Genomic DNA, 144,179 nt, shown 5'->3' on the forward strand with positions numbered 1-144,179 from the left:
TAAAGTTACCACAGAGTCTATAAGCAAAAGACAACAACAACAAGAACAACAAAACAATTATAATCTGAAGTGACTCATCTTCACTTTACTGCCAGCTGTTTTTCTATCAACCACTGATTATTTTCAACAGACCATTAGCTTTTTTAATTTTTCAACAGTGCCATGATTTCACAGTAGGTTTCCAGCAGTATTGTCAGTGTACGAGTGGACCAATTTTATTTTGCCCTCCCTTTCATTCATTCATCTTTTCTCTCTGCCTCCTCTTTCTCCTCATGGCAGATGTCAGCAGCCTACTCTCCCCTCAGTGGGAACAGGAGGCAGCCCAGCCCACTCCCTCTTGCGTCACGGAAAGGAGAGAGGCTTCCGAAAGTGGAAGACAGATGGGAGAGGCATCCATTGATGAGAACTAAATCCACACAGACTGCGACTGAGGCATTTGACACTTCTGTACGAATGCATTAATGAGTGGTAATGTGAGAGTTGTGCTCATAAGGTGCAGATGAGTAATGCGAGAGGAAGATTTTATTTATTTTTTACTTATTATTAGCATTTCTTTATTTATTTTTGCAGATTAGAGACGAGTACCTTGTTACATCCTGTGCCTTTTGAGTATTTTTTATTAAATCAAATTTTATTTTTACTTAATAAAATCTATCGTAGTGGCCAAGGTCTGTTTTGGATCTAAAATAATACATGTCCGTGTATTTTCTTACCATGGACATCTGACAGCTGAAGGCAGTGTTTTTTTGTTTTTTCCCTTGCAGTAGTATTCTAAAAATTCATGAAATGCTTTTGTTCTAATTCAGAAACCTGTTACATATGGAGGACTCAATGAGAGGGTACAACATCATCTGGTTCTCTGAATTGCCATCGCCATGGCAACCTGATGCACATCCGTATGACATCACAGCCCACTCAGTCAAACTAGCAGGGACAGAATGTGATTTGAGAGCACACTCTGTGTGAGCACCTGCAGTCTCCAAGACTCTCTGACCAATTACTTTCTCAATAATTTTGGGGGGGAGGGGAGTTGGGGACCGTTTACTGAACCTTTAAAACAGAATATTTGGAGTACAAATAAACATTTCCCAAAAGCATATATCATACTTGATAATCACAAAAAATGATGCATTCATAAGTTGTTTCTGCCCAATAATTGTTCATCTTGAAATATAACTAACAATAATAAAAGTCATTCCTATGTTTATAACTAACAATATAAACTATATAACTATAACTAACAATATTATAACTAATAATATAGAAGTTATTCTTTATGAAAACCATTAAGGCTCTCACAGACACATCTATCAGACAACAGTTAGTTAATGGTAATTTCAGTATTAACTAATGCATTATGAAAATCACAAGTTGTTAACATTAGTTAATGCATATGTGAACTAACAAGAACAAACTATGAACGACTGTACTTTTATTAACTAACATTAACAAAGCTGAATAAATAGTGTAATAAAAGTATTGTTCATGTTAGGTTATACAGTAACTAATGCTAGCAAATGACACCTTATTGTATTATATGGGGGGGGTTAATATAAAATACAATCACTAAATCATATGTGAATTTGGCATGAAACTAAATTTGAACCTTCTTAGGTTCATTGAGAGAGATCTATGTTTAAGAAAATAAACATGTCTTTGTCTATTTCGCAATTGTGGAAAGTTCAGCATTTCAAAATAATCTGTAGGCAGATCAAATTTGGCACCTTCTCTCTTGCACATGTGTCTGTTGCAGCATGTTGTGATGACATGTTTCTTGTGTCAGTGTCAGTAAGCTGGGTGATTCCGTCAATAAAATCTGGGAAGACGTGAGCTAATTTAGCAGCCTGAATGAAATGCTTCTTCTGCCACTGCAAGGTCTCTCCACAGAACCATCGACTAGTGACGCAGGCTGTTTCACACACATCCTGCCAGCTGGTAGCAGCGTAGCCCATCCAACAATTAATTTCCTGAACCCTGTGACAGTCTTCCTTTTGGCAGTATCATTTCCCTTCTCTTTCTTTCTAGAGAAGCTTCCTCCCACATTGGTAAATCTTGAATATGAGCAGCAAGTAGAACACGCAGTTAAGGTCACGTACACATTGTGATGTTGTGGGACAAACAGCTGCATTTAAATACAAGAGCAAATGCTCCAAATAATTAGTCCAAGTGTGTACAAAACAGGGGTATCACTAAAATGTAACAAAGGTTTTTATGACAACGGAACAACTCAGACTCCTGTACAGTTACTCCAAAGAATATGTACGTATGTATGTATCAGAGGTCACATTAAACCGAAATTGTCCGTTATTGACAGAATTTTTTTTTTTTGTCAGTGACGGAAAAATCTGAAGGTTGTCCATCACTTTGACAAATTACACTGATCACCCCCCCCAAAACAGTAACAAAAACCTTATATGAATCTAAAAATGGTTGAAAATGGTTGAAAATGGAATCTATAAATATGATTCATATAATAAGTTTAGAGTGATTTTTAACTTTTGTGGGCATTTTTTTTACCTTCATAAAGCCATTCTTTTTCTAAACGTGTGCATTGTCTTTTGCGTCAAATTCTTAAATTTAATCAATAAAGTCAATTAGAATAAGAAGACATTTTAAGCTGTTACCAAACAAATAAAATTATCAACAAAATTAATCTTTTCACTGCAGAGGAAACATTGGCATTTTGATGTATTTACCCACTGTTTATTGCAGGACATATGCATTTAACCTGCAGTTACAAATCCATAAATAATGTTTTGGTATTTTAATCCTAAAACGTTGAATGCTGATATTTGAAATTATATAAAAAAAAATAATAAAAAGGTACTTTACTTTAAATGTGAGATTAAATCTGCCAGTAGGTGGTAGCAAGTCACTGTTAATAAGCAAGTCATTGCGATTGAACCGAATCATTCAAACAGTTGATTAAGGAACAAAACAGCATCATGTTTGTTCAGGGATGGTGCTGTTGTTGGCGAAATAGAGCAAAAATAGGCAATATGGTGTCTAAAATGTATGTCACTAAAATGTAAGACTTGACAGGGCCGGGACCAGACAAGAAAACTTGACCAGGGCAGGATGGGACAAGATGGCTTAGAAGGGCAGGATCAGACAAGATGACTTGGTGAGTACTGGACCAACAAGACGATTTGCTAGAACAGGACAAACAGACAGGAAGTCTTCAACAGGTGGATGGAATGCTGGAAAACACAACAGAACAAAGACACACACGCAGACACGACTGGGGGACAAGGCACAATAAACAAAAATAAAAATAAAGAAACTAAGAAAACAGAGATTAATAAATAAAAGCAATAAAACCCCAGAAAAGCAAACACCTTCAATATTGGAAATGGAAAAGCAGAAGGCATACATTTTGCATTATGCTCCCTAGAAGTGGAACATATGACTATGATGTCATGCTCTACTAGATGAGTTACATGTATATTACATTTATATTATTTGTTAGTTATCATTTAAAATAGTGGTTTTCCAATACCTAGCTGCATGACCTAGCACAACAGGAAAATATTTGTCATACAAAAGTAAACCAAAATGTACAAAATTTTAACTACAGTCTACCTAAAAATATTCTGCACTGAGGTTTTTTTGTTTGTTTGTTTGTCTTTTTTTTTTTTTTTTTTTGGCTTTTTGGCAATCCAAACTGTACCATAGATAGTTACATTTTAATATTTGGATTTTCCTTTTTTTTTTTTTCTCTCTTTTCTAGTTTTCCATATAAGAACCAGAGACCCTGCAGTCATAACCCACAACTTGAGAACCACTTCTTAAAAAACTAACAAAGAAACAAAAAGCATATAAAGCTTACCTAAAGTACATTACAGATTTCACAGGTCTTTAACCACTACATTTTCACCCTTTCTATATCAGTAAAACACTGACTTTAATATTTTGAAAGTTTTTTTTTTAATTATTATTATTTTATTTATTTATTTGCAAAATATCCTAGCCACCCCTATCTGAGTGACAACTTTACAGTAGAACAAATCAAAATGTATTTATTAATATTTATTTCTATGCATTTAAGTGACTTTGTTTGTTTGTTTCATAAGCGTTTCATGTTCACATATCCACTTTCCGTATCTTCATGCTAAAGACCAATACATAAAGCATGTTGAACCAAGCTAACAAGCTAATAAGTGAAATTGCTTCAGTTTCATCAAAGTCCCGATAACGCGCATGACACCGGAAGCATTGGACCTTTAGCCGGAAACTTTAAGTCAGAGAGGCTCAATGTGACATTTCGGAGCGGTTACTTCTGAACCGTTATAGAAAAATAAGAATGTTTCTCACTACTGTAAACCGTGAGTACACCTCTAATAATAATATCTACAATACGAAACTAAAAATATCTATAAAACTTCATTGTCCAGCATAACTGTGGGCAAATCGTGTAGACTACAGAACAGATGCATTGAGTAGCGGCTAATAGCTAGCCTGTAGTTTCTTCTATAAGTATGTACTATTTGCACATTCATAAAATGTCTACGTTAAAATATTCATGATTATATACCATAAAGATTTGTTTTAGATGTCACTTGGTGATCATCTATTTATAAACACGTATATACGTGCATCATATGATTCATAACATTGTTAGATGTCAGTGCTAATTTATTTTGTCCTCTTTAATTCTTTCTCCATCTAGTTGCCAAAAACAAATCTAAGTAAGTATTCCCACATCTTCACTGCACTTGTGTATATGTTTGTTTACTTGTTTTGTAAACTGTGCTGTATTAATATGCAGTATACGCTATTGCCATGTTGTTCTTTTATATGGTTAATTTATTATTTAATAAGGTGAGCATACAGACTAATATGTTTCATTTTCAAATATTGCTGTTTGTTCTGTTGCTGAACATTAGTTGTTAACTTTTTATAATTTAACAGTTTGCTCTGGTAGGTCTGGTTAAACACTTGAATTAAAAATAATATCTGTTGCTTGGTTTAATGTCCTGTTGTTTTATGACTGTCACATTAAACTCAGTGCTTTGTACTTACCTGTGGCTTCTTGTGTTTCAGGACATTGCTGGTTCAGATGGTGAGTGCAGCTGGCACAGGTTACTGTTTTAACACGAAGAGGGGAAGACTGAGGGACAAACTGGTTTTGCGAAAGCATGACCCCATAGGTGAGATGAACAATCCATTTAGTACATTAATTAGTTTAGCTTAATTTTACTTTATAGATTCTGCTTTAATCAAAAGAAGTCTTAAGTGGATCAAAATTAGATATTGTGTTTTATGTCATTGTAGGTGTAGAGGTGTAGAGATCACAGTTATGTGAAAAAGTTAGCACACCCTATTGAATTTCATAGTTTGTTCCTGGAGATCTACCTTCCTGCAGAGTTTAGTTCCAACCCTGATCAAATACACCTGGCCAGGGAACTGAGACAGCCATGGCAGAAGCTTCATCTTGTGCTCAGTGACACATTTTTGTGTTGATTTTGATGTTTGTTTTGGATCATTGTCTTAATGGAAGGTCCAACCACGACCCATTATAAGATTTCTAACAGAGGCAGTCAGGTTTAGATTTTTTATCTGTTGGTATTTGATAGAAACCATGATGCCATGCATCTGATCAAGACGTCCAGGAACTGGCAGAAAAGGCAGGCAGAAAAATAGGCCCACAACATTAAAGGTTCAGCAGTATATTTAACCGTGGGCATGGGGTGCTTTTATCAATGTTTGCACCAAACCTGTCTGGTGGGTTAGCTGCTAAAAAGCTCTTTTTTAAGTTTCATCTGACCATAGAAGCCAGTCTAATTTGAAGTTCCGGTCGTGTCTGACAACTGAATATGCTGGAGTTTGATTTTGGATGAGCGAGCACGAATTTTCTTGAAACCCTCCTAAACAATATGTGGTGATGTAGGGGCTATTTGACACATTTTTTTTAGGCTTTCTGGCCCCTAGATTCAACTAATTTCTATAGCTGTGATCTTTGAAGAGTCTTTGGCCACTTAAACTCTCCTCCTAAGGGTGCATTAGGACGATATAGACACATGTCCTTTTCCAGGCAGATTTGTAACATCTTTAGTTGATCTGAACTTCTAAATTATTGCCCTTATGGTGGAAATTGGGATTTCCAATGCTTTAACTGTTTTCTTACAGCCACTTTCTGTTTTGTGAAGCTCAGCAATCTTGTCCCGCAGATCAGAACTATATTCTTTGCTTTTACTCCTTGTGATGGACAGTTAAGGAAATTTGGCCTTTGTGTTCCTCATATTTATAATCATGTGTAACAGGAAGTCATTGCTGGACAACTTCATACTCCTAGTCCCTGGTATGCTAAAACATATAAATATGGATGGAAATATACTTCAGAGATATTTTACTCGTAATAATTTCTAGGGGTGCCAATAATTGTGGCCAACATGGACTAGAGAAAAACATTTGTTTTTCATAATGAGATTTCCCCCCACTTCCCACTGTTTTACTTAAGTGAAAGGTTAGAATTTTGTGTTTTATATATATATATATATATATATATATATTTTTTTTTTTTTTTTAATGAAAGATCAAAAGGATAAACAATGCAGATTTATTTCCACAGCTGTCTTTGCTCATATTTACCAAAGGTGCCAATATTTGTGGAGGGCACTGTATATATGTATATGTGTGTGTGTGTGTGTGTGTGTGTGTGTGTGTGTGTATATATATATATATATATATATATATATATATATATATATATATATATATATATATATATTTTACACACACATATATATGATATAATACATGTAATACACGTGTGTGTGTGTGTGTAAAACACCTCTTTAGACTGTGTGTGATATAACATTTTTTTTCCATATATATTTTAAAAAATGTTCAATAAAAATTCACATAATTAAAAATATTCACTTTTTATTACTTTACGACATACAAACCAGAAACCTTTTATTAAAAGAAACCTGAATTAAAATAAATATACCAATATTTGCAATGAATATTATTCTGCAGTCGTTTTAGAGCAGCAGTTCTCAATTCCAGTCCTCTCGCTTCCCTTGCTCTGCATATGAAGAGTTCAGATGCAAAAGCCTCTAAATCCATCTGACGTCTTTTTTAAAAAAATGCTTTTTTATAAGGCTCCGATGTATAGGTTTCTACCTAAGTACCGGTAATTCTGATTGGGCTGAGGCTGGGATTTTAGCGAGTTTGAAGTAAAAGTATTTGATGGATGTATAATCTGTGTTGAGAGCATTCACTCAGTATCATTATCTCATTTTTGACCGAGATGGCTTTTAGGGGGTTTTGCATCTGAACTCTTCATAGGTCTCTCTTATTTGTCACACTTGATACAAGTCATCAGCTCACTAGAAGAGAGCTTCATGCATGAACTGTGTTCCGATTGACATGGTCCCTTGACCTGTTCATTGCTCCCTATTCACTGAGCATGGGAAATCCATTGAAGCTTATTTCACTTCGGGACATTCATTCACAGATTTGTGCTATGCCACCGCCTGCAGCTTCTTCACACACAGGCTAAACTTATTAGTGAACTTGTACAGTAATATAACTCTGTAAATAAATACAATTAATTTCATGTCTTGTAAACTTTAATGTAACATATACACTTAGTTCGAACTAGAATCATGGCGAATGGTCCATGTCCGTGGTCAAACAGAACAAACATCTGAAGTGATGAGATATATACAAAATGTGCAGAGGGGCACGAGGACTGGAATTGAGAATTTTAGAGAAGTTTTAGAGAAGATATCACCTTAAAACCCCAGTGAGCATGTATGTCACAAGAAACTTAAAATAAATACTTTACATTTAAGGTTTCAGTTGTTATATTAGTTAGCTACATTAGTTAACATTAAATGAACAATACGTTTACATTATTTATTAATCTCATTTAGTTAATTTCAGCATTTACTAATACATTTTGGAGATCAAAAGTTGTATCTGTTAACATTAGTTAATATATGATCTAACATGATGAATAATATATTTATATATATTTAAAGCATTAATTAATCTTTGGTAACGTTAGTAAAATACAATTGTTCATGTTCACAGTGCTATTAATGTTAACAAATACTTTTGTTTTAAAATGTATTAGTAAATATTGAAATTAGCATTGAATAATGTTAATAAAAAATGCTTTAGAAGTACTGATCATTGTTAGTTTATGTAAATGTGGTAACTAATGTTAAGAAATGTTAAAACCTAATGTTAAGACCTATTGAATCTGTCGACTAAAAAATTTTCATATGCTCATATGAAGGTTTAGATTTTTTTTTGTTAGACTGTCAATAGACTAAATAATTGTGAACTTGTAATTTGCCTTTGGAAAGCAGAAAGACAGGGTAATAAAAGTTAATGTTACACGTATTTAATAAATATATTAATTTAACATGATATAAAATCTTTATACAATCTTTTATAAAGGCTTTTTCTTGCAAGTGTTCTGTGGACGCAAATTTGAAAACCACTCAGGTTGTGTACTCCTAAACAATGATGACAGAATATACCTTCGATATTGTTGTGCTCCAACTTCAAAAATATAAGTCAACACAAAGTATTAAGTAATGTTCATCTAACCATTTTGTGGGGTCCTTAAAATAGAATTGTTTTTGTATTAATGGTTTTAATATGTTTATTATTTCTATTCTGTTCATATTTCAGTTCATTTTTAATGTTTTCCTCTTCATTGTTCCCCACAGTGAACAAACATGTTCTGTTCATTGAGAAGAGGAAGATACGATCTCTTTAAAAATGGGTGAACAACTTTTATACAGACACTGAGAAAATGGACATTTTAAAGTGTTATTGGCGTACAACAACGGCCACAGTGTGATGATTATCATCCAACGTATGAAAGTGTCACTAAACAACTATGAAGGAAGAAGATTTACATCAAAGTTAAAGCCCTCCATCACTGCAGCTGTTGGTGACTGGTCTAACGAGACCAGAAATGAGTTGTACATCCTGTTAGGATAATGTGCCGTTAAACCCATTACAGTAAGTGTATTATGTTGGATTTGTTTGGTTCTTTTGTTTTCTTTTTTGTACCAAGTCAAAATTTTGACCTACTGCAAACAATGAACCACCTACTCAATGACAGATTGCTTTAGGCTGAAGTGGATTTGTTGGAATAATTGGCCTGCAAAATGTCTTTAGCAGGAAAAATGTTTATAATTGTTCATCAAAAAAAAAACAACAAAAAAAAACAACATTTCAAACATCAGCTCTGCTGTTGGTTCTTTTTTTATTACATAAATTGACATGATTTTATTTTATTTTCAGAGATATTTAAACATTATATACCATGTCACTTACAAATAATGCCAGGAAATTACATTATCTAGAACTCCCCAGTACATGGTATTGTTTATTATACAAACAATAATTCTGTGGACACTGTGCACAGATTAATGTTGTTGTTCTTAAGCCAAGAGTCACCTTCAGAACAGTTCAGTTGGCAGATCCTTCCGAAACGGAAAAGATGTTTGAGTGCCGACAGTTTGCACAGACACGGCTGCAACGAGGTTGGCTCTCCTGGCCATCTCTTCAAGCGGCACTGTGGGATAATGGGCCATATAGAAAGCCAGAGCACCAATGAAGCTGTCGCCTGCTCCCTGTTAAGAAATATTTTCAGCTCAGTTTGTGGCATTTAGATTAATGCTCATTTTGCGGAAGAGAAGAATACTGAACTTTGCATCACCACTTAGAGAAACAAATGTGACAGCAGGGGGTGCCGTCATACTTTTCAATGCCAGTAGGACCAAAGGTTGTAACTTTTAAAAGAAATCTGAGAAATAAATAGCACCACAATGTACAAATTTTATTGAGTCAATCTTAAAATAAATATAAAAACGACCATTTACTCCTGATATTTAATAATGATGACATGACTTTAATTCTCTATTGCGTGCTAAATCATTTGTGTTTGCTGTTATGCAAGACGTGGTGAATAAGTCTGTAGATGCTGACTTGGGCACAGGTCACAGGGGTCTGAGTGAAACAACACTCATGCTTTAAGCTTTTCTCGACCTCTGTTAGTGGTGTAGGGTCACCTCCTGCCTCAAAGTCTTTGTGAGAGTCTTCTGTTGTGAGTTGAGCGCTTGCTGAGACATGCAGTGTGACATTATTTTTGTGTGTGCATTTTTGTTTGTGCTCCTACTTAGTGTGTGTGTATATATATTAAGAACTAATTGTACGTGTTTGTTAGTATATATATGAAAAACTGATTTTTTTTCTAAGGCTGCATTTATTGAAATAATTACCATTAAAACTGTAATATTGTGAAATATTATAACTATATATATATTTTAATCTGTTCAAGGGGAATTTTTATTTATTTTTAAAAGGACATTCAGTTATCAGTAATACACATTAAGCTGCCTTTTTATTTTATCTCCACTTTTATGAAACTGATAAGGACACTGGCATGTTTCACCATGCCTGCAGGGGGTAGACTGGGATCTGGGGGGAGGGGTAATGTCGGGTGTTGAATTTATGATGGGAAAGCACAGAAGAATGCAGTGATGTGCTCAGATTTAACCGCAGATCGCCCTGTCACTGGTTCTCACAAGTCTACGAGATTACTCATCTCAATGGGCTGCCTCTTAACCATCGATCTTTATTACACACCACTGACTGTCCCTTCGGTCTACTCCATATAGCCACAAGGCCAAGGGCCACAGTTGTCTAAACTCCCCTACTGATTGAAGACTGAATGAAGTGACCTATGCAGAGAAGAATCCATTACAAAATGATCACAGACCACCTTTGCCCAGTTTGGTGCAAGTCATGCATTTTGTCTGTTTGGATAAATGGAAGAACATCTGCAGTTGGACATATGGTGTGGTCAAGAGGAAAGTTCTGAATAAATTCTCATGAAATTTAGGTAATGTCTCCACCTTGTACAGATGAAGGCTAAACCTTCCACCCACCTCAATTACTCCAATAAGATTCAACAATGGTGATACTATTCCTAGAGCAGGGTTCCCACTCTTTTTCGGTGATCATTTTCCAGGACATTTTTATTTTATTTTAATTATGGCGGGAATAAAAGACAAAGGAGAACACCCTAAAGTAATATATTATTCCTCTCTTGAGATGTCTTTAAAAACATACAGTTTATGGCCATGAATTAACTATAAAATAAGCTCTTTAATATATGCTCTTAATTAAATATTACAAAAAAATGATTTTCAGAACCAATTTCAGTATAGCAAAGTAAACAAAATACACTGGAAGTATTAAATTATTTTATTTACCTATTTGAAAATAAAAATACATTAAATTAGTTCATTATTTATGCTAACAATAATATTAAAGAAAGATTTTTTTAAAAAATTGGCATGTATCCTTCAAATATTTTAATTAAGTGTTGCTTTAAAAGGGTCAAATGAAAAATGAGGGGATTCTGACTAATTGAACACCTCTGGTCATTGCATATCACTGCTCATAGAAAGTGATATAAATATTCATGGAAGTGTGTAAAAGCAGCCGCCTATCAGCAAGTATGAATCGAGTCTGTACTAGTACAGTACTGCAGAAAGGCTGTTGTTGTTACATTTTTAAAATTTCAGAATTAACATGGTACAGAAGTACTAATAGCCTACTTTTGACAATCAAAATCATTAGTTAACATGTTACTGAATTACTGAAATACTTCTCTTTAAGTTGAACATTAGATAGAAGGTTTGGAAACACATCAATGTTCAAACTGCCAAAAGTCAATAGTGATGCACCAATCTTGATTTTTCATCGCCAATTCAGATTTTTTACAAGCAAATTCTGATTTGTTGATTTTTTTTTTAGAAGAATGAAAATATGACTACATGAACAAGATGTTTTTTGCTCTATTATAGGGCAAACTTTCTGTAGCCATTTAAAATTAGAGGTAACCACTGCATTTTAATCACAGTCCAATAGGGCTGGACAATAATTCAATATCAATATATTTCACAATATAATTTTTTTCAATAATGGTGATATGATTTTTGATAATTCAATATACATTACCTGCGTTTTTCATATATTGATTGATTTCTTTGATTAAACATTGAGCGCTGCATGTTTCAAAATCAAAACGTGGTTTAAATTACAAGATCTTTGAAAGAATCATCTGTCTGCAGAAAAGTTTTAATGGCATTTTAATTTTATCTGATAAAATAACGTTCATGAGTGCAGCGCTGCTTTGTGTACAGCCGTTACCAGGAAAAGTGATGTTTCTGCCGCTCCAAAAGCGCCTCTTTCTGGCAGATAATAAATTTGTATTTGAAGGCTAAATACAAATAAAAGGTGAACATTAATTTATTTGTACCATTTTTTTTTAAAATATTATATAGTTTTACAGAAGGAGGTTGCATAGACTTGGCAAATTCATTTTTCAGAAGTTTGCATAGACATTCTGAGGCTTTTTAAAATGTTGTTCATATCAATATTGGAATTATATTAATCGGATATTAATATATCGAAATTAAGAAATAATTTGTGATAGAAATTTTGGCCATATCATCCTGCCCTACGATTCAAAGAAAGATTCTACATACATGAGCAGTTTCTGATCTAATTTCAAAATCTGAAGCAAAAACAGAATGGTCTAACTTTATCTTTGTGAAATTATGCCGCATTAAAAAAATATCTGCAGGAAACAAAAACAGATTGAAAGCACAAATTCACTCTCTGACAGCAGGTGGTGCTAATGGAACAGAATTTCCCTGGTTACCACTGTAAACAAAGCAGCACCAGAACAGAGATTGGCTGAAATAAAGCAAAAGAGCTGATTGCTAATTACACATTTGGAGCAGAAACTGGCCAGTTACGATTTATGTCAGTTCAAACTTTTTTTGCTACTAGCATTATTTGTTTTGGGCTTGGCTAAAGGAGAACACAAAATCCATTTTTTTAAACAATAATTTTCCAGGACAATTACAAGAATTTTCAGGACATTTTTCATTTTCTGTCATTTTCCATGTGTTTTCCAGGACTGGAAAATTAATCATCAGTTTTCCAGGATGCGTGGGAACCCTGTAAAGATCATTAAGTTGTTCACAAAGGCTGTTCCTACTTTTAAAATTATTATACATAGAGCAGTTCAGTCTGTAGTCCTAAAACTTGCAAGAGAATGTGTATTTTCAAGCCATGAGTTTCCTCTGTAATGTATGTATGTACAGCATCTCACAAACGTGAGTACACCCCTCACATTTCAGGAACGTTTTTAGTATATCTTCTTAAGGAACAATACTATAGAAATAAAACTTGGATATATTTTAGAGTAGTCAATGTGTAGCTTGTATAGCAGTGCATATTTACTGTCCCCTAAAAAATAACTCAACATACAGCCATTATTGTCAAAATAGCTGGCAACAAAAGTGAGTACACCCTAAGTGATAACAGCACTATGTCATGCAAAGCCACATGTCCTATTCATCATGTTCATTTTTTTGTCTGCTTGACAGGACCATACAAAGTTGTGTACCTCATATTAGAGCACTTAAAATTTGGTGCTTTGAGTACAATTCTCTCATACTGACCACTGGATGTTCAACAAGGCATCTCATGGCAAAGAACTCTGAAGATTTGAGAATTAGAATTGTTGCTCTCCACAAAGATGGTCTAGGCTATAAGAGGTTTAGTAACAACCTGAAACTGAGTTACAGTACTGTGGCCAGGGTCATACAGAGGTTTTCCAAGACAGGTTCCATTCGGAATAGGCCTCACAAGGGTTGATCAACGAAGTTGAGTGCTCATTCTGTGCATCAGGTACAGAACCTGGCTTCAAAAAACAGATGCATGAGTGCTGCCAGCATTGCTTTAGAGGTTGCAGAAGTAGAAGGTCAGCTTGTCAGTGCTCAGACCATACGCTGCACACTGCAACAAGTCGTTTTGCATTGGCGTCATCAGAGAAGGAAGCCTCTTCTGAAGCTGGCTTACAAGAAAGCCCACAAACAGTTTGCTAAAGACAATCTGTCCAAGAGCATGAATTACTGGAACCATGTCCTATGGTCTGATGAGACTAAACTAAATTTGTTTGGCTCAGATGGTGTCCAGCATGTGTGGTGATGCCCTGGTGAGGAGTACCAAGAAAACTCTGTCTCTGACCTGAACCCTATTGAGCACCTATGGGACATCCTCAAGCAGAAGGTGGAGAAGCACCATGTGTCTAACATCCAACAGCTCCATGATGTCATTATAGAGGATTTGAAGAGGATCCCAGCAACAACCTGTGCAGCTCTGGTGAATTCCATACGCAGAATGAATAAGGCAGTGCTAGATAACATTTTGACAAAGTTCACTTAGGGTGTACTCATATTTATTGCCAGCTGTTTTTACAATAATGGCTGTATGTTGAGTTATTTTAGGGGACAGTAAATATACACTGCTATACAAGCTGTACATTGACTACTCTAAAATATATAAGTTTCATTTCTATATTATTGTCCCTTGAGAAGATATACTAAATGATTGCTGAAATGTGAGGGGTGTACTCACTTATTTTTTTAAAGAACGATGGTTAACATTACTTTAACATACCTTAATAATAAACATCTATTTTAATGCTGCTGTGTTAGGATACTGACAAATAGCTGAAAAACGAAAATAACTAGCCCAAGGCTGTGAGTTTACTTGCTTTGAGTTAGACAACTGTTGCAGTTCTTTTAGCAACTTACATAAAAGCAACAACGACAACAATTGAGGTATGACTAAAAAATTAATGTTGTCGAACAAAAGGTGAAAGTACTGTTGACCCTAAGACTCGTAAATCTAAAACTGCCATTCTAATAAACTTACAAGAACGGCCTACAAATTAACATCATGAGTTATCAGCTTCATTGCCAACAAATATGCTGTTTTGTTTCCACAAAGAATTACAATTTTCTGAACTTTGACAAACCACATTGTATCACCAACTGCCTGTATCACTTCCAGATGCTGCAATACAGTCAGTGTGAATGCCCTGTATTTAAAATAATAATAATAATAATAATAATAATAATAATAATAATAATAATAATAATAATAATGTAGAGAGTGTTAAAAAAAAAAAAAAAAAAAACCACCATGATGCAAAAATGACATAGCATTCCAGTTCTCTATTTAAAAAATGATCATCATTCACTTTTAAAACAGCAGCTTTTGTCTTTATAGGCTGCATTATTAGACTTCACAAGTAAGACTGACATCTGACAACATTTGTCTGAAGCAAGATGTATCAGTGGTGACAACTACTGCTCCTCCCAGCAGGTTCCAAACAGCCCCAGACACATTCTGGTAAATGTTATATAGAGCTGTCTGTCCATCATATGACATAACTATTAGATATGGTCAGTCAAACACTATAACTTGTTTTAGTTTACTGCTCTACAAACTGTGAAATAAGCCATATCAACCAATTTTATTTATGTAATTTGAAGGACTAAGTAAAAATATATTTTTTAAAAAATGTTGGCTGGGGCTTGGTTTTATCCATTGGGAGTTGATGAAGAAAGGTAGGTCCTGCCAGAGCAGTGCTATGTGGGTAGAATGGTTAAAGGGGTGGGGCTAAAAAAAAAAAGGAAAGTTGGTTCAGTGAGGATAACAAAATATATTTTTTTTTTTTTTTTTTTTTTTTTTTTTGTAGAACATAGGTGAATTGTGCAAAACAAAACCAGTGTTCCTGGGGAAAATAATGTGAACAAGGAAATGAATAGGATTGAATGATGCAAGATGTTAGTTGTCAATGTGATATATTAAAAATCTAATCTGGTACTAGTTCATGATTATGGCTATTGAAATAAAACCTTGGGTAAACTGGATGCTCACCACAGTTAGAACAGCACTTTACCACAACAGCAATGTACATCTTCAAGTCCATTGGTTAAATACAATAAAAGTCTTCAAAAACAATGGAAGAAGTGGATGACTCACAGAGATGATGTGATCAAGATGGCATTCAAAACTTCAATGCCAAAAATGTCCATCTGAGGTTACTGAGTGAATGACCAGTGAGTGGGCTGCACAAAGTCGAAACATAAAGACAGTCCAACAAACACTATTATTCTGTTGCTGATCACAAGCCATCAGAATTTCCAAAAGCTTGGTGTACCATAAAGAGTGTTTTTGAAGGCAAACCTAATGATGTTCCGAGAGACATACAGTACAACCTTCAGTGTTTCTTGATGGTCAAATCTCTAATCTTTTAGAAACACACTTGGGGGTCTAAGTGGTCATCTTGTGTCACCACAGCACATGTTGCTAAGAGATAGTTTCCCTCAAAAGAATGGCTGCTGTCCAATGCGGCTCAGTGTGGGTTCTTCATTGTGGGTTTCATTTACAGTCTCTTGGAGTGATGACATCAATGTCGGTTGGAGGCACGCAGTGCTTTCCAGTAAATACCCACCACCGTCTCCTGTAAAGATCCCTGTGGTGGGTCCTCTATGGCTCTTTTCATAGAGGTGAAGTTTGGCTGATTGTGATTGTCTGAAACAACTACAAACCGTGTTGTCTGGCTTAAAGGCAAGGTTCTGGAATTGGGTTGACCTCCAAATGCAAGAGCACAGGCCACCCACAGTCCATCTGAACTGAGTGTGCTGTAGGTTAGAGAACTTGGTCTCTTTGAGCACACACACATAGGCTACTGATAGAATCATTTTCTCATGAAAGGGTTGGTCAGTGTTAGATGTATGAAGATCTTTGTAAAATTTATGGAAGAAAGGGAATGATCTTAGAATGGGTGAGTAGCCACACAGAGGAAACTACTTACTTATTTGCCCTTCCAGATTTGCAATAGTGTCTGCCGTGCTTTTCATGTAATGCCATACCACATGGCTTTTGATCACAGAAGGGGTGTCTGGCTGACGTTAAGCTGTAAAGACTGCCAAAAAATCCTTTTAACTTGAGACTGCTTCGTGTCCAAGAGAAAGGATTCCTTTATCGTGAGTACACAACTGTACAGTCCCTTTGAGATGTGTGCAATATCCCACTAAAGGATGTCAAAAACTAAGTAAAAGTTGGTAAAGTTAGCTACCCCCGCACGATTTTTCATTACCTTTCACGCATTTTAACAACAACAAAAACAAATCTGGCAGACCCACCAACTCTGCAACCTCTGGGAACAATGAAATATTGAGAATTTCTAGTGGCTCTCTTTAGGGGGCGGTCTCTCGTGGCCTTGGCATGACCAATGAGCTAGCAGTTGAGAACACGTAACCTCTTGCCTCTTCAAATGCAACTGACAAGCCATAATGTCCACAACCCAACGAACGATTAAGTCAAAACTTTTTGTGGCATCCTCTGCCTCAGTAAACAAAAAGGAGTACATCGGTATATATGTGGTACTTCTGTTCTTATTTCTGTGAACGTATTGACTTTGGATACTAAAGGACTCTGCAGCAAGTGATTAAATCTGAGATGTTTAAATGAATACCCCTGGTTCATGTCTGAATGAGTGTGACAGACCCAAAAGTGAGTACTTTCAGCAACAAGATGAATGTGATATCCTGTTATCGAGTTGTTTTTCAGTGGGCATTTGGCTTAAAATGTTACAAATAGACTATATTCTTGGAATATTCTCATTTCTGTCCATTCAATTCATGCAAAACCAGAGCTGAGGCAATTCCATGCCTATTCTCTAAACCACAAGGGGTTGTTTAGTATAAAATACTGAGATTTGGTGACACTGCAGAAAACGTTGGATTCAGGCCAAGAAGCACAGAGCATCGCTGGGCTTCGTGAGTCACACCACTATGCTTGGAGAGAAGCATGGCAAACACTTTAAACCTCCTATTGAATGTTTTTTAATGACTAAAGATAGTCCTTACAAATAAACACAATTGCCACATACTGTTAAAAAGATGACAACAACTCTCTTTTAGGACTGCTGGCAGACCAAATAACCGGAAAAAAAGTTTATTTTTAAAAAGTGATGCCATAATTTTTTGAGAATAAACTGATGGAAACATGCCTTGCTCCTGTCTAGCCGTTGAGATAAAATCTGGCACCTGGCCCCATTCCCTCCTCCTCCTGGTTTTTAACAAGTGGGGGAAAAACAGAGTTACTGGAAGAGGGATCAGGGCATCCAAAAGAGTTAAACAACTCAGGATTTATGGGTCATCAAAGTGCGCGGGAACAGGCCGACCGCCACGTGGAGACCACAGCCAGGCGGACTCCCGCTGAGTGGATCACTGCTAAGCACTGAGTCACCCAGAGAGGGCAGGGGAGCCAGGGGCAGTCTACCCTGATGAAACTGGACGTCACATGCTGTGTTCTATATGTGTGTGTGAGTTTATGAGAGAGACGTTACAAGTGTGTTGTGGTTAAAGATCAGACAAAATAAAAGCCATATTTAAATGTTTTCATCACTCTGAACCAAGTAAAACACACACACACACACATATATATATGCACATAAAAATGGTGCAAATGGTTAGATAAACACTAGCTACACAGTATGGTTTTGAAAAACGTCTATAAAATAAAAAAAAGGGTCAATTTAATATTTGTAAAAATTGTCACATGGTATAACCATCAAGAAAGAAATAATATATTTTCCTTATGCTGACATACAACCTGAACTAAACTTGCCTTTGCCTAAAAATTTTAAGATTCTTATTGACCTTATTGACTTAATCTCACCACATACTCATACAGGTTTGTAGGTGTCCTCTGTTTGATAAAATTTCCTGTTGTAATTTTTTTTTTAACATGGCTTTAATTTTTACATTCCCCACTTTTTTTTAAGTAAAAACACATTTTAGTAGTAATAGTAAAAAAGCAATAATGTAAGATTAAACTATTTTATAATTTTTTTTTTTTTTTTTTAATGTCCTAGACTTGTTGAAGCAATGCCTTCCCGCTATGGACCACTGACAAAATATTTTATGTACTGTAAATAATCCATATAAATAAGTAACTGGTGCTTTTGGTACTACATCCTTGCAAATGTGCAAGTGAATATTGCACATTGTTGGAAATGAAAGGGCTTGCAGACAAATAAAAAACAACAATAACAACAACAACAACCTATTACAGCAGTGAATTTATAATTATTTGCAAATTATTGTCAAAAGTGATGTTCTGATACTATACTGTTACTATAATCGCTAGTTTTATATGTGGTTTCTTAAAAATGAATTCAAGCTTGCAGGGATTAAAGCAGACTAAATCATTGGTGAGGTACATCACTAGAGAGAAGTCTATTGATTTTACTGTTATCTTCCTGTACAGTGATTTGCAGAAGAATCCTTAATTAAAAGAGATAACAATGACTAAAAATATGGATGTGGTCTCACAAGAACCTTGCTGTGAATTCACTGCTCATTCTGCTGAAAACTACAGGGTTTGTGGAATAATGAAATCCTCCATTTATGTTTCAGAACTTATCCAAACTAATCGATTTTTCTTTCTAGAATTTTAGATATATAGAGTGATGGTGGTGCATGTCACACTAACAAGTAGGAGTGGGACGAAGTGGCAAATTTGCTTGTTAACCATGCAAGATGTGGTTAAAAAAGCAGAACTGAAATGCAGCCTATATGGATTACAAAACATTTTCTAATCCAACGAATAATAAAAATAAAGAACAGAGAAGCAGTGCAACCTTTTTTTGGGGCATTTTTGGTTACTGACGGTACATATGTATTGCTCAACTTGCGTCACACTATGATGTGTCCACTTTTCTTTCTGGCTTGACACATTCTAATATGTGACTAATGATTGATCTTGTTCTTCACAAGACTCCATAGGTGTTTCAAACATTTAGAGAGCAATAAAATAAACAGGAAATATGAGTTATGATGACGCCAGAATTAGCGTATCCAGGTGTGAAATGAGTAAGCCTCTTCAGAGATTACAATCAGTAGAGAAACCAGAAAAACCACATCCACAATTAACACAAGGTTGATCTCAGACTCGTTAAAATGTGAGGCAAGTAAGTAGCCGTATCCAATTAACATATACGTAGACTGCCAGACTGAACGTGTGACAACAATCAGATGTTTTAGTAAGAAATGACGTGAAACTCCAAGAAATGCCTTCTCACCAGGATTACTTTGATCTCACTTTCTTCCACTTCTCATGTCAAAATAAAGCCCACACCAGAATCATACTAGGTGAATGAAAATGTCAATCAAAATGTTCCAAATGATGCATAAGTTGTGTTTACTAACCCACTCAAAACATACTACTTCAACTATAAATCATGCTTGTGGATCATATGGTATGGGCACATTATGACTGATGACTAAATACCATTTACTCAGATGACTGTAGTGGCATGACAGATTTGTAGGGGTATAGAAACATCTGGTTTTCTCAGATACTGTGTCAGAGTTTTAGCTTCAGGTGGTCAACAAACAGATCTGATATAAATTATATATATATATTATAAGACAGCTGTTAGCAATATCAATAGTTTTTCGGGTGTTAATATGTTTTTGGCATTTAAGATACTCAAAGGCAGTTAAGTGTAGCAATATCCTTAAGCAGAATTTTAAATAATAAAACTTAGTACTTATGAAAAGATTCCATTCTGTATCATCTAAACAACCATTCACTTCAGAATATCTATTGAGATGCCACTGTTTTGCTCACCAGTCTATTACCAGTCTAAAGGTAAAGTAAGGTTTGTTGGTGAGTCTCTTCCTATCTGTGGGTGATTCTTGGTCAGAATAAAGTGGACCTGATATCTATAGTTAAACGTTTCTCCTTTGTGAGACTAACCTAATAAATGGGGAATACTGCTATAACAAAGAGTAACGTGTTAGAAAACCTACCCAGGAAGTACCCCTAGTGTGTGGTGAGTCACAGGCTTTGAGCGCCAGATATGTCTGCTGGAGATAACTAACTCAATATGCCGCATGATAAATTTCTTCTCCTTCATACTTCAAGTGTCTAAAAAGTTGTTAATCACAGTTTGAAAAAAAAAGGATGATTAGGTGTTAGCTGATTTTCTTGAACTGTTATCTAAACTTTAGAAAAATACCCTAGGTCAGTGGTTTTCAAACTTTTTTTGAGACTCTTCATATATATATATATGAAGAGTTCAGATACAAAACCAGCTAAATCCATCTGACGTTTTTCTTTAAAATGAGCATTTCTTTCTAACTACTTTGTATAGGTTTCTATGTAAGTACTGGCACTTCTGATTGGGCTGAGGCTGGATTTTAGCTAGTTTGAAGTAAAAGTATTTGATGGATGTACAATATGTGTCAGGAGCATTCACTCAGTATCATTATCTCATTTTTGACCGAGATGGCTTTTAGCTGGTTTTGCATCTGAACTCTTTATATATAAATATCAGTCATGTCATGTCAGTCACTGCAATTTCAAAAGAACCCCCATTTATATGTGGATGTCACTCCTGAAACTTGCAGCATGTACGCCACATTGGTCCTCTTAGCGGCATCAAAAACAATTTTTATTCAAATTCAGAACGGAGTATATATAGTATATAATATATATATAAGAAAGCGTGCAAAGAGCGCCTCCTTAATCACTAAAAAGCTGTCAATCAAAATCGCGATCTCAGAAAATTCTGCTATAATCAGTGACTCTCTCTACATGGCACAATTAATCTCTTATTTACATTGTGTCTAAACTTTGTTATAATGAGAGGATTCGTGAGCTTCCAGAAAGCAGGACTGAACTTGGCGAGTGGATTCTAACACACGAAACACCTCTGATTGGCCATTGCGTTCCAGAAATCAGCAGATATGTCTGTGATTGGCTACAATGTTCAACACTTAAAAAACACAGTGCAAACACATTTTTTTATATTTTTTGGGGGCTTGTTTATGGATTTTTTATTGGATAGGACAGTAGAGAGCAGACAGGAAAGTATTGGGTGGAGAGACTGGGATGGGATCGGCAAAGGACCTCGAAACGGGAGTCGAACTCGGGTCGCCACGAGCACAGTTGTGCTATATGTCGGCGCACTAACCACAAGGCTATCGACGCCGACTACTTTCATATTGTTGTTTGTTTGTTTAGTTATTAAAGTTTGCCGGTTCATGCTTCCTTCCTCCCCGAATCTTGAACTTTTGTTACTTTTATACAATTTCCTCAAATCATCCTGGCGACAAATCATCCTGGTCTTGGACTAAACAAACCTAATATACTGCCTTTGTACTACAAATAGCTGCAACTACAATAAACGTAGTCTTACCGTGGTATCCGCAACGGTTACCGCAGTGGTGGGAATGTGTTTAGGGACCATGTTTGTGGACTGACATACCACACATCCCTGTGGTCCCAAGGTGACAATGACTGAACCACAACCTTTGTTTAGCAGCTCCAGGCCTACTTGACTGGCATCCTCCACTGAGGTAACGGACAGACCCGTCAACAGCTCTGCCTGAGGGGAACACCACAAGATAATGAGACAGTCGCATTTATGCTAATAACAGTTATGCTAAAAGCTAATATGCAACAATGCTAATATGTTTGCATTCTAAAACACATTTACAGTTGCCAGAAACACATCATGCAAATGCTTCTAGCTTAACAAACATGATTTCATGTGTAGTTGCTTTCTGAAAAGTGTCAGGGTGAATTTTAGAAAGCAATGCAAGCATTTGCATAAATTAACAGTTTTCACTTGCAGATCCAGTACTGTCATAGTTAAGTGATGGTTTGAAGTGAATCTGGCTGATTATGTTGGTACTAACACAACATTACAACATCAGTTCATGCAAGTTATCATTGAACTAACAATGATTGAATGATACTTCAGCATTTATACATCTTTGTTAAAGGTAATTAATTTATTTTAAGTTGTATACAATAATATTAGTCAACACAGTATATTATCAACAAACATGAATTAACAAAGACAATAGCATAATGTATGTATATTGATATACTGATATACTGTATACTGTAATAAATTGTTGTTTACTGTTAGTTCATGACACCCAGTGCCTTATTTAATATTAACAAACTGAATCTGACTGTAAAATGTTAACATGTTGGTTAACCTGTTGACATAGCTGCAGTGGATTACTAAATAACAACATGGTTTAAAGTTAATATGAAGTTGTAGTAATTCCGTAACCTGATGCATTTTATTTTGTAACAAAATTCTACAAGAAAAAAAAAAGTGAGGACAGACTCAGTTTTATCCAGCAGGAGTGGTTTGTATCATGAAACATTACAGAAACATGCATAATGTAGGTGTTACATAATAAAAATAGAGAATGGAAAGAATGATTACAGGGAATGCAAAATTTCTTCTTTTCAGAGGTGACGCAAGTCAGTTTCATAAACTGAATCAAGCTGTGCACAATAAGACCAGGAATTAACTGGTCAACATTTTGATTAATGAGGTTTGTTGCCATCAAAGTTACAGCCAATCATTGTTCATTTTTTTTTAGCACTGGCTGAAGATCAGTGGTTAAGAATAGGTGAAAAGAATGTAGAGAAACCATATATGATGTCATTCGTGAATAACAGAGGGTATGAAGAACTGTATGGTCCAGGGGTGAAGGACAGCCCCCACACAAGCCCACCAAAAGAGAGGAGAGGAAAAGTACTAAAGGATCAGGGCAATATGTACCCTTTGTATTTGTGTACTTTAAGCTTCGCCATCAATCTTTCCTAGCTGGCTGCCAAAACAGAAAAGTGCACACATTACTCATCAATGTGTGGTTATCTGCTTCTGTAAACTGCTGATGATTCATCATTCACTCTTGCAACTGAAGTCGTCGGGTGAGAGCCAAGCGGGTACGCGAATGTGTGCGCTGGGACGAGGGCTGAATCTAAGGGCTTGATTTGTACTGAGGGCTCTCACTTTTAAGTCCCACCTGTACATTTTTCCCCCTCCAACCTCCCAGCCACATCAAAGCTGCCCTGACGGAGCACTCTGGTTCAAACTCTCAGCTTTCGCCCTAGGCCACACTGACACACCATCTGTGCATCTGCCTGCCTGGTCGTGGCTGTGTTAACTTTATGGTTTCCCATCAATCCAATCCCTTGTCTGTCATCTCACCCTGCCACGATGTGAAAGAGGGCGGCCCCAAACATAAGAGTTACTGTAAGACACAACAGCCAACCCTGCAATTTGTAGCACTTGGCAGGTAGGTGACTTTTCAGGCTGTTGTATTTTGTTTCTAGTATGCAGGTCATGACCAGGCAAGATAACCGAGCTGTTTTACTCTAGTAGCCTTCTTCAATGAACCTAAAGACCAACTGAGGAAATAGGATACAAAGGTGAATGCAGTCAAACTACAATTTGGATTCAAAGTTACTGTCAGACTGCTTTTTGGAATTAGTATCCATCATTTTACCATTCATTCATTACTTCATGACTGATTTTATGGCACACTATAAATCACTCTGAACATCTTAGCATAGCAACACCCTGGAAACCAACCACAGCATAGTAGCAATGTGGAGCATTTTGTTCATATTTCTTATGTAATGTGACTGATAATGTTTTTCACCTCAGACTCATTGCAGCAGAAAACATCAGATGCTTTGTAGAAATCAGAACACAGGTCTGCAATAGCTGGAGCTGGATTAAAAATGGTCTTCACTGTAAGAAACAGAAAATATTATTCAGATACTATATATAGATATCATATATACAGAAGTCATATAACCCACATATTGGATTATATGCTGACTTATTATGTCAAACTATTGTTATGAGCTATAAGCAGTGTGCACGCAAACAAAGCTCAGTCAGAGATACTGACATACCGCAGGTTACGTCAGACAGTCAGTATGAAACTTGCACTTTGAGCTACTTGCATTCATTAGATTTGATATAAGCAGAATTTGCTCCTATCTCAACTTTACCATAGTTTCATAACAACGTCAATCTTTGGCTATCAGTTCCTTTTCTCTTTCTTTCTCTCAGTCCTAAAATTGAAAAAATGTTTTGTAAAACTCAACCACAGGAAGTAACTGAAACTGAAGCACTATCTCTTAACTTCCTGTCTGTGAGGGGATTTCTAGTGAGTTAGTAAACGATGTAATTTAAAAGGTGGGAATATTTAGTATGTCATAAGGAGCACATCTGCTGAATAATTTCTCCCAGGTTTGAAGATGGTCTTTACTATATAGAAAAAGCCATTCATACTGGTTGTAAGAATTTTCATCAAGGTCAAGGTCAAGGTTTATTAGGATCCCTTGCAGGCAATTTGGATGCAGCGAGAATTAGAAACACAACAGACCCATACAATACATACCAAAACATATGTATCATATAATGTCTATTGCTGCTCATGAATTGATGATTAAAAGGGCCCAAAATCAAAAATGCACAAAGAAATTGTGTAAACATTCAAGGACTTCTACTTCTATGCCTTAATATATATAGTACATACCATATATAATATTTTTAGTGCAGTAATTCTCAATAAAACAGTTCTTATTTACTTTTCCCCTCAATAACTATACAATAATATTTTTATTTAAAAAAACGTACAGAATCAAAATCTTACATAATGAATCATTTATCAACACTGCCATGTTTCTGTCAATAAAAAAGTTTAAAAAAAAAAACGAATGCTGACATAACAGCAGAAATACAAGAGGAAATACTTCTGCCAATATGAGAGGCCTTCAAATGTTCTGTTAGACAATGGGGGGGTTGATAACCACTGCTGAAAAAGTATTTGGACACTGAAGCCACATGTAAATGGTTACAATATATATATATTCTACTCCTTGTGAAGCTCTCCCGAGTGTTTGAATCGGCTTTACTTGACAGTTTTCTCAAGCCTGCGGTATCTCAAAATATTAGAGAAAAGAAAAGTTCAAGTTTTTTAAAGTATGTTCATTTATGCACTCAATACTTGGTCGGCAACACATATTACAGCAAATGACTTGCTCCTAGCACAAATTACAGCATCAGTGAAGTGTGGCATGGAAGCGATCAGCCTGTGGCACTGCTGAGGCACTACTGAACCTGCAGCTCATCTGTATATTGTTGGATCGACTGTTTCTCATCTTTCTCTTGAAAATATCCCATAGATTCTCAATGGGTTTCAGATCAGGCATGTTGGCTGGCCAGTCAAGCACAGTAATATCATGATCAGCAAACCACTTGGAAGTGGTTTTTGCGATGTGGGCAGGTGCTAAAGTCCTGCTGGAACAGGAATCAGCATCTCCATAAAGCTTGTTAGCAGATGGAAGCATAAAGTCCTAAATATTCTACTATTCTGAGATATTGGATTTTTGACTTTTATGAGCTGTACGCTCTAATCATCAAAATTAAAACAAAAATCTTTTGAAATGTTTTACTTTACATGTAATGAATCTTGAATATATGAAATTTTTAAAAATAAGTTACAGTCAAAAAATGAACATTTTCATGATATTCAATTTTTTTTTTTTTTTTAAATGTATCTGTATATATATATTTTTTGTAATTACTTTTAACAGATTGGTCAGCATGTATGTGGTCAGTTACAGGTGTCCAAGTTTAGTCCATCGCATTAACTATGGACATGTTCCACAGTGTATCTATTGTTTTATTATTGTTGATTTAGCATAAGTATTAAAACAGAAACAATTTTTTAAATCATTTAAAGTTTTTGTGTGTGTGTGTGTGTACTTGTTTTTGCTACATAGTGGGGACCAAATGTCCCCACAATGATAGTAAAACCTGAAATTTTTGACATTGTGGGGACCGGCCTGCGGTCCCCACAATGTTAAAAAATGATTAAAAATAGTAAATGATGTTTATCTGAAAGTGTAACGATGCAAACATGTTTTCTGTGAGGGCTAGGTTTAGGGTTAGGGTTGGGTTAGGGGATAGACAATATCGTTTGGTCAGTACAAAATCTATAGAAGTCTATGGAAAGTCCCCACAATTCACAAAAACAAACATGTGTGTGTGTGTGTGTGTGTGTGTGTGTGTGTGTGAAATACTTTTAAATGTGGATAAAGTTTCTTTGAAGGATACTGTTTATCTTTATGGTAACACTTTAGTATAGGGAACAATTCTCACTGTTAACTTGTTGCTTATTAGCATGCCTATTCATAACATATTGGCTATTTATTAGTACTTATAAAGCACATATTCTGCCTGACCATATTCTACATCCCTAATCCTACCCAATATCTAAACTTAATAACTACCCTACTAACTACCAGTAGTTTATTGAGACAAATGTCACAGTTAATTGGTTTATTAATAGTGCGAATTGGACCTTAAAGTGTAAACATCTAGATTTAGTGGCACTGTAGTGGGTATTACATGCAATACATCTGGTTAATTTAACTTAAAAGCAAGAATAACTTAAAGGTTTAATCATAGCAGAGCTGTGATACAGTACATCAACAGTTTACCATGTTCCAATGTGAGATGTTATCCTCTTAACATCCGACACTCAGTGCAAACTTTCTGAACTCTTTGGCCTTATGCATTGAAGAACTGTGCTTTGCACATAAAGTTCACATTTGAAAGTTCATGTGTGAACTTAAAGTTCATTCTTTATTCATATTCATATAATGAAGAATGGCCTAGCTGGCATTTTGCCTAGTTTCCTTGAGTAAGCTAAAGAAAAATGGATATGCACTTGTAAAGTGGACAACGTAATATGGAAGTGGAGGGAAATAACGAAGGGAAAAAAAGGGCAAAACTAACGAGTGCATGAGATGAATGAATGAGTCGTGAGATGCATTGTAAAGCTGTAAATGAAAAACAACGAAGACACAAGTTAAATGTGTGCACAATTCACGGTAGAGTTATCAAACATTCCTTCAGTAGCTGATCTAAAGTATGAAATTACATGTTAGCTACATAGAAGCTTTGAAGTTAACTGGAATTAACCACACTTGAGGAGAGAATCAAGGCTAAATGGTCCTTATATTCATTTATTTGAAAATGTGGTTAAGAAAACAGTACTCGGATTCTTCTCCAGTGAGCCTGTGGGGGTGGCATGTGCGTAATCCAAGCCTTGAGCTCCGGCTAAGTGCTATTTGCGCACGTCATTGTCTGATGAATTCATCCCAAGTGATAGGCGCATAATCTGGGCTAATGGGCTGTCTCTTAACACTTAATATGGCCCGCTAACGGGCTAAACAGCATGTATCTGGGAAGTTCTGAGGTGGTGAATGTGAATATCGGGGTGCGTTGGTGTGGGGAGGGGGGGTATCCATCTGTGTCATCCATCTGTGGAATAGGCTTGTTGCATCATTGTGCATCTTCATGACAAGGATACAGGGTGTCTATGATCAGCGGGGACCTAAACATACAAGGTGCTAATGATATCTGAGACACAGCCAGTTGCGTTATTTTCAATGGGAGGAAAGAGTCATGCTTTGCTCTCACCAATCATTTGATACAAGGAGCTAAAAATAGTTTTTAGAAAGTGGGAGTGAGAGTTTTTGGAGGACGATGAACATGAACTAAAGTATTGTTAAATGATTATGCTACTGCACTGGCAAATATACAGAGAGACAGCCACAACAGTTGGAACTAGTTACTTTATAAAAGACAGTAAGATGTGGACTGTATTAAAGAGAAAGGCTGTATGACTGAAAACCGAATGTACATACAGTAAAACTGTAATTAAACTTTTTTTTGCAGTGCTACTAGTGTACGATGCACATTTCTTAATATTAAGCCTAAAATGTGTTTTAATGTCACTATTGATGAGGATTGTATGATCTTTAAATATTTTGCATTTAAAGATCTATGTTATTTAAAGTGTACCTAAAGTATACTTGCAATAGCTCAGTTTTAGCACAATCAAATATACTTAAGTTGGACTTTAGCACTACTTCTGCACAATTAAAGTGCATTTAGTACAAAATTAGTTGTTCCAATTTAGCAGACTTTAAATATACCAGTTTAGTATATGTAGATAGAATACGTAAAGTGATAAAAAAGTAAATCTCAACAGCCTGATCTTTCATTTTGTCACAAAATGAAACGATATTACTGCCCAACTCTTCATGTAAAGTTAAATATCTACATACCTCCAACTTTATTTACACAGGTGCATGCATACATACAGTATACTCGCATTAGGCCATATATACTACATAGCATTTCTTCAAACTGCTTGATTGCCTGTCTCTTTGCAAAATGTAAACTATATTTTCGTCCAGCTCTAATCTGCTACATGTGACTATAAGGCATGAAGATATTATAAACATTAATATCATGATTTTATGTAAAGATGTTTTGAAATAAAGTGTATTTGTGAAAAGTGCTACATAAATACATTTGACTAAACTTGAAAAAAGACATGTTGGAGAAACAGGAAGTGGGGTGAGACAGTGAACTATATTGAGATAAGAAGCTAAGATCCATGACTGACCGTGGTTCTCTTGGGCCATTCTTAAGGCCTGAAGCGATGTATCTGGGTTGATTTCAAGCTGGCAAACAAGAACCTTTGCATTTACTATGACGGTTAGTGCCCGCTGCAGTTCCTCTTGCCCCAAGAGCATATTAGCACCAGCGACAATCACTATGGCATTCTCACCTGTCAATACAATACATTAACCATGACCACAAAATGCATACAAACATTTAAGGAGACATTACTGGTAATTACAATGAGATTTAACTATGAATATAAGAAATGTGTTCATGAAAAAAATGAAGTCACATCATAGGAATATACAGTGACTCTAAAAACCATTCAGACACACTCAAGTCACACATGTATAAATGCCATCGTGTTTGATAAGGAATATCAAACAGAATAGAATACTATTATTTAAAAAAAAAGAGAAAATCATTTCACAAAAAGAAGTTTGTTAGCCTTTAAATGACAAAACAATATAATTGTTATCAAAATTAAGACAAAGTATTATTTGGACATTTTTTGGCTGTCATAAGTTAGAAGAACATATGCATAATTTATGTGATAAACTAAAATGACCCTGGTATTTTTATTATGTTTTTTGCCACTTTGATATTTTGTTATCAAATGCAATGACATTCATACATTTTTATGTGGCTTAAATGACAATTTAGGAGACAGTTTACACACCCAGACATGTACAAAATGTTCTTGCTATTGCATCACAAACAGACAGGCACAAATAAAGAGCTAACATAAGTGTTCTGAAAACCACAGTGCAGAGTCAGGAGATATTATCAAAGTTTTTTCCTCATTAAAGCTTCCTTGTAAGCTTGCAACATAATTGTTCTAATTCATACTGCTGTTATATTCACACAGGAAGCTGGGGCACAAGGATTTCAGTAGGTTGTTATGGTGATCATGACGCCAATCAGAGCTCTTTTTGGAGTGCTCGCTGTGGTGCTAGTGGACTTCCACAAGGCTCAGCACTTAAGCTGGATCACTAAACCATGACATTTACAATGCAGCAGGCCTTACATTCAGAGGCAGGCTGGTTATGTCACCTTTCTTTAAGTCCAAGTAGTGCTACATTAAACTGGGTCTAAAATTACCCTGCGTAGGCGAGCTGGACACAGGTAGAGAGCTTCTCACTCATCCATGTCTCATTCAGAAGAGTACTTAGTGGTGTTTATGTTATTTTAGGGGCTTTTAAAGCTCAGGAGATGCAGCAGGGCTCAGTACCCGGACCAATTTTATTTTACCTGTGTCATTTACGATGATAGAGGCAGCTCCAGTTGCAGAATTTTCAGTCTGTTCTACATAGGCTAAAGAGAGAGAGAGACAGAGAGAGAGTGAGAAGTGGATAATATATATATGTATATATATATATATATATATATATACATATATACAGTGGTATGCGAAATTTTGGGAACCCTTGCAGAATCTGTGAAAATGTGAATAATTTTAACAAAATAAAAGAACTAAATGCATAGTATTTATTTAGTACTGTCCTGAGTGAGATATCTGACATAAAATATATTTACATATGGTCCACAAGACAAAAAAAAAAAAAAGCTGAAATTATTATATAAATTTTTTATATATATGAAATTATTATATAAACCCCTGCAAAAGTTTGGGAACTCTTTATTCCTAATAATGTGTGTGGTTGCCTGGATGACCTATGACTGTTTTTTTTTTTTTTTTTTTGTGATGGTTGAGTCCCTTTTTTGTTTTGAACAGTTAAACTGTGCACTGTTGTTCAGAAAAATCCTCCAGGTTCAGCAGATTCTTCAGTTCTCCAGCATCTTTTGCATATTTGAACCCTTTCCAGCAGTGACTGTATGATTTTGAGATCAATCTTTGCGCACCGAGGACAATTGAGGGACTCAAACATAACTATTAAAAAAGGTTTAAACATTCACTAATGTTCCAGAAGAAAACACGATGCATTAAGAGCTGGGGGGTGAAAACTTTTTAAATTTGAAGATCAAGGTAAGTTGTACTTGATTTGTTTTCCGGGAAACATGCGAGTATCTTCTGTTGCTTCCAAAGGGCAGTACTAAACGGAAAAAAAAAAAAAAAAGTTTCAACAAAAAAAGAAAAATTTGGACATCTTCCTCCTGTTTAGAAGTATTCTTAATGCATCGTGTTTCCTTCCGGAGCATCAGTAAATGTTTGAACCTTTTTTAATAGTTGTGTTTGAGTCCCTCAATTGTCCTCTCAAAATCATTCAAGGGTATAATACTGAATAATCTGCAGGACATGAAGGATTTTTCTGATGAACAGTGCTCAGTTTAACTCTTCAGATCAAACATGGGACTTATGAACAACCATCACAAAACAAAAAAACAGTCTTAGATCATCCAGGGAACACACACAGTATGAAGAACCAAGGGTTCCCAAACTTTTGTTTGGGGTTATTTTAATAATTTCAGCTATTTTTTTGTCTTGTGGACTATATGTAAACATCTTTTATGTAAAATATCTTACTCAAGACAGTACTAAATAAAAAAAAATAACATGCATTTTGTATGATCTCTTAATTTGTTAAAATTCTTCACATTTTTACAGATTCTGCAAGGGGTTCCCAAATTTTCGCATGCCACTGCATATATAATACAGTTAATAAATTTAGCACAAAATGAATATGTTAAACAACAATGAACTAACAAAACACAGATAACTACAACATAAGTACAATATTTAAATGATGTCATTATCAGATTGCTAAATGCACTGCAAGGTTTTCCAGGAACAGAACTGAATTGCAGAACTGCGAGTTCTTACTCAGTACTTGTCTTGTTTTTAAGCAAAAATATCTAAACATTCTCAAAGCAAGATTTTATTTTATTTTTTTATTTATTTTTTTTGTTGTTGTTGTTGTTTTACAGTTACTGTTCATTTTGCAACTACATCAGTTGTTGACTAATAATGACAGACATCAGCATGATGAAAGTAGCTGTCATCATGGAAAAAAAGAGGACATAAAACTGGAAATTTAGCTTTTGCTTCTGACCATCATTGCATCTCACTATGGTGCTAATCTTTCATCAAGGTGCATGCAACAAACGCATCAAAGGCATTGCTGTATTTGATATAATCATATGTGCATGTGTCAGACTCGTTCACTTACTCTGTTCACATATTTCATATTTCAATAAATTATTGTGAATTTGAACACAGCTAGACGCTATTGCACACTTTGTACTTACAACGTTGCACACACATTGCAACCCAAATAATAACAACAACAAACTATTACTTACAACCTTAATCAGGTTCATAAAAAATGCACACATTTTTTTCTGTTCCAATTACGAACAACTAAATAGATTTGAGTTGCATACACTGAAGACATCTGATTTTAAAAGATATTTTGCAGCTTGTCTGAACAAAGCTTTAGATATGGAACAATGTAAAAGCACTGTTTGGCCATTACCAGTCGATATGCCATTATTTTTGAAGTTCTGAATGTAGTCGTTCCCAAAAACATCCCTGCCGACCTAAAGAGAAAAAGCAACCAAAGATGAAAAGCTGAACTTGAGATGATATTTTCTAGCAACCTGCTGACCGGTCAAAGTTCTGCATTGCTATATCAGGCCAAGCCTTCCAGATATAGCATCCCCAAACAAACGCCTCCACTCTACAAATACAACTTTAATCTCCACCTCTCTCCCTCTTTCTCTTCCTCTCTATGAGACGTTCAGTGTTGAGGTAGAGGGCAAAAGGGTTCCTTTTTTCCCAACTGGGTCTGCTTTTATCCCACACTGGTAAAGACATGCCAAGGATGGGGGTCCTAAGCCCCAGCAGTGGAGACCCTTCAATACCTAGCCTTCTGTCTTTGAAGTGTGATCTCTCTTTGAATGCTTCTGAAAGCACAGGAGTCTATTTTTACACACTGCATACGCTTTGGTATTGATTGGGGTCTTTGCACTGACAAAATGAAGAGCTTTATTACTTGGTTAGGTTCTTTTGTGCGGTTAAATCCTGAAATATATGAATTGCTGGGTATCAACCTAAACTTTTTTTGTCTATGTATACTTCAAGCTATATTTTGTTATTTAGGATGTTCAGGAAAGCAGACCATATTGGGTACCTTGCAAACCATGGCAGTCTTGGCCCCCATTCGTGCAGCCTGGATGCACTGATTGGCCCCTTTGCCACCGAAACCAATAAAGAACCTGTGTCCATGTATCGTCTCTCCAGCCTTGGGAAGCCGAGGTGCCTGACTAACAGAAATACATATGGCACTAGGCTGTAAAAAGGAATTCACATTTAATTGTCATCTTTATTCACACATGTTCTTCTAAACCATTTATGTGCAAAACAAAAGAACATCATTTGGAAGAAATGTCTCATTATTACTTTTTTCTGTCCATGTATTGAAAGATGACGTTTATTATACAGATCAAACCAGTTAAAACATTACTCACCATAGCTTCTTTTGGGTTACCCGGATAAAAAAGAAAGTCATACACGTTTGAAACAGCATGAAGATGAGTAACTGACAACAAAACTTTCATTTTTGGGTGAACTATACTTAAAAGTATATAAAAGTAAAAAGGGAACTGATAAAATTCAAAGAACTTCAGAGTAAATTTTCTTTTAAAAACTATTTTAATACACAAAATTTGTATTTAAAGCAGCCTATTTAGTTTCCCTAACTTTACATTTTTTAATTTTAAAACTGTTGAGTTAATGCATCTTTGTACTGCTATGCAATTTGTTTTCAAAGGAATGACAGATGGGCAATTCAGCCAGCTCTCAAAGTCCATATTGTTTAAATGAATGGGCCTTTTACTGGAAACATGCTATGTTTGTGAGCTGTAAGTGAAAATAATATGACATGACATCCTGAGCCCTTCTAAATCAAAGGCAGGTGCTCTGAACTCCCTAAAAAGCTAATTGCTGTGCTGCCTTAGTGCATGACATTTCAGAGCGGGGTCCATCAGCCTTTCACCCGAGCAGAACTACCAGCTATTACTCATTCTATTGAACAACAGAAAAAAACCCTCAATCCCAGACATCTAGTTACGGTCTGGCCCCAATCCAAGTCTCCAGAAGCCCATGTTTATGTGATGCCAGATTAGGCAGATAAAGTTGTTTTTCACATGTGTGTTGTTTGCGTGGTGTGGTTAAGAGCGGGAATTTTACAGGAAGTCCAAAAAAAAAAACACACCTGAACTGAATTATGCCATTCTCCAGAGTTTCCATTATTTTACTGAGATTTTATTTACTTTTTTATTAGATTACTTTAAATAATACTAGAAATTTTAATCATAAAAAATGGATAATAATAACAAATGTTTTATTAACAGATAAATGTTAATAATAAATAGTTAATTGCTTAACTTAGTCTGCAATAAGAGTGTGAATGCTCTGCTTCACAAATTGTACCCAATATTTACTCAAGTGTGACTGAGTCATCGTCTGTGTCGCAGGTCAGAGACAGATTGGCCTCACCTTAACTCTTCGCTTCCAGTCCGACTGTTGTTTAATTAGTAACACTCATTCTCCAACAAACCAAATTCTGATACAAATGCTATAACTTTCTTGTGCTAAAAAGAAAAAAGAAGAAAAAAAAAAAAACAGCAACAGGTGTTCTGTGACACAAGCTGTGGTGCAAGCAGCTGTTTACTACTTTATAAAAGTAGGACATAAAACAGCTTCAGCAACACTGGAATAACACAGTAATGTACACTGTGGTTGACGGGGCAATACAGGTACTTTCTTACAAAGTACCATGTTTTTGAACATGCTAATTTGACAGTGTTCTTTTAAATACAAAGGAATAGGCTAAAATTTAAATATCATATGAATATGATAAATAGTTACACTGTAAAAAAGTTGTTTGTTGTTGTTGTTGTTGTAGTTAATAAAACAGAGATTATTAGATTTTTTACAAAAAAATACTATTTCAGTCTTACTACTTCAGGATTTCTTCTTTAATAATTCAAGTAATTGCATGTTACTTGCCTTTTGTAATTATTTGTGAAATTTCCTAAAAGTTCTGAGTGAAATTTTAAGTATATCCTACGCAATTTTTTTGTATACCATAATAAACATATAAAGATACTTTAAGGATAAACAGAAATATTAAACTATGAATATAACACTCTCCAAACAATACTAAACAGTTCCACAGTACTATCTTTTTATGTTTATGGTACAATGGTATTCTTAAAGTATCTTTGAGTACCATATAATTACCATGGTTTATCAAAATAATCATTATTTATTGCTAAATGATGCTATCATCACCAGTAATAATATATCCATTACAAAAATGTCAGAGTTTGAACCAAAAATACGGTGCCTGAGGTTTATTTTTATTGTTTATTATTATAGGAACATTGAAGACCTGAGCCAAAAGTGTGAGTGCAGAGTGTATATGTGCCACATACAAGCTCTTGACTAACAAGATGCTTAGCAAGTGAAACTAGTGGAGGCTCCAGTGAAGGCAAACTAATCGGTTCAAATTATAATCAGCAGGTGGCACTGTCTGGCTTCACCACAAACACACAGATGTTCCACACGAGACTTGTTTCAAAGTGTCTGATTCCGTTTGACTGTCACAAACACAAGCCACATAGAAAACTGGATTTTACACTTCAAAGCCATGCATAGCACTTTGATGGGTGAAATGTGTCAGCCACCCTCCAAAAACAGCCTGCTGAAAAACAATCACATACTTCCCATCAAAACTATTGCCTAATTGATGCAATCTCTTCTGTTCAAAGGCCAACACTGATGACTGGATTTTTAAATGGTAAAATATATGAGCAATTGGAATTTTTTTTTTTTTATAATGGTTCATTTGTTTTGAGCTCTTGGTATATGACAAAGAAAGAAATGAGTATGATTTAGTTTAGGTATGTGTGGAAATAAAAATACCGACTCTGGATAGCTTAGCATGGTTAAACACAGTTTACCTGTGCTATTTTAAAATAGTACACTAATAATTTTCCAGGGATGATATACTATGCAAGGTAAAAGTTTACTACCATTTCGCACAGTTGCAAGTTTAGGCCACATTCCAGTCAAAAGGTTCACCTGAGCTGTAAATACTGCAGCCAAGATGACTGGGACACACTTAATGCTGAAAAAAAAACTTGCCGGCGGCAAATGTGACCAGTGAGCAGTGAATCAGTTCCCTGGGGAAATATTAATAATAGACAGAGCTGGCAGAACAGAAGGCAGTTCCCCAAATCTGCCTTTGTTGGACCTCATTTGGTTCCTGCTGGAAGGACTAATTCCTTTCAGAGTTATTTTAAAATCTTAAAGTCTGCCTTCTGTATGTGGAATATGTTCCACTTCCAGTATGAGAGCTTGTCACATGAGCATGAAATCATCATAGGATATCTGAGGATTGAGCTTTAAGTTGATAATAGATGGTGGATACTTGTTCATTATACAATGCCATTAATGTAATGCTTAAAAGATCCAAATGCTTAATCCAAAATGCTTAAAAGAACCCTGTTATGCACTGAATTTCACATTATATGATGACTCAGAGTGTGTGTATCAATGGTCTGACTGCTTACATTTCCTAAATTAAAATGATTATACATTTTTAACAAAAATATTTCAGTGTCAGAAATGTACTTTTTATTAAGAGATGATGTATGCTCCATATAACAGCTTTTTTTTTTAGAGGCCTATAAAAATACTATCTTTATGAAGCCAACGTGTGTCATCTATTATGCTAAATAATGAAATCAATTGATTATAATTAAATTCTCCAATAAATTATATTAAAATGCTGTTAAATATGCCAAATAAAATGTACACAAACACAAATGTATTTGTAAATAATTCACAAGATATCATAATGTGAAAATGTGGTTCATAACCCAGCTGGTACATGCAGTATGATTACATGGCTCTCTACTGTTTGTTGTCACAATTTTGCTGCAATCACTGGATGTTCTTCAGGACAGAGTTATGCATTACAAAATCACTTTTGGCCCCACATTTTAAGCATGTGGGACATATTTGCCTTGAGTCAAGTTTACCTTATGACACTGAAATCTTTTGATAACTTACCTTACTAAGTCAGTCATACAAGAGCCCACCACTACAACACTCACGTCTTCAGACATGGCCTAAATAAAAAAAGAAGAAGAAGAAGAGGAAGAAGAAAGATTTGTATTGAATACAAATATAATAAATAGAACAGATTGAATAGACACAAAACTACAACAAAAGATAACTGAAACTCATTCATTTTCGTTATTTACAAAACCATTTAATCAAATGTTGAGAGAAAAAAATTAAGAGCAACATTTAAATAGTTAAACATTGGTAGTTCTGCTCTACATTGAGCATGCCTGCACTAATGTGGATGATTATTTCAGGACTGGATCATGTGATTGACAACAACCATGGAAATCCTTCATTAATTCAATCCCTTGCGTGTAGGCAACGTATGTGAATAGTAGAGTGTTAATCTGCTCAAATCTCCCAGCAGGCCTCAGGGGACTGTAAAAGCCTGCCGCTGGCTAAGGAACAGCCTACATTTTCTCAAAATAACCGAAGTCCAGGCTGCATTTTCTGCATACTTAGATTCAAATCTAAGTCTAAATGGTTTGAATAGCTTGAAGTGTTTTGCTGTGCGGGCATGACCCTTTGATAGATATGACCATCTCTACACAAACATAACGAAAAGTTACATGTCAGTTACATCTGAGAGAAACTATTTAATAATTCATTAAGTATAGATTTGTTATTACAGCCCGCAGTCTCAAAATAGTTTTCTAGGGAGAGCATATATTGTTGTGTAAATAAGCTGCAATATGCCACATTCAGTCAGAATAATTATGAAAGTGGGCAGCCTGGAAGACAATCTGACAAATTAAGTCACTACTTAAAATGTGCAGTGCTGGGAACAATAATATCCAGTTAGGCTAAGGCTAGTAAAATCTTGTTAGAGGAGTCATGTGTATTTTATTTACAATCAGAGACAGTATGTTAAAATGTTTCTAGATTTTTACAAAACTGTTTATCTAGCCTGGTTTAGTGGCTGGATAGTTGCTGAGATCAAAGTCTAACTACTAAGTATTTGCACCGTCTAATATGGGACAGACTTGATTAATCATCTCATTCACAAGAATTCATGCAATATCACATTCAAATGTTTAATTACTTTTAGAACTTAGGCGCTGAGGATTATTTGTACATTATAATGGTTTACACTTTACCTATTTTCCACTGAGTAAAGCGATATCTAAACAGTCAAAACAGCACTGCTCTCACGTCTGACAGCACAGAAACGCTTGTGACCAGACGAGCATTTGAGCTGTCCCGATTTTCTCCCGTCTTTAAAAACGTGATGTATGCTTTCAAAACGTGCCGACACACAAACATCATGTATAAAATTCTATTTTATCTAATATGGTATAATACTGACCTACTACAATGTATTATTCACGTAGTCATTTCATAACACAGTGGTGAAATTATCAGGCATATTTCTAAACATCCATAAACAAGTCTCAGTAACAACAGCGGAAGTGGGGAATGAGTTCATGCTCAAGATTTGTGCTATATTTCACATAAAAGGTACCGAAAAGGCGTGTATTACTTACGAAAATTGATTTAATCGAAAACACTGCTTTGGTAATAAAAGAAACATAATTAGGCTAAGATTTCTTTCACAATGCCGGATTAGCATGTTAGCCGGTCTGTTAGCACAGATCTGCAGCTCCAAAACAAACTTAACAACAAACGAAATCATTTTTGTCGTATTGTTTGTTAGTGCAGTTGCTTGACAGTATTGGTATCAGTGTTTAAAATGTAGCTGAGCTGGATTATTATTTACTTTTTTTAAGTATTTATTTTATACTGTGCAAATCTACTCATTAATTAGTTTAATCAAGGACATAGTTTATTCTGTTTTCATTTCTGTGTTCTATTTCATAAGCGTAAGTACACTTTAAACGTTTTCCAAAAGAAGTTATTTATGTTTTAAATTGTAAAAGTATGAAAAAGGTAGAGGTCGAAATAAATAAATAACTAATAAAGACAGTGGTCAGAGTGAAGCAAAAGGTAGTTATAGACACTTATTGCAACTTGTCCAATGTTAATGTTACTCTGTTAGGACATCAACTTAATATATCCGCTACTAGTGACAGTAAGGCTAACTGATACGTGCAAACATAGCTCAGAAACATTTATTCTGATAAAATGCTTGTTATCATTTGTTTGTATATACTGCTTTGTTAACAAATCCAGTGACAAACAATTTTAAGTGTGACTTAAGTGTCTGTTTACTTTTTGAGCCATCTTAATTTGCTTTTGGTTGTTTTGTTTTATTGTTAAGTTTTCTGTTCCATTTAAAATTGATTTCATAAGTCCAGCAATCATTGCAGTTATTTTGATGACAATAGATGACAAAGTGAGACTATGAATGGTGGACCTTGGAGTTTTTAGAGTGTGAAATCACCTGTCAATTTTCAGTGGTCTTAGTTCTGGAAGTATTAAGTATGCATTCATTAAGTCACGTCTTCATTTGAAAAGATAAAAGCCGTGAACCAAACCAACCAGTGGTGGTGAATCACATCAACATAAACATGAATAAAATAACAATGGATAAATATAATTTGATTTAAATTGTTTTAAAGATGTTGCTTATGTTTATATTTCATGTTTATTACAAAATATGCATATGTATATAAATATTTAAGTAGTTTGAGAGCATGGGGTGATTGACTCAATGTCAGTTCACAGTGTTTCATGGGAGTGTGCGGATGATGTGGAAATCTTATTTTCAGTATTTATTTGTTTCAGTTAATGGAAGGTTATTTTTTTGCAGACTCATGGTAGTTTTTCAACAGGAATATTTGCATCACAGTAGTTTAAAAATAAGTTATGCAAAGTGATGGCTTCAGCAAAAGCATATATCATGGAATTACAACCATATAGCTCACAGTAAGTCTGTCTTTAAAGGTTTAGAAATTATCATTAAAAATCAAATCCGATATGAAGTAAATTAATGTTTACTTCCAGAACCCATCTGTTGGACTCTATATGGGTCTGTGGGAATGCCACCCTGGAAGAAAGTTTGTTGTCTGGTGCACTTTGAGAATTCAAAATTAAGTGTCTCTGTTTAGATTACATTCACACTGGTGTTTTTAGGAAGCCAAACAATTTAAATATACTGTAGTAATAAAAATAGTATTTTTAATTGTATTATCATTATTAAATAAATGATATGATGTTAGTATTATCCCTGTAACAGTAATATATAGTAATATATTTTTGATTTAAGTTGACAGATATTTTTTTCAAAGCAATGGTGCAAAACACATAGAGATCTATTTTATAATGAGAAGTGTAAAATTATATTAGGTTTATTATGAAATGGTGGCAGGGAAGATTAGACTGTGGTGGTACCTGTGGTACTACTAATGAGGAATAAACATCTCAATTTCTTGTCACATTGACAGAGCCAGAGTTTGGAAGATGAACAGTCTCTCTCCAGAGGTGGCATTAAGCCGTATTTCTCCTGAGCTGCGGCCTTTACTCTGCTCTGTGGTGCGCAATGGACGGGTTGGTTTAGACTCATCCAGCTGTCTCCGGATCACTGACCTCAAGAGTGGGTGAGTGTTCTGTAAACTAAACAAAAACCTAACTTCTGGAGAACAGTGCATTTGTAAATGCTCCAAGTTACAAATATGACTAATATCTTGAATTGAAATAGCCTACTTTTGAATGAAAATTGCAAATGCTTATTTAGAATTCCAGAAAGCAGAGGGGACTTTTCAGAATTGATCAATGAGGTTATTGTAGGTCACTACTTCCTTAAATTGCTAGATTAAAATAATAGAAAATCTTTTTGTTGAAAACAACTGCAGTTGAGGTGTTTGTTTTTGAAAGAAGTTTCTTATACTCACCTTATGAATCACTTATTACAATTAAAAAAAAAAGTTTTTTTTTTAAAATACATTTTAAAATGTAAGATGAATTTTCAGCAGCCATTACTTCAGTCTTCAGTGTGACATCCTTAATAAATCATTCTAATATTTGGTGTTATTATTAATTATTATTGGTGCTTAGTTATTTATAATGGTTCCATAATATTAATGTTGAAAACTGTTTTTTCTGCTTAATAGTTCTGTGGAAACCATGATATAATTTTTCAGGATTCTTTGATGAATAGATAGTTTGTGGAAAAAATAATAAGGAAACCTTTTGTAACATTATACATGTCTTAGCTGTTACTTTTAATCCTTTGAATGCATCCTTGTAAATATAATTATTTTATTCGCTTATTGATATTTCTTAGCTATTGAAGTGTCATTGAAAGTTTTTTCCCGCCTTTTTGTTTTAGCTGCACATCACTAATGCCTGGTCCATGCTGTGACAGATTTAAACTTCATATTCCATATGCTGGAGAAACTCTCAAATGTAAGTATTTGTTATATGAGTATAAACAAATCAGAGGTCACTGAAAAGTATATGAAAGCTGCTGTTGATGTTTGATGATAGTGGTTTTCTAGTGATATGTTCCTGCAGCCTACAAAGTTCTAGTCATATGTGCTGAAATAGTGCTGATTTAATGTGTAGTGATGCATTATTGATGTATTACATTTTCAAACTGCAGTCTACAATGTAAGTCATCTTGTTGTTTACTACAGTACTTCCATGTACATAAAACTGTAGAAAGGATTGGACTGATTTGTCTGATTTGTAACACTGTACATTTACATTTACATTTACATTTACATTTATTCATTTAGCAGACGCTTTTATCCAAAGCGACTTACAGGTGGGGAATACATCAAGCGATTTGTCCTAAAGAAGCAAAACGACCTACGAAGTGCTCAAAATACCATATAACAGGCATTGTTCAAATAAGTACAAGCTAGAAAGGCAAAAGAGTAGAAAAGGAATTTATTTTTTAATTTTTAATTTTTTTTTTTTAAGTCAAGTAGTGTCGAAAGAGATGGGTTTTCAGCAGTTGCTTGAAAGTTGTTAGGGAGTTGGCATTCCGGATAGCGGTGGGAAGATCATTCCACCAGCCAGGAACGGTGTAAGAGAATGTTCTGGAAAGTGATTTTGTGCCTCTTTGTGATGGTACAATGAGGCGTCGCTCACTGGCGGATCTCAGAGTTCTGGAGGGAGTGTAGATTGGTAGCAGAGAGTGGAGGTAGGCGGGCGCCGAGCCTGTGGTTGTTCTATAAGCAAGCATCAGTGTCTTGAATTTGATGCGAGCTGTAATTGGGAGCCAGTGCAGGGTGATAAAGAGAGGTGTGACATGGGCCCTTTTGGGCTCGTTGAAGACCAGTCGTGCTGCTGCATTCTGAATCATTTGTAAAGATTTGATTGTGCATGAGGGAAGACCGGCTAGAAGAGCATTGCAGTAATCCAGCCTGGAGATGACCAGGGCCTGGACAAGAAGTTGTGTGGCCTGCTCAGTTAGAAAGGGCCTGATCTTTCTAATGTTGTGTAGGGCAAACCTGCAAGATCGAGCAGTTTTAGCAATGTGGTCTTTGAAAGAAGGCAAAATATAATGGTAGCTTTTGTTTGGCTTCTGTTCAGAGAGGCTCTGTGTGTTTATATTTTCTGACATGTTATCATCAGCTTCAGCTCTGGGATTTTTCATCAAAGTGCTATAAAGTAATTGATTAAAACCTTATTAAAGCTGAGGTGGCAAACTCATCAAACACCAGTGATATTTTGTGTTTAGTAAGCAAAGTTTATTTATAATCCAGTGAGTTCATGAGAATCCTTTTTGTAATTTAAAGGATTAGTTCACTTCCAGAACAAAAATTTACAGATAATGTACTCATCCAAGATGTTTATGTCTTTCTTTCTTCAGTCGTAAAGTAATTATGTTTTTTGAGGAAAACATTTCAGGATTTCTCTCCATGTAATTGACTTCTATGGTGCCCCCAAATTTGAACTTTCAAAATGCAGTTTAAATGCACCTTCAAAGGGCTCTAAACGATCCCAGTCGGAGGAGGAGGAGGAGGAGTCTTATCTAGCAAAATGATCAATTATTTTTATTATTTTTTTTAAATTGCAGTTTATATATTTTTTAACCTCAAATGCTCATCTTGTCTTCGTGAATTTTTTTCCCGGTCATGACAGTTAGTGTACGTCTAAAAACTCCCATCTCATTTTCTCCTCTAACTTTAAAATCGTCCTACATCGCTGCAGAAGTAAAAACCCAGTGTTTACAAAGTGAACATGCAAAGAAGATCAACAGTGATGTAGGATAATTTAATCTGTCATGACTGAAAAAAAAAAAAAAAAAAAAAAAAAACTGTGTTCACACAGAGCTAGACAAGACGAGCATTTGAGGTTAAAAAGTATATAAACTGTACATTTTCTCGTTTCGTTAGATAAGACACTTCTTCCTTGGCTGGGTTCGTTTAGAGCCCTTTGAAGCTGCATTTAAACTACATTTTGGAAGTTCAGATTTGGGGGCACCTAAGAAGTCCATTGCATGGAGAGAAATCCTGAAATGTTTTCCTCAAAAAAACATAATTTCTTTATGACTGAAGAAAGAAAGACATGAACATCTTGGATGACAAGGGGGTGAGTACATCATCTGTAAATGTTTGTTCTGGAAGTGAATGAAGCCATTAACATCACTTCACTTTTCATTCACTTCTTAAGAAATAGTTCACCTAAAAAACAGAAAATTCCAAACTCATAACACTTTAGTGGAGCACAAAAGAAGATATTTTGAAGAATGTTTTAACCGGTTTTCGTCCATATAAATACAGTCAGCGGAGACCAGAAGCCCCTTAAAAGGACAAAGGTAGTGTGAAATTAATTGCACCTAGGGTTATTATCATTAACTAAAACTAAAACCTTAAGAGGGCATGACTTGAAATAAAATAAACATTAACTGAAATAAAATACAATTTAAAAAAAAGTGTAGTTATTTTATTTCAGCTAATTGCCAAGGTAATATTTGCCAAGGTAATATATCTCATATTCGTTTAGTTTGTGGAAGTGCTAAAAACTAAAACTACATAAATTAAACACATTTTGGTGAGTATATAATAGAGACTTGCTGACATGAGCATCACAGCTCAACATGTGGGAGCTTGGGCCTAGAAGTTCTTTTCTTGTTTATTTGCTTTATTTTAAAATTAGAGTGTAATTGCTTTGTGCATAGCCAGCCTTTATTCGAAGGAAATGTTTCACACAAAAACCTGAAGGCAAGTTCTGTTCCTCCTTTTCCCATAAACCAACAGAACTACATTCTTCAAAGGGTTGTGCAATGCAACACATTACGCTATGAATTTTTTTCACAATGTTAGACCATTAAAACTGTATTACATAGATTCTTCAAGACTTCGTAATGGTGGTGCACTGAGCACAATTCTTTCGATTTGGAAACAAGCTTCTGAGAAGGGCTTTTAGAGGTTTTGTCTGAAATGCTTTCAAGTACCACAGCTCAGTGATGTTTAATGAGGTTGGATAGTAATTATAACTCGGCAGTGATCTTAATTGGGAGTTCCTGTTATAGCTCTGAGTCATAAGACACTCAAACACTCAAGCAGTTTTTCACGGAGGCCACATATGAACAAATTTCTTGGAGCTGGAATTGATCATGAAGTCTGACAGTGAGAAATAAAGGTTACTCAAGGCTTTCTTCCTTTTGGAGATGCGTAGCTATTGACCTGTTTGTAGTATTTTGTTGTAATGCGTGTCTGTTGTTGGTCATTTTGGAGGCATTGGTAGATGCCTGAGGCAGTGCTTTTAATTGTGCATTATCAGAGTGTATGTGAAACATTTTTGCATTAGTGGCCTTAGTGAAGGTCAGAACTCAAGTGCAAATTGAAATGGAAAATCAAATATAGTATTAAAATGGAGGTGTAGCTGAACGATGCACATATTCTGAACACTGTGTCATAATAAATCATAGTAATCAGTATTCAAATTACATCCATATTCTCACGTTAAGTAAGAACACTTGCTCCACTGCTCAGGAAGTAGTCCATTAAATATTTTATTGACAATTTTTTCCCCATGAATTAAAATACTTGTCTTTTTTGGTACTGTTAAGATAAAAGCAGGTTTGATTGATTTTCCTGGAAAGCTGATGCATTCACATATCCATTATTTATAGTATCTATTATGTTAGAATCACATTCAACTTTTTCTGCTTCTAAATAAACAAGAAAGATAGCAGAGTTGAGAGTTGGAACTGCTTCCTGGGTTTGATTTTACAACTGCCAGTTGCTGACAGCTGAAAAGTGACTCAAGACCTTTTCATAACTCTTTTCTTTTGTTTCGCCAAAAACTTGCCTAAGGATTCCAAACCTATGCAAATTAGTAGAGAATCTTCCAGAAACTCTTTATCATATGATTTTTGAAGCATCTGTTAATAAATGTCGCAATCTGCCTGCTGTTGAGCTGAAATATTTTCTCTATTTATTTTTTTACTTAGAGCTACTCCAGAGTCAGGACAAACAGAGAGGAAAAAAGGGAAATATTTGAACATTTCTCAAATGTTGCCCACTCTCATTGCTAGGTGGTTCATCGTGTCGCCGTTCTTCCAGGAAGAATGCTGATTGTTTACTTGTGATACTAATGCTCTGGCAGGAGTGCTGACTGTTGTTTGCATGCAAAGAGAGCACTCCAGTCACTAAACATCCTCCGGCTTTCTGTTTCTCACAAGAGTTTGCGACAGCTGGTATGGTATTTTTTTGAGTAGTACCCACCTTGACTACCCTGAGGGTGTAAATTTGGGTAGTGCTGCATATTTGCCCAACATTTACACTTCTATGCCAAGTCCACTGATTTTCCAAGATGCCATCAGATGTGACAGATGTACGACAAACATCATCCAGGCGCTTTTCCCTCGTGCTCCATCTGTGGAAAATTACTGCCTTATGTTTGTTTTGCTCAGTTTTTTTTTTTTTTTGTCCATGGAAAAGACAAAGAAGAAGTATGAAAAAAAGAAACAGAATGGCAGTATAAATGAAAATGTTATATTATCTGAACACACCATAGTCTAAAATCATGTCTGATAGGGACATTGATGGGAGCTAAGCAAATTCTAAAATCAATGCATAAAACCATGTTGCTTGATTGTAAGTTAAGTTACTTATATAGTACTTCAAAAGTGAACAGCTACTGAAAAAGTCCTGTACTTCACATCTTCTGCAGCTTAATGTGAAACTTTACATCATTATTTAATAGCTTTAATAATCAGTTTTGTTTTTCCACTTGTTTAAATCTGAGGCATTCATGACACATGCAAGAACTTTGGAATAGTTTTTGTGTGTCTTCAATGAGAGTAACATATGTTCAGTCCTTTCCAGTGTTACAAACTCTTGTCACTGTTGTGGTAATCTTTTGTGATATGGAAATGGTTCTTAATAGCCTATGTACTTTGACACGGTCTGGTGAGGTATGTTTTTGTACCCATCTTTGTTCTCAGAAAGGCACCAAATTCTACTCTGAAAGCTTGTTTGTGTGCTTTCTAAGGGATTAATGGAAAATGACAAATGTTCTTTGAAGTATAGAATTTGTACCTCATGCACCCTTTTACTTGTAGCACATAGATAAATCCCATCATAATGGTAACATCTGTCCAGCAATATTTATATCGGAACATTATACACATGATTGAAGATGTTGCTTTTTCAATAGCTTGCTAATGTCCATTAGTACTATAATGCCCTTTGAGAGTTGGTGTTGCTACAAGAGCCATTAGGCCATGCACACAAAGTATTATTTGATACTGACATTGGTTGTTCGGTCTAATAAGATCGTGCATTAATAAATAACCATGCAACCTTTACTTGTTTACATACAGAGCTTACATGGAAAGTACAGTAAGTACAGTGTGTAAATATCATACTGGCATACAGGCTAAAATGCAGATCTCCTTGACACAGTTACACGGTTGTATTAAACAGTGTAACTTTATAAAGAGTTGGCTTGTGACTTGCCTTGAACTGTATGTAAATCAGTGAATTATGTCATTTCACATGGTTTATGAAGTAATTATCAGTCTGATTAACCCTTTCTTCTTACAGGGGATATTATCTTCAATGCCAAAGACCCAGAGCTGCCCCCCGACTTTATTTTTGGAGAGGATGCTGACTTCCTTCCTGAACCATCAGAACTCCCGGTGCGTATTAAGATTATGATTAAATGCTGTCATTACCCTGCATTCTAAATATAGAGAATTTTATTTAAATATTATGTTACTGCACTCTAAAAACTGCTGGGTTAAATACTACCTAGTGCTGGGTAAAATATGGACATACCCAGCGATTGGGTTGGTACCCAGAAGGTTGGGTTAAACATTTAACCCAACCGCTGGGTCAAAACAACCCAGTCGCTGGGCATGTCCATATTTTACCCAGCGCTAGGTTGTTGACCATATTTTACCCAGCGCTAGGTTGTTTTTAACCTAGCAGTTTTTAGAGTGAGAACAGTAGTTTAGTAGACAAAAATTGTAGTTATAAATAGTAGTAAGAAGAAAGAAATCTACAAAAAGATAAAATACTTTTTACTCAACATTAACACAACGTCCATGCAAGTTGATGCATTCAATTTAGATCTTCTCTGTATAGCGAGACCAAATTTAACAAAATCTGACAAATAAAAATAGTCTTATTTTAGTGAAGTGTTTATGCTTGCTTCAGGGTCACTCTTACCCCCACAAAAAATTTTCTCAAATCTCCAGTGAACCAAAAATGTGCTGGCTGCAGGCTAAACTTGTTCAGAAATACACACAACAAGGCAGAACAATAGCTCTGTTATGATTGAATATCTTTGAAGTAGCAGTGCAACAGAGCTTTCAGCTGTTTTGACTTCCTTTAGTGCGGTTAGTTAAATCAGATGGCTGGTATCGATGTGCGTGGTCGACTCAACAGCCAGATTTGACCTGCGGGGCTTCCAGCATTCTGAAGAGAGAGTGTTGGTGAATTACATAAGCATTGCGTCTGCGTTTAACAGTGTCCTTCTTCTGGTGCTGATTTTAAGAGTGCACAATTATCAACAGAGGCAATACTGCTGCAGAACACCCTCAAAAACAAGCATCCAGACAGAATGCTCACTATGCTTTAATTCATTTTTTTTTTTTTTTTTAAAGGAATATTTTATTTTCTGTTAGGGTTAGGGGGTTAGGAATATCATTTTTACTGTGTTTCTCTACACAAACAGTGTGCTGCATACTTAGCATTTGTGTTTTCTGTAAGGGGTAATAAATAGATTTTGATCCTCAAATAAATTTGGAGAGTTTCAGTAATTAAAAAAAAAAAAAAAAAAAAAAAAATTTATTTAAAAAAGTGAAAAAAGAAAGGAAAAAATGACAGTATTTTTTCGGTTGTTGCCAGAACATGCTGCAATTTTTTTTTTTTTTTTTTCTCTCAACACAGTGTGTTGTTATCTATTTGGCTTGAGTAGACGGTGGGAGGAGTCCTTCTATTTTTGGGTTTGTGTGCACATCTTGACGCTAGGAATGTTTTAAAATCCACAAATGTATATGGTGATTCATAAATGGAGGAAAAAATCCACAAATGCGTCCTGTGATCAGGGTTAGTATAGTTAACTATAATAGTTAATTATGGCTGTATTATAGTTAACTATAATAACCATAAAACATTTTTAAAAAGTCTTATTTGAAAATTAACATAAACTTTAAAGTTATACTAAGCAGCTTTAAGGACTTATTTTGAATGCCAAAGCAACATTTCTCATTTTTATTTAACTTAACTTGATGTTCTAAAAAAAAAAAAATTAATGAATACGGAAATTAAAAACTAATAAAATAAAAAAAAAAATAAAAGAAAAAATAAACCTATAGTAGTATCTCAGTATACGTTTGTGGACCTGGATTTATTTAGGATTTTGTTTATTTTCATTGATATCTCTACATTTATTTGTGGATCGTAACCTATTTATTTGGAAATATGCAACAAATCTGAAGCTATACATGTGAGTTTACGAAAGTTAATGGTCAGAGACATAGAGAAATTTTACAGATCCACAGCTTTCTCAGTATGTTGTTCTGCCTCTCAAATCATGCATTGTTAGATGGGTGACATTTCAAATCGCTATTACAAACAATCCATAGGTCAAACCCAGTAAGAAACCAAATAAGATTCCACTGACCATTGTCATATTGTAGTAAATTCTATTCTATTCTATTCTATTCTATTCTATTCTATTCTATTCTATTCTATTCTATTCTATTCTATTCAATTCTGTTCTGTTCTGTTCTGTTCTATTCATAGGCTAAATTTACTGGCATCTCAAAGTGGCCCCAGATTCATCTTGTGGTGTGTTATATTACTCAGAGTTCTCATTATTAATGAGAATTCATCATATGGGTTTGTTCCTTAGAGATGATGTTTGCAAGGGAGTTTGTGCAAGACATGTTCTAGATTCATCTGGACTCTGTTCTTAAGGCTCCTCATACCCTTATTGCTTAAAGCTGTCCTCCAGGCTATATTTAAGGAGGAACGGAATCAAAAAAATCCCCTGCTTATGTCAGAGTCTGTGAGACGGTGACTATTGCTCACCGTCTCTTGAATGCAGCTGAAAACAGGAGGGGGGAAGCACCTCTGTGCTGCCAAGGCTGCGCTCTGCCCATGTGTTTGCTTTGTGTTTTAGCGTCTTCGTTATGGCGTGTGTGTGCAGCCATTCGGTTTCTTTTCCAGGGATATTTTTTTTACGCTGGTTTGCAGCTACTCTCCCTCTGTCTTGTTCTTCATCCTGTTTATTCTGCACTTGGCTGGAATTTTTTTTTTATGTGTAACCAAACATGAATGATCCAAAATGCCTGGGGATATTAATATGCCACATCACAGGCAAACATAATGTCTAAAAAGAGCTATTATTTGTTATATATGTTCTTATTCTGACTTGTTCGTCTTATTTGCTTTCATCTTTGCCAGACGGTACTGCTGGTTTAATTTGTCTGTCAGTGCGTCCCATGCAAACTGATAATTTTCACATTGGCATGTGAGAGACTCAGGATCAACAATGACCTCTTGTGTCCTGATCTTTCACATCTCGCTATGCAGCTCTGTTCCAAAACCTAGCAAGCTGTCTTGCTGTCTACTGACTATATTGACATATTCCTCAAAGGCAAAATCTTGTGTTATATTACATCACAAGTAAATAATTTTGAAGGCTGCACATAGTCAGCAACTCAGAAGCGCACAGGAAACATACAGTCAGTAACTCATTTGGCAAAAGAGTGACACCATATGAAGAATTTTTCCAAATTAATTTTACAGTTCACAATCACATGGCCCAGGGTGGCGAGTCTTTGCAATATTTTGTAAATTGTAAATGGAGTTAATGTATAAATCTAAGTACAATAATGAAGTTGTTTTGTTTAGTTGTTTAGTGATATATTTGCTCATTATGAAAAAACTGTGGTTTTAATAAGTTTTGTAGGTAAGGACGGCAGAAACTAACAACAAAGATATCTCACTGTTATGTTTAATGATTCTAATTTTCACACAAACAGGCTTGTTTTCCAGCTACATGGAATATTGCAGAAATTTCACACTGCTTTGAGGAATTTCTGGTGTCTTAGCAAAACTTGGAGTTGTTTACAGTCTGTCACAAGTATTATTAGCTGCTAAGCACCATTTTGTTTCCATGGCTTGAATGGTGCATTTATGTGAACAGCTGACACCAGAAGTTTTACTAAGGTGTGAAAATACATTTTTACAAGAGTGTTCCCATCAGGTTCTTTTCACTAATTTTTAGAGTTTCTAAATTTCCCTTCATTTTAATTTAGTAAATATGAGACTTGCAGAGATTACAGAGAGCTGATGTTGATCCCTGCATGATTGTCCTATTTTAACATTTTTATCTTAAAGGAATGGTTCACCCAAAAGTGAAAATTATGCTAGCATTTAGCAACTCATATTCCAACCTAGTATGCCTTTCTTTTTTTCATGGATCACAAAAGGAAAACATTGGAAGAATGAAGCCTTAAAATGTCAAAAACACAGAATAAAATTATTGCTGGAAAAAAGTATTGCTTCACAGACTTTACCTTAACTGTTTCCTGCTGGTGGAATGATCTGCCCAACTTGATCCGAGCAGCTGAATCTTTAGCCATCTTCAAGAAATGGCTAAATTCTATTATTATTCTATTCTTTTCTTTTTATTTATTACAAAAAAGTAACCCTCTAACACTTGTACTCTCTCTATTCTGTTTCAAATCTATTTTGTTTCCTTTTTATTGAGTAAAAAAAAAAAAAAAACAACAAAAAAAAAATAATCCTCTAACACTAGCATTCAAAAAAAAAAAAAAACATTCGCAATGCAATACACCATAAAGAGTAGAGATGTCCTGATGCTTCTTTCTAATTTGCTCGTAGTATTGGCATTGTAATTTAATATACTCAAATATGGGCACACATTACTTAAAACGTTATGACTAGGCAGAGATTGTGTTGATACCACAGAGATCACAAGTTTGATTTGGCTAGCTGTGAACGCACTGCATGAAACAGAATATGACTCAGCTAGCTCCAAACAGCAGCGCTGTAGCAATTTAATTCAGATACTTTTCATTCAGATAGCAGTCAGCACCTGAGATCTTCAAGCTTTGGCACTTTAATGGATGAAGGTCAAAGAGTGTGCACTATAGTGCAGAAAAACAGATATCAATGCTGTATACCATTTTAGAAAGCATGAAGAGTAAGAATTTGTTTTTGTTTTTTTGTGAAAAAAACAAAACAAAAACAGAAACAAACAAAAAAATAAATAAATAACAGGCCACTCATCAAAAAATCAATGGGAAAAATTGTATCAGGATGGCTGTAGAAAAGGACGTCCTGGAAAGAGACCTTCCTTACCTTTTTATATTTACATTGGCATTGTACATGCCGTAATGCCTTTGGCTAATGCTTTAATCCAGACATCTTGCATTGCATTCAATACTGTATTCAATGCTGTTTAGATTTTACTAATGATTTGAAATTTTAGTCCTAATTTCAAATAGACAGGAGGACATACAGTACATGAATAAAGTAGCTCCCCAGCATTGACCACTGAGTGGGCATTAATTGTGTGAAAACTTAAAAATAAGGTTTTTACAGTAATAGTTGTAATGCATTATGCCCATCATTAGCTGGAAAACCATAACGATTCATTGTCAGACTAGCCACAGCTAATCCTGTAGACTAATGGAACATTGGCCCAAAGTGATTCACCATGCTGTGAAGAGGGCCAAAAATGATACTTTATTCCAGTCTTACTTAATTCCTATAACCAGGCCATTCGCTTGCACAACTTGGCGGAAAATGTATGATTAAGTGACGGTGCTTCCCAGAATGTACCTCTGGGGTCAGGAAGCCAGACCTCAATTAGCACTTAAGAAAAGACACTACAGGCAAAATGTTATTATTTATTATTGTTATTATATATGTTATCTATTTGCTTCTGGAGATTTTAATTAAAATTCAGTTACAGTCCTAAGACTGTCTTCTCAAAATTAGTTATTTCTCAAGCACTCTGCTGCAGATCTCCACTTCGGTAGCCCTAACGCACCAAACTTTACGTTTCCCTATCTGTATTCTATAGGTTTGTTCATGTAACATTTTCCTGATTTTATACTTTTTATACCCAAAAACGTGATGATAAATGTTTTTTTTTTCTTCTTGTTCTTCTTGACAGTTCTGATTTATGGAGTGACTAAAAAGAAATGTCCGTATTCTCGTCCACGAACTCTAATATGTCAACAAAATGAAACAAGAATTTTGAAAATGTTTTGTCTGGTATTATATATCCTAAAGAGCAGAATAAGAGTGAAAGTGAAGCAGAGCTGTGTTTTGTTTAAATATGAGTAAGGATGCCTTCGTTTAGTGTCTCTAATTAACCTCAAACAAGTCAAACACTAACACTGCTTCAGCAGCACACTACAGAGCTTTACTACTTTTGATTTTAATTAGTGGCTTTTCTGGCCGTTGAGGAAAGAGCAGCTAATTGTGGTGAGGTGGCTGAGACAGTGGTCTAAGCTCCAGGATGGAACATCTGACGTTAGCCATGGGAAAACTGGAGAGATCAAAGCACGCTCAGTTTAAGTTTCACCGGGCTTCAGAGAATCGAGGCTGCAGTCTAGACAGCAAACATCTCAGCCTGTGGTGATGTCTTGTTTAGGCTTATATTAATGATTCATGCAACGCATAATCCTGCTATATTCCACATTTTTGTGTGACCTTGTTTCGACCGCGGTGCAACCCACGCTTTATTAAAGGGTTTCACGTTTAAAAAGCCATTGTAACTGAATATCACAGTGTGACTATTGAATTGTTTGAATGGTGTATGGTTAAAAGAATAACACCACATTACTGAAATCACAGAGTCAAGATATAGGGTTTTTGTACAAGTACTTTTAAACTATAATCAGAAGATTGGCATGTAATGTGTCTTTCACTTCATGCAAACTTGTATTGAAAGCAGTTATTCAGGGATATATTTTACACTTTAACTTCCATTTAGAATTGGGTCTACGGCTATGTTTACACCACAGACGAATGTGGATTTGTCAGATCAGAATTCATGCAATATTTTATTATTTCATTTCAGTTAATTTCTATATTATTGTATTATTTTATTGTTTACATCTTTATAACTCAACATTTGTCTATAATATTAAATATCTTGTGTTAGACTTATAAAAATTGCCTTTGTTTAAATGGAAGATCACTATGTGGTGTGTCTGTGTACGTTTTGTACTTTTTTTGTAAATAGTCTAAACTTAAATTCTTCTAATGATGCAGTAGCTTAATGAATTTAGGAAATTTTAGTATTGTAGGCTTACAATAATTTATATTTTTGTCATATTGTGTCATGTCTGTATGGTTTATTCTTATGGTATAGATTAAAGTGCCTGTCATTTGCCCCTCTCTCTTCCTCTGGATGCATAATTTCCCATCAATCCCAGTGGAGGGATATTTTTTGATTGGTCTCCCGGAATTGCCTTCAAGTTTCGTAGGCCTTGCTTCTGGCAATCACACCATCAGTTCAGTTTTTTTTTTTTTCTTTAACGAGTCACTTGGCATTATGGGAAGGATGAAGCATTGACAATAGAGAGGTAGGAGGGGTTGTGTTTTGGCATGGCTTGAATACACCGTTCATACTGACCAGGAAACTGCTGGGAATATCAGCCAGGGAGATTTTGGAAACAACCAGAGGGCACGTATTGCTAGGTTTAGAAGTGATAATGTAAACCCTGTTTTCTCTTTCTAATTTAGTGATGGTTGATTCTGGTAAAATGATTGAGATTTTATTTTTCTAAACCTTATCTGTATGATCTTGATTTGATTTGCCCCAGTTGCAAGGAATTAAATAAGTCTATAGCTGGCGCAAGGTTCTGAACCCTGGAGACCTCCTATTTACAACAAAGATTAGGTTGTAAAAAGCAAATTTTCTGAAATATCTACCAGGCAAGAAAACTGGAAGAAAAAAAAAAAAAAAAACCTGAATGAATTCCAAGTGGAAAAAACACACAGTTAACACAAGATGTACTTTGTATTACACTTAGTCATGCAGCCTGTATTATTAAGACACTGTTTTATTAAGACCCTGCAACAACTAGCTTGACAAACATTTTCACAGGCTTTCACTTTCAGAATTATATATCTTTTTTGTTTCACTGAAATTCTTTCAGTGGTAAATAAATTTGCCCATCTGGAGTTTCCAAACATTTTGCAACACTCTGTCCTGAGTGACCTGTGTAATTTCAGCCCTTTCATTTCTCCGGCCCTGTTTGCTTCCAGGTCTCATACACACCAGGAATTCTGCTTTGAACAGTGGTTTTAAAGTGTTTAAAGTAATAATTGTAAATATCTGAGTTTGGCCTGCACCTGAACCATGAGTGCACTTTGGGAAATACCCTCAACTTCCATGAATCCGGATATATGTGGGAGAGGGGAGGCACCTCGGCATCATTTGCTGACTTTAAGTGTAATAATCCTCTGTAGCTCTCAAAGAAAAACCGTTTTGAGAGAAGAAAAAAAAAAAGTGTAAGCTCACTTCATGGTGACCACTGAGGTCAAACTAAACAGTGAGGTGATATACAGCAGTAAAGCCATGCAAATTAACTCCATATTTTCAAAGCAGTTAAACTGGATATGTCAGTCCCTCAATCTTGCTTCAACCCATCCTACATAAAATTATGCAGCTTATTAAGAATTGTGTTGCTACTTTTCTAAGAAAGCATTCTTGCAATTTTCAGTTTGTGGGCAATAATACGGGTTAAAAAAAAAAAATAGCGACTTGATTGCCTGGTAAAGAAAAGTTCCTTACTGTTGCCCGTCATGGGAAAGGAAATGGAGAATAGAAGGCTGTATGGTGGATGCAGTAAAAATCATTTTAATAGAATCTACTGTTCCCTCCTGCTGAAGGAACACCTCATGTCCCGCTACACAACAATGAAATGCACGGTGACCATATACAGAGGCAGGCAAACCTTGGCACACTTAACCACCATTTCCTCTTGCTTCCTGTTCTGCTTAAGCAAATCCTAATGTTAATGCTATTACTGGCAAAGCCATTGACAGAAATGGAACTATGGAAATATCTTTTTTTTGTATGTTTATGGGTGGCTCACAATAGTGATGCTCTGTTTAGGAGTGTATATTTATGAATAAATAGTAATGTCAAGCCAGTTTTTTTTTTTCTTCTCTCTTGGAAAATTGTCTTTCCCGTTGGGTTATCTGTACATAGTTGGTTAGATGTATATTCATTTTGCAACCCTGTTGCTCGTTCTGTCTTAGATTAAATTTGTTTGTTTATACATTGTATTCTGTTAATTGAGTATAATAATGTATTATTATATTATTAGAATATACATATTGATAGAAAAAAAAAACAATCACATAAATCAGGGTTTTAATAAATTGAAAGTAAAACAGCTAATAACCTAATATAGTGGACAAAAAGCAATTTCTGAAGGTTAGACACTTTGTGGGGAAAAATACATACTTTTCAGTAGAGTTTCAAAGCCTATTTTGTACCCTTTTTGTGGAAAGTGCCTTTTCTTTTTTTATTTGAAGCATCATGTTGATGTGAAGAGAACATTCTGGACCTCATCAGCCAAGTCCCTTTGAACACATGACAAAATCAATTTAGTGTGATCTTAAACTTGGCACTCTTTAGACACTCTTCATGAGGAAAACTGAACACTTGCCCACACTCAAATTAGACGCTAGCTCAGATTAACTTAATACTCAAAATATTTTTCCTCTTTTTAATTTTCTGCTCAAGTTGCTATTTATTGGGGCTGATTGCCAGTGGCACTAAAAATTATATTAAGGTGCTTAAATATTAGCTGTGCCCTAAAGAATTATCTCTGAATTTCAGATGACAGTACCTCATATAGACCTTTGGAGAAGCATTTTGGAAACAGAAACAAGTATTATTAAAGAGTTCAACCTCAAGACCTTACATTACATTTGATCCCTTTTTTTTACCTCTTTTTTTTCTTCTTGTTTGTGCCTGTTTCTATTTGTGAAATTTGAAAAGTTATAAGCTTGTTGCAGAAGGCATCATTCTACCCAATCCAGAAAATCCAGATTTTTAAAATTTTTTTATCTGTTTTATCAACAGATTCCCGTCGTTTAATTTGCTTACCAACAGATTTTGTTGTGACTGATGCATTATTACGCAGAAAGCGACTGTCAGAGCAGCCTTTTCTGTTTGTGTGTGTGCGTACACATGTGTGGGAGGTTTGCTCTGAAGGTGAGGAGGACTGGGTGTGCCTCTCAGGCGTTACTGAACCCGGAGGCGTCACGCCCACGGCACATCAACCTCAGCCCAGCTCTGACAGATCAACTTACAGGAACTCGCACTCCCCTCTTAAAACGCTCCCAGTGTGGCCACATAGTAATGGTTAAAAAAATATCTGCTTTATGTACATTTATTATTATTATTAATATTATTATTATGGCTCTTTTTGTCAGTGTGCCTCAGTGCATGCAATGTCAAGCTACATTGAGATGCACTGTGAAAATTAGTAAAGGGCAAATTTTAAGTCAATTAAATATTTTTTTTTTTTAAATACATATATTTGTTAAAAGATATTTATATAGAAATGACCTCAGTGCAATCACCAGAACATTGTAATCTGTAATCTAATGCACTTTGAGAGTTCAAAATGAAGTGCTCCAAACCATGTTCTTAACTAAGAATGTTCTTAACTTAAGTCATAAAAAAGTGAATTGACTTGTAACTGAACAATTCAGCCCTCTTTTTATTTTTGGTATTCTCTCTCAGTTTAAATTACATTCACACTGGTGTTTTAGGAAGCCAAACAATTTAGAATATAATATTAATAATAATAATAATATATTATTGTTATTCCTATAACAGTAATAGCCATATATTGTAAAACAGTTGCACTGTAAAATAAATGAAAATGAATATTTCATAGGTGTATTATTTTTGCTTTACACTACAGTAGGGAAATTACCAATACTTCTTTCGTAATTTCTACACTTGAAAGAGATATTTTGAATTTGGACTTCAGTAAAGTTACCTATTTAAACTGCCAGCTGTTCATACTGCACTTTTAAGCTTTTGTTTTGACGGAAACGGCAGTAGAGCTTTTATTTTGACAGAAAACTCCAGCTTCAGTGAAAACAGGCTTACAAAAACGTGTCTCACTACAAATCTAATGAAATGCTGTAATCATCTGCCGCAAAAAAAACGCATAACTGGTGGTCTTCCCAAAAGCGCAATAACTCATAGCACATGACAATAAATGAATTCACTGCATTCAACTAAGCGTTCTGAGGCACAAAAAACATCGGATCACGAGCTGATCGCCTGAATGAAGTGCACGCTTCGCTTTGAAACACGCAGTGAAAACAGACTTGATGAAGAGATTAAGCCATATTGTGCTTTTTGGTTTTAGTTGACTGTATGACAGATACTGTGCCAAAGCATAATTCCCCAAAACACAACTTTAATGACATTTTATGTTAGAATAATAAATTTAAATAGAAAATAGAATAGAAAAAGTTTAGAATAATAACTTTATATTGATGATACGTTACATCCCTAGTAGGGGTGTAACGGTACACAGATGTCATGGTTCGGTACATACCTCGGTTCGAGGGTCATGGTTTGATATGATTTCAGTACAACAGAAAAAAAAAATCTACTATTCTAGGCTTCTTTTCATTTATTTTAAACAGACAGTAGTACAGATTACAATTTTTTTTTTCCACCTACATGTGAAAATACTAAATATTATATCAAATTAATGCCATATATATGCTATAAAATCTGCAGTACATATATAAATACAAGGAATAAATACTTGAAATATATTTAATTTAGTTAACTGATAGACAAGGGAAAAACTGTGTGACACGTAGCCTATATTTGCTGAGTTTCAGTTCAGTTTTGTTACTAAAATGGCAGAAAGCGACATTCTATTTGTTTTTTGTTTAAGTTGATTTTGCTGGTATGAGGAAAGTTTAAGCAATCGCGCTGGCGCACACAAACACAATCAGATGCAGAATGAGAGAGGTAGAATACAAGAGCACAAAGCTCCATTTCACAGACAGTTGAGTGCGCAAGCCTTTAAAGTAACGTTATACTCCTTTGTCAGTGAGAGACGCGTTGAGAATCAGCACATCGTCACTGTCTAGTGGGCTTTGTTTTCAAGTGCGCAACTTGGCTCAAAAGTTCAAACAGCAGCACAGCATGAGCTTACTAGACTCGGTCACGTAAGCACTAAACAGCGCTGTAAGATTCAGTGTGAAGTGCTTGAATTCAGCGAAGAACACAAATTACTCTGATTTAAATTAGTTTAAAGCCAGATGAAACAGCAGTGGCAAACACACTGTAAAAAACAATTTGTTGAGTCAACTTAAAATAATTTGTAACCTGGCTGCCTTAATAAGTTCAGTCAACTCAAAAAAAGTTTATTCAACTTAATGTTAAACTATACTAAGTGACAACTTAAAAAATTTTAAGGCAGCTGGGTTACTTACCCATCTGTTAAGTTTAGCAAACACAAATATTTAAGTTGCTACTTAGTACCACTTAACATTTCAAGTTGACTAAACTTATTTTAGTTGACTGAACTTAAAATTTTAAGGCAGCAGGGCAACAAATTATTTTAAGCTGACTCAACAAATTGTGTATTTTATTTTTTTACAGTGCAGGACAAACACTGTGCGTAACAATACAGTCAGAAGGCTTTTCATTTACCATCATTTGCCATTGATTTACTGTACTGTAGTAACACTAACTGCACCATGGTATTATGTCAGAAATGTGGGATAATCACATTGAATTTTATTATGTTGTTAATGTAGACGTATATTAAAGAAGTAATGGAATATGATTACAGTATTTTTGAGAATAAGTTAAAGCGTATAGTGCATTTAAACTAAATGTATTAAGACTACTGTTTCTTATACAAATACCTAAAAACCATATAGAGATATTTTTTATCATGGCATTGAGGTGCTAGTGTCAAACATATATTTATAAGAGACAAAAAATCTAATATTATTAATAGTGATGCACCGATAAGAAATTTCTCAGCCGATAGCAGATTATTCAGAATGATATCTGCCGATGCCAAAACCAATAATTTTGTTTTCTTAAAGAAAAAAAAAAATCTCTCCCAACTAATTCTGTAATCTAACATTTGGTATGTTAGAGGTTGAAATGAACAACAACACTATTATATTCAATTCTTTTTATTTTCCGATGTAATAGTCAAACTTAAAACATTTGTGTACAACACAGTTGAATGGAGCGATATATAAAAGATTTTAAAAGATTTTAAAATATGGTGTGTAAAAAGATTCATTTGGAAGTGAGGGTTTATAGATCACTGCAATGCAAGCGGGAGAAACCTCATGTTATGGTCGTCACAATCGCAGATGACATTATTCAGGATCAACACTGTAAAATTACATTTAATTTACATTTAAACAGTTTAATATGAAGAGGCACTGAAATGTTATGTGTTATGACCTGCACTATACATGACATGACAGCAGTTAGCTATTTTGGTTTTTACGTTAACATGGACTCACTAGCTTTAACATTAGCTAGTTTTAGCCAGAGGTACCTTGCTGAAGTACAAGATGACTTTAACATTCTGCTTGAGCAGATGAAAATTGTAACTTAATGAGAGTATGACAACTAGAAAAAGAATGTTTAATAATAAAATAAAATAAAATAAAATAAATTTTAAATTCCATTGCCTATTCTTTCAGGATACCTGGAATAAGTGTTTCAAGTACACCAGGCACATCGTTGTACCATTTTTGTAGCATAAACACCAAACCGATGAGAGCATCGGATCTTGAAGTGTTTCTCTATAACGTGAAACCTAAAGATGTCTGAGTTGTGGTCCCTGTGAAACTGATATTCAGCTGCCATTGGCTCAGCTGCATTTGAGAGGAGGAGCTTACTTATAGATCAGTTGCACATGAGATAGTTTTCATTATGTTTTCATGACAGGTTTATTCAAACATACATATATAATTAACATTTATTAAGCTCCCTCCTAGTGTTTTTTATTGCTAACCAATAAAAAGGTAAACTGTGGATAACTTTCCTGAGGTATGTGACGTTAAGTGACATTGTTCACAGACTGTTTTATTCGACTTATTATTTATTTGTCTTTCTTTCAGTCAAAACACTGATTGAGTGATTATATGAGACATGATACATTTCATTATGTTGTACTGTATCTTGCAACAAACCTTCTGATGTTCATTCGTGTTTATTTTGCACTATAACTTGTATTAAAGTGGAAGAGACTCGCTCTCCGCACTGCCACTTGCACTGAAGCTGCTACAGCGATCTGTCATGCTATATTTAAGAGCGTCAAAACGCCATTTATTGTTTGAATGTTGTGATAAAATGGACAGGATTTGAAAGCTAAGACTTTGTTGCTTATCAGAAGTAACAAAGCATAAAGCTCTTTGCATTTATTGGAATAAACATATATTCTTTAGGCAAGCTGCTGTCTTGACACGCCTTCTTCGGCTGTTTTTAAACAGTTGGCCTATGGTGCAGATAATTGCTGTTACCGATACCAATTATTGGCCAAAATGTGAAATGTTGTCGTGTTCTGTCCTTAAAGAGTAGTTTAAAACCACAATTAACTGTCTGGTTTCTACAACTTTCACTTAGGATCAAAAATCTGCCTTTAAACATAAAGATTTAAAACTTTTCGTGATAATTATCGATATTGACTGATATGAAAAATTTCATCATGATAATTTTTTGGCCATATCACCGAGCCCTAGTTTCACCACAGCATTTATAAATTGTCTTTTAAGAAAATGACAAGATTACAATCATGTTATGTTATACAAAAATAAAACTGGTTCTACTCTGAGTATGTCATTCATTGAAAAATTTTAAACACCTTTTATTGTCCCCTGGTTGGATTTATTATTATTATTATTATTTTTTTTTTTTTTAAGGTCAATTTGCAGTTTGTCATTTTTGTGTATTGTGTATAATGATCAGATGTTACAAAATGAATATTGTTTTGTCCACTTTCTGAGTAAGAAATTGTTTCCAGGCAGACAGGACTTGGAGTGACTCAGAAAGAGTGTAAATATTGCATCACTGTACCTGCATAGGCCTTTTGTTTTATGGCACGTATCTACCATTTTGCGACCGACTGCTGTCTCGATTGTGTTGTCTGGGAAGCACAAAGTGACAGAGACTCCCCAGGGGCCCTGGTAAGCCCAAACACAGTTCCTCTGACACAGCACATTCCTCAAGTCGGCTTTCCTTCGTTTTCTTCGTCCTCAGCTTCCCTCGGGCTGTTCATTGCTTCATCCTTAAACGTACCTAAACAATATCCAACTTGTTTTCCGTCGCCCACTCATTACGGGAATCCTGTTGTTGCTGGTAACCAAAGACGGCCCAGGACGATGAGGTCATTGCTGGTGTAAGCGTCCTGCCTCTACCCCAGCTTCCTCTCGCAGCAGAAAGGATGAGCCCTTCCCTCTCTAAAACAATGGCATCTTTCTTTTTGCTCAGATTGATCTATAGAGAGACATACAGAAAAGTGGCCAGACGGACAGAGGTCAGACTGAGAAACCAGACTGTTATTGTCATCTTTTCTTACCATTCAATGCTTAACTCTTTCTTGTTGATGTGGCATGCAAATAGCTCTGCCATTTGACCCTTGTGATCTCGAAACAGATAGATCTTAAAATAGAGCAATGACTGATAAAAGTGGCTAATGGAGATGACTTGTGTATGTGAAACACTGTGGTTATGTCATCATCAGCTGGCTCATAGCGTTTCTGGCATGGGTTTAGCTGCTGAATGCCTCAGATGTTTTCTGGGGTCATTTATACTCAGTATTTGTGAGAAGCAGTCAAATGAGAGGTTGTACTTCACACAACTGTCATGCTTTCATATAAAATGATGTCATTCAGAATTCCTTCAAAACACGGTGACGTGGCAAAGTCAGAATGCTCTTTGGTTTTCTTGTGATTCTCTGATCATGCTACAGATCCTAGTATAATTTTCCAGTTAATGGAAAAACATCTATAAAACTATCTTTATAACTGATTAATCTAGGGTGTGAATCTTTGGGTATACAGCGAAGCAGATTCATAATGATTAAAATTTGATTTGGATGAATTATTTAATTCTGTATTTTTAAAATGTGTTAACAGTAGCGATGGAAGATTTGACCAAAATTTTAAAAGTTTGTAACTTTAGATGCCAATTCATGATACCAATTAAAACAGTGCAGTCTTTGCAAAGTTATTGTAACTGTAAACGGTCAACTGTAAACAATTGTGATCACTCTATCAATCTACTGTTTATCTTCAGCTTTACTATAGAAGGTATCCACCCTGTATTAATGTGATGAATAGCAGTCTAATAACTGTTTCACACACGTCTTACTCCCTACCAAGGGGAGTGATGCTGGGCAATGATGTCATCTCACTATTAAAGTAAAGACTTAAGACATTATCCAGAAAACCACTCCTCATATGTGGAAACATTGACTTTCTCATGACCCCCTGATCCTGTAAAGAATTTAAAATTCCATAACAGAGAAACACTTTTTAGGGTGTTGTAATTCCTAACCAGGATGGGAAAGATAACTGTTTAGCCCATGACTCAGTAAAACTGTTTCTTAAAGACAACATGAAACAGAATTTGTATCAGCGAATGATATTAATTGAAATTTGGATTAGATTGAGACTTGTAGGCATCCTATACCAGAATTAACCAACATAGATGCACATTGGCTAAATAGCTGGTTGGTTATTGATTAAAGGGATAGTTGACCCAAAAATGAAAAGTCTGTCATTAATTATTCACTCTCATGTCATTCCAAACCTGTAAGACGTTTGTTCATCTTCGGAACACAAATTAAGATAATTTTGATGAAATAGATAACAACACAACTGACACGTGACGTCAGAATGCCAACTATTGTGTCAGCAGCACCACACGTGCATTGTGGTATTCTCATGAATGTGTGTCGAAGACTAACATATTTTTTGGTCTTTGCACACAAAAAGTATTTTCGTTTTTTTGGGTAAACTATCCCTTTAACATTTTGGGTATTTTAGCTAGTTTTAGAGAGCTGTGCAACAAGAAAAATATCTGAAGGAACAGGAACTAGGAATGCCATGAGCTGGATCCAAGCAGATGTTGCGTTTTTGACAAGCAATGTATCAGAGCCTTTGTGCTATCTACTTTGGCTTCAACTGGTTTACCATTACTGAAAATAAATAAATAAGTAATCACAGTATAACAGTTTCAGGAAAGCTGTGAAATTAGCTGGTTTGAAAAAAAAAAAAAAAAAAAAAAAAAAAAAAAACCATATTTAAATATTTGGGTTCTTGAATTGATTGCCTTACAAACGGTCTTTTCCTCATCATCATTCCCGGTCACGGGTGAAGAGCTTATCTCTTATCTTTCCTTTTAATTTTTCCCCTCTTTTCCATCAACTAAAGATGAAGAGACACTTTGATTTGATCCAAGAAATGTAACAAGCTCAGCTGTATGCTGTGGGTTGTGCTGTTAATAAGTTGTGTAACGTGTGCCTCAGTGGACAGACGGCGTGCTCTGTCCCCTCTCTTCTCTTCTGCTCGAATGTGACTCAAGTAAGGCTTGTAGATGGAATGATTCATGGGAGTGATGAAAACCAAGCCAAAATTGTATTGCCATCATTAAAAATCCAAGACAGTGTGCGACAAACTCATTTTAACGCAGCCTGTGTTTGTTTGTGCCTCGCGATGACAGGGATACTTATTTGTTTGTCTTATTCTTAACCCTTGACAAGGAGAGCCACCATTATTTAAGCGAGATTGTATGTATATTCTGCATTTTATTTTCAGTCAGTGTCACTAAAATTTAATTTCAACTTACGTACGTATCATGCATCAATGAGCAATTGGGCCTCGGAGACAGAACTGGCTGTTGGGTAGAATTAGGCCAGTGAAAAGAATGGTGGAACACTTCGTGAAAAGGTGGCAATTTGGTTTTTGCCCCCTCACTCTGAATTTGCATACCTGTGCACTGCTCCAGTCAGGGAAGCTCATGCAAATTGGAATCACCTATGCAAATGAGGTCAGCCTGTAGGAGGAGAGGAGGAAAGGCAAGTAGACCGTGTTGGCATGCAGGCCTTTTCCCGCTCACGCAGCCCGCAAGAACACGGCAATGCAAACTCTGTGATGGGCATACACCCACTCAACTCACTTCTTTCCCTAATAGCAGTGTGTTTGCAGTAAGAGAGACTGGAAATAGCCTCCGCTCGGTTGCTGTCTGAGCCCTCAAAAATCTAGCTTTCTTACCAAACCATTGTTGCCTGCATGCATTAAACATATGGCACAGACTCAAGGTCTTGTACTGTCTTATCTGAGAACTGTGCGAGAGCAGAGTTTCCTCTTTTTCAGTGGCTTAATTTCCCATGCTTTATGGGACATTGCCTTAGCAAGAAGTGGAGCTGGAATTTATCGTCTTTTGGCTCCTGGACTTGGGGTACGTAGAGTTAGGAGATGAAAGCATCCTTGCCGCAGGATATCCTGTGGTGTTGCTTTTTGCCTTTAAGATGGTTGGGAGGGGGAGTGCAAAGGGACGGAAACCACCACCTCAAATTGACATTGTGACAATAAAGGGTGATAAGACCCCAGCTCAGCACTTTACAAACCACCACCTGCCTATAATTGCCTCAGTCCTTTTGTTTTATCCTTATCTCTAAAAGTTTCTAAAAAGTCTCTAAATCTAAAAAAGATTTTTTTTTTACGGTCTAAGCTAAGCTCTGTATTTAATGTGTTTTTTATATGAAACACCCTTGGATCATATCTGGCTCAAAATAAGTCATTCAAAGAGGATTTTTGATAACGTGATGATTTATAAATCTGGTTTAAGCAACATTTTGTACTCTAAAACTTTATTTGTTGTTATAGGTCAAATCATGTATTCAGGTTATTTCCCTCAGACGTTCGGATTCTTACTGCTTGTTTGAAGTCACACACACACGTGGAATTTTACAGTGTTTACCCATGCTTACCCATGCACATTGCTTTTTTTCTCATTAAAAAAGCCGTCACAATTTCCTTTAAGCGGTCCCACCATCAAGTTGTCTCAACCAATGGCATGGAATAGGGATGGGACTATCTCTTTGAACCATGGCAGAAAGTGGAATTGTTTGTTTTAAAACGGTCTTTATAAAACCGTATTTATTTCTGTTTTGTGGCACATAAATCTCATACTTTACCTTCAAAGTAATCATGTTGATTCAAATTGACCATATTTACATTTATAATACACATTCCTGTTCCTCTGAAATGACTTTCCTGTTCGACTGATGTACCAAGGCCACTTAAGTTTCAACAAATAGGTACTGACAGTGTTTTATGTTGCATTCAAGTTTAGGTCCATTCAGATATTGAATGACCACTTTTTTATAATTAATTCCTGATGGATAAAAACTATTACCCTACTGTAGGGGTTTTTTTTTTTGGAATTTTGGAAACTTTACAGGACTTTTATGGAAATTTACTGGAAATTTTCCACTCCTTTGCAACCCTATTTTTTATGCTTCACGAAATCTTTAAAAGTGGGCTGAAAAGTACTAGATGTTTCAGTTTTCCCAATCGGCTCCTTTTTTTCTTTTTCTTTTTTTTTTTGGTGATAAAATGCTGACTCCCACTCTCTTTCTCTTTCTCTCCTCCGGCAGCACTTGGTATCGTGGGACGCGGGTAAACCGGAGTGTCTCCTGCAGCTGGTGAAAGAGCTGTTGCAGCAGTACCATCAGTACCAGTGCCAGCGGCTTCGTGACAGTTCCCGCTTGCTCTTTGAATATGGCAGCCTGCTGGAAGACCCCAACTATGGCCGCAGTATGGAGATCTACGCTGGCCGCAAGAACAGCTGGGTACCAGTGCTGCATCACCTTACACACTTCCATTAGCACAATAGTCAAATGTTTCTATTCAGTGAAATTCTGAGAATCCATCCATCCATGCTGGAGCACCCCCTTGTGCACCCCCTTGTCCCTGGAGCACCCCCTTGTCCCTTGTCCCCCTTGGAGCACCCCCTTTATCCCTGTGTCTCAGGCCAAATCATGGATAAAAAAAAAATTAAATTCATTAAATTATCAACAATTGTACATTAGGTGGTTATTTAATATATTAATATATAAAACATCACACATACTTTTACTAAAACATATATGAAGTGATGATAACTCTTTTACTAAAGCATATATGAAGTGATAATAAAGCATTTCATTCATTTCATTCAAATTTTAAAGTCCACCTTTGTAATTCTCTAATTAACGGCACTGATTTGTTATTTAGCTGACACTTTTACACAGTGCTACTGGGAGTTCTCTTACGCATAGTGCAACTTCCTGGAACAACCAGAAATTAGGTGGCGTATTCAGTGGTGATCGTTCATCCCATTTGGGGTTTGAAGCAAAAACTTTATGTATGTGTTGTTCTGTTAAAATCACAAACTATGGTGTGGGCCTGAGCATCAATGTCACAGGATGCACACACAGGGCCGTGGGTTCTTGATGAAGTGCAAAGCAAATTGCACAAACGGTCAAAAACGAACACCTACTCCCTTAGAAATGGGGTTCCGTAATATGGTCGTGTTTTGGGGAAGAGTGTAATGTGTTGGGCTGTGGGCGTGAGTGTATTGCTTCATGGGCTTCAATCTTTAAAGGGATGTGGTAAACTGTGGTCTGTGGGATAACAGACTGTGATTAGGAAACATTTGTGTAATCTTAAAATGATGTAACCCAAGTTATGTATATTAAATGAATGTAAACAAGGACTCATACAGCGAATTGCATTCGAAAGTGAATAGGCCTATACTCTACTTCATCTAGAGAACATTTGAAAGAGAATTTGAAAGGAACACTCTGGGAGCACACCATAATTCTGTCACATGGGTTGCTAAACTGAATCAAAATTATACCTTGACAATAGTGGCTTGGCCAGTGCATCAGTACATTGTTTGACAACATAAGAAATTATTTAGTTTTAACGTTTGCTGAAAAACATCACCTCGAAAAGGACATACAATACAATGTTAAAAAATATAGTTCCTTTAATAAAGTTCCTTTAATATAGCTTCTTTAACAGGAAAAGGAATAGATTTGTGTAACAAACAGACTAATTTAAAAAAATAATATTTCCACCATAGCTCATATTGCCACAGAAGTAGAGGTTTCTGATTTGCAAATAAATTCAAGTCAAGTCACGTTTATTTATAAAATGCCTTATACAATACAGATTATTAAAAAAAAAGCTTCATAGTAATAAACGACACAGTAACAGTTAATGTTGCAAAATGCATCAGTTATTAAACAATTTCAGCTGTAAAGCAGCTCTACAAAATACAGTAGTGTAATTTTCAACTTAGTTTATTTCAATGTTGGTTCAGTTTAGTTAATAACAGTGTTAAGTTCATCAGTTCAACAGTTGCAAAGTTCATCAGTTATGAAACAAACTCAGTTCAGCCGTAAAGCAGCTCTACAGAAGATAGTATAGCATTATTTAGCTCAATGTTGTTAAATGCTGATTTAGTTAAGTTGAGTAACAGATGTTTTAAAAGATCTCTACATTGTGTGACTCAGAATTTTTTATTTAAATAGTTGATCCAGTTCACAAGACTGATGTAAATGGTTCCTTCACAAATAAAACTAATTTGGTTCTTCTCACTTACTGATCAAGTAGTTGCCTGCTTTAACAGCTGGAGGTGGAGTTACAGATTATCAGTGCATAATGACTTAAATACATTTTGAGTTTTGAATTTCCATGACTCCCAGTCATCTGAGTCAGAATATCAAGATTTGAAAATCCCATGTTTTGCTATCCAGGATCAGGCAATCCATTTTACATTTGGATTGGATTGGATCACCCTGATCCAGATCCTTTCAGATTACCAAACACAGATTGCCAGTGCTCTAAATAAGACTACAGTTCTCAGTGAGCTTTATGAAGAACAATAGGTAGAATAGTCTGTATTGGGTCACTTTGGGTTTTTATTGTAATTGTTGGAAACAAATGTTATACAGTGATAAATGACAGTTAAACAAATCGATTGCAGATATAAAAAGATGTTTATGTACTACATGATTACATGATACAGATATTGTATTATTTGACCAATTTTAGTTTTTAGACACCAATGGAGTTTTGGTTCCTTGCCGCTTTGCCTCTGGCTTGCTTATTTGGGGAAACTTGATTTCCAGCGATATCATGTACTATTTGAACTGAACTGAGCTGGATGTTGGCATCACTAAATTCAATAATGAACTGCCTTTAACTAAAAATTGAGTGTTGTCCTTTTGCAGTATTGACACGCTATTTTCCTATCTGTATCGTTAAAGCGCTATATAAATAAAGATGACTTGACTTTACTTGTTACTGAAATCCACCCTTCTGATGCGATCAGGCTCATTTAGATTTTTTTTTAAGCAAAGGAATACCAGTTTTACTAATAACCAGACACTGAAGGTTTCAAAGTCAAAACCAAGACTGAATTATGAGATCTAAAATGATTTGTAGTTTTTTTGTTTGTTTTGTTTGTTTGTTTTTTGAACAACTGTACTCTGATCAGATTTATTTTGATCAACTGGGCCCAGAGAACTAGGAAAGTCTATTGTATGTCTTCCATCCATCCATCCATTTCAAGACCGCTTGCCCTGTGTAGGATTGCACAGATGCTGGAGCCTATCCCAGCAACTCGAACTGCAGCATGGACACTGGTCCATTGTAGGGCTAACAGTCAAAAAACTTATGGTATGGGCATTTTAATGCGACTTTGGCTGCTTTTATGAAGCTTGAAAGCCTCAGTCCCCATTCATTTTAATTTGATGGAAAAGAGCGATTGTGTTTCATGGCAGAAATAAAGTCAAGTTTGGTACAACATCAGAATGAGAAATAAAGACAGAATTATTTCTTTAACAAGTAGGTTACTGTGTAAGGAATGTTACAGAATGTGTGTGTGTGTTCACTATTTGATGCTCATGTGTTTTTTTGTTTTCTTTCTTCTTCTTCTAGACGGGGGGAGTTTTCGGCTCGATTCCTTCTCAAACTCCCTGTGGATTTTAGCAACATTCCCATCTATCTTCTCAAGGTAAGACACTTTTGGCAAGATCATACACCCCCACTTCTTTGATTTGTTTGGAGAACGGATGTTTATCTGTTTATCAGTGCATGAAAATGTCTCCACAAAATGTTGCATGTAAAAGTGCATGTAAGAATATGTCGCTCTTGTGCGAGCGTTCATTTCTATGCTCTTGTTTGTGCGTGTGTGTAGGCTGCGAGTTGACTAATCAGCAGCCTGTCACTCCCAATCAACTCTGAGCTGTGTTGTGTCTGCAGGCCCTCTCTCTCTCGCCTCCCCTTCCAGTCACCCTGTGTCTTGCCCTCCCTCCCCTTTTTTTTTCTTTTCTCTATCCCCATCTCTGCCGCACCACTGTGTGTATGTTTGTGCCCATGTGTGCGTGAGAGGGCGTGTACGGCCTCGGGAGGCCCTTGCTCTATGGCCTTTTTCAGTCTGAGCCATGTTTGTCCTCCCCAAGAGAGCTGAAATGATGGTAAACATACGGAAAACAGCAGCCATCATCAGCATCACCATCACAGTGTTCAGTCCCTCAGCAGTACACTACACTCACACATAGACATGTACAGTTCACTCCCAGTAGACCATACTGGACTGAAACCCACTTTAGCCACAGGTTAGCGTCCATCTGTAAGGTCACAACTGTGGGGGGTCATGATTCCCAGCTAATTTGTCATAAACCTTGACGTATCAAGACAGATCCTGACCCTGACAGATGTTTTATTTGCTGATATTTAAAAAATGCGTTGTATAATTGTAGGGCTTCTTCTGATTCAGAGAATGAGTGGTGTATGTATGGTTAAAGCTGCTGTGTATTATTTCTCACTGCAAGCTACACAAAACAAAACTCCAAAAATAATTTCAGACATCTCAAACAGATTTCAATTACAGGTCCTTTTCAAAAAATTAGCATATTGTGATAAAGTTCATTATTTTCTGTAATGTACTGATAAACATTAGACTTTCATATATTTTAGATTCATTACACACAACTGAAGTAGTTTCAAGCCTTTTATTGTTTTAATATTGATGATTTTGGCATACAGCTCATGAAAACCCAAAATTCCTATCTCAAAAAATTAGCATATTTCATCCGACCAATAAAAGAAAAGTGTTTTTAATACAAAAAAAGTCAACCTTCAAATAATTATGTTCAGTTATGCACTCAATACTTGGTCGGGAATCCTTTTGCAGAAATGACTGCTTCAATGCGGCGTGGCATGGAGGCAATCAGCCTGTGGCACTGCTGAGGTGTTATGGAGGCCCAGGATGCTTCGATAGCGGCCTTAAGCTCATCCAGAGTGTTGGGTCTTGCGTCTCTCAACTTTCTCTTCACAATATCCCACAGATTCTCTATGGGGTTCAGGTCAGGAGAGTTGGCAGGCCAATTGAGCACAGTAATACCATGGTCAGTAAACCATTTACCAGTGGTTTTGGCACTGTGAGCAGGTGCCAGGTCGTGCTGAAAAATGAAATCTTCATCTCCATAAAGCTTTTCAGCAGATGGAAGCATGAAGTGCTCCAAAATCTCCTGATAGCTAGCTGCATTGACCGCAGCTGACATGGCACCCCAGACCATCACTGACTGTGGGTACTTGACACTGGACTTCAGGCATTTTGGCATTTCCCTCTCCCCAGTCTTCCTCCAGACTCTGGCACCTTGATTTCCGAATGACATGCAAAATTTGCTTTCATCCGAAAAAAGTACTTTGGACCACTGAGCAACAGTCCAGTGCTGCTTCTCTGTAGCCCAGGTCAGGAGCTTCTGCCGCTGTTTCTGGTTCAAAAGTGGCTTGACCTGGGGAATGCGGCACCTGTAGCCCATTTCCTGCACACACCTGTACACGGTGGCTCTGGATGTTTCTACTCCAGACTCAGTCCACTGCTTCCGCAGGTCCCCCAAGGTCTGGAATCGGTCCTTCTCCACAATCTTCCTCAGGGTCCGGTCACCTCTTCTCGTTGTGCAGCGTTTTCTGCCACACTTTTTCCTTCCCACAGACTTCCCACTGAGGTGCCTCGATACAGCACTCTGGGAACAGCCTATTCGTTCAGAAATTTCTTTCTGTGTCTTACCCTCTTGCTTGAGGGTGTCAATGATGGCCTTCTGGACAGCAGTCAGGTCGGCAGTCTTACCCACGATTGCGGTTTTGAGTAATGAACCAGGCTGGGAGTTTTTAAAAGCCTCAGGAATCTTTTGCAGGTGTTTAGAGTTAATTAGTTGATTCAGATGATTAGGTTAATAGCTCGTTTAGAGAACCTTTTCATGATATGCTAATTTTTTGAGATAGGAATTTTGGGTTTTCATGAGCTGTATGCCAAAATCATCAATATTAAAACAATAAAAGGCTTGAAACTACTTCAGTTGTGTGTAATGAATCTAAAATATATGAAAGTCTAATGTTTATCAGTACATTACAGAAAATAATGAACTTTATCACAATATGCTAATTTTTTGAAAAGGACCTGTACATTTGGTTTCCAGGTTTCTGTGAAACTATTGCCCTAGATACAGGACAAATCATTTTTATCAGTCTGGACAGCCTGTGGTCACCATAATGTAAGGTTCTCAGTTTTATTGTCATGGGTGCCTTGATTTAAGCTGCATGTCTTCTGCTGAGATTTTTTTTTCTATTACAACAGTGATTGTCGTGATTTGCCATAGATGGTTTTATGCACAGACCATTTTCCACAGAAACAACTGATGACCAGATTTATCTCTGTAAAATGTGCTTGTGGAAGACCAGTGGAATGTCTGCCTCTGTACAATGGAAAAGCTCTGAAAATTGGCACCTAAATTTGCCTGGTTGGCATTGAAGAGTAGCCAGAAAAGGTCAAAGGGATTCAGATTTGTCAGATTTGGTATACTGGGGTTTGTTTTAAGATAAGACATGGCATGTGCATGTGATTGCTTAATGTCTGTTAAAGAACTATGCTATACTTCAAGTGAAATCGAAGAACAACCAAGTGTGGCGTCATTTTGACACGTTTAAACTGTTGGTCTATGACGATTTGGGTCAAACATGTCTTTATCTCTATGCTCTGATGCTGTTTTACCTACTTTTCTTATCACTGTCATTATTGTTGTGTGTTAGTTGTGTTTCTGAAAGGATAGCTTGCAGCACATAGTTAAATGCTCGCCTAGTTAAATGCATCGCTCCCATCGCTTATGAGCTGCTTTGGAATGTTCACAAACAGTATACTATTGCTCAGCTATTTCAAACGTCTGTTTACCCTTGAGAATGAACAGACTATATCAGAAAGAGAGTATATAGAGGCTTTTAAGGTAATATTTTGGTTACTAGAAATCCAAATATCACAGCTTGCATACACCCCCAAAACATTTGATTGGAGTCATTTGTTTGAAATTCCCATTTATCAAAGTTGTAGTTGCCTGTTAAAAAAAGTACTTTAGTGTGTCGGTGCCATAACAGTATATTCATTTATATCTGTGCATGTCCAAATTAAGATAATTGCTACTACAAGACAAAATAAGTTGTAGAAGGTCAAGCTATAATTAAACACACATGAAACACCTAAGAAAGATCTTCAGGATTATTGGAATCTTACAGTCAGGTGTGTTGGGGCAGGTTAGAGCTAAACACTGCAGGATAGGGCTGTAACGATAATCGCACAATGTCGTGAGGCGCGTTTAGTCAATGAAGCCGGTACTTTGATTAGTAGTAAAGCTCCATCACGTGCGTTCAGCTGGAGCGGCAAGTAATACACAGAGCCGTAAAGCACGGACAAGCTACGCCAAAATCGCGCGCAAAATCGAATCGGCTTCATTGACTAAGCGCGCCTCACGACATCGTGCGATTATCGTTACAGCCCTACTGCAGGACGTTGGCCCTCCAGGAGCAGGACACACCTGGCTTAACCGGTAAATGGGCCTTGGTGTACGTATATGTGGTCATTGACTTTCACTTGACAGTACTATCCTAAGCTGAGAACAGAATTGATTTAATTGTATATAATATATGGCTGCGTCACACAATAAAGGTGGAGACACTTGCTGACAGTGGAGAATAGTGAGTTAATTTATCACCAGGTTGTGGTGTATTTATCACTGGTGTGGGGGTCCCATAATTTTCTTCCTGTCCAAAACCTTATGTTACATGAATTCATAATTCGTTTGAAAGTGAGCAAACATCACAGCCTTTCATCACTTCTTTAACAAGTTGCTGGTAGATGACAGTTTGGCTCTTAAATTTTTTATCAAATCTCCAGTGACATCCCCTCCTCTCCAGGTTTGCCTTTGTCCACTGTTAGCAGAGCGAGGTCATATAGGCATCGGTAGGAATGGTGTCGTGTACCATGATAGTTGCCTGGAGTGTGCCATCTCGCCGGTTTTATCTTAGTAGGCTGGACATGTTTACCTTCGCAGATCCACTTGTGTCCCTCAGGGCACTGAGGGCTTGTCATGAGAGCAGTCTGCACTGGTGGCGAGAAATAGAGGACAATGGCAATGGTGTAGTGTAGCAATCCTACCAAGTATCAATAGTTTCTTTCCTGGTAAAGACTTGCAATTGCTGTTTTGTGTTTCTTCTTTTGGATTGACTGTGGGAGGTCGAAGTAGAAGCACTAACCCTTCCAGAAATGTTTAGCGTTTAGAAACCAGTGCTAAACAGGAATGCTCTGATTTTGATGAATATCCAAATTCATGCTCATTTTCGGCCTTAGATCAAAACAAAAGCGCATCAGTACAGACAGATCAATCCAGTAGATATGGACTGAGCACTCGTCACTGCTCTTTCATTGCTCGGTTTAGCGATGAACCCGTTCAGCTCTAAATGTCAGCTGTCCTAGTTTGCGCAACCATCGGTGAAGCGAGCTGAGGCTCTGTGTTCGTGACAGGCCTGATCAGTCTCACTCCACTGGAGCCGTACGGGCCGAGACCTAACTTCCTGTGCAGCGGGTGAGGAGGAGGATTGTGCCGTTGGCCCTCAGGGATACCACCACCACCACTGCCGATGATTATTTTAGACAACTCTGGCGAGTCACGTGCCAGGTCTACAAGTTGCTTTTTGGCTGCTGTTAAAGGGCCAATCTGTTGCTGTTGAGTAAAGTCACTGTGGAGGAATTAGTATTTATGTTTCTATCATGGTTTTAATATCTCCAAGGGGCACTTATTGGAAAGCATGAAAAACAGCAACACAGAAGAACAAATCTTGTAAATAGAACTTTTTATGTTATGCTTGCATTGTAAGCGCATTTATTTTAAAATCAGGTTCAAAAACACTGTCTCCAGGCCTGTTCACACCAAGAGTGAAATGAAAGCAAAACGAATCACTGATGACAGGCCTATTCACACCAGGAATAAAATGAAAAAGCACAACAAATCACAGTTGACAGGTTTGTTCATGTCAAGAGTGAAACAAAAAAGCACTCTGGTTATTCACATGCAAAATATAACCCATCTGATAGTACACCATGGGCGCGGTTTGACATTTGAGCTTGGGGCGGGCCAAACCGAGCCAGTCAATTTGGTCAGTCACACTTATTTACACATATTTTAGCTTTTCTGTAGTAAACCTACAAATTCACACTCAAGTGATTTTACTATAAATATATAGATCAGCAGCAAGCATGTGAAGTTGTCATGGCAACCAGAAACATTGCTAACACGTTAAACCTGGCACATTGAAAATAATGCAGTTTAAACATGCAAATCAATGCAATTAAAATCGAAATTTAAGCAAGTCAATGAATGAAATACTCATCTGCTTTAAAACTTTTGGGTATCATTCAAGTTAAATGCACAATGGCAGGCACACATCTTACTAAAAACATGATTAAGCAGTTCATATTCTAATATGTGTGTTTGGGTTGCTTCTGTGTAAATTTAATAACACTCGATCCTCCCTACAATGAGAAGATTGAGCCGCTTATGTGTAATGGGTGTGTACTGCAGATCACCTTCATGAGATTGTTCAGAGTTCATCAAGCATGGCATCTTTGCTTTATCATCAGAAGAATTTTGCTTTATATATTATTACATTGTTTTATTTTTGTGCTGTACACTGTAAATTAATTTATAGAATGTGCTTATTCTCTGCTGCTTTTTTCCGTAGAAAGCAGTACATCTGCACTCTACTGTACGTTCAGACGGCCACTTTGTTCATCAGCCTCCCTACCCTTCCTCATGCCACTTCAACTTAAATAGTTGGCCAATTAGTTTTACTCTAATTATTTTCTGAGTACTTTTCCTTCTTGATTTAAGTGCACTCTTAACATCAGTGGCAGCAGTCACCAGAGTGCGTCCAGGGTGAAGCTGGCCCTGAGGTCTGTGCCTTTCTCCTCTCCGTTCCCCAGCCTCATTTATGCAAGATATGCCCTCATTTTAATGTTCTCTTCCTATTCCCTCATTCCCATTCTTTCATTCAGTCCTTCAATGAGATCTTAAGACATGTCTGACAAACATTTTGCATATAAAGTGTGTTGTGGTTTCCCTTTAAAAATGAAAAGATGAAAATTATAAGAAATTTAAACTCATCATTGTTAAACTCCTATGCAACAATTAATTTCAAGACTGTCTGTGCCAATTAAAATCTTAATTATTTAACAATTAAAGCAAATAAAAAAAAGTAGCAGGGAAAATGCTTTCCCCCCTCTGTGATTTGTTTTTCTCTTTAGCATGGCACATGAACAGAATACAAGATCCTTAGGGTAGAAGTTAATAAACACTGTCATATGCACTTATGCTCAACAGCCCTGGGCATGGTTTGATTTTAAACTGAAATAAGCATTGACCATATCCAAGATAAATGAAGAGTGGGTGTGAAATAGAAAGGAAAAGAGAGAGACATTTGAAACATGATTGAAGGCTTGGGGTTTAATGAATCGGTTTTAACGTCAGTGCCATAGAAACCCCCTGCTGCATTAAGCACAGTTTGAATTAGACCATGCATTTTCTTGACATGAGCACCGGTTGACGTCACATGGTACATCATAGGCACAAATGACCAAAATTGCTCTCTGTATGTTTAATATGTGGTCCTCATGGACCTTAAAGAGTGTAATAAACCTGTATGTGAAGATGATGTGGTTTTGATATGGACTGTCACATATTTTGATCATAGACATTGTCACTCCATTTTTTTTCTTCCTTTCCCTACCTTTGACCTGATTTTCCGACAGACAGATTTATTGTTTATTTAGATGTGATTTTGACATTTATTGTTAAGGGTTTCCTACCTAAATAGAAAATGATATTTTTTTAAAACTGTCCTATTATACTCACATTGTATCTAAACAGGACAATATGTACGACAGTACAGTCTGGAAGTCCGTGTATTCCAAAGGTTATTGTCCGAACAAAGGGTGTTGCACACTGTTAACATTTAGGCCGACATCGGATTTATTCAGGTGTGGCTCGGACGTTAAATAAATCTAAGGTGGAGCACCAAAGAATTTAGTTTTTCCGTTGGTGTGGATGTTGTTTTCTTGAGATGCTGACTAGTAGGATATTGTATTACAAAAAGTTTTTAGGTTTGGTATAGTTAGGTGGTTAGGTAACATCTTTAGGTAGGTGATAAAATTATTAAATGAAAAAAAAAAAAAAAAAAATATATATATATATATATATATATTTCTATTGTACACTTAATATATTAATCAAATATACCACCATTCTTCTGTTAAATGACATGTACAGTAAGTGTTATTCTCTGATTTCCATATCTTTGGTTGTTGAATTCAAAAACTGGGCATCCAATCAAACTCTGTGTCAACAGCATTTTGGCCAAAATCCATGTGTCACTTGGTAGACGAAAACCAAATACCAACATTGACAGTTTGAATGTCATGAACTCATCCTCAAAAAACAGGAACAAAACTATGCAAGGTAAAAGAAAATGTAACCCAGTATGAAATATGTCTAGTAAATTGCACCTCTGTTGTCTATACATTTATAAAATTGTCATTTTTTTCAAATCAGTCTGTGTTAAAAAAAATTGCATATTATTGTGGCTATTGCAGTTCATAATGTACACAAAAATAAAGGTGCTTCACAGTGCCATAGAAGAACCTTTTTTGTCTAAATGGTTCCGTACAGAACCTTTAATATCTGAAGAACCTTTCTGTTTCACAAAAGGTTCTTTGTGGCGAAAGAAGTTTCTTCAGATTATAAAAAGATAAGAAAGAGATGATTCTTTAAAGAACCTTTGACTGAAATGGTTCTTCTATGGCATCGCTGTGAAGAACCTTTTAAAGCACCTTTATTAGTAAGAGTGTACATTTCAGTATTTGATTTTACACTGTTATGTGCAGTAGAGCCCGACCGATAAAGGATTTTGAAGGCCGATACCGATACAAATATTTATTGGTTTTAAAATCCAATATTCCGATATATCGGCCGATATTTTTTTTTTTTTTTTTTTAATTTAGGAAACGCGCAACAAAACATTAACAGATTTCCCTAACATGAGTTATTTGTAGTTATTTATGAGTTTTAACTAACATAATATGATAATGCATTTTAAAAAGAAACTTGTTTCTTTTATTGTCACATGTAAATTGTTAGCTGGGTTATAAGCTACCTTATAATTACAATGTCAGCTTGCTTATCCCTTTACTTGCACTTTTTAAATTCTTTCCACCAAGCTACATCAAACCATTTTCAATCATCAGTTGCTGCCTGCCTTCTAAAACCTACTATTTAGCGATCTAAATCCATTATGTGACTCGTTAATGCTGCGGCTGAACGACAGTCTGCAACGCACACTTGGCGTCATTGGATTTCACACACATGTAAAAGAAAAGCTAACTTTTATGCACAAGCTACGTTTGATACTTTTTCTCTATGTCTAAATGTTCACTCCTCGCAAGTCTAACTTAGATTTTACAATGCAGGGACTGTAACTAGAGATATGCTAGTTATAAATACAGTAATCATTACTTTATTTAGGCAGAATAAGTTCGTTGTGGTTTCCAAGCTCATTAATGTTAACGTTAGCGGTCTTCCACTGATAGTGGCATTAGCTAGCTTTGTGGTTAGCTAGTCTATGATGAGCCATAATTTAGCAATGGATAACGTCATACTGCAAATTGTAAAACATATATTTTCAATATAACAGGCCAAGGAGAGATGATACGTCTCATTGCTATAACTGTCACGCTATTAAAGAAATACTTCAGTCTCATTGTCAAAAGTTAAAAGGACAGTCAGTCAACTACACTGTAACAACGTAACGTAATTACTAGCTAATTCCGCTTCACTCTCGGCTTATTTAACAGCAGCAAAACTGGACATGATAGTCACGAATTTTGTCATGCTTATTTGAGTTAAGAGAACTGATGGGGATGTTTTAATTGTTATTCAAGCAATGTATGTCTCGTGACCAACTCACCATGAACACACTTCACCGATGATCTCACTCGCGGATAACTGGTTCTCTCTGCCCGACTCTGGCTGGATCAGCAGGTTGCAGGATGTGTGGCGCGTTATACACGAGTGTTGCCAACAGGGACGGTGTAGAGTGCCCTCTGGTGGACAAACTATACAACGCCAACACTCATGACATGGTTGAAGGGTGTTTCGTCCGTTTTTATTTTATTTTTGAAATATTCATTTAGCGGCCATTATGAATGGCGATACCGATAGTTTGGAAAATGCCTAATATCGGCCGATAATATCGGCCTGCCGATAAATCGGTCGGGCTCTAATGTGCAGTATCTAAAACTGATGTTTCATGTCATAGCATAGTATCTCTGCAGTGTTGCCAACCTGCCAGTCTTGTTTCATTTGGCCTTTAGATCCATTATAGGTTAATTGACTAGATCTTTTTACATTAATCTCTTGGAGATTAATGTGAGAGATGTGAAGAATGTGAGCTGCTCTCCAATAACAATTTATTTTGGAGAAAAGCAGCTTTGTGAAATGCATTATATTATGATTACTGTGACTGGAGCATGCACATATGCAAACTGTTAGATTGTACCCCAGACCACCTCCTTACGTGGACTCAATTACAGTTTGATGCTTTCACACCTACAAAATAAATGGTCTCTGAAGACAAACAGAATCACACCAAAAGCTCTAGTGTGATATAACCCTTCAGATTTAGAATCTCTTCTCAAAACCCTTCTATAAACTTTACCATGAGGCATTTGATTTCATTAGTCTTTAATTTAGCAATAATCAATATGTAAGAGAGTAGCATTAATGGAGCAGTCAGACTGTGAAATCATAAGAGAATCATAAGAAGCTGCCCAACTCCGATGTGCTCCTGTAGTGGGATTTTATGATTCCTTTGCAGTGTGCTCTGTTATAAGGGCTATGAATTTAACTGACTCACTTTCTTGTGCATGTCAAGCACAAACAAGATACTGGAGTGTACGACTCCAGGAAAGGCTTTATATTTATTTGACCTTTCTTTCTTTCTTTCTTTCTTTCTTTCTTTCTTTCTTTTTTATTTGATTGTTTGTTTATATGCTTATTTAGTCTCAAGCACTTATAATACAGATATATTGTTCATATATAAATGAACAGTAGTTCATATAAAAATCTGACTAAAATTTTGACTAAGGATGCATGTTGTTGAGTGCCCACATCCTGTCAGTGATCTCTCAGCGCCTCAGAGGCATATCAATCTGAGCACCTGACGTCTCCTGTGAAACACCACCCCCGACCGGCTCTCCCCGCTCCAGCAAAGCTCAGATTAGGCGAGAGCGGAGTGACATAAAGCCCCTTTAACAGCGGCCTACACCCACCATTCAGCTTTATGCCAGCAGCAGCACTGAGCTTTTGGCTGCTTGTTTGTTTATCTGTTCTGCGCTGCATGTGGAGTCTCTATCCTCTCATGTATTAGCACCGCTGTCGAGATATGTCAGACTGACTGAAAAGGTCACGTCAAGAACTTCATTTCTGCCAGATGATGTTGTTAAAAATATTGCCATTTACTGGCTGTTCCTGGGATTATGCACTATTTGGAATCGGAGAACTGAGCGACACATAAGCAGAGAATGTTTTGGAAAGTTCCTCTTTGCTTTGAGAAAGCATGCGTAGGACTTTCTTGTCTTCCTTTGATAAAGGGCAAATTTTCTCTAGTGTGGCTGCAATGTTTGTTGGAGAACTGTTTGCCCAACACAGCATGTTGAGTCATGTGATGACAGAACTGCAATGCCATACCACCTCAAGAACACTCATAATCTCATTGACACTCCATGTCCACTCACTCATTTGCTCCAAAAAAAAAAAAAACCTGTTCACGCCTTCTATTGCTATGCAAACATGGACAAATGGATCTGACAAGAGTGTCATGGAGGACACTGTGGTATGACATCAACGGCTATGACTGTAACACCCTTCATTAAGACGACATTCACAGTATAATTAACTGCCTAACAGTCAAGTTGCTTCAACTGGAGTCTTTCTATCAGCCTTGTGTACTTACTTCCTGTGTAAACAAAAAATATATACCAGTATGTATATACCAGTCTAGTTGATTTTGTGTCATTATTAGTTCAGAAAGAACATGGCTACGTGACATGGAACTGTAAAGTACTCAGTAAAACTTGGAACTGCTTCATATTTGTGCAGTTATGGAAAATTCTTCAAAAACTTGAAATGTTTTTCAACCATAATAATGTATTCCACTCTTCAACCATAATAATGTATTCCACTCATTAGTCAGAGTTTGTTAGTTAAAAAAAACCAAAAAACTAAAGAGTAATATACCTTTAATGGCTTGTGGGAACTCGGAAAATAATATCCAAATGTTTACTTGATCAACATCCCAATCATACCTGTCTTTTACTCAGCTTTTCTTTCAAGTTGCCAAATAATGCAGTATAGCTGCCAAATAATGTTGTTTACGACTAGTCATAGAGAAATAAAAACAAGCAAGAGAAAATATCTAGACATTACACTGTGCACCTGTGTGATCAAAGCTGATTCTTATATATGGCACACTGTGCCCATCTGAGACACTCCCTGCTTTGTGCGTGACTGTAGAGCATTTCATGCTAACGCCAGTAGTCGTAATTTGCAGGCGGATTGAGCACTCCAACAGTAAACACTGACTCAAGCCCAAGGAATCTTAAGAGCTTTGAAGTAATTGCAGGTTCCTCCTGAAACTGTTTCTCCACCATCGCTCGGCCATCAGAAACTAGAGCTGCGCCACAGAAAACTTCAGTAAGAGGGAAAATAAACTACAGAACACCTCTCTACAAGATCTCTAGGGCTTGTTTGATCTGTGGTTTAAGATTCATCAGCCTTGTCTACTGTTATACAGCCACAGATGTAGTATGCATGAATACTTTACCTATCTTATATATTTACATAGGTATATACTGTATATTTGTGTGTGTGTAAATAATGTCTGTAAGGAGGGACCAGAATGTCATAGCAATTGGGGACCACATCCAAGTAACTGCGAAGAAAAAAAAATCACAAACCTTTGTGAGATTTTTGCATGGGCATGTATGACTTTTATTTTCTTCAAAAGATGTAAAAATCCAGCTCACTCACTTTAATGTATGCAATCTTTGGTCTAATGTGCGTCAATAATGACTTGCTTTTTCTTTCCCTTGACATTCATAATGTTCACCTGTGCCTTTATATAGCATTAAAGCTAGCTAAATCTCTGCAAAAACTCAGCAGAAGTCTGTGAACCTTCAAGAATGCCACTGCTTCATGTTTAGCTGAAATACCCCTGACATTAGCATCACTTTTATTCAGTGTGATGAGTAAAAAAAAAATAAAAATGCGGGAAAAAAGAAAGATAATTGCTGGTTTGAAGATCTTTAATGCAACAGGCGATGAAGCACTGAAAAGAGCAGCTAAGCCCATCACTCCGACAAACAATCAGGCTGCTGTTTAAGAGGCCAAATTATAGGTTGGGCTGGGCCTGAGGATCAAAATAAAATGTCAGAGGAGAAGTTCACAAACAAGAGTCAAATTGGTTGGAAAGACAATGGATCTGAGCAGTCTGTTGGCATGGAAGCCAACTAAATAAGTCAAGATTTTGGTCCTTGAAGTCTCTCTGAAGTCATTTCCTCAGGGAAGATGGTTTCAATCTCGCCAGGATATGCATTAAAGTTGTATTTTGCTAGCCTAAAGAAATAGCTGTTTACTCACCAATGTTGAAAACAAACATAAAATCATTTGGACCTTTATGGTTTATTTAGTAATTTTTTGAGTTCAACAGCCCAGTGCATGCTGTTGTTTTATGGAAAAGAGCACCCAGGATCATTTGCGGAATATTCTCTTTTTTTCATGATTTTTTTGTTCATGAAAGATAGAAATTTTATATTGCTTTTATTCATTTATTATTGTATAATTTTCCCATGTGTTTTAGTTAGGGCTGCCCTCTAATAGTCAATTAACCGTTAGTCAATGAGAAGAGGCTTAGTCGGCCAACATTTTATTAGTCGCTTACTCAAAGAAGAAAAAAGATTCCACAGGAAGTGGCAAAGTCACACAGTCCGTGACTGACAGATTGTTAATGGCTGGGCTATGTGGTAATATAGTACATTGGGCAGGACATCCAAACGTTCACTTATCATTCACCGACCACAAATATGGCTTTTCATCTGAAAGATGTATGTAGTAACAACTTTATATGGCAGCTCAATCTAATATTAACCTAGAAAAATGTGCGCTCTTTAAGTGTGGAAGCTGAACAGTAGCATGCTCCCTGCCTGACAGATGGAGGTGCCAGTGTGCACTCAGAATAACAACGAAACATTGCACTTTTGTAAAATAATGAAAGCAAACAGGATGCCGTCTTGGTGTCTGTGAACTTGAGCGCAAAACTTCGAAACTCCATGCATGCTTGCCTTATAGACATGAAAAATATATCTATAGAGAGCAAAAAGTTCCAATTCAAATAGAAAACAAATATTTTCAGATTATGTAATCAGTATGAAACATGCATACAGGCGCATCACTACTGCGGAGATGACGAGTCAGTGTCGCCCACTTCATCTCTTAAGCCGAAAACAGAAAGCACTAGTTCAATAAATTATTAAAACATTAATGCAGTCTCCTTCCTGTTTTTCCCGGACACATTCTTAATTATTATATCTGCTGTGGCAAGCTTTTTTGTGTGCGCTAGTTTGAGCGCTTATTAGGCTATATAAGCAGTTAAAGGTACATTATTATGATTTATATGGTTTATTAATAAACATGCAACTAATAGTTGACTAATACTCAAAATGAACAACTACTAGTCGCCTACAAAAATCTTTAGTCAAGGGCAGCCTTAGTTTTAGTAAACAGAAAGGTTTTGTTTTGGCAGTCCAACCTTGGGTGGTATGCCAGAAGCTTTACCCGTAATACAGGAAAGGAACAGCATTTTTGCTGACTCGACTTTTACACATCCGGTGTGTGTCGCAAGTGGGCGTTTGTGGTTGCCAAATCATAGAAATGTGTAGACATGTTGGCTGCCTGCCATCACAGTAAAGAACGAGTTAAGTGCCAGGTGATCATACTTTTAAAATTAAGGATACTTTTGTGTCATTACAGGGATCTAGATGCATTATCCACACCTGTCTATATGCTATTAATGTTTTAATAGTCTGTGATTATTATAATTACACTCAGTCGCCTTCATAAATATTGACTATTTCTATCTATATTGATTACTACAGTTTAATTAAAGCCAGGTCATACATAAGCAATTTATTATTACTAGGGTGTTAAAGTTAATCCTTTTGACTTAATCCAGCATCTTTGTTGATATTGTCTCATTTGCTTTGTCATGTGCATTGTCTCATAATTCCATGACAGTAATCACACTTAATTAAACATTTAGGACATAATAACCTAAGTCAGACCACTGAAACCAGTTCACACCCATTACACACACTTGCCCTGTAAAAGGTTTTGCTATAATCCCATACTTAGTGCTTGCTTGTTTAGGCAATTTTAACATCCCCATTATAAGATACAACAAAGTGCCCATAATTTTACATATTAACCTTATAAACCATGTTGTTTTACATCCAGTGTAAAACACTAGTCAGGCTCTTTATATGTGTACACTACTGATTTTTTTAAATGTATTTAAAAAGAAGTATTTTGTGCTCACTGTGGCTGCATTTGTTTGATAATAAAAAATACAGTAAACAGTAATATTGTGAAATGTTATTACAATTTCACAACTAAATATGTATTATGCATTCTACACAGTACATAAGAACAATATTTTTTAAAGGATTACTTTATTTTTAGAATAAAAATGTCCTGATAATTTACTCACCCACATGTCATCCAAAATTTGTTGTGTCTTTCCTTCCTCAGTCATGAAGATTTTTTTTTTTTTTTTCAGAGAAAAAAAAAAACATTCTAGGATTTTTCTTCGTATAGTGGACTTCAGTGGTGCTCAATGGATTGAAGGTTAAAAATGCAGTTTCAATGCAGCTTGAAAGGGCTCTAAACGATCCCAGCCATTTAAAGCGAAACGATCAGTCATTTTCTTATATAATAATAATAATAATAATATTTATATAAAATAATATTTATACACTTTTTAACCACAAATGCTCATCTTGTCTAGCTCTGCGATGCATACTCTGCACTCCGTTTCCAGACAGTTAGGGTATGTCTAAAAACTCCCAGTAATTGTCTCCTCCAACTTCAAAATTGTCCTACATCGCTGTTTTTCGCCCCTTTTTTTGTAAAGCGTGTTTGACCCTCCTTGCACGTTCACTTTGTAAACACTGGGTTGGTACTTCTTCAGCGATCCTGGATGATTTTGAAGTTGGAGGAGAAAATGACAGAGACATACATAACTGTACCCTAAAGGATTGCAGAGCACAACGTCTTCTTGACGTGTTTGAGGAAGGGGGGTTCCAGTTTTTCCGGGTCTGCGCGCGCAACAAGTGGACGTGGAATACGCTAATGTTTCAAGTTGACTTCAACCTGAAACAGCTTAAGATTCATTTAAAAAATGTCTTGTTTACATGACTCAGAATCAACTTAACAGTGTTACTGTTATTGTTTTTTTTAAATGCATAATTATTACGTACCTTTGTCTGGTAGTGTATTGCAGTTGCTTACATATTTTAAGTGGTTTGCAGCACGTTGCTATACGATTGCTAGGTAATTTGCAGTCAAAAGAGCCCACCCTATGATATTCTGTGCATCATATTATGGTGTCTAGGTTATGCCTAGTCCATCCTTCACTGTAAGTCTGTGCAAACTTTTTTTTTTCCCCTTTGCATGTGATTGTCGTTTAAGAGAGCATTATGGTAAGACACTATCACATGTTTTTTTTTATTTATTTATTTATTTTTCTGGATAAACATCTGGCTGTCGTGGTGCTTTAAATAGGCAGTTAGTGAGGGAGTGATAAAAACTGCATGAAACATCAAAAAGAGACCTGCCCGCATTCTGTCTCCATGTGTCTCTGAACAAATTCACAGACTTCAGCCCCCCACAAATACAAGCAGACACAGCTGAATCTCTGGTCTTAGCGTGTAAACTCACTATTATCACTGTAAAGGGCTGCATCAGCTAATGAAGGCCCATCCATTCTGTTATAGCCCCTAGGGAAGAATGGTGCTCCCAAATTCTCCAAATTGTGGGTGGCATCCCGTTTGAAGTAGTGTAGATATTGCAGCAGTCTGGAGGGTGGATGTTGGGCACCTGCTGCTGTCTGTGGGTGGGACGCATTGAGAAGTCACGTCTTTGCTGATCACAGAGCTTGTAAACATGCGCACCTGATGCAGTGTTGTTGTTTGGCACAATATCCCCAAAAAATCGTAGTTGTTATAAAAATGCCATATATGGTATGGCCGATGTTTGACTTTCTGTTGATATTCTGTTGTTTACGCAGGGTTGCCAGGTCCCAGAAAAATGTTCAGCCCAAAGCTTACTCTAAACCTGCCCAAAAGGAATGAAAACTACCCAATTTTTTGCCCTGTCCACAGAAAAAATATGTGGGTTGAATGATATTCCTCACAAATAGTAATAGTAGGCTATTAGCCTATTTTTGGGAAATACATTATACTATAGTAATATTTCTGTTAAAAGTGCTTCACATTTGTCATGAAGTTTTTCAAATGATACAATGAAAAGCTCTCGGAGAGGCTCTGGAGATGTGAGAAATGTGAGAAATGCTGAAATCACCGTGAGCTTGAGCTTGTCACATATTTTTTAGTTTGTGTACAAAACTATGCTGTTCATTTAAACAGAGACACACAGAACATGCAGACTTATACACAACATGCTTTGGCTGTTCTCGTGTTTATTTCTGCTGTGTAAAAGCCTTAACATATAATGTTCTGGGTGAAACTCACATAATAGTTTGTTGTGTGACATCCGTCTCTCCATTCTTAAGTTGCTAGGTATATATTCCATGTATAAAACACATTAGTAAAAGGATCTATTTTATTTTTATTTGTCTATTGATACACTTTGGGTGGACACGGTACATTATAAGAGTAGCCCAAAAAACCACAACCTCTGTAATTTTTTCCGCGACTGCATTTTTAAAATAGACCAATTGTGCGGGGAAAACCGCGACCCTGGCAACACTGGGTTTACTGGATGTGTGGTCTAATTGTAGTTTGTTAATATGGTTATCTGAAAAGGTTTAAAAGAACAAAAACTTAAAATAAAACACGATAACTTTTATTCCTTTTGACACAAATAATGATTACGGGGCAGATTACCAAGTAAAGAGGTGGTCAGTCAGCTAGTTTCAAAGTCTTGATTGTGTTTATGGGGTGCACTGTAACATTATGTTCATGCTTTGTTTTAAAAAAAATCATATTATTTTTCACATATTTTACCTTTAGGCCGCGTGTCCACCAAAGCATTTTTCCCTGGAACTAGCGTATTTTTTCAATTGTTCTCAATGGGAGCACTGTGTTTTTTAAAACGGCGTGCCAAGAGCTGAGCATCTTTTTTGCGCTAAGCATTAATATTGCTTGTATCCAAGTATTTATGTCTTTAACAGATTAAATTGCCGGATTACCATAATATTATGAAAAATGATGCTTGGAGAAACATTTCATTCGCGATGCGTCTGCCATATACTTCAGCGGATATTTTGTATCGTAGCCACCACAGCGTCTCAACAGAAAAAAACACTGCACTCACAGCTAGGCATTTTCAGCAGAGCACCTGGCGTTTTTAGCTGTCTAAAATGTTTTGGTGGACACACAGCCTTATTCTACACCGCCAAAAGCCTGTTGACTTCCTGGTTCTATGAAGCCCTTCCCTCAGAAAAACGCAATTGGCTCAGGTTGGTTAGCTGGCCCAGTGTGTTCGGATTTGCTAACTGCCTAGTGCACGTTGTCCGGAAGTGTCACGCCCCTTACCATTATGGGTAGTTGCATGTGCTCTGGTGTAATGTAACCAAATTTGATTTATCAGTTTGAGCCCGAATCAGGCCCAGAGAATATTACTGAAGCGGATCGAGCAGAACCTATGCAAGCACGACTCTCACAGGGCGTTTCAGAATAGTATGTTGTTTTGTTTGTAGTTGTTTCATACTTTTTAGACACGCTGTTATTTGTAAACACTACTGCTGTTATCTTTTTATATACAGTTTTAAAAGCTTAATACAACATAATAAATGATTGCGTTGTAGCATTTACTGTTTAGTAATCGTTTTATTTGTAACAGTAATAATTTATAACAGTAACATGGCTTCACCCCCTTTGTTGCATGTTCCCGGGGGCAAGGTTTATGTAAATTTTAAAGTTCATAATGTCACAAACAGAGAAAGAAGCTTGTTGTAGTCCCTGCCAGCCATTTGTTGTAGGCCTTAAATAGATAATTCTATAAAAGAAAATATCTCCCTTTGCACTGAACTTTGAGCGTAGTAACTGCACATATTGTTTATGCTCAACTGGAGTGAAACAGTGAAATCATAATCAAGGAAGGATCCCTTTAATAAAGACTCATAACATTTACTCATAATACATTTTGGTGTTTGCATCACATGACCAGCTCCATATCTATGGCTTTTCTAACATAGTAAACTTGCTCAGGAGGTCACCTGGTAGAACACTGCAATGCGGAGCACACTTGTATGAGTCCTGTAATATGCGAGTCACGATGAAAGAGCTCAAAGGTCATTTAACTTTTTACAAATATACAAGGTGCAGAGGATGTTTTGAACTTTGTGGTAATCCTACAGCCACATATTTCCATACAAGCCATTTTCTTTCTGTTTACTTTTGTAGCACTATATAACTATTTATAAAACGCATCAGCAGGCCCAGATGGAATCCGGAGAGTTTTTTTTGACATTTCTGTAATGATTTTAAGAAAAAATAAATTCGGCACAGTAGATGCTAACAAGACAGCAGTTTTTTTTTTTATTATTAAACAAGTATAGAATGCCGTGAAGGAATTCTGTGTAAATATGCAGCCTTTTTTTATAGAGTTCTGTAGATGTTAGTCTGTCAGATTTTTATCAGCCACACAGAACCCAAACCAAATTTAAAATGACTCTTGAGTCTCTAATAAAGTCTGCCTGGGTCTTGCTGTTTGTTGAACCCTTTGCTGCACCCAAAAGCAAATTTGCTGATAGAACAGAGGGAATCTTGACCTTCACAACTGCTGTTGCCACAAGCAATTACCACAAATGCTTATTTTTTTGTACCATTTGTCTTCCTCTCCTCCTTCCCTCCTTGTGTTTGAGCTAACAGTTGTTTCATTTGCGCAATGTGTTAACTAATTAGATTAATTAATCAAGGTTAATTAATCCGAAAAGCAACGACTGACTGAACAGAGGGCACAGCGGAGGGGTAGGCTCACAGCACTCTCTGCGTGAACCTGACATGCGCACACACATTCGAGATGAGAGAAAGACAGACCGTCTTAGCGGTACTTAGAAAAACACCAGATCTGTGAGGAGGAAAGGGGATCTTTTTCAAAGCTGAGACTGCTTTGAATAAACCACAGGAAATCTGTGACAAGGAAACAGCAGAGCTGTAGAAGTGCCATGTAAGCTGTTAGCGATAAGATACAGGAAAGAGAGATCTGTACGCCATAGTCGTGTGGGAGATAGAAACATGACAGTAATTTACTGTAAGCACGGGGTTGGAAGGAAGACATCTCTATACTCTTAAAAATAAAGGTTCTTTATTGGCATCGATGGTTCCATGAAGAACCTTGAACATCCATGGAACCTTTCAAATGCAGAAAAGGTTCTTTATAATCTGTGTCTCTTGTCTGAACATAAAATCATTCTTCTGTGACCATGCTGTTTATTTTATGATTTTACAGGATAGGTAATCACTTTACACTCTTAGGTATGTAGTTAGACCAGTGTCGTCATTTGAAACAGGGAAAATTGTGAAACAGGAAATTACTCTGGAATTAAAGTGCTGTATTGCATCATGTTATACTTTCAATGAAAGATAACACTCCCTCAGATTCTGATCATATCTTTTCTGGTTCTAAAGAAAATTGCAAATTAGGGATGTAGTTTAGGGTAAAACCAGATTTAAGGTCAACTTTAAGTCATTCAGAATTGGTGTGACTTTACTTCTTGCATGGAACATAAAAGGAAAATGTTTAGTGGATTACTAGATAGAGAAAAGTCCCCCACACACCTTTAATTTATTATTATTTAATTTATTATAATGCATTAAACAATATATTACAGGTATCACTTATTAATTACTTGAATTAGATAAACATATAAAACATATTCATTATTCATCATGATCTGTAGATCAGTTGAGTGGAATCACAGAATCATGAATTCATAGGTTATTGCTTTTATAACATTCCTTAAAATACAGTAGACAGTATGTATGATTTCTGATATGTATCTCTTACTGGGGATGTCACATGATTTGTTTATTACTGGATTCCCACAGGTCCTTGAAATCCTTGAAAGTTTGTGAATCTGAAAAAAAAAAAAAAAAAAAAAAAAAAATCAAGGCCCTGGAAAGTTTTTGAAAATAAGCATACATAGATGCAGGTCCTTGAAAGTGCTTGAATTTGTTTTGTGCAAGAACTAGTGATCGGCTGATATTGATTTTTTTTTTTTTTACAACCGATACCAATACCGATTATGTGCATGTTTATGTGCCCGATAACCGATATATGGAACCAATATTTATTTACTGTTATAAAGTAAATAAATGACTGAGTGTAGTAAGTCCATATTTCACTTTGATTTTTGCTTCTTAATCTTCATATTACAACAATAAAAAAATATATATATATTTATATTTTTATTTATAATATAATATATTATATATATCATAATAGCCAATATAATATATTTATAAAATGCATCAGCTGCAACACTAAGCAAAACAAATGTAGAATGTCATGTTTTCAAATGGAGAAAATAAGTAAAGGACAGGAGTCATATCAACTTCATTTTAAACTATAGTTTTAGTAGGTTTATAAGATGTTTAATATAGCTCACTGGATAATGTTAATTTACTGAATAATGTTCTCTGAAATATTGAAATATTACAAACAAAAAATCGTATTTTATTGCGTTTCTAATCTGGTATGTTATATCAGAATCACTAATATTTTGTCGTTCTAGATTCTGACAATCTGTTGCACTGTTTACACAGAACTATACTCAAACTGCGATTGTTCGCGGAGATAATAAATTATTAATTTCACAGAACATTTTTAGATGTGTATTAGCGAAATAATGGTTATATAGTAAATTTTAATATAATTTAGGGTGTTTTAAACAAGTGAATCTTGTTAAAAGTTACATGCGGTGGCTGTGCTGGAACATTTCCTGAGCATCAACCAGGTGAGTGAACAGCAAAATAAAGTTCTCCCCTCAGAAAACACCCACAAGATGGCGGCGTTTATCGGTGAATCCGATATTACAAAGCCGATAACTGATTATGGTAAAATGCTTAAATTTCGGTAAAAATATTGGTAAATCGATACGTCGGTCGATCTCTAGCAAGAAGTTTTCTGGAAAAAATTCCCTATTATTTTCTCTGTTCCGCTAATGTGTTACTTCGAGAACACTTTGTGCCCTATGCATACTAGCTTTATTTGCATTAGTTAGGGTTACCATATGTCCTGTTATTCCAGACATGTACTCTTTTTGGACCTAAAAATTGCGTCCAGGCGGGATTTCTAAACCTCCCAAAATGTCTGGGATTCGGCTACAGTCGCCATTCATTGTGTGCATTTTTGTATTAAAGCCCTACGTGGGACTGTTTTCTTGATCCCGCTCCCGCTGAATTCCTGGCCAATACTGCCTGCTCACGCAATCATTCTAATATTGAATATAATTTTTGCGCATCAGGGAGCCGTTATCATATGCAGAGTGTTTAAATCTCTTTTAAATGAGTGGCTATTCACTTTCACTTTCAGTTCTCTGTATAAAGGGAGCACATCAGATATGTCTGTTGAGCAGAAAATCCTCTAGCATGATTTGTCAGTCATCTTTCCTTACTCTAGTCTTGACCCATAATCAGTTAAATCTGCTTCGTAGCACAAAACTACTACGATGGCACCTCAGCGTTTTACGGACACACCTTGAAATAGGCTGAATCCGCTAAAATGTGATGCCTGAAAAATGCAAGTTTCAAGATATTTGGCTCACCAATGTATAGATTACAAAGAATGGCTTGCCAGAGATCCAAAGGACCATCAATTGGCCAGGTCCAGAGCTGAATATTCTTCAGGTTTATGCAAAACAGAAACATGACAAATAGATTATCAGATTTCTATAATATGGCCAAAAATAAAAGCAAAGAAAAAAGCTTTTTTGCATAGTTGTGACAAATGAAAACTGTAACAGTGTATCTTACAAGGTAACTCAATGCAACCTTGCTCTCACTTGAAATGTGCCCCACATTAAGTCTTTGAATTTGAGAGTATTGGACCTGGAAATCCTTGGAAGGTCTTTGAATTTAAAAGTAACCAAGGTGTGGGAACCCTTCAGTTCAGTTATCTAACTAAATTTTTAAAATCTATTCATTAACTGTACGTACAATAATAAGTGATAATTTAGTTAATAAAATATAATTTAGTTAATCAGTTGCATTTTACATGAATTAGCCTAAATGAGCAATTCAATAAAAATTAAAACTGACATATTTTACATAATCTTCTAAAATCAGAAAAGTTAAAATAGGTTTATCACAGCGGACTTCTTAACGAGATCCCTTTTATTATCCCCTTATTTTCACTGTAATGCTGCAGTCATCTGTAACATAACTATAATAACAATTTAACAGTAATTGCACTGCTCATAAAGGGACATCTTATCTCTGCCAGTCTGCATGTTCAAATGTTGTCATAGGTTACAAGACACACAAAATCCACAGGTTTTTAGAATCATTAATGTTAAGTGTAGCCGTTCAAAATATGTGCACATCCATATGACATTTGAGAGCAGGGACTTGATTCTCAGTGCATAACAATTTCAGTTATAGTCAATTTAAAAATCTTAAAAACAGTACACAGTCTGTGTGACTATTTGTAACTTTGTTGATCCTGTTCCACAGAAGGAAGCTTTTCACACACACACACACACACACACACACACACACACACACACACACACACACGCATATTGGATGCTTTAAAATGCTTTAAAGGCTTTAAATTGTCAAAAAATGGTAAGGTATGTAGATAAGCAGGAGACACACCCTCTTTTGATTATTGAGGTTATTGCTGGTTTGAAGGACAGTTTTATATAGGTACAATGGGCTTATTATTTTTCTTGGCAAGGGAGGAATTCTGCATGGAAAGTATTAAAGAAGGGTGGACAAAGCCTAACCCTAAAAAAAAATATTACAGTTGACCTAATTGATCTTAAAGAACTTTTGAGCCGCCCTGATGAAAGCTTTGTTCAGCTGAATATATATCATGTTTTTTTTTCTTTTTTTCCCACATGTATATGGCTGTATCTTTACTATTTTTTTGTGCAGTGTCCTTTTTGTTTTCATAAAATCCCTCGGCATTTGGACACAACCCCAAATGTAAATTCATTTTCTTAATGCAACACAATTCCTTATTTAGCATTTTGTTTTTGGCCTGTTTATTTTTATTGTTTTTCTCCTTTTACACTAAAATAGATGGTTTTTGTGATTTTTCTAGTTGGCCAGTAACTTAATTAGGAAATCAAATACGGATTTAATTCAGATTGTAGAAGATAATCTGCTTCTCACTGAAGCTTTTTTTGTCCCCGCCATAAGCAGGTGTGGAAAAGGCTTCTTAAACTCAGTGACACATTTTGTTGAAGTTGGTCATTCGGTGTGGGCTCCATGTAGGATTAAAGTTACTGAAGTCATGATACTGCACTTGAACCAGAAAATAGAAAATGATTTAAATAGTCTCATCACATGATCCTCCATCACTAAAGGTCATCTACTGATCATTTCAAGTCATACCATGGTGTATCTTTATTGGTTATTAGGTTATATGTCCGTGTTAATGTGTGGAAATGCATTTTCAGTGCAATCTTTTTGTCTGTTGTGCATATGCAAATAAAAATATCAGAGAAAAAAAAACAATTCATTCTGTGAACAGCCCCTAAGAATATGTTTTGCCTATTAATTTCAGGGATCTAAAAATGGTTTGCATAATTTTTGGCTACATGTGAGCTATTCTCAAATCAGACTGACAGACTGGAATCAGGTATGCTGACCATAATATCTGTCCAGTAATAATAATCATAATTATGTTACAATAATTTTCAAGTGGGCTCTGTTCCACAAAAAATGTATGAATAAAAAAAAGCCATGAAACCCTGTTATGGATAAGTGGATTACATTGTGGAGTACAAAATTACTTCTGATCCCACTTTCAAGGCCAGGGGAGATGTGAAATGTCAGAAGAAAAATAGTGTTTCTTTTTGCTCCTGAAGTGTATCAGAGTTTCTTTTAAAGAGGACTCTCAGACAAATTCGACAGATTGTTGTCCGTCTTCACTTTTGTAATGTCTATTTTCACATCCTTACAGTATGTCTACCTTTCACCATAGTTATTACAACAACTGTTCTATTATTATTAATAATGCTAAAAATAGACAATTATTTTAATCATTGTTCCGTAATATATTTCTGCGTCATGCTCTTGCTTTATTTTTTTTCCTTTGTTCCATTCCAAAAATAACAACACACATTTTAGCAGTGGATTGCATTTTGTATTAATTCAAGTGATTTTATTGTTGGAGAGCTTGTATTTTTATGTGAATTACTGGAATCTGTTTTGTTTTGGTTAATTTGTGTTGTGCTCGGCTTGAATATTTTTATGCAAAATTTCCTGCCATTTTGTGACGCTTTGTCACGTCATCCTTGGTATAAACAGGCAGTAGGAATCCACTCTAGTTTTCATGCTTTGTTCCCACTTGAATGTCAGCTTGTCACTTTGTGTTCATTTAGTTATTGTGACCAGATTTATTTGTGGTTACCCTCATCCACTCGCTCTTCCTATGGGAATAAACTCAGAGAACGCTGGAAAACATTGATGCATCTGTTTCTCATTTGTCGGTGTGTATTTGTTCCAGTTAAAATATGACAGGACCCCTTCTAAATAGTGTTTTTTTTTAATATGGTTGTTGTGGGCAGGTCATGCTCTCAGGTGCTAGAATGAGTATGACCAAACTTTACTTCACGTGCCCCGTGTCATCTCTTTCCTGATGATACAGCAATGTGTGAATTATTCACATTGACTCGGCGCGTCGTGAGCACCCTGGTGTGTTGACACTTCCCAGACAGGATCAAACAAGCGCAGAAAAATGAGGACATCACCACACCGCTATCACAACTGCACGCCCCAAGTGCAAAACTAATGACTTTCTTCTGGCAATATATGATACGCATTGATGACAAGTCCTCTTTATAAATGCATCATTCTGTGTAATAAATGCCGTCTGCTGTTTTGCCTCCCCAGAGCTGGGTGGCTCCATCAGGGGCAAGATGGCTGGTGAAGTGTGGGAACATAATACCTTAATGGGATTTAATATTTTTATGTTTTAATGTGCCTTTAATGCCTTGTTAGCTTTGGAGTCATTGTGAAAACACTCCTGCAAACATTACATTTGTTTGAAATGGAAAAATATAGTTTATATAGTTAATAGGATACAGCACGCTACGCAACATACCTGTTTAAAAAAACGCTACCTTTATATTTTTGCATTGCATAATTATATGTAATTCATATTTGCTCAGTATACATGTCTGATGGATATTTTATAGATATTTCGATAGTATGCAAAATGCTGTTCAGAACTTATCCGTCTTCACAGTTCATCAATTACCAATCTTAGTGACACATCTCAGTTTGATCTATAATGTGTGTGCATCAGTGAGGGTCTACTTTTATAAACAAAGCTTAAAGCATCTGCCCAGCAGCCTCTTTCCATTCGTGCAAGAACACCTGCTATCTACTTGAATGAGGAAAAAACAAAAACCTGTTAACAGTGGCATCATAAAATGAGCTTTAGTGCCTCAAATCAGACTGTAATTGCATTTGTAGAGTGTAGACCGGTCAAGTTGATTCCAGAAGAGGCAACCAGACAAGTAAAAAATAATAATAATTCAGTGGCTTTGCAAATATCACCTTAATAAAATCTCTAAATGACATTTAAGTAGTTAAACATATTTTGTCTAAAATATGCATCTGTTATGTAGGTAGATGCATGTGTGCCATTATGATAGTCTAGCTAGTTATATTAGCACATGTATAGGTGCCTGTATGTGCACTATTGCTAAATAATCAGTTAACTGCTAAATAACTAAATTAAGTTAACTAAATAATAGTTAACTGCTATGTTTAATGGTTTTCAATCAAATTAATTATTACTTAAATAAATAAATAAATATATAGCTTATTCAGACATATGATATATCATATAGCTTATTCAGATATATGAAATACCTTTTTATCTGTCATGGTACCAAGTCAGATCTACTTAAATGTTTTAATTACATCAATTCATACTCAATAAATACTCAATTCATTGATTTCACAGATTCCAGACAGAATATTTGAGTGTTAAGATAAGTGTTCAGATATTTCACCAAAATAATTATTACAGTTTTTAGAGTGCTCTCTGTCTCTCTTTCATACAGTTATACCTAATCATTGTGGTTCGACAGCTTTTTCCCTGATTCCAGTCATCAGTGAACCTGGGTCACAGTTTGTGTGTGTTGAGAAAAAGTGGAGAAGCGTGTGCCGCTACATGTTTTCGCCGTAGACCACAACTCATGGCTCAGTATCAAGCAGCTGTTGATTGTCCTCTGTGAGTCACACACTGCTGCCATTTCCAGGCACTGCTCCCTTTTCAAACTGCTTGTGTGTTTTGGAGAGTGGGTGTACACTTTTCCTCTATATGTTTTCTGTTTTCATGTAACTGCCTGTAGCTACCTGAATTCATTTCACTCTCAGTTTAACTCACAGAAGCCATCTTCAGTTCTCTGCTTTGTTCCGTATTCAAAAGATTCAGTTAAGGTGATTTTCAATTTGTACTCCGATACGATGGCAATGGAAACATATTTTGCTTTCCGGCTCTACCTGAAGAAATTTAAAAGAACAGAAAAAGGTGCGGGATAACAAGAAGCTTGCTTTAGATTATGAAGTTCCAGTATTCAAATAGAACCTCTAGAAACATCAGCTGTCATTCTGTGTTAGTCTTTTAGCCAGCCATGCTTTTCATATCCCAGTGACAGAGGCTGTGCTGTGTTATATATGTTTTACGAGCTATACTAGGTACAGCTCACAGTGAAACTATATCCTTTGTATAGTGTGGCCTTCAGTGACTGTGTTGCTTTTGAACACTAAATATATAATTAAAAAAAATATGTACAGTTTTTTTTCTATTTAGTAAATTAATTTAATGCCATCAGTCAGGAGTTACCAAGATCCTGCTCTCTGGTGTGTCACATCATGACTGTTATCTCTGTTCGCATTTAATAGTCAGCATCTGGTATACATGTTAGCAACGAAACACACTGACTTGTGATTTATGGGTTCAACAATTGGAGAGTTATTTTCTATATTTCTATTATCAAGGGATAGTCAGACAACTTTGAGATATCACATATGTGTGTGTGTATGACTAATATCATATATTTTTAGGGTTTTTGAGGTTTTTATTCATGCAGCTTGTTAAATGAGTATTGTGCTACTGGTCTAAGTGAGCAAACTTACAATGCTCACCAGGAAGACGGAAAATTTAAGATTCTCTGGATGGAAATGTATGATTTCATTTTAGTTGTCCCCAGTAATTAATTGTGAAACTCACAATTATCATGAGTATTTAGTCAACCCTCTGAATAAAAAGATATCTTCTTTATCATATCCTTTGATCACATGGATCATCCGATCAATGGTAGCAGCTTTCTGGACACTGCCTTAGCCACCGCACCTATTTTAAATAGTATTTGGCTCAAGCACACACACACCCCTGAGATACAGACACTATGGCCCAGCTGTGTTCTCCACCTTGGAGGGTGTGCCTATATTGTTAATATGTTCCACAATCCTCCTCCTTTATCCAGCAAAAAAACCCTCCCCACCTATTTATGTAACACCCAACCTCTTAAAATTTCTTAAGTTAATCAGTGATTGGCTCTTTTTAGCTTGCCTTACCTTTTTAGAATATTTTATCATCTGAAATTTGCTGTGACTTTGCCAGCTTGACATTAATTACAATTGCAGGACATTTGTTGCAGAACAAAGTGTTTGACTAAGCCAAACACTTCCACCGTAACATTAATTCCACCCATTCAAGCATCACTTCAGTGGGCATGACATCTAACCCGAAAATTATCTTTCTAAAATCTTATCAATAACAGTAATTTAATACATGTTAAAGTTATGAATGTAGGCAGTTACAACAGTCAACAATAATCACAAATAACAATATATTAAATTAACATATATTTAAAAACAGTGGGCTATATTGAGGTTCTCTCACTGGTGAATATATATCAAGGGAGAATTAGTTAGCAACTACGTCATGGACAGCAGTCCTCTTCAGATGTTTCATATAGGTTTCATATGGTCCATATTGATACATATTACCATTTAGTAATCCAATCTGTAAAAGTGATTTGAAATATGTGCATTGTGAAAAGCAAATACATAAACCTGACTTGACTTGACATGTGGTCTTAAATATAGTTATGAATTGCCACTACATGAATCTTGGAAGGTGAAGTTGAATGCTGTGGTTAAAAAAAAAAAAAAAAAAACTTTTCCACTTCACAAGAACTTTTCCACTTCACAAGGTTTATTATAGTGGAAAAATGTTCTGTAGATTATTAAAATGTTCTTTAAGGAAAATAGGTCTTTTAAGGACTGTTCGCTGAAAGAGTTCTTTGGGGAACCCAAAATGTTTTGTTTTGTTTTTCTGTGGCATCACTGCAAAAAACCCCTGTTGAAACCTTTATTTTAAAAAGGTTTGGGAAAGCACCTGTTCTTCAAGGTCATGGTTGTAGCTGACCACTCACGTCTCTGTGCTTTCCCCATATGAGATGGCACTGAAAACATTGAGCAGTTCAGTCCTGTCTGTTTCTATGGTGGGGCCAAACAAATCAACTTCACCTCAAGTTTTGGTTTTAGACAGCTTTTGGCTTGGAGACAGCTGTCACATCTCCACGATGTCACATCGCGCACTATGGCAAGCACCCGAGGGGAGGTCATAAAAGAAAACAGAGCGGGCGCCCACGTGAGGGTCTTACCCGGGGCACCCTTGAGCCCCGTGCCCTACCCCCAACTCCTTGACACTGACTCACTGGTTTATGCAGGAGGTAGGGAGTGCACAATACTCCCTCTCTCACTGTCCTGGAGGAACGGTCACTCAAAACACTCATTAGTCATCACTGTTGTCTTCATTAGTTCTTTACCAAGAACCTTTAAGAGCATGTTTTAATGATGCACCTTTATTCTTATTTAAGTAGCATTTTGCCCAAAGCACAGACATACACAAATTAAAATGCTCGCTATATGTAGATTAATAAGTGTTCTTTTAACCTACTAGATTCATTGTAGAAATGGAACATTTCTAAAAGACTATAGTCACCGTTATATTTATAAGTCATAATTATAAGTAGCAATGCATGTAAAACTGTCTTTAATATAGTATTTTTAATATTAATGTTAAAATATGGAAATGTATTAGACATTTAAGACGTCTATTGATCGTCTGTACATTTTAGCAAGTAAAATGTCTTTATACTTGTAAAAATGTCCACCATGGTACACATGTCCTTTTGCTGTTAAAATCTTTACTGATTTACTAAACACTTGCTGGACTGAAGCAACTTTGTTTACTTGATTATCCATACATAATTTTCAAACAAATGTTAAAATGTCAGATATTATCATGTTTTTGCTGACATGCCTATGACAACAGCTCTTAACTGCTGTAAAAATCACTTCATTGCAAAGCCTTTCATTATTACTTTATTAAACTCGAGAAATGTTCATCTTGTCATTGTAGAATATTTGTAGAGTGTTTGGTCCCATGCAAATACAAGTTACACTAAAAAAAAAAAAATCTTCTCAATCTTCTGTTTCTTATGCCAGCCCTAACCTAACAATCCCACAAATGCCCATCAGCAAGAATGAATTATGTCTCTGGGAATGTAAGGGTCATACTATAGTGCTGTACTGATGTAAGCTGATTAAATCAAGCAACACCTTGGGATGTAGATGTCCCCCCTCCAGCCCAGGTCCATGTCGTATGATGGCGGCTGATGAAGAGTAAGAAGAGACAGACGACAAGGGTAGCCATCAGCTTTGCGCTTGACATTTTGTTCCTCCTGCGTTCGTACAGATTCACACGTTTGCCCTCAGAGCTTCATCAAATAGATGCTTTTCAACAGCAGCCTCATAATTCTGCTGACTGAATTATGAACCCTTTTTTTCACTGAAAATGAGGTTTTCTGGCCCCAGAAGGTCTGTACAGCTTGTAAAACATTTCGAACCAATTTTCAAATCTATCTTAAGCAATCAACTCAAACTTTCTTGATGAATTTGTGAGTCATGGGTGATCTTAAATGATGTGAAGCTTATCTGTTAGGATCTTTGTGTTATCAGCCCTTGAGGCTACATTCATTTCAAAGGTCTCCGAAATTAACTGAACCAATATTTTCAATTCACAGTAGTGCTTACAAAATACAATGAAACATACAGTATACTGGTATACTCTCTAGTGTAAGATCATGCAATGTAAAGGCCCTGAAATACTTCAGTTAAAGAACAAAGTGGTGTGACGTCATTCCAAACAAAATCAGGCCAAAATGAAGTTTGGTTTGGAGTTTGTTTTGGAAGTTCTAAACAGTTCGCCAAAGCGAAATTTCCAAAAAAGGCTGGTAAACACCTGAACATGATCTGTTCTCTGAGGCTCTGCCTTCTTTGACATGGAAATGTTCTCTAGTTCATTCTTTCAGTCCGGTATTTATGTATTAATATTTACATATTAATCTAAATGCTGCTCCAGGCATAGGTGGCATAGGTATGTTCGCTAATATATGACATTAATGTATTTTGAACAGTTGAAACGCTTCTTTTTACTCCTCATTTTAACTCTGTACTTTTTACTTTCAAGTGAAAAACAACAAATAAATGTCTTATGTGTATATTGGGACCTTAAGAAATGAATAGATAAGATACTGGCAGAAAATTGAACACAACCCTAAAACACAACAGAATGAAATGTGTAATCCAAAATATGGATAAAATACATGTTTTAAAAAAAAAAAATTATATAGAATCAATAACTAAAACTAAACAAATTCAGCAATTACTCTTTACTTAGAAGACATGTTAGTGTTCTTTGGAGATATAATGTTCCAACAAGCCTACTTGAACAATTACCAAAGAAGAATGTCAAAATTATTCAGCAAAATAAGATTTTCTTATCGAAGTGATAAAATGTTGTTTTGCAACAAAAGCTGTGAAAAGAGTGATACTTTATCTCACAGAGTATGACATAGCCTGAAGAAGTGACATGCATGGTTGTTGTCACCACTAGAATTACTAGAATTTTAGATCCAAAAGCATCCAAAATGTTCTGGTGTTGCTAGAGGAGGAGTACAGTGAGAAATGCCTGGTACCCACAGTGATGTTCAGTGATAGTAAAGCTCTTCTATAGGGATGTATGAGTGCTGAAGGTGTGAGGAAGTTGTGCTTTATCAATGCTGTCATGAATTCACACACCACTGTGTGAAGTAATACAAAAAAAAAACTGAAATTGCAGATGCTACCCTCCCCTCATTCCCTGATTATTGGGCATTTTTTCAGCATGACAATGAAGATAGTCATTCTCCCAAGGTGAAAATTCTTCAGTGGACATGTATTTCACTCAGTCTTAACATTCTTGAGCAGCTGTAGGGGATTCTGTAGAGACGAGCTGAGCAGAACTCCCCATTAAAGACTAGGGCATTAAAGGAGGTCGTCTTCCAGGATTGTACACTAAGTGCCAAGAAGAGTCATAGCAGTATACTTAAAATTCTGGAGGACATACTAAGTACTAGAATATTATACATTTGATGAATTACATCTAGGGTGTACTTATTTCTGCAATCCTTCATTTAAACAAAATTGGCTGATTTACTTATTTTACAAAAGATAATGGCATATATTTTTTATTGAGTGAATGTTTAATACATTTCAATTTTGCCATCTTTCCATGAATTATTTTAGTAATCATTAAGAAAATACCTCTTTTTATATTTATTCAGAGGGGGTGTACTCATTTATGCTGTGCACTGTATATATATAACATAATATAATTTACATTTTAGTTCATTACAAACCCAGCTAAATCTGGTGGAAATTTCCAGTGGAGATGTATTTTCAAGAGCTGTTTAGAGTTTGGCGCCGTTTAAACCAGTTAAACACACTACTTTTAGTAATTTCACCCTAGTAGTGTTCTTCAACAACGAAAGCATCCTTGTGTAGCATCGTAGCGAATCATGTCAGTGGTGTTCATAATGCAAACTGTTGTATGCTGTAAGACATAGTTACCAACAACAGAGCCAAAAACAAAAAAACTTGAGTCTTAGAGTGTGTTAGACTTAATTGTGATGTATTTTGTGTAGCTCTAATGCAGAACAGAAATCTTTTGACACATCTAATTTGACTAACCAGAGCAATACAACATTTTAAGAGATGAGAGAACCATTTTGATATAACATCAGATAGACTTTCGAGCCATAGCTGAATATGTCCCATTCACATTTATCAAGGCTGAGCTCGCTCTTTCTCCCCAGACCTCAATGTGCCTCACCAAGTTATGCGTTAGCTTATCCCGCACATGTCCCCTCTAACTGGTAACGTCAAATATCCAACACACACGGCTCACTCTAATGGGAGCAGAGGTTACACGGCAGGCAGCAATTATCACAAATGGATGAGTTCAAACCGACTGAAAGACATTTGATTAAAGCCCTCTGTTACCGACATGGTGCTAATGACGTACATCAGGGCCTAGCTGTAGGAAAACTGGGCTCAGACAGCACAGGAACAGAAAGTATCATCTAGAGTCCCTGCGGAACCTTTTGATGTGATAAGCTGAAGACTGGCAGATGTGGCTGTAGCTGGAGCTAAAGCTAATGCAGCCTGAATTCTGCTTGTAGTCTTTTCCTGCCAAAATTGCACACCACCTTTAGATGAGAGGTTGCTCAGCACCAGCTGGGCTGGTATGTCTGTTAGCTAAAGGCCTTCAATGTTTCCCAGTGCACTGATTTGCCTCAAGACTTTATCCTTAGTAGTGTGTTCATGCATTGTAAGATAGAACCCAAAATTAAGAGAGAAAAAACATATCCCCACTTGCTCTTGTCTTTCTAAGCATATGATTACTTGACAATTCATGTTATGTATTATTACGTGGGCAGTGCTAATGCGAATATCAAAACGTGTCACAGCAATCTTCAGGACTTTTATTTGTTCTAAGCTTTGATACATGTGCAATACCGCATGTGAATGATGTTTCATCGGATAATTTGTCCACAATCAAACATTCGCCACCCACCAGTTAACCACTAAGCTAAAGGATAGTCAGTATAATTCCTGTTTTATGAAACAAAAACATATGAGACATACAGTGTTTACATTTATTTCACCTATAATTCATTAATTCATCTTTAAAAAAGTGGCTTCTGATGTTTGGATGTCTGTTCATCAGCCAAGCAGACTCAGTTGTTGCCCAGTGCTGATAATCTCAAAATGGCAAATACAAACCAATTAATAGGTTTAGCATTACTCTTTTTTTTTTTGTAAAGTCTTGCCAACCACATATTTGATTGTCTGTAGAGTCTATAATATAATATTTTTTAAATATATATTTTCCTTTGTACTTCTTTCAGGACACAGCACTGGATCCAGGAGAAGATGTGGCGCTTCTGTCTGTTAGTTTTGAAGATGCTGAAGCAGCACAGGTCTTTCCAAAACTATACCTGTCTCCCAGCATTGAGCAGTGAGTGACTTCTCCCTATTCCATTCAAGTGAAAAGTAATTTTCTTAGGTCATACAGAATTGTGATGTTAAAGAACCACGGGAGACTGGAGCAGGTTATGTTAAAGGGCTAGTCCCTTTTTTAATTGCATTTTTGATTGCCAGTAAAAACATGAAATGCTCCTAACTATTTCTATTCAATAGCCGGTTCTATTTCAGGGGTGGACATTGTCATTCTAACATTTTATTTGCCTAAAAAGTTTAGCCCGTTTTCACAGATAGAGAAAGACTGTAAATCCTTGTATCTGCTAATAATGGAGCGTTATTAATACACAGCTGTGTGAAAATTGCTTTCCGGATCTTTTTGCTGTTATTTAAAAGATTCAAGCAAACGACTCATGACACACCTTATCCAACCACCAACTTGAGTAAATGAACTAAAGACAGCACTTCCTCTTCTGCTGTTTACTTCCTGAAATACTGGAGGAATTGAGAATTAGTCAGTAAAAAAGATGTTCTGTTTACGCAAGGATGAGAGCCGTTATAAGTGTTCAGTTATTGATGTGACTTGCAGAACATTTATATTGACATTACTGACTCTGTTCTCAGTTAGCGTACAAAACAAAATTCTTCCCACCTGTTCAATAATTGTGCAATACAACCTGGAATTAATTTGATCTAGAGCCCAATAAAAGAGCAGTGGAACATATTCATAAATAGTGGTACTCATCCACTCCTGCTTTTTTTTTATTTCTTGTGACCTTGCTTCAACTGTTTAGGGATTTACAGATGATCTACATATTGTCAATACAAGACAGAGATTTATTTCTTTCATTCTCTGTCCCTGCTCGAAGAGATCACAACAGTGAACAACCACTGTTGTAAACAACCTTGGTTCTAGAAGTGTTTTCACCCATTCATTTTCTCCATTTCATGCTCAGAGCTCATAGTTTGTCTGTAATGAAAAAATGTATGCATTCTAATTCACACTCACTCACTTCCATTGAAAAAATAAATGGGCTTTTAACTTCTGGAACCCTGTTATTGTGCTCTTTTAAGCCAGATCTGCATCAACTTAGGCTTCATCAATAAATTCTAATTGATAATTTAGTTCATTTTTATTGTATGTCGAACAATATGCAAGGATAAAGTTGTAATCTACTTTGTCAACCATGAAATTTGCAAAAATGGCCATAGTTAGCCTGACATTTCCCTCTGCCCTCTGCAGTAACTAGAACAGAAAGTGACTAGAAAGTCACTTCTCAGAAGAAATGGAGGAAACTTCAGTGTGACTTCACAACAGATAGATCTCAGTGAACAAGGTCTGCTAATGCCAGCCTCTGGGTGCCTGATGATTTGTTTTTTATTTATTTATTTTTTTTTGTCTTTCACTCTCTGTGCTGTCCTCCATCCACTCAAATCAGCATAGCGGGAGGGGAGGAGGAGGAGGAACAAGCCCGTTTGTTTGCTCTCCAGCCATGTCAGCTTCTATCTGTCATGGCCACACTCTCTCCACCCCGTTATATTACGGGGGTTTGGATAATACGGGACCACACAGGGTTGACCTTGCCTCCACGCATGCACGTTAACAGCTCAGACTAGGGCGACTTAGGAGAAGGGACAGGCGGGTGGGTGTATACGTGTGTCTGTGGGTGTGTTTTTTTTTTTTTTTTTTTTACAAAGGTAGAGCCAGAGGAACAAAGCAATGTTGGGAATATGGAAACGGGGCTTCTGAGGACATACGTGAAAAATAATGAATGCTAAAACAGCAGCACAGTGTTTTTGAAGCCTACTTTTCTGTCTGCAATTTTAACTTTTTGCTCAGATACTAATGCTCATACAATACACATACTGTAAACAGATTTTTTTTTTCATGAGTGGGTGGATGTTTATCAGACTTGTACCTGATTTGATTTTAATTTGTATTGGACATTTCTTGCGTTGATGGTATTTTTGTGTGTGTTTGTTTACACATATTTCTTGTGCTAGCTCTGTTCTGTTGTTTTACCATTTGGTCCTGACATTCATGTTCTGTAGGCCGAACTTCAGCACAAACTAGTGTTGCTATAGGTACTAAAGGGATGCTCTAACCAAAGATGAACTTTGTCATTGTTTACTCACCCTCATTTGCACGGTATCATTTTGGTACAGACCCACTTTTTTTCTGTGGAAAGCAAAAAGAAAGGCAGAATGTTCATGCTTCTTTTCGTACAATAAAAGCAACTTATGCACTATATTTCAAGTCTTCTGAAGCCACATGATAGCTTGATTAATGTTTTTGAGAAACAGATTGAAATCTAAGTTTTGTTCAGTTACTTTTTCTGCCACTGCAGCCCTCAAATCTTATTTGCATTTGTGTAATTTGAAATGTGCTATAAGAAGACCTTCTCCTGAAAGTTTGACGACATATATGCAGATCTGCCAACCTGATCTCACTGGAAAATGTAACAATTTTACATGGTGGGGATTTCATATGAATTCACATTGTATGGAGAAAAAAAAGTAAGCATTAATGTCCACCCCTAACCCCACACCTTCATCAATGCCAAAACATAAAATAGTTAAAAATTGCCATGAAATTGTGTTGGATGTGCATTGGTTTTCATTTGACATGACCAGTTAAACTGGTTTGCTTGTCCAGGAGAAATTTTCAGGAAATAACCACCAAATTTGAGAAAATCTTTACACAAAGCTATCTTCAAAAAAAAAAAAAAAAATTAGAATACACAAGTAGTATGGATAACTTAGCTTAGTGGTTTAGTTCTTAGTGGTTTAGTTCTTAACTTGGAGCATGATGGGTTGGGCCACAACATTTTTTTTTTGTTTTCAACAGAAGTCCTCTTTACAGGTTTGGAATGAGAGTGAGTAAATGATAATAACTGAATTTTGATTTTGGTTGAACACTTTCTTTAAACAAACCCAGCACATGTGAGGAATCCCCTGCTTCAGCTCTTATCCAGGCTGGCACAGAATGCATCCCCTCTGGCCAGCCAGTCATGCGGCCGTCCCTGCGGCCCCGTCACAGAAACAGAGAGAAAGTGAGTGGGACTTGAAAGAGAAGAGCAAGAGAGAGGTCGCTCTCAGCCTGCCTGAGTTGAGTGAAATAAAACCCTCCCAGGAATCTTTCTCTCTATCTCTGTCTCTGTCTCTCTTTCTCTGAATCCACGTACACAGGTTTACCCGGCGTATCGCTCTTGCAGTGATGGCCACTCTCTACGCCCACACAGCAGGCCGTGTTATTATGACTGTGAAGTGCTCACTGAGTTTGACAGTGGACTTCACATCTTCTTCAACATGTGATGGTGCGAGATCGACTCCTACACATTCTATAGTTTGACAGCGCTGTGAACAACCCCCCCCAACTCTTTTTTTTTTCCTCTCTCTTCTGTTTTTGATTTTGTATCTGTCTGTTTAGAACACAGCTACACAGCTATTTGTTGGTTGAGCTTTGTGTTATTGTGCAGATTGTTGGCGTGTTTTCACATTTGTCTCTGGTTCTTGTTTATTCTGTTCTGTTCTTTGTACTTGTGTTCGTAAAACATTGTGGGTCTATTCACAAACTCAGCAACATTCTGAAAAGCACGTAAAAAACCTGACTTTTCAGCAGCCTTTACTCCTTCAGAAAGCATTAATAATTATTGTAATAATTATTTAATAATAGTTAATAATAGTGGTACTCATTTATTAATAATGGTTATTATTACTGTCAGTGTTGAAAATAATTTTGGCACTTAATATTATTTTGGAAATAAGGGTAGTTTTTAAGGATTATTTTTTTAATAGAAATTTCAAAAGAACAGCATTTATTTGAAATCGAAATCTTTTGTAACATTATAGATGTCTTTATTGTCAGTGTTCATCAATTGAATTTGTCCTTGCTGAGTAAAAGTAATGTATTAAAAAAAAAAACTGAATGGTAGTGCATCACAAAAAGAAGAAGGGAAAAAATGAGTTCAACATTGATAATAATAAGAGCACCATGAATGAAAGATTATATTGAAAACTTTGCTATGTTTCATGCCTTAAAGCAGGGTTGGGCAAATTCAGTCCATCCCTGCTTTAAAGCATCTTTTAATTTACCTGTGACAATATTCTACATATAATACATTCCCATAATATTTATTTTGCATAGCTTGTTGCATATTTTTGTCTATTGGCTTCTGTGAATCCATGTAACATCTGCTCAAGCAAGTCAGAACAGAGTATTCTTAGACAACTTCAGTTCAAGGTTGTAATTCCATAATCTTCCCTAAAAATATCGCCTGCTGAGATTTTTCTTGGTTGCTTCAAATAGCTATTAAACAAATATCCCCATAAGCCTATCCTATTCCAACAGACAAATTCTCATCTACTCTGGGGTGCTTATGGCTGCTGGCGTTATGCCTGCACACAACCTGCAAATGCTGGAACGGAGCATAATATCAGTGGTGATTGCGATGGTATAGTCATGCAGTACATAGGGTGAGAGATTTTTCAAAATCTCACAACCTTAGTATTAAAAATGTACGCATAATTCACAAACAACTTATGGACCAATCAGTAGAGGCATCTATTAACAACCTAGCAACCATTCCGAAAGCCCTAGTAACCACAAAGCAATACACTCACAACCACACAGAACACCTTAGCACCACGCCAACAATGTTTGCATCGGCAAGCATCACACACATCAGAATCAAGCTGTATCTCCATGGAGATGCTGCTCTATTGTCATTGTAGCACAGCAACAACATTGTGTTATGACTGAGCCCGATGGAGAATTGACAGCTGAATAGCGTTTGAGTGGCGTCCCTCTTCATTTCCTGTTTCCACAGTTAATAAATAACACGTCTGTGCATTAACATCTTTAAACAGTCCATGAATATACTTCAGGAGCTTGATGGACATGAATGACATTTCCATGCTTGTATATTGCCAAAGACTGTTTCAGCAAAAGGTAATCTTTCTGTCAGTCAAGGGCATTGTTGATCTAAAAACCAACTGACAGAGGATTCTAGTTGCTATTCTTCATATATTCAGAGAATAGTAGCAGAAGATCTGAAATGTTTCTTTTCTCCCCTCTTTTATGTTTTTAAAATAATTGAGTATATTGTAATCTTCATATTCTATTAAGATATTTTCTCCCTTATTTTTTTCGGATTTTTAGAAAAGGCCTGTCCAAGCAAAAATAAGCAACCAAACCTCCAAAATAAGAGGTGTTAATGGAAGTTCTCTCTTTTTTTTTTCTTTTTAATGTCTGCATAATATTTTTCATGAATCTTTTGCGTCATCTCATCCTTCACTGATCTGGCAAGTTCCAGTGTTCTCTTAGAATCCTGTCTATTTGTGGGGTTGTTTCTCTCTTCCCGTCTGCTGTATAGCAGAACACTCATCTGTTCATGTGTAAAGCAGGGGGAGAATGTATGGTGCAAATTTCTAAGACACAGATGCAGTGTAGACCAGCAAGGTCCAATTCTGGGAAGAAAAAAAAAAACTTTTTCTTGAATGCGGTGTAAGTCATTATGTATTAAGTATTTGCCAAATGACTAAAAGTTGCAATGATAATGTGATTTAGTCCAAAACCGTTCTACTAATCATTTTAATCACAAGGTCTTGAACAAATGTAAAAAATTCGAATGTAAAACATGATTTAATTGATTGAATTTCTGTTCCTTATATATCATTTATGCATAAGCCTTTGATGTTAAATGCTTGGGAGGGGAAAAATCAGCCAGGAAACATATGCCAGGTGGAACCTCGTGAAATTGTTTGAGAAAATGCAGACTGTGCAAAGCTGTAATAGCCTACAAAGTACTACTTTTAGGAACTACTTTTTTTCTTTTGTTTTTTTTTTTAATTTCCTTTTATTTCATAGTTTGGATGAAATGTGTGGAAATGCTGTTCCGTTTTCTGCCCACTAATGAAGTACTCCAAAATCCCCAAACTAAACACAGAGGAGTGTTTAGGGAGTGATGCTGAAAGATCAGCTGCTCTATGGTTTCACTGAATGTTGACTTTCAAGAAACACTTGTAGCAATTCACTAATTTTGCTATATGAGATACAGGGACTGTCAATAATGTCCGTTCTACTTGTAGCGGACAGTTAAAATGTTATTTACATTTTTTTATTTCTTCCTCTTTCTCTCTTAGTGCACTTGGAGGATCTTCGGCATTACATATCCCAGCATTCCCCAGTGGTGGCTGCCTTATTGACTATGTGCCTCAAGTGTGCCAATTACTCACAAACAAGGTAAAGTTTGTGTAATAATCCTTACTTTTTGTTTGCGTGTTCCTTCATTTAATTACTTTGATCATATAACCAGTTGAGTTACACTATCAGTGAAGTGTGGGTTTGTTTATAGTGCACAGTGATGTACGGACTGTAAAGCTGATGCGTTTCTATGAATTGCATGCACGTGTTTTTGTTTGTTTATGTACATTTTTGATTAGTTTAGACAAGGCCTTATGACAAGCAGAAATATGATGGAGAAAATGTGACTGTCACTAGCCTGAGGAGTGACTGACATTCCTTTCCCCTGACATCTCCACTTCAGTTCAGCCCTACTCCTCATATCCACACAGACAGCATGAATAATCAACCCTTCCAATCTTCCACTTCATGCCCCACCAGTGGCCACCAGCTCCTCAGGACACACTCACCTGAACTAGGGTCACATATTAGTCTACGTGAAAAAGACTAAATTGACAACATAGAACTTTCCTTGCCCCCAAATTATGATTATATTAGACAAATTAGATTCATATAGGTCAGTGGTTTATGTATTTCAGTGTGCTTATATCTACTCCAGTGCTTGAAGTGTAGCATACTGACTCAAACAGAGGTTGTTGGGGTCATAAAATGTCATCACACCAAACAGGAAGACTAACCTACTCCCTAGCTTACTCTCAGAGCATGGTTGTGTTTATAATCACACTCTTGCAAACTTTGAAAGGAAATGATTTTCAAATAAAAACCAAAAGCGTTGTTGGAAGCTTAGTGATGGAGATGTTCACGCATCTGTCATGTAGTTTTTTTCTAAGCCTATGTTGAGCTTTGTACTTTTGCAGATTGTATTTAGGCTTCAAAATTCAGCGAAGTTGTGTTCATTTGTAATCATGATGAACAAAATGTGTAAGATTTATAAGAGCTTTATTAATAATCCCGTTGGGTTTTTGTTGAGGGTACCACAGTGATGCTATTTCTGGATTGGCCTACAAAAATATGCCATTACAGCAGCGCTGTATAGTTCGTGTGATGACAGACCAAAATTGAAACCATTATTCACTGATAATTTTCAACTCTGCTGCAGCTCACAGATCAGATATGGCACAGGTTTCATGACCGACGTCATGTTTGTGAAAGTGACACTACTATGACAGGTCACATGTGTGTCAGTAAAAATAGTTATGAATGATATTTTCTCTTCCAGAATGAGCACACAGACACTGGAAGCTGGACTTTTGAACTTTTGCAGTAGAGCATGTTCTGTGCTCACTGATCTCACCTGTCAGCATCTCCCACGCTCCATGTGTGGGTGTAGAGTTCACTGATCCAAAGTTCCTGACACACCTCCTCTAAACAAACAAGGCTTAGAGAAACAAAAAAGAACAAGTGTGCGTGTGTATGTGTGTGTGCTCATGTGAGTGACTTTGCATTGTGCAGCATAATGTTTCTTTCAGATGTGGGTCTCCTCTGAAAATGCGCTGACTCATGAAACAGATCAGCATTGATTCTTACATCACACATCATACACACCAACAGGAGCTGCTCACCTGTTAAAAACATCACTCACTTTGTATGGAGCGACTATATCTAATCGGATCCAAAAGGCCAGTGCTAGAAAGACAGGGAACATTTTCTATTATCCATTTCAAAATTTGCACAACTGCAAATTGTTTCACTTTGTGAGAGTCTTGGCATGTGTAAAGCACTCACCATGTCTCTTCTTAGCATTTTTTGTGTAGTGTTTTGACAATCCATTGAAAAAATGTTAAAAAATTTCTAATGACAATGCACTTAGACAAAAGGTTTTTGATTTTGTCAGAGATAATAAAATAAAAATCATCATGATGCTAATTAATACATCATGATGATAATTAAACTAATTTAAAATAAGCATACTGTTTATGTGAAAATGTTTGTTAAATGTTGATACGTTTAAATTAATGAATGGAATTTTATTTTGTTCAAGTTTGCACTTTTAAGTCAACTAAATTGCAACTTTCAGAAACCAAAAGATGTTAAATTGTTAAATTTAATAAAAATTAAAGTAAAAAGTTCAGTTGAATGACATTAATAAATACATTTAATAGATAAAATTGTTAAAAGACTAATATCCTGTGAAAAACTTGTAAAAGATTAATGTGTAATCATGGGTAAGTGATTATAAAATATAGTTTTGTTTTGTTTTTGTTTTAGAGCAAAGTTAGAGCTCTAGTCTACTGGTTAATGTATTTGCTCATTCAGGGTGTTTATACTTGTGGTTTGGTTCATCTGGTTGATTTGATCCGGACCAAAAAGGAAAATTTGGTCCTGTTCCGCTTAGCGTTCACACTGGCATTTTTGACAGCAAACCTAAAGATACCAGACCTAATGGCATAGTGATACATTCACAACCTGATTGGTCAGGCTGAATGACGTATATTTTGTGATGGAACTCACCGAACACTCCAATCAAAAGGAAAAGGTGCGTTCGACTTAAAGTTCTGCTGAGCAGACCGATTGGTGAATGGGTACTTTGTAGGGATGGGTGATATGGGCTTAAAAATTTATCACAATAATTTCTGGTATTTATCGCGATAACAATATCGATGATGATAATTCAGGGAAATCCTGTTTCTTTAGAGAAAAGTATTATCTTTCCTATTTTTACCCAAAATAGGGTGTTGTGAGCATTACTGAGTACACACGTAATGTAATGACTGGTTAATTCACTGGAATGTGAATTAAATTGTTTGTACTTTCTGTACTGGAAGCTCCTAACATTAAGACGAATTCCTTGTGTGTGAAACACACTTGGCCAATAAAGCTCTTTCTGGTTCAAAAGCCAGAGGGCGCTCTTGCGCAGAAACTCCACATATGCTTTATAGCAGAAGTAACTGTTAGTAGTACTGACAACTCTACAAGAATCTCTAATCCAGTTATCGCTTTAGCTGAATAAAATGCAGACAGAGGAATTTTAACTGAGGAAACTTGAAGAAAATAAACATACGATTGCTACAATATATGATTTGACTGTGTTCTTCAACTAATCTTGGGTATTTTTATAAGGATTAAGTATATTTATAATGCAATGTTAATCGACATAGCCTTTATCATACTATAAAATCATATGATTTCAGCCTCATTCTGTGATATAAAACCGCGGCTGATCGCAAAAGGTTATTTCAAACACTTGACTATGTTAAGTTAATTTGCAGAAAAAGCATGCCAGTATATGATATTTTTGTTGGACAACAGGTTTGTAAACAGGCTCATACACATGCAAAACTGCATCGCACACTTGCTACTAGTACAGTTAACATTATGCGATTTTTGTCGCACTGCACGGTTTTGACCAAACCAGTTCCAGATTGGAGCTCCTCATTTAACGATATACTAGTTTTACGTCTACCTTCAGCATGTCACTTTGCACTGTAGCACAGAAATATGTCAATAACAAGACTTTATCGTTATTATCGTGGGAAGACTAATTCTTATCGTGGGGAAATTTTTTACCGGTATATCGCAAACAATAAGATATCACCCATCCCTAGTACTTTGATGTCATTAACCCTCAGCGCCACTTTAAGTCGAATACACCTAATGCCATCTGCTGGACTAAGCGCGCTCGTTGTATTTGATTTTATTTTCACCACAAAGAGCTCATAAAAGGCACTTTACCTCATCGTTGCTCCACGTTTGCCGTCTGTTCATTTTGTTTTGGATACACCATTTGTTCCCTTCGTGAAATCATGTCGCATCGCGTCGCATCTTGTTATTACTTCCTGTTTTTGGTTTGTTTAGAAGTATTTGGTCCATGTTGCATTCATGTTTCATTCAAACCACACCAGAGTTCATTTGGAAGCGGATCAAGACCCATCTTTTTAGTGGTCTCGGTCCACTTGTTTGGTGCACACCAGGGTGTGGATGGCATCGTTCACACCTACTCAAATAAACCACACTAACAGGGCAATCACACCAGAGTTTTTTTTTAATCGAATCAAACGTGACAAGTGTGAACACACCCTCAAATTGAGCCATTGCTTATGCTTATGCAGGCAGTGTGAGTTTAAATCTTACTCATGTCACTTGCCCAGGCAATCAGACAATGTCAGGTCAAGTCACATTTATTTATATACCATTTAATAAAGTACAGATAAAATAGTAACTAGTTGTGAAACATTATATAGCTTAAAAAGTGATGTTAACAAGTAAACAATGACAGCTCTTGGTGCTTACCTAGAAAATACACGTCTGAATCTAGCTTTTTATGTCTTAAACCCATTTTCACCTTTCTTTCCACAAATAATTCCATATCTGTACTACTGTCAGTGAGATGTCAAAAAGGCCTAAAAAAAACTAGTACAGCGGATTCCAGGAGGCTATGAATATTGGCATTAAATCACCAAAATGTACAACCATACAGTTAGGGAACTGCAGTCTGCCAGAACATGATTTGCTAAATTCAGGGTTATTTATGTACAGGTCAATGAGTGTAGGTCACCATCAAGCAGTTAAGGACCTGAGGGTCTTTCACCTGAATCCAGTGGAGGTCAGAGCTATGGCTCTTTCTGACCGCCACAAGCTATCCATCTGCCATGCAGGGAAACAAACACTGGTTAGGCAAAAACCTTTCCTGGACACTGTATCTCATAAACAATGCATGAAAGCGAAGGCTTCCAAGCAAACTTTTTTTTTACTAATAATGTGATGGATATGAGCTTCATATATTACCACACTTTCACACAGAAAGCATCATGTGTAAGTGATTGTAAATTATAGTTTTTTTTTATTAATTCCATTAGTAAGTGTTATTGATTTTGACACTGATTTCTGTCATATGACAACACAGTTAGAGCTGTGCTCTACTGGTTAATGTTCCTGCTCATTCACATTGAGCCGTGATGCTTATGCAGGCACTGTGAGTTTAAAACTTACTCGTGTCACTTGCCCAGGCATTCAGGCAAATGTTTTCTTCAGATTTATTTATATAGCATTTTATAAAATACAGATTGTTTCAAAACAGCTTCACAGTAATAAACAGGAAAATAACTCATGTTAGGGGCCGTTCACACAGAACACGTTTTTCCATTCTACTGTGCTTCTTTTCCATTGATTAAACATGCTCTACGCACATGTTGAACAGTTGTGCTCGCTTCTTGCTTCTTTTGCATCATCTCAGTTGTGACATTCTGTAGTATTCTAAAAATACGGCGCTAAAGATAAAATTCAAATTTTAAAAAAACACATCTCAAGGCTTGGTGTATTTTAACCCACTCCATTGCTCACATCTCACATTTTCAAAGCAAAAACTTGTTTTGTGTGAATGACCCCTCAATGTTGTAAAATTCTTCAATTATGAAAAATTCGATTTCATTTGTAAAGCAGTTGTACAGAAAATAAGCGTCTTTATTCAGCTCAAGTCAGTTCATTGTTAATTCAGTTCAGTTCAATAACATTGTTGATTTTGCAAGGCTACTGTCATTATCCATCTCAATTCTGTTTATTGTAATACAAAAAGTGCTTCTGGTGAGCAGGGACTTTGTTCTTTCAGCCACATTTATTTAGTTATTTTTCCACCAATACACTCATTCTTTTTATTGCTTCTTTCTTAACAGGTTCAGTATGTCATTCAAGGGTATCACAAGAGAAGAGAATACATTGCTGCTTTTCTCAGTCACTTTGGAATGTGAGTCCATTTTTCCCTTGAAAGACTGCTTAATTTATCTCTGTGACATTTAGACTAAACCATATTCATTTAACAGTCATTTAACAGCTTAAAATGAGAAAAACACAAGCAAATTTTCACACAAGGAGCCTAACGAGTTAACAGCTAGAATTGTACAGATTCAAATTCTTAGTCAGGTTTTTCTTTATAAACTTTTAACCCTATAGAAAGCTAAATGTGATGGGATACACTTGAGACATGTAACCCTCCAAATCGGGAAAGAATACATAAAACTGGCCTTGCAAGTCTGTACCTGTTGAGGTAACCAGTATAGCTGCTCACCACGCCCTTGTGATCATGAGAAATTAGTTACCAACATTAATTCCTCTTTTTTTTTTTTTTTGTTTAATTACTCAGGATAATTCTGCTTCTAAGCTCATAAACAAGTACAAACAGCCACTTTATAATGGGCTGTAATACACAAGGCACCAAGATGTCTCCAGTTTATTAACACACCTTAATATGTCGTCAGACAAGGCAGTCTGGCAAGAGGCACAACCTAGCACATTGATTTATTCAATGTGAAGTGGTATTAATGAAGGCTATTATGGGAAACTTGTTTTTGGGATTTAGTAGGGCAATGCATTATTCATATCTCTTGCATCACCAAGATAATTCTTCAATAGTTCTTCAATTAGGTTCTCTTTGCATTTACCATTTTAAATATCTCTGTTGATGGTCCAGAAGATACCATGGCCATAAAAAGTATTTGGGCTCTTAAAAATGTGTAAGTGTCATTGCATAAGATGAGAAAATAATTGCACGATTGCAACTGTAGTTAAAGGAGAACTCCACTTCCAGAACAACAATTCACAAATAATTTACTCACCGCTTTGTCATCCAAGATGTTCATGTCTTTCTGTCTTCAGTCGTGAAGAAATTATGGTTTATGAGGCAAGCATTTCAGGATTTTTCTCCATATAATGGACTTCATTGGTGCCATTTTGAACTTCCGAAATGTAGTTTAAATGCAGCTTCAAAGGGCTCTAAACAATCCCACCTTATTATCTAGCGAAACGATCAGTCTTATCTAGCGAAACGATCAGTCATTTTTTTCGGAAAATAAAAATTTGTATACTTTTTAACCACAAAAGCTTGTGTAGCACAGGCTCTGGGATGCACACTCACAACGCTGCGTACTGTTGAATCAAGTTGAAAGGCCATGCGGAATGTAGGCAGAACTACAGACTAAAGTTTTCAAAGCAAACGCGCAAAGACTAAGAAAATTCAAGTGATTTGTAAACGCTGTTTACACAAAAGTACAACGATGTCCTCCTCTCAAGTTGTAGGACAAAATAAGATTTAAGGTTTTTCGGCATACTCAGTACACAGACGATGAACTTAGACATGGTTCGTAGTAGTTCGGATCATTTTACCGACTTGGACCTTTGAGTCTCATTCAGCAAAATGAATGAATCTTTTTTCAAGTCATTTAGTTCATTTTAGCAAAATATAATTCAGATGTTACATGTTACTTTTCCAACACATCTACTTACACAAACGTTGATCACACTACAAACAAGACAAAACTATAATGCTATAAGAAACAGAAAAGATTAATTCATTGTTTACCTGGGTCTTTAGTCTATGATTAGCTCACCTCACTTCTTATTTGACAAGTTTTCAGGTTTGGGTCGTTCGTTCATCACGTGACAGCCCCATAAGATGAATGAACGACTCAAAAAACCTGAAGTCTCAAAACAGGTGAACTAATTCCAGTACAGAACCTAATAGGATGTTACGTATGTGCGACTGAACGAATCACTCCCCGAAAGTCAAAAGTTTTATTTTTTGCAAAAAATTACAGATCGTTTCGCTAGATAAGACCCTTCTTCCTCGGCTGGGATCGTTCAGAGCCCTTCGAAGCTGCATTTAAACTGCATTTTGGAAGTTCAATATCGGGGCACCAATGAAGTTCATTATATGGAGAAAAATCCTGAAATGTTTTCCTCAAAAACCATAATTTCCTTTACGACTGAAGACAGAAAGACATGAACATTTTGGATGACAAGGGGGTGAGTAAATTATTTGTAAATTGTTGTTCTGGAAGTGGACTTCTCCTTTAAAGTGTCCTAATACTTTTTGGGGCTACTGTGTATTTGATTCTTTTGTTTTGAAGTAACATGGCAATCATATAAATATTACAGGGATATATCAAGTATGTTCTTGTTATCCTATATTTTATAGCATTGTCAAGTATGAATATTTCTATATTTTGACTACTCAGGGGTGTGGTAGAGTATGATGCTGTTGGGTTTACCAAGCTCACTCTTCTGCTCATGTGGAAAGACTTCTGCTTCCTGGTCCATGGTGAGATACACAAACATGCTCCTTTTATGCAACCCAGGGTTTTTGGAAATGACTGACAACATTTCTGCAAAAAAAAAAAAATATGAAGAGTTCAGATGCAAAAGCCTCTAAATCCATCTCACGTATTTCTTTAAAATTAGCATTTCTTTTTGGCTACTTTGTATAGGTTTCTATTTAAGTACTGGTACTTCTGATTGGGCTGAGGCTGGAACTTAGCGAGTTTGAAGTAAAAGTATTTGATGGACGTATACTGTGTGTCAGGAACACTCACTCAGTATCATTACCTCATTTTTGACTAAGATTGCTTTTAGCTGGTTTTGCATCTGAACTCTTCATATGTTGCTTGGGTATTCTGCTGCAGTATTCAGGTAGCACGTCCATAAACGATGCTGCTGTAAGCAATATGTGGCCCTGGACCACAAAATCAGTCTTAAGTCGCTGGGGTATATTTGTAGCAATAGCCAAAAATACATTGTATGGGTCAAAATTATAGATTTTTCTTTTATGCCAAAAATCATTAGGGAATTAAGTAAAGATCATGTTCCACGAAGAAATTTTGTAAATTTCCTACTGTAAATATATCAAAACTTAATTTTTGATTAGTAAAATGCATTGCAAAGAACTTAATTTGGAAAACTTTAAAGGCGATTTTCTCAATATTTTGATTTTTTTGCACCCTCAGATTTCATATACTGAAATAGTTGTATCTCTGCCAAATATTGTTCTATCCTAACAAACCATACATTGATGGAAAGCTTATTTATTCAGCTTTCAGTTGATGCATAAAGCTCAATTTCGAAAAATTGACACTTATGACTGGTTTTGTGGTCCAGGGTCACATATTTTTTCTTAAATGTGGATAAAAATGCATTTGCTGAAGCATACACACCATTTTAGCTTGCTTCTACAAGTCTTTTAGTATTTTTTTGTACATTTCAGCTATAAACTGCTGTGAATTGTATGTGTAGGTACATTTTTGCACCTTGTATGTCCAGTGAGCCTGGGTTGCCTGTATACATTGTGAAAATATGAATCTTTATCACTGGTTCATGGTGGTATCTTTCATGCTTCACCATTTTTGTCCTGGATGATCTGTATTTGAGCTGTTCTCCATGCTGTCTTCTTGTAGTGGACCTGCCTTTGTACTTCCCTCGAGATCAGCCCACCCTCACGTTTCAGTCTATTTATCACTTCACCAGCAGTGGGCAGCTCTACTCTCAGGTGCAGAAATCTTACCCCTACAGTCCACGCTGGGACGGCAACGAGATGGCCAAACGAGCCAAGTAAGAACAAATGACTAATGAATCCTCCCAACAAAGAGCAACTGATAGTTTTGTCCCTGTAAAACGGTATTGCTTTCATTTGGTGCCACGTGTAATGGTGACCTGAATGCAGTTGAAGTGAGTTTTCTGGAGGCTACTGGAATGTTTAGCATTCACCTTTGGACTTTTCGCCCAGCCACACCTCATAGCTGGAGAGCAGTCTTTGTCCTGAGTGTGATAAGTGTTTAAGATAATACATTTCTTGTTTGTGTTCAACCCGTATCTTATCTCTGCTCGGATAACTTTTCGTTTGGCTTTCTGGCTTGGTTTAATCAAGCTGAGATTAAAAATGTAGAAGTCCAGATTAACTTTACCAGCCCGTGTGAACATTTAGTTAATCTGTACTGTATTTTAACCTGATTGGTTGTAGTTTGTATTTCCTCTCTTTTTGAACATGTAAGTATTGTCACAATATCAAATACTAAACATTTACTTAAAAAAAAAAAAAGTAGTCAATATCATTACCAATCAATACCAGAGTAATTTAATGATTCTTCTTACTAATTTTGTGATCCAAAAGCAAAAATTGTAATTAAAATGATAAATGTTAAAATAAATATTAACACATTCAATTATTTAGTCTCATATTTCAAATAAGATAATATTGTTTTTCTGTTAATTAGTCAAGTTAAAAGTCAGGAGCTCAGGGTGATTTTACATGTAAGTTTCTACATGACACTGCTGTGGTCGTGTCTCTTTCTCTTTCTTTTCTGTTTCTCTCACTCTCATTTTCTCTCTCCCACAGGGCTTACTTCAAAAGCTTTATCCCTCAGTTCCAGGAGGGGGCTTTTGCCAATGGAAAACTGTAGACTTACTGTGTGAATTAGGAGCTCTCTGATTTGAATGGAGGGTCTATGAACATGATGTACAGCATGTAGTCAAGCCCTGTCTGAGTCAAGCAGGAGTAAAAGAAACCTGTGACTCACAAGTCTGCCAACTGGTCCTCTTCAATGTTCTGGCCCTCATAAGCGATGTCATTTGGTGCATTTAAAAGTACTCTGTGCATTTTTTTTTTTTTAAATAATTTATATATTATTTGTGTTTTCTCATGTATTATGAATAAATCAATAAATCAAATTACTTTGCTGTTTTACTCAGTTTCTGGTTTTGTTACTCTGTTATTTTTAATATTAATTTTATGAGCTATATCAGTGGGGTATTTTGGTAATGCTTTTGCAAATAAATTTAAGATACTGTAATAAATGCATTGCTTGTTAGTGCATTGTTGCATTGCTGCTCATGCATCGTGTTGTTAGTTATTGTTAATTAAGGCCTTAACTAACAGGAGTAGGAACTAATTTTTAAAAAATCAAATCCAAATCTAAAGTCCAACAAGGCCATGCTAAATGTGTGATTTCTTGGATATGATTGGAGTGACTGTCATTCATATCTCCCTAGTTATTAGTATTTTGAAAAACATAAATTGTGTTTATTACCAAGGTCAGACAAGGCCTAAATGCTACATCTGTTACATCTAGTCTTTTCTCCATTCAGTTTTCATTCTGACTGTATCAGGAGGCACGATGAAACCGTGAAATCTAAAAAATGAATCATTAGCACCAAACAGACTGGATAATTTGAGGCATCAAATTGAGTTTAATACTTTGGGTCAGGGTTGGTTCAAATCCTTAAACGTAAGAATGAGGAATGGTAATTAATGATCCTTGCCCTAGCAAACACTAAGTGTGAGGTCATCAGTACTTAACTTTAAGAGAGAAAAAGAGTTCAGCACAAAACTTAGTGTTGTTTCGACAGTGAGTTGCATCACATCACTATTCTTATATCCATACTACTTCATAAATATGTATGACATTCAGTCGACATAGGGATTTAAATTATTATTATTTATTTCAATTGCATTCCCCAAAACTGGAAAAGGCATCTAAATTAAGTGCACTGTTATTTCTAAAATGGTTAATTCTACTCAAAAACTTGTTTGTTTAATCTTGTTATTTGCTAAGGAGAATGTAGTTGAATGTGCAAAAAACATTTAAAGAAATTGGAAAATTGGGTATCTGCATGTGTTTTCTTGTGATGGAAAAGTGTCTTGGCAAGTCGTCACTTTCAACCATTAAGCTTTTACCAGAGTTTTTAAACATAAACCAGAGTGAACCGTATGTGTGTGAGTGTGTTTGTTAAGGGAGTGTATTCTTAAACGGGATGTGTGGGAGAGAAGCTACAGCTGAGGGAGGGAGAGACTGTAAGAGCGAGAGCTCGCTTGTTTTCATCATTAAGCACAGGGGTCATTGTCAGGGGTCTTTGTTGGCCTGGGGGTCTGCCCTCTGCTATATTTATTGTTGGTAATGTAGGAGCTGTCATGTTTAATTGGGAACCACAGGATGAATGCATTTGGGGCATTTAATAGAATCACGTCTCTTAATAAAAGAATTAATAACAAGATTCTTTTTGTCTATTTTCCCTTCCATCCACGCTTGGCACTGCAACCTTTTCCAACCTGCTGCTAAACTGGCCCCGTCTGTGTGAAGCCCCTTTTGAGATGGTGTTGAGAGAGGTGAAGGAAAGGTTGATGGCCCCTTTAAGTCGAAACAGGATTCAGATTTGTTTCTTTTTTCAGCACCCACTTGATCAGCTCTAGTGCTGCATTAACAGTAAAGTGCAGTACATTATGGACTGGGGGGAAACAAAGTGCTTCCTCCAGTGTATTTCATGCACATATCAGCAACTTATATATCAAAGTATACTTTAAATTTCACTAGTTTATATCAAAGAGTTGTAATAGGGATGCATAAAGAGCTGTAAATGAGGTGTAGTGTGAACCTGTTTTCAAAGACCTTATTTTCTTTTTTGCTCTCCACTTTTAGTGCTGGGGTCTTGGCTGCCAACTTGGCTGCTAATTCCCCAAATCCACTAATCCTGCCTTATTTAAACCATCTTGATGGCAGCAGGCCACAGAAAAAAAAAAAGGCTTGGCAATCTAAATGATGCTCAGATTTATCAATTGCAACGGTATTGTCATTCCAAGCGGGTAAGTTAACCTTTGATGGAATTGCTGTTGACTGTTTCAGTTGTTTAAGTATACAGGCTATTTTAAAATGACTTCAAACCCTCTGTTAATCTGAGTGTATACATATTTCTAAACAGATTTAGAGAGGTCCCAGCTACAATCGCATTTCATGTTTCAACATAAAAACAAGTTTCCCCCAGGTTTTCTTAGTTTTCAGTTTTTCTCAGTACCCTAATGGTGAGTATTTGGTGAGATAAACAACTATAAAATAGCAAATATGGTTGTATTTAAACTGTCGATGAGAGAAACTTAAAGAAATAACTACAAACTTTATTTTTTTTTTAATTTATTTATGGTCTCAGTTAACTTTAGTGCATTAACCAACAATGAGGAATCATTTGTTACAGTATTTATAAATCTTCGTCAACATTAGTTTTATCTATATACACATATATAGTTATATAAAAATACAACTGTTTATTGTTAGGTCGTGTTAGCTCAGTTCCATTAAATAATATTAACAGATACAGCCATTGATTTTAATATTATATTAGTATTTTTTTAAAATGAACAAAATTTAAGATTAATAAATGCTTTAGAAGTATTCATCCTTAATGTTAAGAAAGTTTTGTGTGTGTGTGTAAAAAGCTGTACCATGCGATGCCATAGAAGAACCATTTTTGGTTCCACAAAGAACCAAATGGTTCTTTAAAGAACCATCTCTTTCTTACCTTTTTATAATCTGAAGAACCTTCTTTCACCACAAAGAACCTTTTGTGAAACAGAAAGGTTCTTCAGATGTTAAAGGTTCTTTATGGAACCATTTAAACAACAAAAAAAACTTTTCTTCTATGGCATTGTGAAGCACCTTTATTTTTAAGAGTGAAAGTGTGTATTAGAATATTTTGGGGCTTATCTAACAAGACTCAACCCAAGACATTTTTGACAATGGAACGGGTAACAAAAATATTGTACCATTGCTTTAGCCAGAATATAATGTAAATAACATGCTACAGTATCAAAATAGGTGTCTGAAACCATCACACCACTATTCGTGAAAACGTATAGCTCATGCTACAAAGCTTATGATATGCAGCTTTTGAGACAACAACTTCATGTGACAACTAGACCCAGTGCAAACATCTCTAGATCGCTAGGTCTCTGCCCTTACCTTTTTCCAGAAGAATATGATCCAAGAAATGATCAAAAGAGGGGCGAGAAAATTCCAGACATTCAGCCCCTCCCAAAACAGTCTGCTTTCATCTGCAATGCAAACTCCAACATTAGATAGAGTTTTGATGTCCACAATAAGAAAGCAAAGAGAAAGCAAATGATTGGAAATCCCATTTGCCATCTTAGATCACCTCACTCCCTGGAGATGCTAAGAAGACAGGGCAGCGAATAACATGAGAGGTAATCGGAGCGAAATGGGGAACATTACGAAGGCCTGAATATGTCAGAGCAAGACTGAGGAAACGCGGCTGCCGCCTTTGCCTGTTTACCACTGCGGAGTTCCCCAAGCTGTCGGGCCTGGCGATTTCATACGCGGTCACGGTTATTTAATTCATTCCTCTGGAAAACAAAAGACAAACACATCATTAAAAGAAAGTCGCTGAAACAAACATTTGAGAGAGGAGAAAACGAGAGGCAAAGTTTCCTCTTCTGGTAACTCTGGGATACTTTGTGTCCTGATGTCTGCAAATTCAGAGTGACATTAGTGAGAGTTTATAGCCCTCTTCGTCGTCTTGTTCCAATGGGGAAGAGGAGGGGGTGGCAGGGATTGAGGATTGTGGATTTCAGCGGTGGCGGCGCTCGTATATACGCGGATGGGGTTGTTGATGCGAGCCATGTTTGGGATGATGGAGCTGAGAGGCTTAGCTAATTTGGAAGAGTAGGGGAGATTTGAGGCCTTTTGTTAGAGCCTGTTTGATCTGTTGCAGGGGGAAAAAATGGCCTGTGAGATGTCATGGAAATGAGAGAATTACAGTCTTTTTTGCCTCGCTTTGTCAACGTGCAAGATATGTTTTCACCCTTGCTTGATAATAACTTCCACTCGTTAAGCCCTGATTGTTAATTGCTAATTACTCTCCTCCTAGCCATGCATCAAAAGGCAGGAGAGAGCAATGCTAAGCGGATCAAACACGGTCTGTTTCTGGCTCTGGCTGGTTTCTGCTGTTGTCTCCCCCTCACGCTGTTGGGACTCAGTTTATTTATTTATTTATTTATTCCATTCTTTTTGGGATATGATGGGGGGATGACAAGATGAATGCAGATTTTCTCCCATCTTCCTCTGGGCTGCAAATAAGTAAGTGTTCGATTTAGACCTGTCATGGATTTATAGAAGCAAACCCCTCAGGTGCTTCAGCACTGGCACACAGCTCTTGGCTTTCCCTAGTTTATCATGGAATTAAATGGGCCTGACATTCCATTTGGAATGGAGAATTTGTTAGTGACTAAAGATATGGTCACTTCTTCATGTGACTTTTTTTTCCCCGTGTTATCTTATTTCGTGCAGATATCTCCGAACTGCTTTTCCATCCTCAAAGAGTCATGCCCTTCCATGTTCCCCACTTTCCTCTAACTCTCCTTGTGTGGTAGTGCCTGGCTGGCGGCAGTACCTGGTCAACTGTCAGGCTGAATTGAGCGCTGACCGCTGTCAGGCTGGGAGATGTGGTCTGATGGCCTGTCTGGCTGATTGACCTGTCAGAAGGAGTGATGTATACAAGGTAGAGTCGCATAGACAGGTGCACGCTGCAGATCAAAAGGCAGGAATCTTTTGTAAGAGTTTTGTGAATTCTATCCACCTTTTACTTCAACGCCGAAGTAAGCTTATGGGCGAAACTTCCGCTTCATTAGTCGCTGTAGGGAAATAAAGAGAAGAATAACAATGTGCAGTAAACGGTAAAACTGTTTGCACTACAAACCAGAGTGTTCATAATTGAGATAACACATTAAAATAATATGGTATGACACACAACAATTTGCAATATCAAGCAGCAAAACAAGCTGTTTTTTACAGCTAAAAATAGCTGGATATGCATGAGACTGGAAGCCAAACCCTTCAAATCTGCAAATGGCGGCACCCACTCCTACATGAAGAAAAAGATGGATAGTCCTTTATTCTTTTCAAGAATATTTACATAGAGCTCCAGACATTTGTTTATTGTTGTTGTATAATTAGACCAGATCTTATTAAGGCTAAATGCCTAGTTCTTCCACGAAACTCTAGATGGTGCAGGCTGATGGGTGTTAACGTAACTGATGATATGTCGCGTACGCAGCCAGTGAGTTTGAACCTTTACCTTTAAATGGCTGGTCGGCATTCACTTGAGCCTTTCGCAGCAGCGCGCTTTGAGTTCCTCTGAAACCCTCCACCTTCCCCAGCTCCACCTGTATAGATCTACTACGGGTTATTTTGTATGCTATTGTGCAGGAGCAGTATGTCTTAGTACTCACAGCATCGTATTGCCATATGCTTTGGCAGTAGCAAGTTCCTGTACTTGCTTGCAGCAGCGGCGGCAGCAATAATCTACAACTACAGCAATAACCAACAGCAGCAGCAATTCAGCAGCAGCAATTCAGCAGCAGCGTAGCAGATCTATTCCGCCAAGACCAAATACATTAACAATGTCATATACATTACCATAATAAAATCTTCCCGAGAGTTGTCATGGAAGAAATGGATATATCAATAATTTTTCTCATAAAACTTGATTAAGACAATGCATTTCTTATTGATTCAATAAGCCCCATATTTTTTGTGCAAATAGTTTAATACATATATTACCCAGATGAGTTGAAGTTTAATTGGAGGCAGACCTGGATTTTCTGAAACACCCATGGCCAATATTGTTAAAATATGCTTTCCATAATGTATCCCTAATAGATATAGATTTTGGGCAAATGGAGATTTATGTCCTTGCCAGCACCTATATATGATTTTGTTTGCAGTTCTATTTAAACACAATTGTTTTTGCTTAAAGACTTTCTTGGTGTTCCCCTGCTCATTTACAGTATCCACCCTGGCTAAATCAGAAAATAACAATATGAAAATATTAATCATTTTAATTGGCTTTTAATTCTGCTTGGGGGGGAAGGGCCTTATTATTTGATATCGTCTTGTCATATTCAGTTTTGTTTTGCTGTAATTTATTGACAATGCAAGTTGTATTAAACATTTTTACCATTAAAAGTAATATATAAAGCTTTCACAGAAGTTGTTTAAAATAAGATAGCAAAATAAACTATGACATATTATACCAAACAATTCTTCATACAGTGGACTCTTTGACCTGACCGTGTGCTTCAGTGTTTTTTCTTTAATTGCTAATGCCACCTTTTCACACAACAGACTGAACAAAATTAAGCATTGCTTGGTAATTGGTTGATCTAAATTGGTATTATCTAATTGTGTACTTAAATTTAACAGCTGATGGCTGACAGCTATTCAACCTAATTCATTACATACCTTTCTATCAGAGCTATCTGACATTATCAAGATTAATTTGTTCTGACACAGTTTGACTCTGAGATCTTGTCATGATTTATTACCATTTTCTAAACTATAGTGAATAAACTGTGATAATGTGAGAAATGTTGAAGGTTTATATAATTGGTATGATTGTATTTATTATTAATACTGTAGTCTATCTGTAGTGCTTTAGACCTTGAATCTTTAATGCCTTAATGTGGTACAATAAACATGCCCTTTTAATTACTTTTTTGACGCAGTAGTTAAATGCTTCATTATTACTCCAGCACAGCTGTAAACTGTTGACCTCTGTATGTGCCCTTGACAAGGTCCTGCCCTGCTGGGCTTCAGAAGGTGAGCTAGACAAGCAGTGAACAGCGAACACAGTGAGAAGTGTGTACGGAGGAAAGGGGGAAGCTCATGCCGAGTGCTTCAAACCCCCCTTAGCTGCTTAATTAAATTTTCCACTTTTCCACACTCACATTAAGCTTTCATTCAACCGGACAGAATGGATGCTCCAAAGGAGTAAACCCCAGAGAGGGATACTGCTCCCTGACTATTCTACTAAGAACTATGTATATAGCTGTATAAGAAGGGTAAAAACATCTTCATGTCATAGGAAATTGGACAGGGTCAAAGTAACACTCAATGTATCGTCTGTTTCCATTTCTGTAAGGTGGAAAGACTGTCACTTGCACTGTATGTCTCACCTCTCCAGTTCTTTAGGCTTATTATTGGGTGTTATACAAAGGCAGGTGGAGGCAAGTGAAGTTAAACTCATGTACAGACAAGTCAATTGCGAAGAGGCTCTTGCTCACTGAGTCAGCATGGTTTGTTCTTATTAGGACTGACAGAGGGCCCTTACATCATAAAGAGATGATGCAAGAAATAATAGATATTATCCATTTTTTTTATTGCATCAACACTTTACAATCATGCATTTTTACTGCATCAAACATAGAGTATCATTCAAAGGTCACATCTAACTTGTGCCTCGTATGTGTAGGGTAGAGTGGGGGAAAACGCCCCCATGGGGTAAAACACCCCCTACTGTTTTCCCCAAAATAACCACAAGATGAAATCAAGATACAATTTTATTGTAACTATGGACTACATTGACAAGAGTGATGTAGAAGTTTTCACCATGAAGCTGACACTGGTGATGTACCGGAGAGAAAACGGATTTCACAGTAAATGATCTAATTTTCAGCGGTAAGAAAAAAAGTGTTTTAAAGCTTGTTGTTTTGTAGAACATCAACGTTATGATATGAGAACAGCAGGGCCTGTAGATATGAAGTATGTATTATTTAATAGAAATATAATTATATTTTCAGAATGACAATATAACGGGGGGGGCATAGTGCAAAATTTTTAAAAATCTAATAACATGAAAACTCCAGACATTTTTTCGTACTTTGTTTATGATTTATTATTATTTGTTTATGCTGATTGGCCTATTCCACTGGTCCTAAAACAAAATATAGTGACTGCTTATGCTTACTATTAACAGCTTTCTACAAAATCTAAAGGTTTTTGGAACATTCTCAAATGATTCCATGTAAAACTTGCCAAACTGAGTGAATGCTGTCATTGAAGCAAAAAGCGGAATACACCAAATCTTAATGTTGTCTTTACACTGCAAATGTGGCACAGAAGCCGCATCTTAAGCAGCATCTATAGTAGAAAAATATGTGACTGTTATTGCTGCAAACATGCATTTACACTGGAATTACAATCACAAAAAGTTGTTTCAAATATTATATTACTAACATAGAAACATAATGAACGAAAACATCAAGCTATAAAAATATGTACTCTGACATGACTATGCCAAAAGTTTAAGGCTACATGAGAGTTACTTCTAATAAAAGGGGCTTAGATAGGTCAGAAATGACATTAATATGACTTTTATGTGGCATTGAGTCTGAATTTGAAGGAGACACAAAGCCTGCTCAGAGCAGTCTTAATTGTATAAAGGCGTCCTAAGAACATCTGAAAGTCATTTACATTTTTTTTTTATTCAACTTTTCACTTAAATTGTTTACTTATAAAATTAATTAGCATAAACCTTAGTTACATCAGGGACTAAATCTTCTAGTAAAAAGATATCATTTAATGAATTAACATAAAAGTTTGATTAATAATTTGACATTAAAATTTTAAGTATGTAAAATATTTCATAAAAACAATAAGTTATGAGTGGCCGTGCTAAATTGTTATTACTGACTATATACAATATTGACAATATAGCACTGCTTTTTTCTATCCAGTTTCTTAAATATATCAAAGTGCATTTACAATTAAAACAACAAGGGCACATTTGTTCTAACTCTTCCACAACAAATTACAATTGCAGTTAATATGTAACAAATTTGCCACAAAGCTCATTTGAATATGTGGCAATTTTTGCCAAATGTTTTCTCAGCTGTTTGCAAGAAGAGCAGTATCACATTTTCTTAATGCTCACAAATGCACACTCGTTCCTCCTTTCTTATCAGTGAGGCTTGTTGTGGTAGCTCGCACCTGGGTACACGTGTGCATTAAACAAATAAATTAACATTCCAAGAAGCTTGCTCCTCATCTCCATGCCCGTTCATACTTTATGTAGATCTAAAAGAGCAACCCCACTTGCGTTCTGAAACTGTTTTCCCCATTGTGTTGTTCAGCGCCTGTGATGAAAAGCACTCGGAAAGTGGCACCTGACAAAATAATTCGCAAAACAAGGGGGTAGAGGATGTTTAAACTCTCAGATATACCTCTGCATCTTTCCTCTACTGCCCTCTCGGAATAAAAGCTCACTGTAATGGGTCATATTTGCCTTGGCCAAACACTGAAGGTTTACGGGAAGACCCTTTTGCAGTAAAGACCAATGCTAAATATTTCTGTCCCTCTTTAAAGTCCCCCCACCTCTCCTATTTCTTCTCCATTTGTTAAGTTCTTCCACTTTACGCTCCTGCTTTCCAACCCCCTTTGTTTTTAAGTGGCCATCACTTCGTTTTGTCGCTCTTTGTTTTGAGTCAGCCACGCGTTTGTGACGCATTTCCTTCCATTGTAGCAGGAACCGATTCTTGTAGTAATAACTCTTTCAGAACCACGGTCTGAGCTGCAGTTTTTGTTTGTGTATGGGTAAATTCAGTGTACTGCCAGCAAAAAACGTTTTTTAAGACTACTGGCAAGCGTAACCACTTCTTTATAGCTTCATAGAAGGAGAACGTTGTTCAGTAACTGGGGGGCATGATATTGAAAAGAATGCTTGCATACATCACATTCTTTCTTGCCGAAATAGAGCCTGACCACTTGGTTATAGACAGCAGGTGGTGGAAATATAAGTAAATAAAGAATGCTCCGTTCCGTGACAACTCTGAGTCATTGAAGACGAGTCTCTAGGATTTCTCCATTCACAAACATGTAAACAAGAAAATAAATGTGAAGTTGCCTGGCTATAGAATTTGGATCTTTCACACAGCCTTCATTGTTCTCAGCTGTCCTAGTCATTTATGAAGATGCTCCTCTTTGTGTTTACCATCTAACAGATCTTCAAAATAATCATGAACTTTTAGAATTGAATTTTTTTGCTTTAATATGTTCTCTTTGTTATGAAGCTGTTCATCTCTCTTTTAGTAAAAACAAGCAAGAAACGACCAATAATGTGCCATAATAGCAGATGTTTGAATTGCAGCTGTGGTTTTGCTTGGAGACTTATTGTGTTGCATTTACCATTTGAGCTAGTCTTTCATACACCAGGGAGATTATATACAATAGACAAACCAAGGCCATGTTTCCTACTTTTCTGTAATGCGATTGGCTTAATCAGTGAAAATGTTCCAGCATGAATTCATTTTCTATCCACTGAGTTTCGTATTCCCTCCAGGCCTGGAATGTTCACATTGTGGCTCTGTTCTGTTTCAGACCAGTCTACATTAGTTGCCAGGGAAACCTGCAAATAAAATTTCGAAAGATCAGTGAACCACTAATCTAGATCAGGTGTTTTCACCAGTCAGTAATCCACAAAGCACTTGCTCACCGGCCTCCACCCAAGACTCCCAGGCAGATCGTGACCTTAATTAGGCGCTCAGTGCCACCAAATCTACCCCATATTGCATATTGTTGAAAGACAGCAATTGTGGGGATTAATGTAGTGTGAAAATATACATTTAATGTTATATTGTATTGTTACTGGTTTAACTCACCCATTACCTTCCCATGTGACAGAGAGTGGGCACTTACTGTAAGAAACAGGTTAAAATTGCGATAAACCATAAGTAAAAGTTATATCGCATCCTTAACTTTCCCATGTGCCTACGTTGTATTTACCTCAGCAGTTGCAAAGTGCATCCAGGGGCTAGAGATGTTATCAGATTAGAATGAACGCGTCTCATATTAAATCTGGGTTAAGGAGCTAATCCATTTACCAGTATATTGCCCTCATGATCAAGTTATTGCTACGGTTTATGTACACATGCGATGGAGTATTGTATATGAAAACGGTAATCTGAAACAGTAACCTTTGCGTAAGGGTATACATAGTCTATGTAGTTGCGCTTCTATGCATACTGTATAATTTTCGCCAGTTTGCTTTCAGCTCATCTATTTATGGCAGTTATCGATGGTATGAGACTAAAAATCGCCGCATTAATTTACCCTGCGAACAGCTATAATTCTCTTTGCTTAAGAAGAGATCAGAACTGTGCCAGACAACGAGTGACGTTAACCATCACCGGGAACGCGCGTCACTTCTGTTCTTGTTCTTTTCCATAATGCTCAGCTATCAGATCAGATCAGATGGCATTCAGGTATAGAGAAAAACACACGACAGCCCTTCACATATATAAAGGCGTAAAAAAAAACATAAGTGATGCATATTTGGTTTTATCCTAGCATATTGTATATTGTCATATGTTTGTATTATTATTATTATTATTATTATTATTATTATTACTATTATAATTAGTAGTAGTAGTATTAGTCGTATGGCCTGTTCATTTATCTTACATACATACTGCAGTAGTGGTCATCTAGCAGTCTAATTATGGCTATGTCTTGTGCACCGGTGTTCATTTATACGTTTTCCTCATACTTTACTCAACTTGTAATAAATTACTTCAAAATGAACTCATCAAACGGGTGCTTACTGCAGTGAAGTGTTGACATATTTCAACTTTAATGCAGCATGATGACGTAAAAAAAAAAAAAAAAAAAAAAAAAAAAAAAAAAAACGGTTTCCCAACAACATTGGTTCAAAACCCGACTGGTACTTCGGTAAAATAGTCAGTTTGCACGGATATACACCATCTCCATATCGTACCCACGTGTTGGGAATCCAAAACAACATGCATTTCTAAAAGTATATATATATATATATATATATACGAACCGAAACCTACACAAAATAGTCTGGACACCACGTAAGACTGTAAAACTCAACTATTAAAAAGTGCTGATAGTTGTATTATATATATTGATAATTCCCCTCCCCCAATAAACTTTATTGTACCACTGGCGACATCTATCTGTTCTCAGGGCTATAATAGTGAGTTTGATCCAATCTGGATTCAAAAATATGTCTGAAGAATTGTGATGAATTGGTTGAAAAACGGTTATGATGAAATAAAGAATTGAAAAATACAAATCAATTAAAAAAAAAAAAAATGTTTTTTATTGTGTATCAAACTCCCGAAAAAGTGAAAAACTATAAAACTGCATGGTGACAAGAAGCGAAATTTAAGAGCAACTGCACATGCATGCTCGCAAATTTAAAAGCTCACGCATGGTTCCGCAAAGCTATGCTCTGTGGCCACTTTCTATGAAACCCACGACCACCTCTACACACTCTCCCTGTGTTCCGTGCCTTCAGGACCTGAGAGCATGTGTCCACAGACCACCCAGTGAAAGTTAAAGGTGGGGAAAGAGGGGAGGGAATCCTTGACGCTTCTTTACCGTGCCTTTACCAAGGAAACCCATGCGCGTGTGCTCTGACGCAACTGCCCATTTTTGGAAACATGCGTCAATGGACTAAACCAACTGTGTGATGCGGGTGGCCGTGACAACCAATATAGTTTAAAGCAAATGAAAACATTTTACACCTTTCTCCTTAGCTGAATAGGATGTGTAATTCAAAGTTTAACCATATTCTTTCGTTAACGCTTCACTGGATAGTAACGTCTGGCATAATTGTATAGAAATTTACATTCTGCACCCCTATTTTGCTGTGCGACTTATCAAGGCTATGACGCGTAGAGGCAGGTTGGCGTTGATAAGCGGAGCTACGAAGTAGAGTAGTGCCATTGAAGTGAGTCATCTAACGACGTGACCTGTAGAAGTAGCACTGAAGTTCACTTAGTCGCCAAAATCAGTTCAACAAAGTCCAGAGCGGTACACTCATCACTGCCGTGAGTCACTGCTTTTAGGGACAGGACTAAACCTACGAGAGCACCGAGTTCACTGAAGAAAAGTAGGTGCTTCACAGATTTTTTTTTCTTCATTTTCATCTGGTTCTGTTAGAACATCTCAGTAGCGATGATTATTAAGCATTAGGTTTACACGGGGACATCTATTTATTGGACTGTTTAAGAGACTACAGCATTTCAGAGCGTTGACTTCTCTAATAATATAATATTACACAGATATGCCTGGATTTAACATACTGACCAATAAGAAGTATTTTGGATATCATTTTTAGATTAGGTATAAAGGAATCGCTTTGCTTGGAAGTGCTTTTTTTTGCCACTGAAGACACTCTGATCGTGTGGGAATTCGTTATCAACCTTCTGAAATTTCCTCCTCTTTCCCTGGATCATGTACCAGGATTACACCGGGACATACGACACATCCTCCCGCGGCAGCAGCAGCTCACCGGCGCACCCGGACACCAGCCCCATTCCTGCCTCCAACTACCAGGTAGCCTACTGATGTGCTTGAGTGTCCGTATCCTGGTTACACTTTACATGTTTACACTCTTCGGGTTTGCATAAATAGTCCTACATGTTATCATAATGAATTTCAAACTAACAGGTATTATCCACAGCATATTCCCTTAACACACTTTACATCACATTGCACATACTAAACTACGTGTTATTACAATAAACAGCAATGGCAGTGTGTAATTAGAAGCAGTTCCGCAAAATAATGACACATTAGCACATATTAAAGTCAATACATAGTAACATCACCTGCGTTGTAAAATGTGACCAAACTTTAGATACATCGAGGACTGGCAGTCAGAGTCGTTGATTGTCGTTTTTGTGATGTAAGTTGAAGTGGCCTTGTAGGCATCTTTTTTATTGAAAAGCAACACAAGTGTTATACATGTTTTAAACTTGACATTTGATTACTGCATAGACACACGGACGATGCGCCCTTACCTTAAGTATACAAGTATACCTTTAAGATTAGCCTACAGTGTGTGTGTGTGTGTGTGTGTGTGTGTGTGCGCGCGTGTACTTTTTTTTTTATTATTAAAATCGCTTCTGGTCATTATTTCATTGTTTTCAAAAGAAAGTACATGAAGGACTTATAGCTTTTATGCATGTCCTCAAAATGCGTAAAATCCTCTCAGAGGAATTTGTTTCGCTCTCTTAATAAATGATTCCCAGAGGGGATTTTTCCCCGTCTTGCACTCTATTATTTTGTTAAGATAGTGCACATGTTGGCACTCATAACATTATGTTTCCGTGGAATTAGGCATCTCGTCAGATAAGGGTAGCAGTGGCGTGGGTGGTGTGCGTAATGTGAAATAAACCCACGGAGAGTGCGTACGTAGTGGCCACAGGATGCCACACTTCCGGGACTTCCACATAGCTATTGCACTTTACTAACCATCAAAACATGTTTCATCTAAAAATACGTTTTAACAGAAGGCTATAGCTGTAGTTGAACTGTAAAGTTTAGGATGGAGAAAATTAAGCCAATTCGGATATCGAGTACACTGAAGTGTAAAAAGATAAGACCAGTGAGGGCTTGTAGCTAACCTAAATGAAGACCTTTCACACTTTGGATAATACATATTCAAAGGACTGACTAGAACTAGCTGATATGGTGAAATAAATTAAATGGCATTGACCGTTTGATTACAATCAATGTCATTTGTTAGTCAAACAATTATACTTCAGTCAATGCATGTTTTAGTAGCCTATATATGAGTGATTTGAATGATAGAATATATGCATCTTTCTGCATAGAAAAAATAAAAAACCCACAGACTCGAAGAAATGGGTTTTGAAAAGGAAAAAAAAGCACTTCAAATAACTTTTCTTTTTGTTTGATTCTTGCATAACACTTGTAAATAATGTTAATCACAGCTGTAATATATTATAATTTATCATAGTTGTCTGTCTGTGGTTATACTCCTGGTATTACGTTAAATGCAAAATTCAAGTTAAGTTTTACTAGCAGCTTTTCTTCCACAAGTGTTTTAGCCAATTTTGTGATAATTTTCCGATCTTGATCTCAGTGCCAGTGAATGGAAGCTTGTGTACCGGTCAGTTTGGCAACGTGTACCCCAGACGCTGGTATTTTAATCACATCTGGAACGTTTAACAGCTCCTGACCGTCAAAAATTCCCGAGTATCATCGTGTTGTAGGGTTGCTGTTTTAGCTTAAACCCATGGAATAAACTGCCCCCTTTCGATTACAGCATGTGTTGTTTTGACTGCTTTGGGGGAAAATCAAGTGAAGGGGAAAATTCGGGTACATTTCAGGAGAAATTAGAGCAACGCGCTAATTTCGCAACGCAGCAGAGCTTCAATAGAATAATTCAGTAACTTGTTTATATGTTGACCTTCCCAGTCGTGTGTGATGGATGCAATGTGAAACAAACGCGACAGTTCCTGGAAGTTAGTGTAGTCTTTCGCAATACTTTGCTGTGGAAAACTCTTCTCTACTACGTTAAAGAAACACTATACTTTTAGAGAAGATAAAACACTAAGATGAGACTTAGGAACATTGGCGTTTAGCTATGGCGTTTTTTTTTTTTTTTTTTTTTTTTTTTAAGTACGTATGAATGCTGTTATCGTTTTAAACAACATCACGTTTCCCGTAATTCAGTCCCCTCCAAATGATTTGTGGTAAACATGGTCCGTCACATGAAGTCAGTTTCCCGTTAAAATCCCACCAGGAATGTGTGAATGGACTGGAATTTGGTAAATGGAATGTGCTGGCACGGGATCCCAGTTCAGCTTCCCGGATGACTGGAATAAAGAGCAGTCTTATAACGTGAATCAGCATTTGGTAGTCTACATATGTTAAAAAAAAAATAATAATAATAATTACATTTTACAACTAATATTTGTATTTACAATAAAAAATTGGGTAATAGCCTTGTTTGTACAGTAACTATCACTACACAATAATTGACAAATCAAAAGTTCACATATTTACATTTTTAAATGTATTTCAGACTATATATGAACAAAGTTTCATGATTATAAACTTTTCAGATTTAAAAATTATTAACATTAACTTTATTTAAAACTGTTGAGCATTCATTAATATTAGTAATAGTGGACCTACTTTATATTAAGTGTCTTTAATTGCTGTGTACTTATTTTAAAATAACCATTGGATACAGTGCAGTTATTGTGTGCATACATGTTTTTACATTGTACTCTTATTATTATTATTATTACCACTATTTTATTATTGTTAAAAATACCTTTCTCCGATAACAACTGAGTCATTTGCTTTCTGTACTTACTTCTGTAATTACACTGTTGATTCTACCCCTACACCTTAACCCACCCTTAAACCTAACCATAACACAAAACCTGACCCTGATCATAACTGTATCCTACCTCAGCAGCAGCCAAAGTGTTTTGCATTGAAATGTGAAAGGTATGAAAAAATAGGTGCATTATACTGTACCAAATTATTATTATTATTATATTATTATTATTTTAGTAGTAGTTAAAGACCTAATATAAAGTGGGACTGTTATAGTGATTACTGTTAATTAGCAAATCAAATAGTTGATAATGTTATTAATAAATACCATTAACACATATGATTTAAAAACACATTTTAATAAAATCAACATTTTATTTCAGCCGTCTTATAAGGAATGACATGTTCTTATTGTAAGTAAAAGACACAGTCCATTTCAAAAAACAAAAATCTGATTTACATCTGTCACACTGCAGTGGATCTGTTGCCCATTGCATCACAGAGGGTATTATCTAACCCTGGTCGGCTTCTGTCAGGCAGGGTTGTGGGCTTTCCCATGATTCACCGTGTGTGTGTCACCCTGTCGCTCTGGGGGTCAAGCGTTCAAGAGGGCGCAGAACGACGTAGCACATGGAATGATTCATTAATCTGTGATGATGGGAATTTGTAAAACGGCTAAAAAGTGGGTGGCTAGGGGGACTGCAGTAACAAAGACTAAAAATGAATCATACAGTTTTTTTTTAATGTACAGTGAAAGTCAAAGTTCTAATCCAGAGTTTCATCATAAATATTTACACTTCAGTCTTTGAATATATATATATATATTTTTCCACAGAAGTACAGAGTAGACATGCCTGGTTCTAGCAGTGCCTTTATTCCAACAATTAATGCCATAACGACCAGTCAGGACCTGCAGTGGATGGTTCAGCCCACAGTCATCACATCCATGTCTAATCCATATTCCCGGCCTCACCCGTACGGCTTGTCTGTGTCTAGTGGCCCAAGCCTCCTCGGCCACACAGCCCTCACACGGCCCGGGGTCATCCGGTCCATTGGCGACGCTCGTGGTCGACGCAAACGAGACGAGCAGGTTAGTGTTACATTTTTCTTCTTTGAACCACAGAAACTAAATCAAACCAACAAAACCAGTTTTAACGTATAGTACGAAGACACATTTTTAATGTGCTAACGTGCTGAGTTATTGAATAATTACATTTTGTTTTCTTTTTAGAGCTGCTTTACAGCAGAACTTTGCAACATTAATACTGTTATTTTCTTTTTAATACTGTGAAGCTACATTGAAACAGTCTTTATTGTATAAGTATAATATTAAATAATTTTGACTTGAAATATGTTACTTAACATGATATATGACTTTTTCCTGTAATAATAATTTCTCACAAACTGGAAAAGTTTACTTGCACAAGTGCTCACTCCTCGTGTTCTGTGCAGCTTACCCCAGAGGAAGAAGAAAAACGAAGAGTTAGACGAGAAAGAAACAAATTAGCTGCAGCAAAATGTCGGAACCGCAGAAGAGAACTGACCGAGATGCTGCAAGGGGTGAGTTTTCTACAGTTGTTATAAAGAAAAAAAAAAATTCTAAAATTACCAGCACAGCGGAACACATATTTACCGAATACCCTGAATTAAAATGTCCACAACATTCGCTAGACATATTTTCACGCAATTCTCTGTGGTTAAAAGTTGAAGAGATCCAGAAAAGACAGGTTTTACAGCCACAGAAGGCCAGTGTTGTCTGGCAGACATGGGAATGCCCCGAGTCCCAGACAATTCTGGCTGTAATTGAACTACTTAGCTTTATAATGGCATCTCTCAGGCTGTCAGACCTGAAACATGAGGGAGGAATGTGCTACAGGGGGTTGGAGGGAACCAAACGTCTGATATTATTCGAGGAGGAAACCGCAGCTAACCATCAAACCCCACACACTGCTATCTTCCCTCTTCCCTTCCCCCACTCTTTGCTTCATTCCTCACCAAATAAGGAACTGTATCTTCTGTGACAATAGCTATGCCCTTTCTTCCAATGTACAGTCTCTTTCTTTGTAAATTAAGCATTTGTTTTGCTTTTAGTTTCCTTCTTCCTCATAGCCATATTAATGAGTCAAAATACAGCTACGGTTTATCTATGACTGTCTAGCCACGTTGTTATGTCAGTGTTTTAACCTTCTGGAGGCAGTGACTTTGACAGTTGTTTCAAAATATTTGGTGCTGTGTCAAGTGTTCAGTTTAACAAAGAAATGAGCAGTGAATAGCTCAAATTTGTAATTGCTTGTGTTTATGGGTGGGTGTGTCTTTTATAGTGTCAAAGTGCTCTGAGAGTTCAATCAGGAAAAGTTTTGGGACTGGCTGAAGCATGGCTTTATACCCTGAGATCATTTACCTTACCAACCAAAACCAAAACAACGCACAAAAACAAATTTTGCCACGCTTGTTTGTAGGGCTGCGCAGTTTGTCCAAATGTATTGATTTATTTCTTTGTATTATACATTAATATGGCAATGATAATAATAATAATAATAATTTAGGCAATAAAATTATTATTACTACTGCATTTTAGTAGTAGTAAGTATTAATAAATGATTATTAGTACTAAATAAAAATATATTTAATTAAATAACATCCTTTTTAATATGATAATCACACTAAGCCAAACGATTTCAGTTGCTTTTTGTTTAACTGTGCAGCTGTAGTATAGGCTTACGCTCGAACCAGAAGACAAGAATATCATTGAGATTTTGGGTGAGGACTTTAGAAACACCTTAGAAAGCACAATGAACTGACAACCACCTTGTTAAATTGTTAAATATCAGACCAAATGCAGCATGGTCATTCTTTGTACTTCTTTTTTCATTCAAGGAGACAGAGAAGTTAGAGGAGGAGAAGGCTGACTTGCAGAAAGAAATCGAGACCCTGCAGAAAGAAAAGGACAAGTTGGAATTCATGTTGGTGGCCCACAACCCTGTGTGCAAACTGCCCCCTGAAGAACGCCATCAGAGCTCACACTCCCAGCAGTGTGCGCCCCTTCCTCTGACCATGCGCTCCAACCTGGGCCCCCGGGGACCGATGAATACCCTCAACCCAGTGGTGGTTAAACAGGAGCCTTTAGAAGAAGACGACGATGAGGACGAAGGAAAAGCCCAGCATTCAGTCATCAAGCCCATCTGCCTAGGTGGCGGCATGTATTGTTCTGATGGAGACAGCCTCAACACGCCTGTGGTGGCTGCTTCCACCCCGGTGTCCACCCCAAACAACCCAAGCCTCATCTTCACCTACCCCAGCATGCTCGAGCCCGAGAGTCCCTCACCCTCATCGGAGTCTTGCTCCAAAGCCCATCGCCGCAGCAGTAGCAGCGGCGACCAGTCCTCAGATTCCCTAAATTCTCCCACTCTGTTGGCGCTTTGAAGGAAAAATTGACGGTGCTCCTTTGCCATTCTTGTGGATCTCCAGAGCACGCTCAGCTGGGATTTGAGTGAGGACTTCACCTTAACAAAGCTGAGAAACCTCAAGGGCTAATTTGCTCATTTTATTTAAACGTTGCAGAAGAGAGTTTTTGTTGTCATTGTTGTTTAAATGTACGTGCAAATTCCACTTGCTGTTTCAGCTACAAATAGTTGTGGGTTTCTGGAAAAAAGCGGGAGTAGAGATTTCATCTTCAGCAAGACTCAGAGCATCTTGCAGTCGGCTGCCTGTACACAAGAGCAAGATATTTCCTGCTGGCCATCTGACTAATACGAGAATTGGAATTGCTTGCAGAATCGAATTCTTCATAGGTACAGAATAAGACATTGGACACTACGGTAGATAGCTGCCCTCAAAACATCATCTTTGTATTTGTAAAGTGTGATTATTGTCCCTGTGTATTTTTTGTCCTGCTGTTTATAATATTTAGGGTTCACTGGATGAGCCTCACTGCTGAGTGTCGAAAGAACCATCTTGTATAATAAAATGCTGACCTTTGTTGATATTTTGTATATGCGGCACAAGCACTAAGATAATTTGCCAAACTTACATAGCTTTTGTTATGTAAAGTAAACAAAGAAACAAACAAAAAAACACTTTCTAGCATCAGCGAATCTACTGTCAGGGATTTTTGTCTGTGTCAGTGAGCCATACAAGCATTAGAAGCAATTGCACAGAGAACACAATATAACCGTGTACATGAGGGAAACTCTAGCCATATTAGGCTCTGCCTCTAACCTTGACATGGCAATATCGCTTTTGTATTGGCGCACACTGTGGTTTTCAAATAATAATAATAATATTAAAAAAAGTGTATTACTTTTATAATATGTACTTTTATGTCTCGATTGGCCCTTTTTTTCAGGGTACAGTTTAAACTGAATCATATATTAGCCATATGAGCACTTCTCCCTGAAACACTGGTTGGCTTTTATTGCCGCACTTGGGAACAGATGCACTTTGTCAGCAACCTTACAATCAAATAAATGCCATTCTTTACAGTGATGGATTAAACAGGGAACGCAAAATGATATTGAATGTTTAATGCAAAAGGTGAGTGTGGTGTCCATCAGACACTGAAGAAAAGACACACATTGCAATATTTCTTGAAAAACATTCCATGGAAAAGAAGACTGAACTTCAGAGAGATCTCAAGGTTACTGTTGCTACAGTCAGATAATAATTGAGGGTGAATGTGAGTATTTTGTTGTACAGGATGCAGCAAACTGAAACAAAACAAAACAAATGTGGCTTCTGTTTGAAGGACTTTGTTGCTTTATTTATGTCAGGAACTTTCAAGGATCTAGGAGATAATTTCAGTGTTCGTTAAATCAAGTATGAGAGATTCTAGTTGCGACCAATTTAATAACCCAAAAAAAAAAAAAAAAAAAAGGAAAACGTTAAGGACGGCGTGCTGTAAACTCTTCTCTGTTGGTCTTTGAACCCTGTGTAATTTCAGCAAGCCATCTGTACAGCTTTTTGCACATGTCCTGCTTATCGGTCTGTATTCTCTCTCTCTCTGTCTCTCTTTCTCTCTCTTTATTGCTTTAACTGTTGAAAGACAGAAAACAATCTACAAAAACAGCAATATGTAAGGCAGTGTTGTTCCTTTGGTAATTTAAATTTATTATAATGATAATAAAAACATTTCCAAAGTGGTATTTTTGGATAGTCGTATTTTGCTGTGCACAGTGTTTTGCGTATGTTGGATATTTCATTGTTACAATGTGGTGCTTCTGTGTTTCTTTGAGTCAGTCACAAGATGGTTGAATGCACCTGTTTTTTTTTTTTGTTTGTTTGTTTGTTTGTTTTTGTCTTGTTTTGTTTTGTTTTGCATCAGTTATTCACTTATTTCTAATTTCTGCACATAATCAAAGATGCAGATTTATTCATCAGATTTATTAAAGCTTTGCTTTATCCAACTGATGACTGTAATGACAATGTAAGACATTAAGAATACTTGCTTTGTAAAATACATAAAATATTTCATAAATGGGGATGGTGATAGAGAAGAAACAAGAAGCAAAATAAGCATGTACATATTTGCATGTACTGTACGTACAGTTTTAAATACAATACTTCCTGCTTATACTTCATCAATGCTTCTGTTCTGTAGTTCTTGTTATCAAACTGCACTTTATGTAAAAACAAAATGTATAAACATGTATGTTAGGATGCTAATTTGGCCATACAAATTAGGACTGTGGGGGTTTACTTTCTATTGAACAATCACTCTATATATATTCATTTCAAATACAAAGCTGATGTTTTGGTTAAAGGTGCATTCATTATCTTGCATTACTTTGAATGGATGACCCATTGTCTCATTTCACCAGATCAAGTTTTGTAATGATTATGTACTAGGTTGAAAATGATTTGCCAAGTTTGAGAGTTTGAGTCAATTTTAAAAACATTAATTAATGGCTGTTTTGCGGTTGTGTATTGAGCTTTAGGCCAAATTCATGTGTCTGTGTGGAAATCTTTTATTTTGAAATAAAAATTTCAATTTTAAATTCTGAAATGCGTATATACATATTATTTCAGATATATCACTGCATTGATATAGCCTTAAATCATTGTAAGAATAATGCTCTTTCAAATGTTTGTTAGCTCCATTGCTAAAACTAATTGCACACTGAAAATAAGATAAAATAAATAAATTAAAATAACATAAATTATTAAAATAAAATAAAACAAAACATATATATAAACAGAATATCAACAGAATAGAATATCTGATATAACAGCAATAATAAGGATGAGATTAGACTAAATCAGTTAAGACAAATTTACACAGCAATCATTTATGTTAGGGCAGTCAATCATTTATTCAAGACATGATGTGATTATGAGGCAATCATAAACACATTATACTTTAATACTCCCTTTCCAAAGTATTTTGCAACCATCCACATTTTTACAGTATGTCACTTTAGATAGGTTTAACGTTTTATAATTATTTAACAGAAAAACAGGAAAAACCTTCATGATTTATTGATATATTTGTTCCTTCCTACTTTAGCCTATACTCAGTTATTGAATTCATCTCTGGAATATTACAGTATTTCCTTCAGTGGGTGTGGACTGGTTTGATATTTTACTCTGTATTTTTATAAGTACAAAACAGAAAATGTAGCTCTCTGTCATGCAATGTTCATTTTAAAATAAAAGTCAAAAATAAAACTAAAAGCTTCAGTTATCTTTATCTATTTTTATAAAAATACGAATTCCATTTGCAAGGACAACTAAATGTAGTATTTAAAATGTATGATAGTCAACAGGCAAAAATGGCATACAACACAATAGAGTTATACTGCCACCTAGTGGTTAAAGAGTGCTATATATGGTTTTATGACATTATTTTACATTTTGCTGTTTAAAAGCAACACAGTTAAGTTAATTTTTTGTACAAACAAGTGAAATTATATTAAAATTATAATAAACAGATTTTATCAAAGAATAAGTGTTAAAATAAAATTCATAATATGAAAGGAGGTGACTTGTGGCCAAGTATGGTGACCCATACTCAGAATTTGTGCACTGCATTTCACCTATCCAAGTGAACAAACAAACACACATGTTTGTTTTTGTGAATTGTGGGGACTTTCCATAGACTTCTACAGTTTTTATACTGACCAAACGATATTGTCTATCCCCTAACCCAACCCTAACCCTAACCCTACCTCTTACAGAAAACATGTTTGCATTGTTACACTTTCAGATAAACATCATTTACTATTTTTAATCATTTTTTTTTTACCCATAATGTCAAAAATTTCAGGTTTTACTATCCTTGTGGGGACATTTTGTCCCCACAATGTAGCAAAAACAAGTACACACACACACACACACACAGGCTTATCATTATTGCATTGCATATGTTTTTCCCACAATAAAAACTACACAGCTGTGATTATAAAAGAATTTAGAATTTTTGTTAGATATAAAGTGACAATTGAT

At 36.3% G+C, this 144,179-nt stretch overlaps 4 protein-coding genes across 6 annotated transcripts; 3 read left to right on the top strand and 1 right to left on the bottom strand.

Annotated features, from left to right (window-relative positions):
- Window positions 1–4,186: 4,186 nt before the first annotated feature.
- Window positions 4,187–9,214, top strand: mrpl33 (mitochondrial ribosomal protein L33). The gene is made up of 4 exons (XM_051133120.1): window positions 4,187–4,325; window positions 4,670–4,688; window positions 5,044–5,150; window positions 8,691–9,214. The coding sequence occupies exons 1-4, from the start codon at window positions 4,304–4,306 to the stop codon at window positions 8,738–8,740; spliced, it is 198 nt and encodes a 65-aa protein (XP_050989077.1). The 5' UTR covers window positions 4,187–4,303; the 3' UTR covers window positions 8,741–9,214.
- A 2-nt stretch (window positions 9,215–9,216) lies between these two features.
- Window positions 9,217–38,513, bottom strand: rbks (ribokinase). The gene is made up of 9 exons (XM_051133119.1): window positions 38,429–38,513; window positions 37,275–37,333; window positions 33,325–33,457; window positions 32,668–32,731; window positions 30,485–30,547; window positions 29,235–29,399; window positions 24,399–24,490; window positions 22,124–22,312; window positions 9,217–9,605 (listed from the first exon to the last, which is right to left on the bottom strand). Exons 2-9 carry the CDS (start codon window positions 37,328–37,330, stop codon window positions 9,432–9,434), a joined length of 936 nt encoding a protein of 311 aa, XP_050989076.1. The 5' UTR covers window positions 37,331–37,333; window positions 38,429–38,513; the 3' UTR covers window positions 9,217–9,431.
- Window positions 38,514–38,710: 197 nt separating this feature from the next.
- babam2 (BRISC and BRCA1 A complex member 2) lies at window positions 38,711–120,736 on the top strand. Its single transcript, XM_051133311.1, has 12 exons — window positions 38,711–38,789; window positions 40,676–40,828; window positions 41,560–41,636; window positions 47,237–47,331; window positions 66,388–66,590; window positions 69,722–69,797; window positions 104,015–104,124; window positions 110,232–110,331; window positions 115,902–115,972; window positions 118,239–118,321; window positions 119,451–119,604; window positions 120,389–120,736. The coding sequence occupies exons 2-12, from the start codon at window positions 40,692–40,694 to the stop codon at window positions 120,450–120,452; spliced, it is 1,170 nt and encodes a 389-aa protein (XP_050989268.1). The 5' UTR covers window positions 38,711–38,789; window positions 40,676–40,691; the 3' UTR covers window positions 120,453–120,736.
- A 12,608-nt stretch (window positions 120,737–133,344) lies between these two features.
- On the top strand, window positions 133,345–141,617 carry fosl2 (FOS like 2, AP-1 transcription factor subunit). 3 transcript variants are annotated; one of them, XM_051133241.1, is made up of 5 exons: window positions 133,345–133,530; window positions 133,759–133,976; window positions 137,575–137,829; window positions 138,192–138,299; window positions 139,617–141,617. In XM_051133241.1, exons 2-5 carry the CDS (start codon window positions 133,875–133,877, stop codon window positions 140,160–140,162), a joined length of 1,011 nt encoding a protein of 336 aa, XP_050989198.1. In that variant the 5' UTR covers window positions 133,345–133,530; window positions 133,759–133,874; the 3' UTR covers window positions 140,163–141,617. The 3 variants fall into 3 exon arrangements, with proteins under 3 accessions (XP_050989198.1, XP_050989199.1, XP_050989197.1); XM_051133242.1 differs by having other exon boundaries at window positions 133,884–133,976; XM_051133240.1 differs by having other exon boundaries at window positions 133,345–133,976.
- The last annotated feature ends 2,562 nt before the right edge of the window (window positions 141,618–144,179 follow it).

The sequence above is a fragment of the Labeo rohita genome, chromosome 17 (assembly GCF_022985175.1).
Source record: "Labeo rohita strain BAU-BD-2019 chromosome 17, IGBB_LRoh.1.0, whole genome shotgun sequence".
Taxonomy (NCBI): Eukaryota; Metazoa; Chordata; class Actinopteri; order Cypriniformes; family Cyprinidae; genus Labeo; species Labeo rohita.

Coding starts and splice junctions, on each gene's coding strand:
- rbks (XM_051133119.1), bottom strand. CDS start 37,330: ATGTCTGAAGACGTGAGTGTTGTAGTGGTGGGCTCTTGTATGACTGAC. Junction 33,458..37,274: donor TGTATGACTGACTTAGTAAG/GTAAGTTATCAA, acceptor TATTTCTGTTAG/TCAGGCACCTCGGCTTCCCA. Junction 32,732..33,324: donor AGACTGCCATGGTTTGCAAG/GTACCCAATATG, acceptor TTTTCTCTTTAG/GTCGGCAGGGATGTTTTTGG.
- fosl2 (XM_051133240.1), top strand. CDS start 133,875: ATGTACCAGGATTACACCGGGACATACGACACATCCTCCCGCGGCAGC. Junction 133,977..137,574: donor TTCCTGCCTCCAACTACCAG/GTAGCCTACTGA, acceptor ATTTTTCCACAG/AAGTACAGAGTAGACATGCC. Junction 138,300..139,616: donor TGACCGAGATGCTGCAAGGG/GTGAGTTTTCTA, acceptor TTTTCATTCAAG/GAGACAGAGAAGTTAGAGGA.
- mrpl33 (XM_051133120.1), top strand. CDS start 4,304: ATGTTTCTCACTACTGTAAACC. Junction 5,151..8,690: donor GCGAAAGCATGACCCCATAG/GTGAGATGAACA, acceptor TGTTCCCCACAG/TGAACAAACATGTTCTGTTC.
- babam2 (XM_051133311.1), top strand. CDS start 40,692: ATGAACAGTCTCTCTCCAGAGGTGGCATTAAGCCGTATTTCTCCTGAG. Junction 69,798..104,014: donor TTCCCATCTATCTTCTCAAG/GTAAGACACTTT, acceptor TACTTCTTTCAG/GACACAGCACTGGATCCAGG. Junction 118,322..119,450: donor CTTCTGCTTCCTGGTCCATG/GTGAGATACACA, acceptor GTCTTCTTGTAG/TGGACCTGCCTTTGTACTTC.